This window comes from Myotis daubentonii, chromosome 15 (genome assembly GCF_963259705.1).
Source record: "Myotis daubentonii chromosome 15, mMyoDau2.1, whole genome shotgun sequence".
Taxonomy (NCBI): Eukaryota; Metazoa; Chordata; class Mammalia; order Chiroptera; family Vespertilionidae; genus Myotis; species Myotis daubentonii.
The window spans coordinates 26,764,797-26,880,524 of NC_081854.1; the positions used below are offsets into that span (position 1 = coordinate 26,764,797).

Here is a 115,728-nt window from a genome sequence, read left to right on the forward strand (position 1 = left end):
TGTGGCTGGCACTAGGGTTGGCAGCCTCCTGCCTGGCTGCAGAGGCAGTGAGATGAGTCTGCAGTTTTGAGAGCTTGGCTCTGTGGCCATGGCAGGCACTGACCCAGCAGCCTGCTGGCAGCCAGAACCCTGACATCTTAGCATCCCCATCCCCCCTTCCCAGCACCTCCGTGTCCAAGAAGGTGCTGTGCCCAGGGAGAGCCAGCTCCACAGGCCTGCACATCCCTGAGTCATTTGCCTACTGCTAAGAGTCTCTCTCATTTTCAAAGAACAATCCTGGTGGATGCAACTGCAGGACACACTGCCTGCTAGGCAGCAATTATTCTCTCTGTGGAGGGAACTGTGGCACATAGGGGTCAGCCAGCCTCAGTCACATAGTTAATTAAGGGTCAAAGTTGGAATTCGAAGCCAACTTTGTCTGCCTTCACATCAGGTGTGTGTGTGTGGGGGGGGAGGTGACAAAGGACAGCAGGGGCCCACATAACTTTGAGGGTCTGAAGAACAGACAGCAGGGTGGGAAGAGGGAATAAGACCCCAGAGAATATTTTCAGAACCAACCACTGCCACCCCCCTCCACTGCCCCACCCTGGCCCAGCCTCCATCCCCTGCCGCCTGGACATTATAGCCACCTCCTCCCTGGTCCCCTGCTCCTGTCCTGCCCTACAGTCTGCTCCCCACACACAGCCAGAGGGAGCCTGTGAACCTCTGAGTCAGGCCAGGGCCTTCCTGGTTCAGCTCTCTTCGCTGTGCCTCATTCCTGGTAAAGAGCCAAAGTCCTCACCACGACCCATAAGCCCCCTCCAGCTGGTTGCCTGTCACCTCTCTGGCCTCATTTTCTCTCCCTCAGCCTCTCACTTACTTGCTCGCTCACCACACTGGCCTCTCTGCTATTCCTCATACACCCCAGCTACCTTCCAGCCTCCAGAATCTGCTCTTGGCCCTCCTCTAGGGACTTACTCTTCCCACAGATGTACCCATGTCCCATCTTCATCTCCTTTCTTCAGGACTTTGCTCAAACATCACTTTCCTGATGACGCTTTCCTCGGTCGCTCTATTTAACCATAGCTTCCACCTGTAATCTACCACCGCTCCCCCCTCTATCCTGTTCTGGCCTTTATTTTTTTCATAGCACTGGCATCTATCACCTCCTGACATACTATACAATTATACACATACCGGTCATGTTTATTGTCTCTCCCCTTTGGAATGCCAGCTCAGTGAGCAAGGGACCTGGTCTATTCTATTCCCTCTGTGTCCCCAGCACTGAGCACAGGGTCTGGTCCATAGTACGTGCTCAGGAAATACTTGTTGAGTGAATAAATGAAAACCATTCTTGAGAGTTACTATATCCCAGGCCCCATAACAGATGAACCTGGTACCCAGCTCTCCTTAAGTAGATCACACTTTGAGGGAACACATGAAGTACACAGATGGAGAGGGAAGGAGGTCAGAGCCAGAAAGCCTAGATTCAAATCCTAGCTCCACCACTTTCTCACTATGTGATCTGGGGGAAGCAAGTCTCCCTTCCTGGCCTCAGTTTCCCCATCTGTGCAATGGGGATAAAAATAGCACCCACTCTACAGGCTGCCCTTTGTATTCAATAGGTCTGTTGTGTGGAAAGCTGACAGCATGACTAATTCTGAAAGCTGTCCCCTTCCTGGAAGGGGTGAGGTGGGAGGGGCACGGCTGTGTATTCCAACAGTTAACAATGGAATGCTTGTAGGCAGGGGACCTCAGGCGAGGAAAATACATCCACCCCTGAGGATTCCAGACAAAAGCCTCAGGTCTCAGAGGGCAGGTCTTCCTGGGCATTTACATTCTTTGTAAATAAATGTAAATTCGCAGAATTTCTGCAACAAGAAATACTGGATTGGGAATCCTTGTCCTTGCCATGAGCAGCTGTGTGGGTTGGGGGGATCTCTCCCACCTGCAGCTGCCCAAGCTAACACTGGATTTGTTTAAGAGAACGGTTCTCAACCTGTGGGTCGCGACCCCTTTGGCAGTCAAATGACCCTTTCACAGGGGTCGCCTAAGACCATCCTGCACATCAGATATTTACGTTACGATTCATAACAGTAGCAACATTATGAAGTAGCAACGAAAATAATTTTACATGAGGAACTGTATTTAAAGGGCCAGAAGGTTGAGAACCACTGGTTTAAGACACTCTCTGGGCCACAACACTGAATCAGTGGGGTCCAATCAAAGTGAAGCTCGGGGGTTTTGTTTAGTAATTGGAAGAAAAGATTTGGGGTTTGCTTTGGACGATGGAATGCACATTGGAGACCTGGAAATTCCAGTACTTTGCCACCACAAGAAAGGCAGCCTGAAGACAGAGCTAAAACTAAAGAGGCCACAGACCAAGAGAAAGCTGAGAAACAGTCAGCACCCCGTTCAAACCACACCCGGTTTCACTATGGATTGTTTAATTATGGAATAAAGAAACCTGACTTATTTGAGTGACTTTTAATGTGTTTTTTGTTATTTATAACCAAGAAAAGCTAAACTGGTATACAAAGAAGTTCCACGAGCCCAGAATCACGGCCCTGGGGTATGTGTCACATGGTTTTACTTAGCTTGAGCCAATGCGCTTCCTGTAGCTCCAAACCAACCAAGATCTCCAGAGGCCAGTGAGTGCTTACCTCAGCCAGGTCACGGCTCTCTCTGCCAACAGTCTGGGTCCCGTTTGCCTGGATGGACGTCTTTGAGATGGACCTGTTCTCCTTCCCAACTTCCACCTTGAAAAGGGCCCATGAGCCAAGGGACTCAAGGACTTGGTAGAGACAGAAGCTAAGTGACCGGCCAGCAGAGGACTGTGGCTCAGGTGGCCTAGAAAGCCCTGAATGAGAAAGTGGCCCCCCGCCTCCTTCCGCGGAACAGCCTGCAGTCAGCCTGTCGGGCTCAACAGGAGGCAGCGGCACGGAGGGCCAGACAGCCGGCCAACGATAACATGGCCGCCTACAACCCACAGCCTCAGGGCCAGCACTAATCGGTTGAAGGATAACGAACTCTATCTAATCAGACCAGAGCACTTGCATCCCCCAGCCTCCGCCCCTTGTGGTTTTGGCACATAAAATCCAGCCCCAAGGACAGCAGAGGCTGAGTCTTAACCTTCCCCAGTTGTGGCTCCATCCCCCCACTCCCTCTAATAAACTCCCCGCTTACTTGCTCGCTGAGTCTGCCTAATTCCTTGAACGACTCTGATCTTACAATAAGTGCCTGGGACTTCAACAGTCTTCCCATCAAAGGTGGTGATGTGTGAGTCCCCAGATGCCTGCTAGGTGCCAGGGAAAAGTGGGTGGCACTTGAAGATGCCCCTGAGGCCCAGGTCTGTGGGAGGAGGGGATGCAGTGCTCCAGCTACACATGGACACCATTCCAACCTCTGGGCCTTTACACTGGCTGTTCCCTCTGCCTGGATGCTCTTCCCGCCAGTGTCTACATGACTCCCTTTCTCATCCCTTTCAGGCCTCTGCCCCCGTGCTTCCCTGCCTGCCCTGTCTTAAAGGGTAACACCCCACTGCACTCTCTTGCCTTCTTCCCTTCTTTATTTTTCTCCAGGGCAAACTGTGTTACTAGAAGTTACATCTCATTATAATAATTACTAGTGGTCCAGTGCATGAAATGCATGCACATTAAAAGGGGATTAATTAGAGGAAATATTTTAATATTGCTATTTGCCCTTTCTCTATAATAGAAGTGTCAGAGATTAAAGAAAATTAGTAAAATGTATATGAAAATCTTCCTCTTGTCAGGGTCTGGGGTGTGCCATGGGAACCAGGGTCAAGTCCCACCCACCCATGTGTGCCTCAAAATGGCTCGAGACCCAGACCTGGCTGGCCCCTCCCCAATGGGCTAGATCCAGACCCAGCTGGTCCCACCCTTGTCAAGCTCCACTGGATGGGGGGCACAGCTTCAGATCCCCTGGCCTGGTGCCAGGGTGGGGGGTGGCCTGAGGTCCCCCAGCCAGGGCTGGGGTGGGGGGCATGGCGTGAGGTCCCCATCAAGCCCCACGGGGTGGGGGGAGGGGAGGGGCACGCAGCCTCAGGTCCCTGCTGATTGCTTGTTAAGGCTTGTTATGGGAGCTCAGCCATCTTTGTGGCCAAGTGACGGTCAGTTTGCATATCCACTCTGTATTATATAGGATACTACCATATATTGGCTTGCTGTCTTTCTCTAGGGACTTTTATCTATGTTTCAACAAAATAAATGAAGTCCTTGCTCTGGGAGAACTCCTATTCTGTCAAGAGGAAGACAGAAGGAAATAAAGAAGTGATCAATAGAAACGATGATATACTTTAAAGGAAAGAAAATGGGGTTATAATAGAGACTGGGAAGGGTGGCTCCTTTCTTGGGGGTGGTCAGGGAAGGCTTCTCAAAGGAGGTGACATTTGTACTGAGACTTCAAGGATGAGAGTGCATCACCTATGTGAGCAACTCAAGGAACAAGTTACAGCTGAAGCGACAATGCTGCAAAGGTCCTGAATGGGGATCCTGCCTGCAGCATTGAGGCTGTTGAATCATACCTGAGCTGGCACGCATCTGCAGTAGCACCAGGTTCTGCTCCCACCACACATGGGCCTCAGTGCCCAGCTGCACCAGGAGACCTACTACCTGGCTGTCCACCTAGGGGTGGGGGAGATCAGGGTCTGCCTTCTCCTGACATCTCACACCCCTGCCCAATGCCATCCTCACACCCTTTCGTGACCCCACAACAGGTACAGGGGGAGTGAGGGAGCACTAAGGTGCACATCCAATTCCACAGGGAGCACTAAGGTGCATAACCAAATCTGAGCTCCAATCTTACCCCAACCCCACTCCCTGCCCCACCTTTTCCATCTCAGGCACAGACAGGATGCAGAGACCAAAAACTAGGTCATTCTGGAACCTGCCCTCTCTCACCCCACATCTGATCCTCTCAAACTATTTTAGAATCCCACCATTTCTCCCCACCCCTTACTACCCTCCCCCTGATTCCAACCACACCAACACTTTCCTCCGCCTGTACCACTGAAACAGTCTACCTGCCCCTTCGCCCCCAACAATTTGTTTCCACACGAAGCCAGAGGGAACCTCATCCCATTTAAAATTATAACCCCCCCACCCCATACATGCATGCATTTTCTTTTTTTAAAATTAAATCTTTATTGTTTAGATTATTACAGTTGTTCCTCTTTTTCCCCCCATAACTCCCCTCCACCCAGTTCCCGCCCCACCCTCCGCCCTCACTCCCCACCCACTGTCCTCATCCATAGGTGCACGATTTTTGTCCAGTCTCTTCCCGCATCCCCCTCACACCTTTCCCCTCCAAGAATAGTCAGTCCACTCCCTTTCTATGCCCCGGATTCTATTATAATCACCAGTTCATTCTGTTCATCAGATTATTCACTTGATTTTCAGATTCACTTGCTGATAGATGTGTATTTGTTGTTCATAATTTGTATCTTTACCTTTTTCTTCTTCTTCCTCTTCTTAAAGGATACCTTTCAGCATTTCATTTAATACTGGTTTGGTGGTGATGAACTCCTTTAGCTTTTCCTTATCTGTGAAGCTCTTTATCTGACCTTCAATTCTGAATGATATCTTTGCTGGATAAAGTAATCTTGGTTGTAGGTTCTTGGCATTCATCACTTTGAATATTTCTTGCCACTCCCTTCTGGCCTGCAAAGTTTCTTAGTATTTTACTTCCGTACCGCGCCTCCTCTGAGTCTCGGTATGCTTTTCTCTTTCCTTCTAGTTGTAGAATTTCCACTCAGCCAGCCTTCCTGTGGTTCTGGATGATGTCCGTTCCGTCTTTTAGTTGTATTTTTGAAGTGGTTGTTCGAGGCAGCAAACTCCAGTGTTTACCTATGCCGCCATCTTGGTTTCGCCTATGCATGCATTTTCAAGTTTTATTTTTCTGGGACTTATTACAATCTAATATATTATACTAGAGGCCCAGTGCATGAAAATTCATGCACCTGGGGGATGAGGGTCCCTCAGCCCAGCCTGCGCCCTTTCGCAGTCTGGGAACCCTCAGGGATGTCTGACTGACGGCTTAGGCCTAAGATGGAAGTCAGACATCCCTCTGGCAGCCTCCGGGGAGCGGGCCTAAGCCTTTAGTCCAGCGGTTCTCAACCTATGTGTCACAACCCCTTTGGGGGTCGAACGACCCTTTCACAGGGGTCGCCTAAGACCATCCTGCATATCAGATATTTACATTACGATTCATAACAGTAGCAACATTACAGTTATGAAGTAGCAACGAAAATAATTTTATGGTTGGGTCACAACATGAGGAACTGTATTTAAAGGGCCAGAAGGTTGAGAACCACTGCTTTAGTCGGACATCCTTAGCACTGCTGTGGAGGCGGGAAAGGCTCCCGCCACCGCCACTCTGCTGACCAGCCATGAGCCGGCTTCTGGCTGAGCAGTGCTCCCCCTGTGGAAGTGCACTGAACACCAAGGGGAAGCTCCTGCATTGAGCGTCTTCCCCCTGGTGGTCAGTGTGTGTCATAGCGACTGGTGGTTCCACCATTAGGGTCAATTTGCATATTACCCTTTTATTATATAGGATGTTAATTTTTTTACTGTCTTTCTCACACTATTATGGAATAGGCTCCAGGGAGGAAGGGACCTGACTGTTTTGTTCTCTGCTATGTCCCCAAAGTCTAGAACAGGGCCTGACACAAAATTGATGTTCAGTAAAGTTTTGTTGAATGTACAGATGATGGATGGATGGGTGGATGATGGGTGGAAGGATGGAAGAATGAAAGGATAGATGGAGGAATAGATGCAAGGATGGAGGGATCAATGGTGTGTTGTGTGCTATATTGTTGGGGTTACCACTGAAGTTGCCCCAGATGATGTGATGCAAGGGAGTTTCAATGGAGGGGTAGGTTGATGCAGGGGTAGATGAATTGAGGAGTAGAAGAATGGAGGAGTAGAGGAATGGATGGATCAATAAATGGATAGAAAAGTGAATAAATGGATTGAAAAATTAAGGGATAGATGAATAATTAAGTGGGAGGATGTTGTAAGGATCGATGGATAGGTGGATGGATGCAGCATGGACTTAAATGGATGAGGATAAGATGAGAGACTGACCTGCAAAGGGCTGAGAGTAGGGCTTACCCTTCTGCCTTCTCACCTGAACTTACTGCCCTCTTTCCAGAAGCTCATGGTCTTTAGTGCTGAGCTCCACCTCCATGTGGTACAAGAACGACACATGCTGGCTGCAGAAATGCCCATTAGAAGCTTCCACACTATAGGAAAAGTCCCCAGTGATGGGAACCAGCTCACAGGAATAGGCCAGGTGGTAGGTGCAGGTGCCTTGGAAGTGAGTCACAGCCCCACCGAAGGGTATAATAATGGGTATCTCCAGTGGCCATGCAGGTGTCTAGGGGGCTCAGGCCACCCAGCTGGCTACCCCACAGACCACAGACCTCCCCAACAGCCCTGGTCTGTCACAGCTGCAGCATCTGGGCATCGGTTCACCCAGCCAGGCCCCACCAAGGGAGAAAGACCTGACCCGGTGACATGCCAGAGGCCTGGGGCAGGCAAAAGTATGGGCCTGGCAGCTGGACTGGAAAGAGCAGAGGCCAATGGGCTGACTTAGCATGAGGATGGGCATGAAGATGATGCTGAGCGTCAACTACAGGGAGTGCCGGATGCTCTGTGGGGCTCAGAGGGCAGCAAAGTGTGACACTATTTCCCGCAGCAGAAAGCCCAGGCATGGACACGAAGTCAGTACCCAATACATTTTTTTAAATTATTATTAGCAATAGTAGTATGGTCAGGACTTAAGTGTTGGACACTAAAATAACACTAACAACAGCAATAGTAAAGCAAGTCTGGCACATGCCCGGGTTGCAGTCTCGATCCCCAGTGTGGGGCGTGCGGGAGGCAGCCAATCAGTGATTCTCTCTCATCATTGATGTTTCTATTTCTCTCTCCCCCTCCCTTCCTCTCTGAAATCAATAAAAAAAAATTTTTTTTAAAAAAGGAAGCACTTGGCACACAGTGCTGAGCACCGGGAATGAGCTTAGTAAAAATCACCAATACTACAGACGTGAGTTGCAGCACCTGGTAAGTCCCCTGTCTGCCATCTACACCAGTTGAATATGGGTGTCCTGGATTGGGGACCTATTCCTGGCATGTTTTGGGGGTTCCTGATCCTCAAGATGCCTGGTCCCCTCACAGGAGCAAGACCCAGCCCTCCACTTACCTAGTAGGAGTAGCTGCTGTGCTCACAGCTGAGGTGCTGGGGGCACACACACCTGTCTGGGAATCACAGGTGCACTTCGAGGCAGGCACAGCCATGAGAGTAGGCAGGGCCGCCACTGGGCAGGTGCCGGTGCCACTGCGTGGAGATGCAGAGACATGGGAAGTGGGGACCAGCAGAGCAGGTAGCAGCTGTGCTTGGGGTATGTGCGCTGAGCAGGGTGAAGGAAACAGATAAGGAGGCCTAGGATCTGCACGCCCGATGTCCCTGCTCCCTGTCCCAGCACTTCAAATCCCAGGCCCGCCTCTGACCTGTGGCTTCACCTCTCTAGGGCCCAGCACCCCCCATCCCTAACATGGGCTCTTCAGGACTGGCCTCAGATTTGTTTTGAGGACTAAGCAAGTAAAATAAATTGTTTGTGGCAGTGCCTGGCACATCATGAGTCCAGGGTAAATGTGACCTATTGTTATTCCAGAAACAGCCCCTCGTCCATACCTTTCCAGCTCCCTGAGCACTGTCCCACTCCTCCCCTGACTCCAAAGCTTTTGAGGGCTCCCTACTGCCTAGGGGTCAGATTCATAATGACTCTAACATAGGGCAGGACATGGTTTTAGGGGTGTTCTGACCCCTGGGATGGTCCCTGGAGGCTCTCGGTGCCTGTTGGTTGGGCAAGGGAGTGGTGGCCCCCAGAGAATGTGCAGCCCTAATTTTCAAACATCTAATATCCAAGCTCCAGGGAGTCAGCAAAAGCTGTGCTGCAGGGGAGGAGAGCAGTATGTCTGGGGACATCGGAAAGGTCTGAATGTGGACTAGGTTTTTCATGATATCAGGGAATAATTATTCAATTAGTTAGGTGTGAACAAATCATGACCTTTTTTAAAATCCTAATTAATTAAAGGCTCACGCTGAAGTATTTACAGGTTTACACAATGTCTGGGATTTACTTTACAAGCATAAATAAATAAGGTGAGGAGTGAGTGGATAAAACAAGGTTAGCCACAACTTGGCCATGGTTGAGCTGCCTGATGGATACAGGAGCATTTGTCATACTATTCTCTCTACTTTTGTTTATGTTTGAAAATTTCTAGACTATAGAATTATGTGAATAAAAAAGAAAGAATTGAAGGATGCTGTATGATAAAACTTCTTCCATCCCTGGAAAAAGAAAATCTTGGGTTCGAGTCGCACAATGTCCTTTATTAGCTGTGAACAAATGACTGACTAGCTCTTTGAGCCTCAGTTTCCCCAACTGTAAGAGGAGATAAACACAGACATTGTCTCTCACTCACAAGGTGTTTCTTAGGAGGTGACAGCAACAAGCCTATGGAGCCCTCTGCCCCATGCTTGGGACAGCGAGGATGCTCAGTAAGTGTTAGCAGCTATTGATGATTATGTTCGCATCTCCAGAAATTAGAAAGGTGGGCCTCTCAGGCCAGGCTTCCTGAGAGTAGAAAAGAACACCCAGACCACTTGGCAGAAGGCGGGGAACAGCACAGGGTCATCGAGTAAGCCAGGGGCTGTATTAAAATACATAGCCACCAGTAGAGCACAGGCTCTGTACCAATCAGCATGCGTCCGCTGAAGTCTGGGGAGAGTCTGGAGGCCCTGCCACCCCAGGCTTTGAAATGTGGGAAGTGGCTGAGGGCACGCAGGAGTACAGAAGTGTCTCTGTCTGTGGGGCACGTGGATGAGTTCCCACCCTGCTTGACCATGACTCCGCGCAGGAGGAAGAATTCCGCCCGCGCCCAATAGTGACGTTTGCACCCCGACAGACTGTGGCCAAGCAGGGGATGCGGTCACTGTGCCCAGCAAGACACAGATGACTTGGGTCGGAGAGAGCTCAGAATGGATACATGCAGACATGTGATGAGATAGTGGACCCTCCCCGGAATTTCAAACAGATCAACGTGCCAGACACAGATACCAGCTTCTCCCTGGAATCCACACGACCCCCACACAGATACTGACTCCTTCCTGAATACCCTGCCGACCCCCTGTGACAGGGACCTCCTCCGTTCATGCCCCCACCCCTCACCCAATCGCAGTATAAAACAAAGTGCCCCCCTCCCTGTGGGTGCGAATCGAGGGGCCCTGTCTTTGGAGTTCGTGGGTTGCCCGGGGGACACAGATTAAAACCTTTTCCTTTTCTCCTCTTTAACCATTGGGTTCTCTTTGTTCTCTACGCCGCTTCCTGAGCCACCTAACAACTGACACAGCTGGATACACATGGATCTGGGTGGATTTCACTGTGCAGAGGGCACAGGGCCCTGGGGGGCGCCTCCCGGCTGACCGTCTGCCCCTCCTCACTACAGACTGGACACCTTGCTCTTCTCCAAGGCAATGCGGGCCTCAGCATCACCCCTGGAGTCACTGTTGCCTTTGAAGTTGCCGCAGAGCCCACAAGTGTGGTCCTCATGCAGCTGCTGAGGCTGAGGCTGAGGTTGTAGGGGAGGTCAGTGCTGAGCCACAGGCCAAAGCCAGGCTGCGCCTGGAGGAGGCGCTCCAGCCCAGACAAGCCGGCACCCATTCGAGGTGCAGGAGCAGATAGATAGACTCAAAACAGGACCACGTTGGGTTGGTTCCGTGTTGCTTAGCTCACAGTAGATGCTCCAATATATGTGAAATATTTTTAAGTGAAGAAGCAAAGGTAGGACTATAATAATGAACATTTCTTGGTTTATCCTGCTTAGCGTCCTATTCTCCTTTCTTTGGATTTCCTTGGGAAACCACCCCTCGATCTGTCTGTCCATGTAGTTCACAGGAAGGTGACCCACAGGAGCTTCCAGCACATGACCCACGTCCGGCCAATCAGCTAGTCCACATGACTGCTTGCGGTGGTCACATGACTCAAGCTGGACCAATGAGGAACAGCCCTGAGATTTTCCCGGAAGAGGCCCTCCGTGTTCAGCGGCTTTTACCAAATTGGCAGCCATCATCATCCTCACAGTGTGGGGCAACAGTGCCCGGAGAGGAGTCGCCACAGAGGGAAGTTCGGCCGGAAATGAAGACGAGTTCTGGACAGTGGTTTGGGCATTGGATCCAGCTGTGCCTGCAGACTGTTTTCAGTTATGTAAACCAAGAAATTTCTTTCTTTCTTAAGCTGGTTTGAGAGGTGTTTCTGTTTTTTTAAACATGTGTTCTGACAAACATAGATAGAAAAGTGAGTATAATCATAGCATAGAGGCAACAATGGGAAAACATTGGAGGGGCTGTGGGTTCTGTGACTGGCATCTGAGGTGAGGATTATCCTATGGACTGAGCCCTTAAACCTGCGGAGTCCTATGCCGGGACTCCGGGTAGTTAGTGTCAGAACTGAATTGAACTGGAGGACACCAGCTGGTGTGCGCAGAGCTGGAGAACAGGTTGGTCTGGGGGTGAAAACCTCACACACTTGGCATCAAAAGTGTGAGTAAAAAGAGCTCAGAATGGTTTTTACATTTTCACGTGGTTGAAAAAAATATTTTTAAATAACATTTTGTGAGGCATGAAAATTATGTAAAACTTAAATCTCAGTGTTCATAAACACCATTTTAATATAACCCAGCTCATTTGTTTTTGTGTTGTCTGGGCTGCTCTTACACTACAACAGAAAAGTTAAGTAGTTGTGGAAAAGTGTTGCCCAGAAAGCCTAAAATATTTATTATCTGGGCCTTTACAGTAAAATTAGTAACAAAAGAAGGAAGATAATTTCAGATTGAGAAGCTGAGTTGTGTAACAATGAGTGGCCGAGCCTCGGGGGCTGCTTTGAGTTCGGTGGCCACGAAGACCTTCCTGAGCTGAGACCTGTCTGAGAGAAGGAGCCAGCCAGGTGATGTCTGGGGAAGAGCATTCCAGGAGAGGGAACAGCAAATGCAGAAGTCCTGCGGTATGAATGATCTGGAACAGCAGGGGCCAGTGTGGCAGGAGCTGGCTGAGCCAGAGGGGAAAGGAGTGTAAGAGGTGAAGGGAGCTGTTGAACAAGAAGCAGCAGCACTTGAAGGTCTCTTAGGAAGATGTGTGAAGGTCAAATTTCACGCCTAGAGTGATGGGGAACAATGGACGGTAGTTTCAAAGCTCAGGGGAAAGATAATGGAGAAGAGATTACCGAGGAGGTGAGCAAGCGTGTGTGTGTGTGTGTGTGTGTTGTGTGTGTGTGTGTGTGTGTGTGTTGGGGAAGGGAGTGTCTCCCTCCCAGTCTCAGAATTAATAAAGGAAGTCAGAAGAGAAGACATGCTCTGGCATGGAACAGGGGAGCTTTTGTTTGTTTGTTTTTAATGTATTTTTATTGATTTCAGAGAGTGATGGGGAACAATGGACGGTAAGGAGAGAGAGAGAGAGAGAGAGAGAGAGAGAGAGAGAGAGGGAGGGAGAGAAACATGAGAGAAACATCAATGATGAGAGAGAATCATTGATCCGCTGGCTCCTGCACACTCCCTACTGGGGATCAAGTCCATAATCCGGGCATGTCCCCTTGACCGGAATCGAACCCAGGACCCTTCAGACTGCAGGCCAATGCTCCATCCACTGAGCCAAACCAGCCAGGGCCAGGGGAGGTTTTTTTTTTTTCCAGCTCAAAATTCATCTTGATTTGGGCACCCAAAGTCCTGGGGAGGGGGAATTAACTGCACCCTTCCTGGGCCATTTTCCTGGTTCCAGCTGCCTTGAATGCTCCCACTCAGTCCACATGGCTCCCTCCCTTCTCTCTCTTGGCACTTCTCACACACCGCGGGCCATCCTTGGCTTCAATATATAATACTGATGGCCCTGCCCCAGCACTCCCCAGCCCTCGCCCTGCTTCATTTTGCTGACATTCTATCTAATCTGAGTATTTACCTGTACCTTTTCTTTCCATTTTAATTTTAATATTTTCAATTACAGTTGACATTCACTATTTTATTAGTGTCAGGTGTACAGCATAGTGGTTAGACATTTATATAACATACAAAGTGATCCCCCCATAAATCTAATACCATCTGGCACCATGCAAAGTTATTACAATATTATTTACTACTAGAGGCCCTGCACACAAAATAGGCTTGGCCTGCAATCAGGGCCATCTTCCCAGGCTGTTGGCAGCCGGCCCCGCCCCCTGTTTGCCATCCAGGGATCGGAGCCTGTGGGCTGGGGGAGGGACCGAGAGGTTGCCCTTTCCCACCTGCTCACTGGCCCCTCCACCCCTGGTCGCCTCTGTGTGTGGGGTGACTGGCAGGGCAGAGGCCTTGGTCTGGCACCACCCACCCTCAGTTTCCCGTTCCCTATCAGGCGATCAGAGCCTGCCTGCCAGGGAAGGGACCAAGAGATTGGCCGGTAGGCCCTCATCGGGCGATTAGGGCCTGCAGGCTGGAGGCAGCTCCTGCATTGAGTGTCTGTCCCCTGGTGGTCAGTGAGCATCATAGTGACTGGTTGTTCCACCATTCAGTCGATTTGCATATTACCCTTTTATTATATAGGATATTCCCAATACTGTACTTTACATCCCAGTGCCAATTTGTTACTTCTTAATCTCTTCACCTTTTTGACCCAGCCCCCCAAACCACTTCCCATTTGACAACCATCACTTTGTTGTCTGTATCTATGAGTCTGTTTCTGTTTATTTTGTTCTTTTAGACTCCACATATAAATGAAATCATGTGATACTTGTCTTTCTCTGTGTGACTTATTTCACTCAACATAATACCCTCTCGGTCTATCCATGGTAAGATTTCATTCTTTTTATAGCCAAGTAATATTTTATTGTATATAAGTGCCACAGCTGCTTTATCCAATCAAATATTGATGGATATGTAGGTTGCTTTTATATCTTTGCTATTGTAAGTAATGCAGCAATGAACATAGGGATGTATATATCTTTTCAAAATAGTGTTTTAGAATATTTTGGATAAATTCCCAGAGTAGAATTGCTGTGTCATAAGGTAGTTCTATTTTTTAATTATCTGAACAATCTCCACAATGTTTTCCATAGTGGCTGCACCAATTTGCAAACCCACCAAAAGTGCATAAGGGTACCCCTTTCTCCACATTCTCACCAATACTTACTGTTGTTTTTTTTTTTTGTTTGTTTGTTTTTTAAATATATTTTATTGATTTTTTACAGAGAGGAAGGTAGAGAGATAGAGAGTCAGAAACATCTACCAGCCGCCTCCTGCACATCCCCCACTGGGGATGTGCCCGCAACCCAGGTATATGCCCTTGGCCGGAATCGAACCTGGGACCTTTCAGTCCGCAGGCCGACGCTCTATCCACCGAGCCAAACCGGTTTCAGCCAACACTTACTGTTTGTTGACTTATTGATGATAGCCATTCTGACAGGTGTAAGTTGGTATCTCATTGTGGTTTTAATTTGCCTTTGTCTGGTAATTACTAACATTGTGCATCTTTTCATATGTCTTTTGGTCATCTGTATGTCCTCTTTGGAAAAATGTCTACTCAGATTCTTTGCCCATTTTTTAATTGGATTATTTGGGGGGGGTGGTGTTAAGTTGTATGAACTCTATATAAATTTTGGATATTAACCCCTTATCAGATGTATTATTGACAAATATGTCAATATTTGGTAGGTTGTCTTTTCATTTTGTTGATGGTTTGTGTTGTTCTGCAAAACGTTTTTAGTTTGATGCAGTCTCGTTTGTTTATTGTTTTATTTTGTTTCCTTTGACCAAGGGATATATCAAAAAATATTACTAAGAACAACGTTAAAGAGTGTTGGGGAGCACAAGAGACTTGGTTGGAAAGTTGTAAGGAGGACATTCTGATAAGAGGGAAGGGTGTGGAAGGCCACCTGCCCTGTTTATTGGAATTCTAAGTTAGAGGAGACTTAGGGGAGTGTCAAAGGCGGCACCCCTAATTATTCCTTGACCTTTCTGTGCATGTGCGGAACCCTGGGTGTTTACTGGAATCCTTATCTTAATCCCTAAGTGCCCTTGTTTAGAGGACCTTGCAGACACCTGTGTCCTCCCAAGATTACTCACCCTACTGATTGTATCTAAAGATAAAAATTCCAATAAAAGCCTACCGAGGCAGGCAATTGAGGCTTCCTGGCTGCTATCAACCAGGCTGTGCCTTAGCCCTCTCCCCCACAGTGAAACTGTGTTGGAGTAATCTGTTCATCCGTCATTCAGGGGTTGCTGGTCAGAAGAGTGTGCTGCCTATGTTTTCTTTTAGGAGTTTTATGGTTTGGGGTCCTATATTTAAGTCTTTAATTCATTTTGAGTCTATTCTTTTTTTTTTTTTTTTTTTTAAATATATATTTTATTGATATTTTACAGAGAGGAAGGGAGAGGGATAGAGAGTTAGAAACATCGATGAGAGAGAAACACCCATCAGCTGCCTCCTGCGTACCTCCTACTGGGGATGTGCCCGCAACCAAGGTACATGCCCTTGGCCAGAATCGAACCTGGGACCTTTCAGTCCGCAGGCCGACGCTCTATCCACTGAGCCAAACCGGTTAGGGCTTGAGTCTATTCTTATATTTGGTATAAGAATGTGGTTTAGTTTCTTTTCTTTTCTTTTCTTTTCTTTTTTTTTGCATGTATCTGTCTAGTTTTCACACCATTTATTTATTTATTTTTTAAAAATATATATATTTTATTGATTTTTTTACAGAGAGGAAGGGAGAGGGATAGAGAGTTAGAAACATCGATGAGAGAGAAACATCAATCAGCTGCCTCCTGCACACCTCCTATTGGGGATGTGCCCGCAACCAAAGTACATGCCCTTGACCGGAATCGAACCTGGGACCCTTGAGTCCACAGGCTGATGCTCTATCCACTGAGCCAAACCGGTCAGGGCCACACCATTTATTGAAGAGGCTATCTTTACCATATTGTTTACTCTTGCTTCTTTTGTCATGGATTAATTGACCATATTGGTGTGGGCTTATTTCTGAGCTTTGTATTCTGTTCCATTGATCTATGTATCTGTCAGTACCATGCTGTTTTGATTGCTATGGCCTGGTAGTATAGTTTGTTAACTTTGTTTCTTTTTCTCAAATTTGCTGTGGCTATTCAAGGTTTTTGTGGTTCTACATAAATTTTAAAATTATGTGTTCTAGTTCTGTGAAAAATGCCATTGATATTTTCATAGAGATTGCTTTGAATCTGTAGATTGCTTTGGGTAGTATGGACATTTGAACGATAATAATTCTTCCTATCCATGAGCATGATACATACACCTTTCTGTCTTCAATTTTTTTTCTTCAATGCCCTGTAATTTTCCAAATACAGGTCTTTTACTTCCTTAGTTAAATTTATTCCTAGTGTCTTTAATGAAATTATAAATAGGATTGTTTCCTTGATTTTTCTTTCTGATTGTTCTTTATTGGTGTATAAAAATGCAACCAATTTTTGAATATTAATTTTATATCCTGCTGCTTTACTGGATTCATTGGTCAGTTCTCATAGTTGGTTTTTGTTTTTGTTTTGTTTGTTTGTTTTCAGTGGAATCTTTAGGGTTTTCTGTATATAGTATCATGTCATCTTCAAGACAGTTACTTCCTTGTTTTCTATTTGGATGCTTTTTATTTCTCTTTCTTGTCTAATTGCTGTGGCTAGGACTTCCAATACTATGTTGAATAACAGTGGTGAAAGGGGACATCCTTGCTTATTCCTGGACTTAGGGAAAACACTTTTAGCATTTCCCTGTTGAGTATGATGTGAGCTGTGTATTTGTCATATAAAGCTTTTATTATGTCCAGGTATGTTCTCTCTATTCCCACTTTGCTAAGAGTTTTTAGCATAAATGAGTGCTGGGTTTTGTCAAATTCTCTTTATGCATCAATTGATATGATCATATAATTTTTATTTCTCATTTTTTTATGTGGTGTATCACATTAATTTATTTGTGGATATCGAACCAACCTTTCCTCCCAGGAATAAGTCCCACTTAATCATCATGTATGATCTTTTTAATGTATTGCTCAATTCAGTTTGCTATTATTTTGTTGAGGATTTTTGCATCTATGTTTATCTGGGATATGGGCCTATAATTTTTAATTTTTTTAAATAATGTCTTTGGCTGGTTTTGGAGTCAGAGTAATGCTGATCTAGTACAACAAGCTTGGGAAACTTTCCTTCTCTGAACTTTTTGGGCACAGTTTGAGAAGAATAGGTGTTAACTCTTTTTTGAATATTTGGTAAAACTCACCTGTGAAACCATCCAGTCCAGGACTTTTGTTTGTTGGGAGGTTGTTGTTTTTTATTACTGTTTCAGTGTCATTAATAGTAATCAGTCTGTTCAGATTTTCTGTTTCTTCTTGGTTTAGCCTTGGAAAACTGTATGTTTCCAGGAATTTAACCAATTTTTCCCAGATGGTTCAAATTATTGGTATATAGTCATTTATAATATTTTCTTATAATCCTTTGTATTTCTGTGGTGTCAGGTGTTACTTCTCTTTCATTTCAGATTTTATTTATTTGGGTCCTCTCTTTTTTTTTTTCTTGATGAGTCTGGTTAAAGGGTTATTCATCTTGTTTATATTTTCAAAGAACCAGCTCTTGGTTTCATTGATAGTTTGTATTATTTTTTTAGACTATTTTATTTCTGTTTTGATCTGCTTCCTTCTACTCACTTTGGGCTTTGTGGTTGTTTTTTTCTAGTTCCCTTAGGTATAAGGTTATATTGTTTATTTGAGATTTTTCTTATTTCTTGAGTTTGGCCTGTATTACCATGAATTTCCCTCTTACAACTGCTTTTGTTAGTTCCATAAATTTTGGGTTGTGTTTTCATTTTCATTTGTTTCAAGATATCTTTTCATTTCTCCCTTGATCTCATTGTTAACCCATTCATTATTTAAAGCATGTTATTTAGCATCCATGTATTTTCAGTTTTTTTCTTGTAATTGATTTCTAGTTCCATCCCATTGTAGTTAGAGAAAATGTTTAATATGATTTTAATTGTCTTAAATTTATTGAGACTTGTGTTGTAGCCTAACATGTGGTCTGTCCTGGAAAATGTTCCACGTGTGCTTGAAAAGAATGTATATTCTGCTGCTTTAGTGTGAAATTATCTGAAAGTATCAATTAAATGTGTCTGGTCTGGTGTTTCATTTAAGGTCACTGTTTTCTTGTTAATTTTCTGTCTGGAAGATGTTGAAGGGGTGTTAGCATCTCCTATAATTGCTATAGTACTGTCCATCTCTCTTATGTCTGCCAGTATTTGGTTTATATATTTACTAGTAGGTGCTCCTACCGTGGGTGCATAAATGTTTACAAGGATATTTTTTTTTGTTGGATTGATCCCTTTTTCATTATAAATTGTTTTTCTTTGTCTCTTGTTATAGCCTTTGTTTTAAAGTCTATTTTGACTGATATAAGTATTCCTACCCCAGATTTTTTTTTCATTTCCCTTTGCATGAAATATTTTTTTCCATCCCTTTACTTTCAATCCATGTGCCTTTGATCTGAGGTGGATGTCTTGTATTCAGCATATGTATGGGTCTTGTTTTCTTATTCAGCTACCCTGTGTCATTTAAAAAAAATTTTAATCAATTTTATTGGGTGACACTGATTAATAAAATTATATCGATCTCAACTATACATTTCTATAATACATCATCTGAATATTGCATTGTGTGCTTATTACCCAAAGTCAAATCTCCTTTTGTCAACATACATTTAGCCTTTACTACTCCCCCACCCACCTTTCACTCTGGTAACCAGCCAGCCCTCTCGTACCTCCGTATCTCCTGCCGGTCTCGATGTGGCCTCCTCTGCAAGTCCTTGGTTATAAAGCTTCTCTCCAGATAGTCTTCAGTTGATTATTCAGGATGATTTTCTAATACTTTACTTGTTATTCCATTTTGAGTGTAGCTTCCACCTAATCCCCCTCCATCTTGGATCTCCCTCATTAATTTTTGACAATTTTAATATAATGTGCCTTGGAGAAGGCTTTTTTGATTGAGATAATTAGGTGTTCCGTTTGATTCCTAGATTTGAGGACCTAGCTTTTCTCCATAGGTTTGGGAAGTTCTGTCAACTATTTGCTTGAATAGGCTCTCTGTGCCAATCTCTCTCTCCTGTCCTTTGGTATACCCATTATTCTTATATTAGAGGCTCAATGCACGAAATTCATGCATGGGTAGGGTCCCTAGGCCTGGCCGGCAATCAGGGCTTATCTGTGGGGCAACTGGCGGGGTGATCGGGGGCCCCCACTGGCACCCGCCTTGGCAGGCCTGGCGCTGCCCGCTCACCAGCCCCTCCCCCTGCCGCTAGTCACCTCTCTCTGTGGGGCGGGGACCCCTGCTGGCACCCATCTTGGCTGGCCTGGGGCCTGCGGGCTGAGGGCAGCTCCTGCATTGAGCGTCTGCCCCCTGGTGGTCAGTGTGCATCTTAGTGACTGGTCGTTCCACCAGTCATTCTGCCATTCAGTCAATTTGCATATTAGGCTTTTATTATATAGTGTTGCTCTTTCTGGTGGAGTCAGAGAGTTCTTATGGAATTATTTAAATTTGTTTACTCTCAGGTATTCCTTCTCTATCAATTTTATTTATTTATTTTTTAATTTTTTTAAAATATATTTTATTGATTTTTTACAGAGAGGAAGGGAGAGAGAGAGAGAGTTAGAAACATCCATGAGAGAGAAACATCGATCAGCCGCCTCCTGCACATCTCCTACTGGGGATGTGCCCGCAACCCAGGTACATGCCCGTGACCGGAATTGAACCTGGGACCTTTCAGTCCACAGGCCAACGCTCTATCCACTGAGCCAAACCGGTTTTGGCCTCTATCAATTTTAGATTTATATCTTCAATATCACTAATTCTTCCCTCCATCTGGTCAACTCTACTGTATTTCCTAAGCTTGCTAGTTCATTCTTTATCTCTTCTATTGAGTTCTTCTGCTACAGAATTTCTTTTTTCTTTTTTTTTTTTAAGTTTCAATCTCTTCAGTAAAATACTCCCTTTGTTCATTTTATTTCTGAGTTCATTAAACTGCCTATTTGTGTTTTCTTATATCTCATTGAACATTTTCAGAACTGCAATCATCTTTTCTCTGTCATTTAAATCCCATATTTCCATGTGTTTACATTTATTTTCTAGAGATTAAAAGAAATAATTTCTTATCTGCCTTACTTTGGTTATTCATGGTATTTGATGGATTATTTCTCTATCTAAGCATTTATGGGACAGAAATCTGCTCTTTCTTTAATTCCAGAAGGAGTGGCTGAAGTGCAAATTTTTTCTTCCTTTCTTTTTTTCACAGTGCTCTAGCCTCTCAGATCTCTGTAGGGTTGTGGAAAATACCCTGTATTCCATGGGGAGGTGGGCATCTTTGTGATCAGGTTGCCTTGTCTCAGGGGACTACCCCTGTGGGGCAATGCAGTTGGTGATGGAGTTCCAAGCCTGTAAAATCCCAGTGCTACCCCCTGCAACCAGATGATGTGGGCAGTGTAACCACAATTGGTAGGGGCAGGATGAAGTGGGAGAGCCCAACTGGTGCATTTGTGGCTTTGTACTTCTACTAATGGAGACTGCCAGACCTCAGCTGCTTTCCCTCTGTATCTCCACCCCATAACTGGGATGAGTTGCAGTATACTGTCACTCAGGGGGAAATGCTTCTTTTTCTCCACTTTTCAAGGTTGTAGATAATGTGCTCTGTAGCCTGACACACTTCTGCAGCTTCTCTGGGTGCCTGCTGCTAGCTCTGGAAGGATGAGGGGAGGGGGGTGCTGGGAGGGTGAGGGATGGCAGCCAAGTTTTTGGCTTTGTTTTCCTGCCTGGTAGTGGTAGTCACTGGACGACCACAGCAGCACCTCTGCACTTTGTCTCTCCCCAGGTCACTGGGTTTAGCCACAGCATCTACCAACCACACAGGCAGGAATACTCACTCTATCTCTTTGCTACTCTAGGCGGCAGAGAGTGCAGGCAGCATCTTGATTTCTCCCCTCTCCTGAGACTCACAGTGAGCTTTGGACTGCATCCATAGTACCTATCTCTGCTGTTTTTCCTCTTGTTCTGACTCACCCACCTTAAGATGTTTCAATATGTGGATCTCTCAGATGTGTTTGTGTGTTGAGCAGGGAATCCTTTGTTGAATTATAGCTGTTCAAATAGTTGTAACGTCAAGGAGAGAGACTAGGGTAACCTATCGCACTGCCATTCCGCTGACATCCTGTCCTATATCTTTTGATTGGAGACTTAATCTGTTTATATTTAAAGTGATTATTGATATGTACATAGTTATTCCCATTTTATTATTTATGTTCCTTTCTTTCATTCTTTAAAACAGCAGTTCTCAACTTGTGGGTCACAACCCCTTTGGCGGTCGAACGACCCTTGCACAGAAGTCGCCTAAGACCATCCTGCATATCAGATATTTACATTACGATTCATAACAGTAGCAACATTACAGTTATGAAGTAGCAACGAAAATAATTTTATGGTTGGGTCACAACATGAGGAACTGTATTTAAAGGGCCAGAAGATTGAGAACCACTGCTTTAAAAGTTCCTTTTAACATTTCTTGGTTTGGCAATGATTGAGTCCTTTAGCTTCTTCTTGTCTGGAAATGTCTTTATCTCTGTCATTTGATTCTAAATTATAGCTTTGCTGGGAAGAGTAGAATTGGTTATAGGTCATTTGTATATTTCATGCCAATCCCTTCTGGCCTGCAATGTTTCTGTTGAGAAATCAGCTAACAGTCTTATAAGAGCTCCTTTGTTGGTAACTAACTGCTTTTCTCTTGCTGCTTTTAAAAATCTCCCTCTTTTTTTTTTTCTTTTTCTTTTCTTTTTTTTTTTTTTTCCTAGCAGGTTTGGCTCAGTGAATAGAGTGTCAGCCTACAGACTGAAGGATCCTGGGTTCAATTCTGGTCAAAGGTACATGCCAGGGTTGAGGGCTCAAAACCCAGTAGGGGGCATGCAGGAGGCAGCCAGTCAATGATTCTCTCTCATCATTAATGCTTTTATCTCTCTCTCTCTCTCCTTTCCTCTCTGAAGTGAATTAAAAATATATTTAAAAATAAATAAATAAAAATCTCTTCTTTTTTCTTTAACCTTTGGCATTTTAATTATGATGTGATTTAGAGTGGGCCTCTTTGGGCTCACCTTGTTTGTGATTCTCTGTGCTTCCTGAATTTGTATGTCTATTTTCTTCACCAGGTTAGGAAAGTTTTCAGCCATTATTTCTTCAAATAGAAATAATCCTTTGCTCTCTCTCTTCTCCTTCTGGTATCCCTATGATGGGCATTTTGATACACTTGGTGTTGTCCTAGAGGCCCTTTAAACTATCCTCATTTAAAAATTTGTTTTTCCTTCTACCATTCTGATTAGGTGTTTTCTGTTAACTTGTATTCCAAATTGCTGATTTGTTCCTGTGCTTCATCTAATCTGCTTTTGATTCCATCTAATGTATCTTTCATTTCAGTTATTGTAGTCCTTATTTCTGACTGGTTCTTTTTTATGTATTCTGTCTTCTTTTTAAATATTTCCTATCTCTTTGTTGAAGTTCTCACTGAGATCATCTATTCTTCCCCTAAGTTTATTGAGCATTCTTATAACCAGTGTTTTGAACTCTGCATCTGGTAGATTGCTTGCCTCCATTTTGTATAGTTCCTTCCCTGGAGTGTTGTCTTGTTCTTTCATTTGGGACATGTTTCTCTGTCTCCTCATTTTGGCTGTTTGCCTGTGTTTGTTTCTACATATTAGGTAGATCTGCTACGTCTCCCAGTTTTGGCAGGCGTCCTTATGTAGTAGGTGTCCTGTGGGGCCCAGTGGCACAGTCTTCCTATTTACCTGAGATGGGTGCTCCAGGCATGTCCCTTGTGTGGGTTGTGTGTGCTCTCCTGTTGTGATGGAGCCTTGATTGCTATTGGCACATCCGTGGGTGGGCTGACTGGTTGTGACTACAGAGGACAAGTTGCTGTGTGAAGGCTGGCCCCTTGCTTTAGCAGGGCTCTGGTGCCTGCTGAGTCCGCCCTTTAGGTGTGTGTATTTTTGTGGCACTAACTGGGTAGTGGCTCAGGTGTGGTTTGAAGCTGGCCACCAGGTATGGTGGTTCAGGTGCCTCTTGGGAGGGGCTCTGGTACAGGTCAAGGTCAGCTGCTACCTGTATCTGACCTAGGACCACCTGATAGGAGTTATAAAGGATCTGCAGTTTGGTAGTAGCTGCCTGTGCTGGGCTTGAAGGTGCCTGGGGGTGGTTATGCTGTGAATGGAGGTTGGTTGCACTAGTGCTGAGCTTGGGGCCATTTGGCAAAAGGTACAGGGTGTCCTGAGGCCAGCTGCTGATTGTTTGGGATTTCTGGGCTTTCGAGAGATTTTAGGAGATTCTGCAGTGTGGGCCCAGGACAGCCACCTGTGTGGAGTAGCCTCAGAAAGATCTCTGGTGTGCACTTGAATTGAGTGGGATGGGGTCTCAGAGAATCACCAGGTGGGGCAAGAGCAGTGTTAGGTTAATGGAGGCTCAGATTTTGGCACCTGTCTGGGCCTGCAGGCTGTGTTGGGGAGATCTCCACAAAGGAACAATGGTGCCTGATAGCACTTCTGTCCCAGAAGAGCTGCTCTTCCAGCTCTTGCCCTGATGCCAGATAATTCAGTTTCTCCCTTGCTGTCCCTGCAGCTCTTCCAGCTGATGTTACTTCTCTGGAGCTTAGGGTGAATGTTTGTGAGTAAGTGGGTCTGTGCTTGGGACTTTTAAGATAGATAGTTACAAATTAGTCATGGGGATGTAAAATACAGCACAGGGAATGTTGTTGATAATGTTGTAATAACTATATCATGCCAGATGGATGCAGGACTTATCAAGGAGATCACTTTGTAAGTAATATAAATGTACTATGCTGCACACCTGAAACTAATATAATATTGGATGTCAACTGTAATTTAAAAAATTTTTTTTAAACTTAAAGAGATATGGCCAAAGCTGAATGAATATCACTATCTAAGAATGAATTTCCAAGATATACAAACAAATCAGAAAATGTATTAGACGTGTATTACTGTCAGAATTTTATTATCCACACTAGAGGCCCAATGCATGAAATGCGTGCATGGGTAGAGTCCCTAGGCCTGGCCAGCAATCAGGGCCGATCTGTAGGGTGACCTGTGGGGTGATTGGGGGGTGGCGCCAGACCACTCGCTGGCCAGCCCCGCCCCTTTGATTGTCCCACCACCTCTGGTCACTTCCTTCTGCAGGGCAACTGGTGGGGCGATTGGGGGGCCTCCCCTCCCCCCGCTGGCACCTGCCTTGGCTGGCCTGGGGCCTGCAGGCTGGGGGCAGCTCCTGTGTTGAGCTTCTGCCCCCTTGTGGTCAGTGTGCATCATAGCAAACAGTCATTCCACCAGTGGTTCCACCGTCCAGTCGATTTGCATATTAGGCTTTTATTATATAGGATTATAGCAGGTGAATCTTTCAGGCTGAACACTTCAGTGATAATTTAGTATAATTCCTCTCTGTCAGCTGCTGACGTGCTTCACAGTCAATAGTTCCTGTAGCAGTTTTAAAACATGAAAATTTTTTCAACAGGTAGAGAGTTGGGGGTCTGTCTCTGTCTCCTCTCACTGGGTCTGGGCAGGTGTGTGACTGCTTCAACCACAGAGTAAAGCAGACGTGAGACTGGGTGCAAAAGGCAGCATTTACTGGAATGCTCACTCTGGAGCCGAGCCACGCGAGAAATTCATATGTCCTGGGACAGCCATGCTGGGAGGATGTGCACGCCGCTTGGACAGACACTAAGTTGGAAGTCCCAACTGAGCCCAGTCTTTGAGCCTTCCAGCCCAGACGCCAGGCTGGTAAGGAAGCTCACAATCCAGTCCCTTCTGGCTGAGCCACTCTGCCCTTTCGGTCTCCTCGATGAGGACCTGGACATCACGAAGCAGAGACAAGCGGTCCCTGCTGCTCTCAGTCTGACTTTCTGAGCCACATAATCTTGAGCATAATAAATGGTTGCTATTTCATACCACTGAGTTTAGGGCGGTTTGTTATACAGCAGTAGAAATGGAACAGCTGCTCACTTAATAACTGCAGGATTTAAGTAGTATTCCTTTTTTGCAGAAACAAAAATCCATTCCCTACTCACACCACTATTTGAACATTCACAATAATTATTTCTGAATATAAAATGAATGCCCATCACAATCATTGTTAATCATGGTGCCATTTTACTTTCAGAATAGCTGTTGTGAAAGAATAATTGTACATTTCTCCTTGAATCTGACTGGAGAATGCCAACTTATAAACCGCATACGGAGCTCTCCATTCCAAGTTACACCCAGGAGGCTTTTCTATATTTGAAAGTGAATATTCAGCTATAAACATAACAATGAGTGCAGAGCCTTGCTGCTGTTCCTGATGTGGTTACAGTAATTAGATAAGACTGGTCAAATGCTCTGGCTCAGAGATGCACAGTAATGACATGGAAGTGAGAGTTTTGATAGGCAATTATTCTGAAGACCAAAATTCCAGCACTACTTCAAAGCAGCCCTGTGGTTGTTATTATTTTTCTAATCTCTTTGGGACTTCTGGGTGGGGGAGGGGAAATGGCAGGCTGGTGGGAACAGGAGGAGAAACTGGGGCTGGCTGACCCCTAGCATACAAAGGAAACTGGCTGTCGAGTGAACCATAATCTCCCCACCCCTTTTTCCCTCCAAGGCAGCAATGATGCTGGCAGAACCCACAGGGGCCCCCTGATTGACATTTTCCCAGTAAGCTGCCTATTAACTTTTAACGCCCCAAATCGGACAGATACCCTGAAATAGGGCCACATTCTTCAGCTCCCCCAGGGCAGGGCCGTGGCCCCTTCAGTGCCCACGGAGCAGCAGCCCCTCCTCCTAGGCCGCTCCTTCCTGGCCAGCTGAGCTGTGTCCTCTCAGGCACTCCAGGACGTGATCATGTCTGCTCAGAACCGCGGGTGGGCCATATTCTCTGAGTCCCAGAACTTCATAAAACACATGTGCAGTACACTTTCCGGCTGACAATTACAAAGGAAAGTGTGTAGTCACAGCCCTGTAACTCAATGCATTTCTAACAAAGCCACATGAGTCAGGTCTTCAATTACACCTCAAACAGGATGGTTAAGACTGCCAGCCACAGGCATGCATCTGGAAAAACTGCGTGGAGCTCTGCCAACCAGACAGGTACATAGGTGCTCCGATGGACTAAGCAGGGTGGGGATCAACCATGCACAGCTTGGTGTGCAGCGAGTGATGCTTGGAGCATTTTCCAAGATAGTGAGTTATTCAGAGGCCAATTAATGTTTTAGGAAATTGTTTGGGGGCTTGTAGTTGATGGGCAAAACATTATAATTGTTGCCATTGAAAGTTATGGGAAACCTGCACTCAGTTAGCGTTGTCCTGCAGAATATCTGGTTTTCAGCAACGGTGGGCAAGACTAGCCAAAAAGGCCCTTAATTTCTCACAGTTTAGAGGCAGCAGCGCCCCCTGGTGGGCCCCCACAAGAGAGGCAGACACTCTAGAAAACAGTGGGTGTCAGAAGCTGGGACCCAACCTCCAGCCTGGATGAAGGAAGAGGTGGGGTCTCGGGCTGTGCTCACAGGGCCTGGCGCTCCTGTCTCCATCCTGCAGGGCCTTTTCCTGTGTTGGCCAAAGGTGGATGTCTTTTTCCTTATTGGGCATCTACATTCATTTTTTCTGGAAATAGCAACCCATTTTCCTTTGGGAACCCTCCACTCCCACTCACGTAGTTCTTGAGGGTCAAACCTCCCTCCCAGCTCATGTGTCAGGTGTGCAGTGACTTGATAAGAGCTGAGCATATGGCCCCAATCTGTCCAGGGAGAGCAGGCCTGGGGCTTTTTGGCTATGGCTGTTGGGAAAGAAGCATTCCCTTCCCACCGGCACTAAGTGGTCTATGGTGTGTAAGCGCAGAGTTGTTTGTTGTTTTTTTGGGGGGGAGCGGGGCATCTCTGTCTCTGCTTGTAGGGGAGGCTGCTTGGATGTGAAGCTGACCCAGAGAAAAGCAGATTTGCGAGGAAAACAGGCACATTTCTGATAAAAATATTTGAGCAGCTGGATCCAACAGTACCTGAAGCCAGATGCTTCAGGACATCTCCAGTTACGAATCAATTCTTTTCTCCTGAGCCAGTGGGAATGAGAGGGTCACGGTCCCTGCCTGGGTTGGTCCAGGCCCTAATTCCTTGTTTCCTTCCCCCAAAATATCCTCATTGCTTCTTACATTTGCAAACTCAGAGGCCACATTAATCAAAACCAATTTTATTATTTAAAGAATAGCTTTTCATCAGGGATACCTAGATGGGATCCCCAGATGGCAGGACAATATTTACATGCGGGTCAGGAAGGTGAGTCTCAGGTAGTCCCAGGGCTGAGTGGGCCCGCCACTGTGGAAGACAGGACCCTGGAGGGAAGGTATCCTTACACTTGTGGGCTGGGCCCAAGAAGAAAAAAGTTCCATCCCAGGCCCAGGGTGGATCCCACCATGTGGGGCTGAGGCCACCTAGGTTAACCCGGGCCCTGGAGGCGTCTGCAGCAAGGAGAGGTCAGGTCAGAGTTGAGTCACCATGCCGCTGGCTTCGGAGTGAATCTGGGGAGACAGTTGGGGCCTTCTGAGGTCTGAGAGGCTTCCCTGAAAGTCCCACGACTAGCCTCCTCTTCCAGGAAGCCCTTTGAAACCCCTCTGTTCCACAGAGTGCCTCTTCTAGGCCTGAGCAAAGGTCTCCAGAAAACCCTGCCTCCCTTTCCCCAGTGAGAGTCCCAGACTTTCGTATCCTCTGGCCCCATCTGGGCCCAACTTTCACCTTTATGGCCTGGAAGATCCACTCCCGGAAGTCACTGACTTTGGTGTAGACGCCTGGCTTCTGGGCCAGGGCACAGCCAGTGCCCCAGCTCACAATGCCACAGAGCCGCCAACGTGGGGTCCGAGAGATGCTGTCCTCACACACGAAGGGGCCACCACTGTCACCCTGGTGGGGGCAGGGGAGGCAAGGCTGGAGGTGCTTTCGGATGGCCGTGGGCTGTGGTCACGGGGTCATCTGGCCCTGAGGTAGGAGCCTGACCACCCACTGCCCTGTGTCTCCATCTCTAGAGTGGCAGAGTCAGGGGCTGTCACCCACAATCCCTCACCTGGCAGGCATCAATGCCACCCTCATGGTAGCCAGCACAGAACATCTTGGGCTTGATCTGGTTCCCGTAGAAGTCAGGACCGTTGCAGACATCGTTGCTGATTATGGGGACTCGGGCCTCCTGGAGTACCCCAGCCTGTTGGCCTGGGGGTGTGCGGGCAAGGCTGGGGAGAGCTGGTGAGCATGCACACCCTCCTCCCCTCCTGGTGCCCACCCCAGGTTCCTGTGTCCCTATGGCCCAGGGCTAAGAGGCACCAAACCTGCCAGACTGCCCTTCCCCCCGGCCCAGGTCAGTCTCCCTATTGGCGGCTTCCCAGGCAGAGGGTGAGACTCACCGTAGTACTGCGTGTTGCCCCAGCCAGTCACCGTACAAATCTTGCCATCCACCAGGGCCTGGCCGGCAGCTGGGAGGCACACGGGCTGGATGTATTCTGTGAGAGAGACCACGCTGGTCCAGCCCTACCTGGAACCAGCGTCTGTCCAGCTGCCTCCAGTGCCCCTGACACACCCTTTCCTCTGTCCTTTAAAGCAGCTACAGCAGCAGTTGCTGTCTCCTGAGAGCTCACTCGGCATCAGGCACCTTCCCGTGTCAGTTCCTTTCGTCTCCATCAGCCCAGGGAGGAGGACGCTTACCCCATTTCACAGAAGCGGGGACGAGGCCAAGGCACTCGTTCAAAGTCTCACAATGAGTGGCAAAGCCAGAATTTGAACCCAGATTGCCCAATTCTCAGGCCCGTGTTCTTTTTTTTCTCGTTCTTTTTTTAATGTTTTTATTTATTTATTTTTATAGAGAGAGAGGAAGGGAAAGAGGGAAACATCAATGATGATAGAGAAACATTGATCGGCTGCCTCCTACACACCCCCTGCTGCGGATTGAGCCCGCAACCCAGGCATGTGCCCTGACTGGGAATCACACCTGCGAACTTTGGTGCGCGGGACGCTCAACCAACTGAGCTATTCACCTTTTTAATCATGTCAGTAATCCTAGGAAGCCCTTTGTACGGATGAGAGAAACTGAAGCACAGAAAGGTAAAGCCGCAGGCCCCAGACCACACAGCTGCAAGGACCTGCGTCTGACGTTGCAGCTGTGACCCCTCAGCCATGTTTTTTAAACCCAAGCCACTCTCACCCCATCCCCTGAGCCTCATGGACACTTCCTGACTTCCGTGCTGTCAACCCCTCACTCTGTTCACTACAGAGCAGACTTTATTCTGTTCTAAGGGGAAAAGAACATGTATCACTCCCTTAAATGGAAAACCGGTATCATGAATCATTAAAAAGAAAATAACCATAAAAATAAGTATAATGCAAACCACAAAATGGTCCTGGCTTCCCTGGCACACAGCCTGGGGGTTGCAGGCTGATTCCAGTGCCAGGGGGCCTGGGCTCAAATCTCTGCCATTTGCCAGCTGTGGGAATCTGAGACATTATTTACCTTCTCTCTGTTGGGACCTCTCCCCAGGTGGAAAACAGGATGATAAAAGGACCCACCACCCTAACTGGTTTGGCTCTGTGGCTAGAGCCTCGGCCTGCGGACTGAAGGATCCCAGGTTCAATTCCAGTCAAGGGCATGTACCTTGGTTGTGGGCACATCCCCAGTAGGGGGTGTGCAGGAGGCAGTTGATCGATGTTTCTAACTATCCCTCTCCCTTCCTCTCTGTAAAAAAATCAATAAAATATATTTTTTAAAATGGTGGGAGATTTATAAAAAAAATAATTTTTTTTTAAAAAGGACCCACCCTCCCAGGCTGCGGTGAGAACTAAATGAGCTTGTGCACAGGACCCTGAGAACAGGGCCGGACACAGAGAAGGCGCCGTGCAAGTGTTTGTCTTCATTCCTCTCATCACCACATCACTTTATTGTACTATTTCACTATTACGATCCGACTGGTGCCTGTTGGAGGCCCATCACCACCACCATGGTTTTTATTATTACACACGATGGCCTGCTGAAAGCTGAAGCCAAGGCCTGCCCTCAGCCCGCCAGGCAGCCTGGAGAAGTGTCAGAGACACCCTGTCCCCACGTGAGTCCTCCTCATTGGGAGCATGGGAATGCCCTGGAGAGCTGCAGGGGGAATGTCTCTTAACGGCCTGATTCATCCATATATTTAAAACATTATCTTCATTTCATTTGATTGGGGGTTTTTTGGTAAAAAATGTTTTTGATACATAAATTCATATACCACACAATTCACCCACTTAGGATGCACAAGTCAATGGTTTTTAGTGGGTTCACAGATGTTGAGTAGCATGCGGGGCACTACGAAGGTACATCCAGCACCACAATCAGTTTTAGGACATTTTCATCACCCCCAAAGAGACCCTGTGTCCTTAGCTGTCACCCCTCCCCTCCCCATCCCCATCCCTGCCACCAGGAATCTGCTTTCTTTCTCTGTAGAGGGACCTGTTCTGGGCAGAAACAGAAACGGAATCACATAGTGACCTTTGGTCCGACTTCTTTCTTAGCAGAATGTTTTCAAGGGTCGGCCATTGCGTATCACAGAGATGTTTGTTCCTCTCTATGGCCAAATAGTATTCTATTGTATGGATTGGCCACGTTTTTATCCATTTGTCAGAGGACAGACATGGTCGTTTCCACCTGCTGACCACTGCGAACAGTGCTGCTGTGAATGCCTGTGCACAAGCTCCTGTGTGGACACGCGTTTTCATTTCTTTGGGAGTGGAATCGCTGGGTCGCGTGGCAACTCCATGTTTCACTTTCTGAGGAACTGCCAGACTTTACAAAGCGGCCGCACTAGCCATTCCTACTTGGTGGGCACCCACCTGTGTCCCTCAAGAGCATTTCCCTTATCACCATGGACTACTAGGCCCCTGGTCCCTCCTCTCACCTCACGGCCTCAGGAGCCCCCAGGCCAGGGCTCAGACTTACCTGTAAGGGGCAGGGGGCTGGAGAGGTGGACCAGAGCGATGTCATTACTGTTCTCCTCACTGTTGGGATCCCGAAAGGGGAGGTAGCCCCCGTGGTAGATCACTGCCTGAACCCCCGTCTGCAGGCCGTGGGGTGAGGCCTGGGCAACAGCGCCCGCAAACACACGCCATCGTGACAGGACCCGGTTCCGCCTACCAGGGAACAGGAGGGGAGGGTGGCAGCCTGCCTGGGAACAGCCCCCCCACCTCGCTGCCCCCGCTACCCTCCTCAGTGCCATGGGGGTCACTTACTCAGGGAAGCAGTGGGCGGCTGTCAGCACCCAGTCTCCGGAGAGCAGGGACCCGCCACAGAGGTGCGCTCCATCATAGCGAAGACTGACTTGCCATGGCCACTTGCCCAGGCTGGTGTCCTGGCCTCCCACAATGCGGTCTACGGGCAGCTTCCTACGGCCACAGTCTGTGAGAGAGGGGAGTCAGGGGGCGTGGGGGCCTGGCAGCCCTCAGGGCCAGCCCTGCCCCAGGAGGTCTGAGAGGACACGACCTGGTCCTTGGAGGACCTAAGAGGATATGGCCTGCTTGGGGTTGTCCGATGGGACAAGGCCTTGCCCTGGGAGACCTGAAGGGGACATGGACCCATCCTTGGGGGACATGGTCCTACCCTGGTCTCAGGAAGAGGGTTCTGAGTGTCAGGGTCTCACCTTGGCAGATGGTAGCCAGGAAGCGGCCCCTGGGACAGTCACTGTAAGAAAGACAGGGATGGGGACAGAGAGAAACAGAAAGAGGCCAGTTCAGACAGAGAAGGAAAGTGAGGAAGAGCAGGTAGGAGCGCCTGGGAGCTGCGGGGCCAGGGTGTGTGCCCCCACCTGCCCACTGCCCTCCTCACCACACGGAGATGACCTCAAGCAGCCTCCGGGCGTAGGGCAGCCTTCCCTCGTCCACACAGAAGAAGCCTGACGTGCCGTTGGCACCCGCTGTCCGCACATCCAGCTCCGAGTGGGCCAGTGCCCTGGGCAGGGCAGGGGTCAGGCCTGCTCCTCCCACCCTCCCACTGCCACCCCTCCAAGGGGCACCCCAGTACCTGAGGAAGCCCATCTCCTCACAGCTGAGTCCCGCCACCCTGGCATTGGAGCGCGAAGAGCACAGCAGCCGCCACGTCCCCTCCGTCTCGTCAAAGACTGTGAGCCGAGTGTCTGCTGGGCTGACCTGCACTGCAGGGAGACAGGACGGCCACACGCTCGCCTCCTGCCCAGCCTTCCTGGCTGTGCTCCGCCATGTGTTCTAGTCGGAGTCCCAGCAGGGCTGATCAGAGCACCCCATGCCCCCCACACTCCTGTGTCCGGAAGAGCACGTGACAAATTAGACCCAGGAACAGCCGCCCTGGGACGTCGGCCGGCCTGCTGGGAGCAGGGCAGCGCCTCTTTCCACAGGACTTCCTGAGCTGGCTGCTCACGTGCTGTAACTCTGGGACTTGGCTGGGACATTTGGAAAAAGGGAAACTGTTCCAACCAGTCCCCCAAGGGAATGGTGTGTGAGGCTGCACATGCTGAGGCCATCTTTGCCCATGTGAAGGGAAAATTAGACAACATAAAGGAAAGCCAGGAGATTTCTGCTAATAGTTTTAAGCTCCTGATGGAGCCAGGCTTGAAGAACCCCCAGGAGTGGTTGAGTTAATCATTCCCTTTTTTCACTTACCCAGTTTATTTTTTTTCTTCTGTCTTTGGCCATCTGAAGACCCTTGACTAATACATCAGATTGCCAAAATATTTAAAGACATCGTATAGTCTTAAATTTAAAAAAAGAGGAAAGGATAGCTATCTTTCCTGTAGGACTTGTCAGAGCCTTGAGTATATTAAAGTGCATAATTCTCCAAGCAGAGGATGTAGTATTCATTCATTCACTCATTCATTCACCAAACTAAGCTTTAACTAGACTCATACTTCATGCCCAGTCCTAGGAGGGGCGATGCTAGGCACACAAAGATGACTAAGACAGCCCTCACCAAGCCAAAGTCTGGGGTGAGGGAAATAACAATAATCGCCACCCAACCAGGCACATTTTCACACGGAGACGAGGCAGGGCAGGGACAGGAGGCTGAACAGCGCCTGGGCGCATTCCTCCTGCCTGGTGCTGGTGGTATTGAAAGCTGTTGTCCTCTCAGCTCCTCACAGGCCGCTCCCCACACATGGCCAGAGGACCCTGTTCATCCCTAAGCCAGGCCACAGCCCTTAGTCATATTTCTTTACATTCCCCACTCAGTACATGCCGGCTCTAGTTTAGGCAGTGAACAAATCAGACAAAACCCCTGCTCTGTGGCATTCAAAGGCCAGTAGGTGAGATGGATAAGGAAAGGCACAGATAAGGAAAATAGATCATGTGTCACCAAAGAAGGGGCCAGGGAGACAAATCAAGCTTGGACAGAATCAGGGTGCTGGTATGAGCAGTGAGGTTGGGGTGAGGCTGCGATTTTCAATAGCTGGGAAGGAAAGCTTCCCGAGAAGTGGTAAGGGAACGAAGACCTGAAGGAAGTGAGAAAGAGAGCTGTGAAGAAAAGTGAGGGGACAGAAAACTAGGCCAAGGGAAGGGAATGCAAGTGCAAAGATTCTCAGGCTGGGGCGTGGGGGCTGAGGAATAGCAAGGAGGCTGGAGCAAAGTGAGTGAGGGGAAGATGAGGCAGGAGACAGACTGGATCAACTCTAGGGACTTTGCTTTTACCAGGAGTGAGGTGCTCCTGGGGAGGATCTGAGCCAGGAGGGCTCTGACCTGCCTAGGGTTCACAGGCTCCCTCTGGCTGTGCGTGGAGAACAGGGCGGGGGCTTGGGGAGGAGCAGGAGACAGAGGTGGCTGTGATGTCCAGAAGGGAGGGGATGGAGGCTGGGCCAGGGTGGAGCACTGGAGGGGGAGAAGAGTTTAGATTTTGGACAGATTTTACAGGTGGAGCCCGCAGGGTTTGGGGACAGTTGGATTAAGGAGAGGGGTCAAGGGCCTGAGCCACTTGAAGGACTAAGCTGCCACTGACAGGGATGGGGAAAGCGGGAGGTAGGTTTGGGGGAAGATCGGCTGTGGGCCTCTCCTTTCCTCCTGCCTCCACATGACTGCTGTTCTGAGAGCACATTCTGGGACCTTGATTCTAGTGAAAGTCACTTTCACAACCTGTCAGGGAAAACCCAGTGAGACACCAAGCTGAGCAGTCTTCCCCAAGCCCCACAGATCTGGGCAAGGACTTCCAGGGAGAACCCTGTCCTGCTGAGGACCTACTGTGCACCAGTGCTATGCTACATGCTCTCCGTCACTGTGCCCCGAGGCCACAAAGGTCATCCCCATTTTCCAGATGGGTGAGGGGAAGCTTGGGGAGGCAGGGTGACTTGCCCCGCATCGCCAAACGAGGCAGAGAGGATATGTACTCAGGCCCCAGTGACTCCAAACCCCAAGCTTTTAACGTTGCCCTATACTGCCTCTCAGGCAACTTCCCCTCGTAAGGGTGAAACAATAATAGCGCAGAAATAATCATACTGACTACGTTTACTGGGGTTGTCCATGGGCTGGCCCCATGCTATGTGTCATATTCTCTCCCATACCATCCCGGGAGGTGGAGACCATTTCTATGCCCATCTTACAGAGGAAGAAACAGCCTCTGAAAGCCTGGGTGGGGGGCGGGGAGGAGGGAGGGCTGGAGGTGGTTAATAGGGGGAAAAGGGGACATATGTAATACTTTCAACAAAAAAGATTTTAAAATAAAAATAAATAATTTTTAAAAGGAAAAGAAACAGCCTCAGAAAGAATGTATTTTTCCAGGGGCCTAAAAACTGGCAGAGCCAGGATTTCAAACCAGGCCTGCTGACCTGCATACCCCCTGCTCCTTCTGTGGGTCTAACAGAGACCCTTACTTGTCCCCACCCCAAATACACTCACCCACAGCCCAGACTAAGAGCTTCCTGGCTAATAAGAAAAGATGAAATGCTGCCATTTGCAACAACATGAATGGATCCTGAGAATGTCATGCTGACTGAAATAAGTCAGAGTCAAGAACCATATGATTTCACTCATATGTGGGATATAAAACTAAAAGCAACAAATGAACAGACAAGATAAACAAACAAAAACTCACAGACACAGACAATATGGTAGTTACCAGAGGAAGAGGGTTGGGGGGTAAGTAAAGGGCAAAGGGGTCAAATATATGGTGACGGAGGAAGATCTGACTTTGGGTGATGAACACATGATGCGATATACAGGCCATTTTTCATAGAAATGCACACTTGAAGTCTATAACCAATGTCATCCCGATACAGTTAATTTAAAAAAAAATTGTAAAGGCGTTTCCTGGCTTGCCTGCTTCCTTTAATCATGGCCCCTTGCTCTGGGGTTGAGCAGGGGGTTCCTGGCACCTCTGTTGGGTGGTACCCACCACCCCCTGAGTTCCAACACCAAGACTTGGATTTGAAATACCAAGTGGGGTGGAGTAAATTCTTATTTTGAAATAAGTGCTCCAGAAATGTGATTTCCAAAAAGCATGAGGTTATAGGAAAACATCACTTTATGATTGTGTTTTAGGGAAGGTGGAGGGGGAAGAAATATAAAATGCCTTATAATTTAGAAGAGTTCAGTGGCCTTATTTTGTGCCACTCTTTCTCTCACTTTTAAATTCTTATTCTCATTTGTATTATTTTAGTCAATGCAAAGTGTGTTCTGGGTCACCTTGTTTGCTTACCAAATTGTCTGATATATTTACAAGGGTGACAACCCCAGAAAAATGAGGCAAGGGTATAGTTTTACTTTTTTGTGGGGATGTTTTGTTTGTTTTTTGTTTTGTAATTTCCCAACACTTTTGAAAACCCCAAGTATAGCTGAAGGGCAAGGGTGCTGGCACTGGCCTGAGCTGGTCAGAACTGTGGCCTGTTACCTTCCGCTCAGTGAAGCCCAGGACAGGTTAGTTCATCTTAGCGGTTTGTATTTGTGCTCAGTCATTAAGCAAAGATTTCCTGCCCTAACCAGTTTGGCTCGTTGGATAGAGCGTCGGACTGCAGACCAAAGGGTCCTGGGTTCGAGTCTGATCAAGGGCATGTATCTAGGTTGCAGGCTTCTCCCAGGTCCAGGCCCTGGTCGGGGCACATGCAGGAGGCAAACTCTCCCTCTCTCTTCTACTCTCTCTAAAAAATCAGTGGAAAAATATCCTCAAGTAAGGATTAAAAATAAATAAATTCCTGAGCACCCACCATGTTCAGGACACTGTCTGGGGCAGTAAAAAAAAAATGTCCTGCCCTCCTAAAATTCCCCAGGAGTAAATAATCCACTGTGAGTGTGAGGAGAGTTTTACGCGGGCAGCAGGATGGTCACGGGCTTGGGGAACAGGCGGTCTGTGAGTGCCGGAAGGCCTTGCTCAGGGAAGTTACAGCCAATGTTTACCTAGTTGGCTGAGAGCCAAGCCCTGCCTGGATCATTATGTCCTCTAATTCTCACCCCGAGCTTATAGATGAGAACATGGAGACTCTGCCAGGGCCCCCACTTGGCAGTGACACTGCAGAACCCTGAAACCTGCCTCTAGGTACGAGCTGGAAAGAGGTGGGTGAACAAAGGCTATAGTGCCAGGAGAGTCCTTCAAGGGTGTGAGAGTGCCAGGGGCAAGTGTGAAGTGAGGGCGGAGAAAGCCCTGCTGAGAGCCCAGTGGTGGTGGGGAGCCATGGAGGGACTTGGCAGGGGCACGATCCCTCTGCCCTGCCCCTGATGCGACATGTGGTCTTGGGCAAGTCAGTGCACTTCAATGGCCTCAGTTTCCCCACCTGGGGTGATGAAAATAGCTCCAGCTTCACCAGGCTATTGTGCAAGGGCCACAGCCAGGGCCTGGCATATGTGAGCCCTCGCTATGGCAGCTCCCGTTTCTGAGGAGCCATAGCACGTAGAGGTTCTGCATAAGAGCTGAATCCAGCGGCCGGGTTCCAGACCCCAGAGCTTACTAGCTCTGTGACCTGCAGCATATCGCCTGGCCTTTGTGTGCCTCAGTTTCCCCATATTAAAATGGGCTGTTGTGAGGATTTAATGAATGGACACCTGCAGAGCCCAAGGCCTGTGCTTGGCACATGTAAGTGCTGCTATGACAACTAGCACTGACGTTGGCTTCCCTTGTCTGGATTTTCATTTCTTCTCCTAATGTGAGCTGAGTCCTTTATGGAAGTAGATGAGGCGCGTGGGAGTGAAGAAGATATCCCATCACCCAACTTCCCCTTCCTTCCTGCTGTCCTGGACCAGGAAAAGGCAGCTTGGAATTGGCACTTTGGGCAGTTCATTCATTCATTCCACAATGAGCTTCTGTGCCTGTTATCAGTGTAGTCATTCTCTCCTGCCTGCTGCAGACACTTCGCTATCAGGCAAGTCTAAGAGCTACTCCTGGTCCCATCACTGACCAGCTGTGTGTCCTCTCTGGTCCTCACTTTCCACATCTGTGAATGGGGATAACAGAAGCTACCTTCTAGGGGAGCTAGAAGAGCTCACTGGTTTCATACCGTGCCTCTCAGACATGTTTTGTCTACGCTCTGCAGTTAAAAACAAAACAAAACAAAAAAACCCAGCTTTCCATCGTGATGTGGCCTTGAACTTATGTTTTCTGAGGCAAACCATGCCATGGTTCTGAGCCTCAGTTTCCCCATCTTTAAAATGGAGAGAATAACAATCCCACCCTCATAAAACCAAAATAAAAGATTAGCAAGAGTGTTCTTACTGAGAGAGACTCATTCGAATATTTTCTAGTCTCATCTACTTCATACGTTTTAAAATCCGATTTTCCACTCACTGATTTAATTTTATGATACATTAATGGGTAACACATTTAGAGTCTGGAAAACACTGGGTTAGACAAGTGAATTGCTTTCAGCAGCACCTGGTCCAGACAAGCACTCAGCACGAGTGCATTCATTCCAACCCCCTCCACGGAGCTCCCCCAGCACAGGCTCCTCCCGGGCGCCCCAGAGGGCCCTGCTCTACTCACCCGGATACAGTGGCTTCTGATCACTCCTGAGTAGAACGGTCACTGCAGAGAAGGCAGAGGTGAGGGCAGGTAGGCCGGGGCCGCAGGGGCAGGGGAGGGTAGAGGTGCAGGGGGCCGCTCTCACCAATGGCCCAGGACGCTGCCCCGATGCCTGTCAGGAGCAGCAGGGTCCCTGCAGTGAGAGCTGCTACCTTGGATCCAGAACAGCATGGCACAGTCCGGCCACCTGCAACAGAGACCATGCTGGGGCCACTGCCAGGCCGTCCTCATCAGGGTGGGGTCTGCGCGTAGGGCCAGCTCGGCCTCCCCCACATGTCTGAGCCTACCAGGCCCAGTTGGCAGGGCTGCCTCTGCCCTGCAGCGAGGACGGCCAGGTGTCCAGCTCCTCAAGGGTTGCAGCTGGGAAGGGGAGTGGCTGGGACAGCTGCCACCCTCGCTGCCTGCACTCCTAGCATTCCTCCTTCCCCAGTGACGCTGCTTTTAGCTCCGTCATCACGTTGGGACATCTCTTCCTGAACCTCTCACTTCTGCTAACTTTCCCAGACGTTCTTGGAGCCCCTTGGGGGCTGTGACTCCTGACCTTTGCCCTCTTGGCAGCTTTCTCCCCTGCTGCTTGGCATTCCCTCACTGCCTCATTTCTCTCTAATGTTCCAGACCCTCTGTCCCTGGGTACCAGACCTTCCCCACAGAACCCAGCTCCAAGGTCAAGTTTGCCCCTGGAGGTTAAGAACTTAAGTTTGAAAACTTGCCAGCCTCACTTATAAATACTAACCTTCCCCACTCTTAGCTGAGACCTTGGACAGGTGACATCACCTCTTTGAGCCTCAGTTTCCTCACCTATTTAACGGGCATCCACCTAGTACTCACCTCTAAAAACAATACTTTTAAATGACAAAGTTCTTTTAAATAATAATAGCCAAACTTTTTATCAGATGCTTATTATGCTCCAAATACTGCTCTAAATGCATTAATTTATTCAGTCCTTATCTCAGTTATGAGTCCCATTTTTCATATAGGGGAAACTGAGGCCCAGAGAAGAATCACATGCCTGAAGTGACTCAGCTAGCAAGAGTCAGTGCTGGGTCCTGAACCCTGGGAAGATTTGGAGCTGGGGCTCAAATGTATAACCACTAAGCCATGCTACCTCTCCCTGTACATAGTCCCTGGCATATAGCAAGTTCTCAAAAAGTGCCTTTCAATCATTAAAGCAGTGTGGCCCTGGCAACTCCCTTCACCTCTGTGGGCCTCAGTCTTCTCATTGGTAAAGTGGAGCCTTATTCCTTCATTGTCCCGTTGAGCAGCTGCTGTGTACTGGGTACCATTCTAGGCTCTAGGGACACATCTCAAAACAAGACGGATGAGATGCTGGCCAGGGGCTCACATTCTCATGTGTGTAAGGTGAGGGGGAAGTAAACAAGTAGACAATAAATGAACTTGAAAATTTCCAGCTGTGGCAAAGACTAAAGAAATAATTCATGTTGGGGCAGCAGGGTGCTCAAGGAGAGCCTCCTTAATAAGTGATTTTTAAAAAAATACGGGTTTGTGTTGGTTTTTTTGTTTTTATTGATTTGAGAGAGAGAGAGAAAAAGAGAGAGAGAGAGAGAGCGGAAAAGAGAGGGATAGAGAGATAGAAACATCAATGAGAGAGAAAGCTCATTGATCAGCTGCCTCATGCACGCCCCATACTGGGAATCGAGCCTGCAACCCAGGCATGTGCCCTGACCAGGAATCAAACCAGTAACCTCTTGGTCGATGCTCAACCACTGAGCCACACAGGCCCAGCCCTAATAAGTGACTTTTGAGCTAAGACCTGAAGGGTGAGGCCAGCCATGCAAAGATCTTAAGGAAGAACACTGGGCAGAGGGAACAGCATAGTCAAAGGCCTTGAGGCAAGAATAAGCATGATCTGTTAGAGGGTAAGAGAGGCCACTGATATGGCCAGAATGGCATGCACTTGGGGGAGACAGTGGGACCAAAGCTGGGGCCAGCCAGGGAGGCCTGGGGCCCGAGGAGAAGATGGCTTTTATTCCTTGTTCAGCAGGGCCCCTGGGGATTAAAAGCCAACCCCTTTGCTAGGCATTTCAGAAGGAACAAAGAGAAAAGGCTGCTGCAAGCCTTCAGCTGGGCCTGGCATGTGCCTGACTGCCCTTGGCATCTGCAAGGCACTCCCAGGGCTACAAGAGGCCCCGTTCTCTCATCTGTGGCACGGTCGTCTGGCCGATAGGCACAGGGCCAGCCAAGCACCCGGAACAGAGCGGGAAGTGGTTGAGGACCTTCCTGGGATGGGCCACTGTCTGGTGTCTTAAGAATGTGAGAGCCCAGCATTCTTGTCAGGCACGAGAGAACACTCCCTCCCTTCAAAGAGGCCAGCTGGCAGACCTCGCCATGTCTCAGGAGGGCCTCCCAGGCCCACTCCCAACTCTGCACCCAAGCATTTTCCTGGTTCTGGTGGGCGTCCTGGTTCCTTTGTTTTTAGCCACGCTCTGCTGTGCCTGCTAAGGCAGGAAGCTGTCACCCATGTCTCCGAGGGCGAGAGGAAGAGACTCCTTCCATGCCCTCTGGTTCAGGGGACTCGAGCAACCCCCAAACAGGTGCCTCTGGCGGACAGGCAGCGCCCTCGCTCTGAGAAAGGGCCATCCTGGTCGTGATGCTATGGGAGCCACAGGCCTTTGAGACCAGTGAGCAGCCCCCCGCCCCCCACCCCCACCCCCCGACTTCACCCAGAGGCTCTGCTCTGCACTCCTGTAGGGGCATCTCCTTCTGCCCCCACTATTTGTCTGTAAAACCCTCACAAGTGATGTCTCTGGCTCCTTGTCTCTGAGACTCCACTCAGCTGACGGCTTCACGTCTCAGTCCCCCTCAGACCCAACTTCAGCTTCCTGAATGGAAGGCCCCTCATTTAAATTCTGGGACACCCAAGGCCTTTCCTTCTCCTTCTCCAACAGTGCCTTCTCCATCTCCTGACCTAGTTATCTCTGAAATCTGGAATTCACAGAGCAGGCCATGGTCTCTCCCCGCGCCCACCTCATGCCTCCTCACTTCCAAGTCTGTCTCACCCGCCTCCACAGCCTCAGTTTCCCTTTTCTGTCCTGGGCTGGGACTCTCCTGCAGATTAGGGTCCTGCAGCCTCTTAGACGTCCCCTCCTGGAATCCTCTAGGCCTTTCACACCTCAGGTCCCACACTGGCCTCCATGTCTCCCCAAATCCCCAGGTCCCGTCTGCGGCCCTCATCCTCAGGCTGCCCCTCCTCTGCAGGACACCTCCCTCCCGTCAGAGCTTGCAGGTCCCCAGCTTGCAGGCCTCCTGAATGTCTCCTGTCCACCTGCTCCTTCCCTGCCCCTGACTCAGGCTCCCCCTCTGGTCCAGCCTCTACATGGAAGCTTGGGGGCTCTTGCTAAATATCAAACCCAACCTGTCGTTACTTTCCCTAGAACTCTCCGTGACTCCCCAATGTTCCACAGGACATAGTCCAAGGCCCTCAGCCCTGTGGCGCCAGCAACCCTAGCACATAAGCACGGCTGTTAGAGATTTGAGAGTTGAACATATATTTCCCCTAACCTGAGAGCCTTTCCAAAAAACAACTGAAACCACAGGACTTACAGATAGCAGTTAGAAAAGAGAAACAATGAATAACAGACAGCGCCATCTTGTGGAGAGACCCAGCACACCCAGGCATCTGCCTGCCCCTCCTCAAAAACAGTGGGAACAGACCTCGGTCCCACTGACACACCTCATCACCCGCTCAGCTCCATTTCAACTTTACTCCCAGGAATACCCAAAGCAGCCATGTGCCACCGCGCCCCCAGCAGTCTGTTACTTGCCGACATTTAGCTAGGCCAGTGGTCGGCAAACTCATTAGTCAACAGAGCCAAATATCAACAGTACAACGATTGAAATTTCTTTTGAGAGCCAAATTTTTTAAACTTAAACTATATAGGTAGGTACATTGTTATTAACTTAATTAGGGTACTCCTAAGGCTTAGGAAGAGCCACACTGAAGGGGCCAAAGAGCCGCATGTGGCTCGCGAGCCGCAGTTTGCCGACCACGGAGCTGGGCTGTTCCCTCTGCCCGGCATACCCTGCTACTCCCGCCTCATCATGAGTGTCAACTCAGATGTCACCTCCTCCAAGGCTGAGTCCCCAGGAGCACCAAGGCCCTGAGTTGGGCCCAACACAAAGGCGAGCAGCCACGGCGGCAGCAATGGCTCCCAACCCGCATGCCAACGCACGGTCCTGTCCTGCAGATCCTCAAGTCTTTGCAACCGTTCGTGAGGAAGGTACCATAGTTATCCCCACCCTGGCTATGGGTGAGGAAAAGAGGCCCAGAGAGGTGCAGCCACCTACCCCCGGTCACCCAGCAAGTAAGCACAGCACCACAACCTTTCAGCATCTGTGTCCACACCCTCCAGCCAGACTGCCCTCAAGACAGGGCCTGAGCTGACTGAGGACGCACTGGAGCCCACTATGCCTCAGTTCTCTCTGTACCCAGACCTGTTCATCCTTCCCAATGTCGTCTGCAAAACAGAGATGGTACCCATGCACACCTCACCAGGTGGTATGACTACTGGAATGCAGGGAGTGCCTCCTCCTGAGCCCCTGGAAGCTTGGCCACCGCTGAATGGTTGGGTCTGAGTGGCTAACTGTACTGAGACCCAAGGAGGCCAGGGATTCACACTGATCATTGCAGACGACACACTCAGCACTTCCTGCACTAAATACTCACACCACCCTTCGAGGTGTGCGTGAGTACCATCTCCATTTTACAGATGAAGAAACTGAGGCCCAGAGAGTTAGGCATACTGCTTGCTCAGGGCCTTAAAGCTAGAAAGCACTACTGCCTAGGACCGAACCCAGCTAGCCTGGTTCCAGGAGGAAGAGCGGGAGTCCGCCCAGCTCGAGGGCGGGGAGGAAGAGCCGCCCCTCCTGGGCCCCCAGCTGGCTCCCACGTGTGGAGAAGGGTGACATATCCAGGCTGTGGGAGCCCTGGCTGGGGGCTGCCAAGAGCCCCTGAGTGCCAGCCACTCGGCAGTGGCTTCTTCCCATCGCCCTGGAGTAGTTTCTCTGCTCTCTCCCCTCTCCTTCTATCCTGCCAGGTCCAAAGTCCCCCCTCTGCCCTTTTGCCCACAATGCCAGGCAGCAGGAGGAATGTCTGAATTGGTGGGGGTCTCAGATCCCTGGGATTCCAAGCCTGCTGACCTGTCATGAGTTTTGGTTAACAGCGTACATCTCACACGCTAAGCCCCCGCCATCATCTGGCTCCCAACCTCACGCCCTGCCCCGCTGCTGTCCCTGCTCCCAACAACCTCATGTGGCATCAGGACCCATGCTTGACCCAGGGGGGAAACTGAAGTCCAGAAAAGTGATGTCACGTGCACAAGATCATACAACAAAAGAGTGGCAGAAGCAGATTCAACCTCAGGCCCAAAGGTTCAACTCCAGAGTCTGTGTCCTTAACCGCCACAGCCAGTCTCCCACCATAGCCCCAAAGGAAGGAGAGGCCCAGAGCCAGCTGAGGAATTGCTGGGAGGTGAGGGGAAACTGAGGCAAGGAGCCGGAAGGTCATGCGGGGTAGCAGGTGGGAAGGTGGTGGCACAGACCCACAGAACATGCGGTTAATAGTTAATCAGGTGAAGGCTTCAGAGGGGGTGGGGATGGGCCCAGGAGGAGTGCTAGAGAGAGGGGGCTCCAAGGGGGTGGAGGGTTGGGAAGAAAGCAAGAGGGAGGGGCGTCAGGCAGAGCTAAAGCTGGGGCTCAGGGAAAGGGGGACTCACCCTCCTTCTCCGCCATGTCACAGCCTCTTGTTAATGATTCCCCGGCTGACCTCCTGGGCCGGGGCAGGACCTGTGGGGAGATGAACGGAAAGGCAGGGCCTGGGGAGCCCAGCCCAGCTCCAGTGCCCCCAGTCCCAGGCGCCCATCCAGGGAGGCTGGAGGACCTGGGCCCTGGCCAGAGCACGCCGTGATCACGGACGCAGATTAGGCTGGGTTCAAGGATGGGGTCAGTGTCTGACCGGTGGCCAGGGAGACACCTTGATATGCAGGCTGGGGGCTCCCATGTCTGAGCCTGGAGGACAGAGGACTGGGGGTCTCAATTCCTAGGCGGAGTGGGGGCCTGAAACCCTGGGCCCTAGGGAAAGATGGTTTGGGGGGCCAGGACTCCGTGGTATGAGGTTGGAGGGGTGGAGGGGCAGGACACCTAGTTCTGAGGGAGAAGGAGGCTGGGGCCCAATCTCTGAATCTGAAGAAGGGGCGCTGTTCCAAGGCCCTTGGAGAGAAGTCAGAGAGCCCCCTCCTGGGGTCCCTGGGAGTCCCTCAATTGGGAGGGGAGCATTGGGCTGGGTGGGAGTGAGGGGACCCTGGCCTGGCGACTGGAACTGAGGGCCCTGGTCCTTACCCTGGGGTCCGGCCGGTGGGGGCGAAGCTGAGAGATGGTGCCAGTTGAGGGTCAGTCTCCAGGCCTGGGCAGGAGCATGGTGGCCCCGCAGCGGCGGCCAGGAGGCAGAGGCAGCGGCGTGGGGCCTGCTAGGCCTGGCTGCCTCACCTGAGGAGGAGGGGGCTGGGCAGGAGGCGGGGAAAGGGGTGTGGAGGGGCGGGCAAAGGGATTGGCAGCGCCAGAGGCCACCTGGCTGGTGGGGCAGGGTTTGCAGGGGCTGGACCAGGGGAGCCCAGCCACCTGCCTCCCTCCAGCCTGAGGGGTGGGCCCAGGGGTGCCAGTCAGGGAGGTGGGAGTAGGGGCCGGTTTGGTCTGGGTACACGGGTTTGGGGAGACAGAGCAGGCTGGGGTTGCTTACGAAGACTAAAGAATGGGGATATGAATTAGAGGGAATCAGACAGAGTGCCCCAACTGCCCTGCTCCTTCTCCTGCCTCCTGCCCGGCCCCCGCCCTACCCCAGCTCAGGCCTAACTCTGTCCCTGTCCACCCCGGCCCCTTGCAACACCCCCTGTCCAGCTCCTGAACAAGGTAGTCCCTGTCCCTGCCCCAGTTCCAGGCCCTGCCCCAGACCCCTCCCCGGACTCCTCCCCCGCCCCAACTCTTGCTCCAGCCTCTGACCCTTCCCAAGTCCCCTGACCAGCCTGTCTGCTTTGCCCTGCTTATACATACCCCCCCCCCCCCAGCCTCCTCCCCCAGCTGCTTTCCTACAAGTCACGGGGGCTGGTTTGCTTTGGCAGCCTCTCTGCTGCCTGCAGCAATGACCTCTGGAGCCTGTAGAGTCCTAGGTAGGGGGAAGGGGGCTTGGCCCGGAAAAGGCAGCACTGAGTGCTGAGGCCCAAGCCAAGTGGCCGGAAGTGACCAATGGCAAATACACACTGTCACACTAGTGGTCAAGAGTGACCCACGTCATACCCCAGGTCCAGATAAACAGCCAGACACCTGACTGTGGACAGCCACATAAACACAGGCCACAGCTCCCACCCGGCGAGGCTGTCCTCGCACAATCAGACGCACCTGCTCACCCCACTCAGCCACCGCCTCCCACAGGGGACACACTAGTGCAGACTTGGTGCTGCTCAGCCCCTCGTCTCCCTCCCCTCTCTCTCCCTCCCCCTCTCCACCTCCACCACTCCAGAGAGACCCACACTGCTGAGGAATGGGTGAAGAATGAAATGGAGTCACTAGAGTCGGGCTGTGAAATGTCTAAAGTCAGTCAGGTTAAGGTCTAAGGAAACAATTCTATTTTTGCTTTGACTACACTTGGAACTAGAACTTTTGAACTTTTGAGCTGTGCATCAATGGCTGGAGATAGAAACCCTATAACCGCCCTCTGAAGAACTTAGGGAAGACTGTTCATGTACCCAGACCCCTGACATCTGATCACAACTTCAGATCCATTCAGAAGCCAAGAATGCAGAACTGATTTCCCCCCTCAAGAATGTACTTTTTACTATAAGAACTCCCAATTTTCATCTCTTCTTGGGAACATGCTGGGTATTACACGATAGTTTGTTTGCAAACCCCAAGACCCTTGAATACTTCGCCGCTTTTAATTTTAACAAAGCCTCCTGATTCATTTATGCTGAATGAACCAGGACCGCCCCGCTGCCTCCTTGGCTCCCTCTCAGGCCCCCCCCCCCCGACTCATGGTGACTGCCGAGCTCATGACACCCCGAGTCCCACATTAATCAAGCACTAAGTGGCTGCACTTGCTGGGCTCCAGGCAGGCGCTGCGCCTGAGACACTGCACCCACCTGCTCCTTCCCCGTCCTTTTCCCTGAATGTGTGGGGAGGGCAGGTCCCAGGGAAAACGGAGGCTCTTGGATTTGGGGGTGGGGTGTAGAGGGCGACTGGGTTCACGAGAGAGACTAGAAATCAAGTCCAAGAATCTTTATTTCACGAACAAAACTACTTGTGTAAAGAGAGACGAGGCTGTCTGGACCACTTTCTAAGTGGCCACAATCCAAGGCTGGTGAGAGAGGGTGGGCTGGGCAAGAGTGCATCACAGGAGAGGAGACCCCAGGTCCAGCCAGAGGAAGCAGGAGGGGAAAAGTCGGTGAGGGCTGAAGAGGGTTCCAGAACCCCCTGCGCAAAACTGTTCCGGCCTTCACGACCCTGCTGGGCAGGGAGGGGCTGGGCCCCACAGTGCGTGTCTGAGCGGCCAATGTGTGCAAATCAGCAAGAAGGAGGGGTGCGGAGCCGCTGCCCCCCTCACCGCCCCCCCCCCCCAAAAAAAACAGGCAGCAGAAGCAGGGGCGGCAGCGGCGGTATTGCTGTAGCCATCATGCATGGCGAGAGTGGGCAAGTGGGCGGAGGAAGAAGGCTGGATTAGGGTGTGAGCTAAGCCACCTGCCCCCCCCAGCAGCTCCGCTGGCAGGACTCTGAGGCTGTGAGGGCCCAGGAATGGCCAGCCCCCATCGGGGCAGGCTCTGCCCGGAAGCTCCCCACTGGGGCTGGCTCTGCCCGGAAGCTCCCCACTGGGGCTGGCTCTGCCTTGAGGAGCCCAGGGCCTAAAGGTGAGGGAGAAACAGGATCAGGGACCTAGCGAACTGACCCCTCCCAGACTTACCAGCCCCTGCCCACACAGCCACCTTACCAGGGCTATTCGGCCACCTGGACCCCCGTGCAGTTCTCTTTGCTTTCTGAGGTGATGGCCAGGTATTCCGAACTGTGGGAGCAAAGGCCAGGTGGACAGTGACCCCCTCATCAGGCTGGCCCACCGCCAGGAGACTGGGGAGGGTTTGGTCTCTGCCCCAGGAGCACAGGGCTCCGGGGTTAGAGAAAGGAGGGGCGACAGGCTGGACTCCTAGTGACCCAGAAGAAGTCCAGGCTGGAGTCTGGAGTCCTGAGTCTGAGGCAGGAGAGGGCTGGGGGCTCAAACTCCTGGGTCCTGGGGAAGAAAGAGGCTGGGGCCTGGACTCCTATATCTTTGGGGGACAGTATGCTGGGCCTGAACCCTGAGTCCTAAAAGAAGTGGGGCTGAGAGTATGAGAGAGGAGGGTGCTGGGACCTTCTCCCGTCTCTGATAACAACTGTCCCCCTCTAGGGACAACTGGCAGATGGTGCCCGGGGTTGCTCCCCTCCCCTCCCCACTTAACTCCTGCTCCCCTCTGGGTGTCCTGGGTGCCTCCCCCCTCCTCACTGACCCCACTTACGCATTTTCTTGCGCAGCAGCCTCTGTGGCAGCAGCGATCTTCTTGTAACAATAAACCATCTCAGCCACAAGCCATATGGTTAACACCACGATGAGCACATACATCATGATCTCAGACACGATGGACGCCATGTCTCTGTTGGCTGCAGGGGCCAGGCAGGATGAAGTGGCAGCTGAGGCCAGGCTCAGGAGGCATGACCGCCTGAGTTCCTCAAGCTTGTGTGCCAGCTGGGACAGTGGCTCGACCTCCCTGGGCCTGGTCTGCACATGGCAATGTGGGGCTTCCCTAGTGTCATCACTGTTACTGTGGTTCGCCACCAGCTGTGATGGGCTGCAGGATCACCTCATCCTGCCTTCCTGTGTAACTTGAAGGTGCATCTGTGTCAGTCAGGTGGCTGGAGGTGCCCAAGAGCTAAAGCTCTGCAACCAGAAGGCTCGGGTTTAAATGCAGGCTCTGCCACTTGCCCGCTGTGTGACCTTGGCAAGTGCCTCAACCTCTCTGGGTCTCAGTTTCCCCATCTGTAAAAAGTTGATCATCCTATCTCCTTCGTGAGAGTGATGCAGAATTAAAAAGGCTTTAAAAAGTCGTAGACTAGTGCTTGACATGTAGATGTCAATAAATGTGTTCTATTATTAATATTATTACTGTTATTATTGGGGCAGTACAGCATAGTACTTAAGAGCAGGGGCTCTAGGGCCAGACTGTCAGGGCTTTGCCTCTTAGTAGCTGTGTGACCTTAGGCAAGTGACTCTCCCCCTCTGGGCCTTGATTCCCTGTAAAATGAGGGCGATAATTCTCATGCCTTCTCACAGGGTTGCTGGGAAGAGAAAATGGCAGTCAACATCCCTCAGGTGCTTGGCTGCACTCACAGACACACTGTCTAAGCACTGGCTACTGCGCTGTTTCCGGAAACCCTCTGTCCTTCCACAGCACTGGCTCCTTTCATCGGGCCTAAATTTAAACTGTAACAGGAGTGCGCTTAGCCAGGGGACCAGAGTTGAAGGCCACTGTGGCATCCTGGGCCAGATTCCGCAGGTGTCTGCATCCCCAGCCCCTCCTCTGGCTGGCCAGGATCTCATCTTCCCCCCACTGGGCCCATGTGGTCTTCCTCCCTGTCAGTGCGCACTTCCTGCTGCTCACCCGCGCAGATGGCACTGATGCTTTCTGGGCCAGAGCGAGGGAGGGTACAGGGCCGGATGCTTCTCCCCTACTTCCCCACAGGAGGAGGTGGGGACAGGGTTTCACACTTCATTCATTCATTCATTCATTCACTCAAAGGATCTCATGAATGCATCTCATGCAGTGAATATGTGCTCTCAGCCAGGCTCTGTGCTTTGGCCTTCATCTGAGCATCTCCCTGACTCTTCAAAACAACCCCAAAGGTAGAGACAGTTCCAGTTTCCCATGTCAACTGACCTCAGGAAGCACACTGAGTTGATTGATATATGTTCAATACAGCTCATATCACCAGAATTCTCAACCCTGCTCCAGGAACTCAATGCCCAAGTGGATTTAAGTAATTTTGTACCTCCTGCTCTTCCAATCTGATGAGGACAGTGACAGACACTGCTCTATAGCTCATTTTCCAGACAAGGATACTGGGGCCTAGAGAGGGGACGGTGCTGAGCAAGAATGCACAGCCAGGGCTGGACTCGGCGCCAGGATTCAACCCCGACTATAACTGACTGCAGGGTCTGAGCTCCCATCTGCTCTGTAAAGCTTCCACAGCCAAAGAAAGACTTGGTAATAGCTGCTGTACAGAGCGTGCCGTCTCCATCGACCCGCGCAGACATCTCAGGTGGAGGACCATCGTTCTCCCTCGCTACAGATGAGAAAGTGAGGCACAGGGTCACAGAGAAGCTCAGAGGCACCTTCTCTGGGGAGATCTTTGATATCTTCAAAAACCCCAAATCTTACAGGCCGGACTGCTCAGCAGCCTCAAACACTGCCCTACCTCGAGACATTCTTCACTCCTACTGGGCACATCTGAGGAAAGAGTGAGGAAATCAACTGAAATCACTGTGCTCAAGCTGCTCAATTACTAAAACCAAGTAGGTGGAGGCAGAGGAAATGATTCTACTCCTGATTCAGCTAGTCTAGAAACGTAAACTTTTGATCTAATGCTCACGTGTCCAGACCTACTACATCCATTATCCAGACCACTAGACACCTGGGAAATCACATCTCGGGCTAATCCAGAGGCTTAGAAGGTAGGACTGATTTTTCTCATGAATGCACTTCTTACTGTGAGAGCTCTTAGCTTTTCTTTCTTCTTCAGAACACTCTGAGTATTGTCTAGTTGTGTTTCCAGTTTGCAAACCTGAAGACTTTTAAATAAACTTGATCATTTATTTCTAGCCAAAGACTCCTGATTCACTTACACTTGGCTGAGCTATCCAAATAGAATTAGCCCTCTTCTCCCATCTGCCAGCCTCACTCCCCGTGGGGGCCGCAGATGCCTCCTACCAGCTTCTGTACCTCTGCCAAGCCAGTGAAGGTCTCACCACCAACACCCACTGCCCCTCCTTTAGAAATGACTCAGTTCATTCCTTAGCAGTTATTACCAGGAAGCAACGTAGGCTGATAGGTAATGTTGAAACTGCAGGAAGAGAGTAACTAAAATAAAAAAGAATATGACCCAGCCAGTGTGGCTCAGTGGTTGAGCATCGACCTAGGAACCAGAAGGCCATGGTTTGATTCCCGGTCAGGGCACATCCCAGGTTGTGGGCATGATCCCCAACAGGGGGCGTGCAGGAGACAGCTGATCAATGATTCTCTCTCATTATTGATGTTTCTATCTCTTTCTCTCCCTTCCCCTCTAAAACCAATAAAAATATATTTTAGAAAAAGACTAAACTAACATGAAACTTTCAACAGTTTCTACACACAGACACCAAAATAAATAAATAAATAAATAAAGGATATGGCATGGCCAACAATGCTAATAATACAATAATATTATGGGTAGTAAAATACTATTATGTGATGAGTAAGGTTAAAAATACTACAATATGCCCTAGCTGGTTTGGCTCAGTGGATAGAGTGTTGGCCTGTGGACTGAAGTGTCCTGGGTTCGATTCTGGTCAAGGGCACATACCTCAGTTGCAGGCTCAATCCCTGGCCCTGGTCAGGATGCAGGAGGCAACCAATCGATGTGTCTCACATTGATGTTTCTCACATTGATGTTTCTCTCTCTGTCTCTCCCTCTCCCTTCCACTCTCTCTAAAAAAAAAAAAAAAAAAATCAATGGAAAATATCCTCTGCTGAGGATTAACAAAAAATTTAAAAATTACTACAATATGGTGGGTGATGAATATATTATAACAAGTAAAATTTTTGAATACTACAATATGATTGATATTTTAAAATACTACAGCATGGTAGGGAATGATAAAAATATGATAGTATCTACTTATATAAAAACCATGGGTGGCGTTCATCAGGTCCAGAGGAACCACCGCAACCAAGCGGAAGGAAGTCAGTCCTGCAGGGGTTATCTTGGCAACGGCTGCGCCCTCCCCCAAGCTGTTTGTTTCCTGGAGCTGTTTCCCGGAGCTGTTTCCTGTAAGGGTGGGGTTTGAGGCAGGAACCTGCCCTCTGAGTGTGGAGGCAGATCTTTCTATAGTGTGCCAGGTGCCAGCATGGCCAGGGGTGAACCTGAGTGGGGGCGGCTGAAAGGCTTAGAAAAGACAGACAAGAGAATGAAAGCCGGGTTTTGGTGGGACGCTGCTTCTCTGAGAGACAGCAACCATGCCCACAGCCATGCCTTTATTTTATAGCAGATGCCACGAGACAAAGTAAGGGCGTGACCAAGATGTTTACAACATTCTCCTGGGTTTCAATCCTACTCAACTACATGCACCTGAACTCTATCAAGCCCACATCACTCAGACACGTGGGGCCACACGTTCGGACCATAGGTTCAAGCTTACAACTACAGCTGTTGGCTATAATTGTGTTGGGAGGGCCCTGCCCTCCAAGCTGGAACTTGCACGTGGCAATGAGAGGACTGTGCCCTCTCATCAGTCCAAGGCTTGAACCTGTCCAAAACACTGTAGCAGCTCCCCACAATAAAGTTTTAATTCTGTTTCTTTGTTACTAATGTTGTGGCCTCACCCCATAACAAAGAAACAATTTCCAGAGGATGAGGCCCAGGAATAAGGATTTTAAAAAAGATTCCCAGGTGATTCTAATGTGCAGCCCAGGTTGAGAACCGCTGCTCTAGATAATATTAAACATATATCTAAACGTGCAATTCTTTGTCCAAAAAAGGATCATGTTCAAAAATTAAATGAGCCGAAACCGGTTTGGCTCGGTGGATAGAGCGTCAGCCTGCGGACTGGGGGGTCCCGGGTTCGATTCCGGTCAAGGGCATGTACCTGCATTGCGGGCACATCCCCGGTGGGGGATGTGCAGGAGGCAGCTGATCGATGTTTCTCTCTCATCGATGTTTCTAACTCTCTCTATCTCTTTCCCTTCATCTCTGAAAAATCAATAAAATATATTTAAAAAAAATTAAATGAAATTTTGGATATACACAATGGAGATTTTCACACATATCTGAGTGATGATTCCATTGATTCCACAGATGATGCTGAAAAGGAAAAATTTCCCATCGAATTTCTTAATAGTATTACTTTTTCGGGAATGCTGTGTCATAAATTAAAATTGAAAGTGGGTGCAATCATCATGCTATTGAGAAATCTCAATAGTAAATGGGGTCTTTGTAATGGTACCAGATTTATTATCAAAAGATTATGACCTAAGACTATTGAAGCTGAAGTATTAACAGGATCTGCAGAGGGAGAGGCTGTTCTGATTCCAAGAATTAATTTGTCCCCATCTGACACTGGCCTCCCATTTAAATTGATTCGACGACGGTTTCCCGTGATGCCAGCATTTGTGATATTTGTGATAACTATTGATAAATCACAAGAACAAACTCTAGACAAAGTAGGCATATTCCTACCTGAACCCGTTTTTGCACATGGTCAGTTATATGTTGCTTTCTCTCGAGTTTGAAGAGCATGTGATGTTACAGTTAAAGTTCTAAGTCCTTCATCACAAGGGAAATTAGTCAAGCACTCTGAAAGTGTTTTCACTCTTACTGTGGTGTACAGGGAGATATTAGAATAAGTTTAATTACTCTATCAGTCATTGTTTGCATCACTTGTTTTTATATCATGTTTTTGTTGTTTTCATATCATGTTTTTGTCGTTTTTATATCATGCCTCTGTTATATCCTTGTTACTGTTTATTTATTAATAAATTTATATATTATTTTCATATACATTTTACTAATTTCCTTTCATCTCTCACACTTCTATTATAGAGAAAGGGCAAATAGCAATATTAAAATATCTCCACTAATTAATTCCCTTTTTTAAAAAAATATATTTTATTGATTTTTTACAGAGAGGAAGGGAGAGGGATAGAGAGTTAGAAACATCGATGAGAGAGAAACATCAGTCAGCTGCCTCCTGCACACTCCCACTGGGGATGTGCCCGCAAGCAAGGTACATGCCCTTGACTGGAATCGAACCTGGGACCCTTGAGTCTGCAGGTTGATGCTCTATCCACTGAGCCAAACCAGTGAAGGCAATTAATTCCCTTTTAATGTGCACGAATTTTGTGCACCGGGCTACTAGTGGTAGATAATGTTAAAAATACTTTAGTGTGATGGATTATGATAAAAAAAATACTGTTGTATGCTAGGTAATGTTAAAATAGTATAGTATAGAGTATAATATCAAACACTGTAATATAGTGGGTGACGCTAAAAGCCAATACTATAATAGAGTAGATAAAAAACACTAGAGAATGGGGGGGGGCAATGCTGAAACCATAGGCTCTGCGAACACAACATAAAGAGCTCTCTATTATGATAGATGTTGTTAAGAACATAGAGTCTGAGAGTAGAGCAATATGGTAGATAATGTTAAAAAAGAGAGACCTTACTGATCCACGGGTGTGCTTGAGCCCAGCCTCCACCAGGAAGATGAGGGCGGCAGCCTGAGCCAGGCAAGACCACAGATGGAAAGAACCACGTGCCTGACGGGATCATGGCACCTTCCTGCCCTCCGGACTCTCATCTCAGCATTGATTCCAGAGACAGGATTGACACAGATTATAAGACACAGTATGTGGGGGCATCTTTGTCACAGCCACTCCACTTTCTCCACACTCATGCAGGCAGGGCCCCATCTTCTGTGTGAGTGGCTGCCCACCCAGCATGTTGTCCTACACCAAAGAGTTGCTCAGACATGTCTCCTGCATTGAATTCTGCTAGATCACTTTGGGGTGTGTGTGTGTGTGTGTGTGTGTGTGTGTGTAATATATTTTTATTGATTTTAGCGAGGAAGGGAGATAGATAGAAACATCGACTGGCTGCTTCCTGCACCCCCCTACTGGGGATTGAGTCCGAAACCCAGGCATGTGCCCTGACCAGAAATCAAACCGTGATCTCCTGGTTCATGGGCCGATGCTCAGCCACTGAACCACACCAGCAGGGCTGCTAGATCACTGTGAAGACAGTGGGTCAAGCCAAAGCAGAAACGGCAGTCACAGAGGCTTGGTTGGCTTCCAGTTCAGGTCCCAGCCCCATGACCTTGGCCATGAAATCTTACCTCCCTGAGCCTGGGCTTCCCCAATCTGTAAGAGCCCCAGCCCAGAGGGTCTGCATCTACATGAGGTGCTGAGGCCTGTCTTGGGGAAAGGAAGGACGATCACATTGCCCATGATGGTATGTGTGTGCTGCGGGCCCCAAGGGACATCTTTGCCACAGCTTTTTGGTGGTCCAAGGTCTGGGGTATCTCCCCGACTCTCTAAGCCGATATGGCTCAGAGGGCCCTGGAAAATTCCAACTTACATCCTTCAGAATATGGTTCAGAGAAGGGATCCAAGGCAACTGAGGGCAAAATGATGAAACGGTTCAAAAACATCTTAGATCCTACTACCCAGGGTGGCCTCAGACCTGCAGCACCAGTCTTGTCTGAGCGCTTTTCAGAAATGGTCCCTGGGCCCAGCAGGTCTGCTGGGTCTGGATTCACACATTGGCAAGACTCCTGGAGGGCTGTGTGCAGAATTGGAGGAGCACTACTCTAGGTGATGCACTCATATCTCATCCCCCATGGTGACAAGGGAAGGCGGTTCTCAGGCTATTTGACAAGCCGAACTGCCACCATCGCCCCACATACAGGCATGCCAGCAGCTGACACCCAGCATATCACTCAATCCTCACAACCTCCCTGGAACATAGGAATGTTTCAAACAACATCCTGAAAGGTAGATATCATTACTGTCCTGTTTCCTACAGAACAAACCCTTCAGCTCAGAGACAGAAAGACACCTGCCAGAGGTCACACAGCACAGACAGCAAAGGTCCCACACCCAGAACTTCCATGGGAGAGGCCTTCTGTGACATCTCCATGAATTGAAGGGAAATGGAGGCCAAAGTTGGGGTTGGGGAAAGAGGTGCTGTTCCCCCTGCTGCCGGAGGCAGTTGGCTGGCCCAGAATGCAGCCCGCCTGTCCCATACCTGCCATCTGTCCCTCCATCTGGCTGGCAGTGGGGGGAGACAGGCAGGGCCTGACTCACCTTTGTCCACCACCTCCAAGTGGATCTTCTTGACGACGGTGGTGTTGTGCTCATAGTTCTCAAAGAAGAGCAGGCGGTAGACATGGCACTCGTAGTCACCTGAGTGGTTGTAGGTGACATTTGTGATGAAGATGGACAGGTCCTGCAGGTCCCTGGTGCCCCGACTGCCGTTCCACACCACACGGCCCTCAAAGCGCTCGTCCTCCTCCAGCTGCAGCACCTCGTTCTCATAGCGCAGGATCTACAGGCAGCGGTGGGGTCACTGCCTGGGCTCATGTCCCCCACCTAGACCTCTACTCTGTCCTTTGCCTGGACACACAGACAGACATATGGATACACACATGGGCTCAGGCAGGGAGGGCACAGCGGGGCTGGGGTCATGCCTGGGTCTGCCTCAGACCCTGATTGTGCCCCTAGTCCTGAGACACACACTCACACGCATTCCCCATCACTCCCCCAGCCACTATTCGTTCCTACAATTCCCCCCGGTCTCCAGACATCCGCCTCACTCTCGGACAGAGGCAGCCTGACCCCGCTGCTGTAGACCCTAATTCTCCAGTGGACCCTAAAAGTGTACGGCGCCTCCTCAGCTGTAATTCAAAGCACACATCGTGTAAAGGAGGTCAAAACGTTCTGCTTCTCCTCTATGACGGCCACCCAAAACATTTTGCTGGTACAAAATAATTCCACTGTGCCAACCATGGGCCAGGTGCATCAACTCGGTCAGTCCTCACACAGACTACGAGCCGAACACCATGACCGCCCTATCTTTTCAGAGGAGAAAACGGAGGCTCAGACAGGCTCAGTGATCTCCCCAAGGTCACCAGCTGGTCAGTGGTGGAGCTGGAACTTGAATCCAGGTCATCAAGAATAGCACATTATTGAAAGCAAACAATCAGCCCCTCAATCCTGCCCCCACTCAGACACCTACGCTCACCCTCCCACACCCCGGGCCGGGCTCCCACACACCTTGACAAACTCCTCAGTGCCCTTCTGGCGGAAGGTCCACTCAGTGAAGGTCTCAGCGGTGGTTTCGCTGCGGCGCTTGCAAGAGATGCACAGAATTTTGAAGGTCTCCCCGTACACAGCCTCCGTCTCCGAGTCTACCTCCACACAGCCCGCCCAGGCTGAGGATACTGTGGGGACAGCAGGGGCTCCTATCACCCTAGGCCATGCGAGGCTCGCGGGTTGTTGGCCCCTCGGAAACCATCTGTTTCCCCTCAGAAATGATGATGAATGGACAGAGCCGACACAGCCTGGCTCTGCCACTTACTGTGTGCTCTTGGCAAGTCACCCATCTTCTCTGAGCCTCAGTTTTCCTCTGTGAATGGTGAGGGAAGCAATCGTCTCTGCTTCTGGAGTTTGCTAAGCAGATTCCGTAAGTTAGGTAACACCCCAAAGGGGGGGGGGTGGCACACAGCAGGGGGCTGGCACACAGGAGGCCCCAATCAATGGGGCTGTTACTGTGCTCAGTAACTCTGAGTATGTGCTGCCCAAGTACCCCTTCTTCAGAAGGCCACTTGTCTGAGGTACTGCGACATCTCAGTGGCGGGTCTGCAATTCCAGCTGGGTTAGAAGTTCAAGGTGGCAGTCATTTCCACCATTATTGCTCCGCAAAACCAGCCAGCTCCAGAGAAGGCTGGGAAAAGGCAAGGCCTCAAAGGGAGAGGTGGGCCCTAGAAGTAGGGAAGACCCACACTCCATTCCTAATCCCCAGTCCCACGAGTTTCTGTATCATTCACCCCCTCCCCAACAGCTCCTGCCTCCGTCCTCAGGCTCCCACCTCCTATCAGCTTCTCCAAACTCACCAAGCTCTTTCCTGCCTCAGAGCCTTTGCACTTCCAGCGGATTCCAGTTCCTTTGGGTCCCTCCTCCACATTCTTACCTGCTACCTCCTTCCGCCCCCCCCCCCCCACCCCCAGGTCACTAACTAATGCTGTGCCTCCAGCTCTGGGTCTTTCTCTTTGTCTCTTCCTCTATTATTCTTGTCCCCTTACTCTGCTGTCCCTTTCCACATTCCTGAATAACTGTCTCTGATTCCCCCACCTCTCTCTAGGCGTTTTTCTGGAGGTCCCACCACTTCTGTTCGCTCTCCCGCGCTCTTTCCACCTTTCCCTGTCCCTTTTAAAGCTCCATTCTTCCCCGTGTCTCCATCTCTTTCTGCCTCTTTTAATTTGCTCTCTCTGCAGCTCAGATGAACTCTCCTCAATCTCTTTCTCTGTCAAACTCTGCATCTCTCTCGTCTCTGCCCCTTTACTTCCATCTCCCGTCTCCCAGTGGAGCACTCCAGAGTACTCCGGGTCCTTCTGCGTCTTTCGCCCCTTCCCTCTCCTGTCACTATCTCTTTCAGCCTCTCCATCTCTCTAGCCTCAGTCTCCGGGCGCCGCCTCCTCCCCCACCCCTAGCCCCCCCTGCGGCGTGGGTGTCACATTGCAGCCCGCGGGGCTCCGGGAGCAGCTGACTCCACGTTTCCTCGCCCCCAGCTGGGCACCCGAAGCCGCGAAGCCGTGCCAGCGGGACCCCGCGGTCTCTGGCCCACCCGCAACTTCACCCTCCCCCCCAAGCCCCGCGCCCGGCGCGCACAACTTCTGAGGGACTCAGCCAGGCCGGGGGATGGGCGGAAGCGGCCCTCGCCCCACTCTCCGGGGTCCCGAGCGCGACCCCGCCGCCTGGCCGTGCCCCGCTGTGTCCCTCGCCGCGCGCCCCCCGTCCACTTACTCAGCGCCGTGCCGACCACGAAAGCCAGCAGTGTCCTCATGACTGCGCTGCGCCCCTCTCCCGGGCCGCCGGTATTAATAGCGGGGCGAGAGGCGCTGGGCCCGGCGGCCGTTAGAATGTCCCCGGGAGCGCGCGGGCGCAGCAGCTGCGGCTCTGGAACCAGCCAGGTGGGGGAAGGAGGGGGGGCGCGGCCCCCCCGCTCCGGTTACCGCCGGGGGCCCAGCCCCGGGGCCCGGCGTCCGGGCATCCCCGCCGTGCGGGTGGCTGCTGTTGGTCAGGCTGCTGCGCTGGCGCGCGCAGCCGGGCGCATCCGCCAGATGCCCGGACCCAGGCCCCTTTAGGCTTGGGCGCGGGCCCCGCTTTCCTGCGCACTGCAGCCGCGGCGGCCTGCGAGGGAGGAGGGAGAGGGAGGGGGCGGGATGAATCACCGCGGGGGGGGGGGGGGAGGGCGCGGCAGCCAAGCCTTTGCCGCAGCGGCCCGGGAGGCGCCCGCTCCACCGGCCTCTCCGGATGGCTCAGGGACCACGGCTTCTGGGCAAGGGCGCATGGTCTGGGTGTCCGGCCCCTTAAGATGCTGGGAACCCCCAGCATCAGAGTCTGGGAAAGGTCACCCCCAGAATCACAAGGGGGCTGGGAGGGCAGTTTGGGGGCAGGGCTTAAGATTTCAAATTATAGAGCTCATCCTCATGGGATCAAGAGCGTCTTGCTGGACCACCAAGTGATCCCTGCATCAGGGCAGGGCATGAGGAGGTGTCAGGCTAGGACCACCTGTAATAATACTCCAGACCCCTCCCAAACAGGAGGAACACCCTGGATCCAAACCAGAGGACACCCTGGGAGGTTGGGGTGCTATCTTTCAGGAGGATGCCCCCTCCTTTGTCTCTGACATCATCTTGTATTCCTCTCTCTCCCATGCCTAAGCTGGCTGCCCAGGTCCCTGCTGTTTCCAACACACCAAGCTCATTTCCACCTCAGAGCCCTTGCCCTTGCCCCTCTGTCTGCCTGGACCACTCTTCGCCCAAGTATCCACAAGGCTCATCACACCAGCTCCTCCTACGGCTCTTGGCTTCAATGTCACCTTCGTCAGGTTTCTGTCCATTCCAGGGAAACTGCCTCCCCCTTCCTTACTTGACCTCCTTTACTTGTTACAATTTTCCCCTCACAGCAGTTGTCACCAGACATTGTCCTCTTCCTGTATATAGTTTCTCTGTTCACCGTGTGTCACTCCAATCCTGGAATATATATCCCCAGGGTGAGGACATTGTCCTGTGCACCTGTCCCCAGCACCCTGAACTGTGCCAGGCACAATGTAGGTGCTTGATAAATATTTGTCAAGTGAATAAGTAAGTGCCAATGCCAGAGTCCTTCTGATATGCGGAATCCATTTCTAACCCCTAAACATGTGCAGCAAGTTCTATTATTAGCCCCATTTCAGGAAGAGGAAACTGAGGCTGAGTCACTCCCTCGGCTAGGGCCATGCCCCTGGCCTCAGGTAGATCTGGAATCCTGCCCAATGATGGCAGGTGGCCTGTCTTGTCAGTAAGTTCTGCCAAATGGAGAGGATAGGCTGTCAGACTCTGGTGGGGGTGAGACTTCTGATTGGGGGATGTGGGGGTCACTGTTCAGGTCCTGGCCACCAGTTCAGGGGTGGGGGGGAAAGGTCCCAGAAACCCCCTGGCCTAGCCCTGCTGGCCAAGAGGAACCAGGGTGTGGGGCAGACCTGTGGCAGAGGGACAGGAAGCCAGGGACATCGGACACTTCTGTGGTCTGGGCCTCTGTGCCAGCATTTACTTCCTGGGTTGTGAAATTCCCCTACAGAAAATAACCTTCTTGCTATTCTGAGTTTTCCCTCTGGCAGGGGTGGTAGGCAGAGGCACAATGAGGACAGGTCTTAGGCCTGGGACATGGGTACCTACTGACAAATGTTCCCTGAGCACCTGCTATGGGCTTGGTGCTGCTCTATGCACTTACTAACATTAACTCATATAATTCTTCCTACAAGGTGGGTATTACCATTGTGCCCATTTTATAGGTATGGGAAACTGAGGCTCAGAGTGGGTAACTTGCCATGACCACATAGCAGAGGGTAGGAGAGGCTGACTCTGCTCTCCCCTACCTGTGGTCCATCCTGCCTGTCCCATTCCTCCTCCAGTCCTCTGCCCCAGGCCATCAATCACAAAAATTCTTACAGCCTCATTGGGACATATTGAAGGTCTCTCTTTATCCCTTAGTCACTCTGGAACCAGCACATGATTTGAGTGGACAAATTTAGGTTTTACCTGGACCAGAGACTATCTCTAAGCCCATTTCCTCATCAGTAAGACAGGGGTTCAGATAGCCTCATCTGGGTGGGCTGTAGTGGGGTCCTGAAGAAGTTAGGACCTTCCATCTAAATGTGGAGCCACCAGGGGCCAGACCTACAGTCCCTGCCTTCCTACTGAAGGGCCTCAGGCATGTAACTATTTGTCTCCATCTCACAGAGCCAAGGCAAGAATTAAATTAAGAACATCAGCCTGGTATGCACTTGGTGCTCACTACACGAGTTACTTCTTCCCCCTTCATTTTTCTGAGTAACATTACTTAGTATCCTATCATAAGTGGCCACATTTATTAACTCCTTGCATCCTCACAGAGCAGTTCTCAAAGTGGGATCCCTATACAAGTATCATCAGAATCACCTGGGAACTTGCTGACAGTACAGGCTGTTGGCCCACCCCGGACCTGCTGAATCACACTTTGCCAGTGGGTCTGGCGATCTGCCCTCCAGGAGATTCTGATATAGCTTAAGTTCGAGACCAACTCACTTTGAACAACCCTGGGAGACTGGGGCTATTCTTCTGCCCACTGGACAGAAGACAAAACTAAAGCTGGAAGAGCCTGACCGGCTCCAGGTTACATGCCTGCTTAAGTACCAGAGGGAGGATCTGAACCCAGGCCCCAGGCATTAGAGTCTGTCCTAGGAGCCCCCACACTGGACCCTGATGATGCACAGCTTGAGTGAGATGCTCAGGAATTTCAGGTCATGTCAGTGACTATCGTCCCAGGAAATGGACAGACCCCCTTCCCTGGCGCATGGGATCCGAGTGCAACAGGAGGCTCCCGCCCATTCCATAGGCACAGCCACGGCCATTTCCAACCCTTTATTAGGACTCTGTCAGCCCAAATAAATACATTAAACCCAGAGCTGAGGGAATCATGCACCCCAGGAGGTGCACCCACAACCCCGGCAGGGCAAAATAAGTTAGCAGGGGGCCTGCCAAAGACCAGGCCAGCTCCCTGGCTGGGCAGGCAAAGGCAGCTGGACTCGCACACGCTGGTCTAAAGTGCATCTCGGTTCTGTGGTCCCCATGTCTGCATGGCCCCTAGCAGGGCCACTGGGATGGGTGGGCAGGAGGTTCCTGGTGCTCACACCGTGCCAGCAGTGGTCACCGAGGTTCTGTGTCCATCTGTCCATTTGGGGGAGTGACTGTGTGACCTGGCGTCCTCAGGAGAAGCTGTCGTCGGACCGTGGCTGGGAGTCGAAGGGGGGGTCTGACACAGTGATGCCTTGATGCAGCTTCTCCAGCGAGAACTTCATCTGGGGGAAGAGGTGAATGCTGGGAGGGGTGATAGCACTCCCCAGTCTGCAGGTGAGGAACTGAAGGTCCAGAGAGGCCATGTCCCCTTGCCAGGGTCACCGTGTTACACAAGCGGAGCCATCCTGTACCCAGCTTCACTTCTTACAGGCAGCAGATGAAAGGGGCCCAGATGGCCTGGGTTCAAGTCCGGCCTCTGCTACTTACTGAATAACCTTTGGCAAGCCCCTTACCCGTCCCAGGTGCCTCAGCTGCAAGATGGGTCAGTAACATACCCGCTGCACCAGGTTATTTCAGGGTTCTGACGGGGGAACACCTAGGACCTGGCACACGTGTTACTCTTATTCCCGGCTGCGCAACCTTGGGCAAGTTGAATCGCTCCATACCTCAGCATCCCTATCTATTACATGGGGGGATACGAGCACCTCCCTCAGGGGCTGGCCGTGAGAAGCAAAGCAGTTGGTCATTTTGACTCTGAGAACAGCCCAGCTTGATCAGTGTCTGCTGTTAGCATACATTTGAAAAGTCAACTCTGCACCCATAGCAATGTGAGAGGGAAATAACAAGAACTTAGCTGAGGATGGCGAGGCTCTGCCCTCCTCTCTCTGAGCTTCACACCCCTCTACCCTGTCCTATGGCCTTTCCCAGAGTGAGCGTATCTGTTCGAGCATAATTTCAGGGTGCAATGAGGCCCCTAGTAAGCCTCAGCATTAGGGCTCATAGTGACCAGGCACGATGTTCAGTCACCCACCAACTTACACTCAGATACCCTTGGGTGCCCAGCCAACGCCAGCTGCTCCCCAGCTTCCCACACCCACTCCCCACATTGGGCACTTACCCCAGGTGTCTGAAATTTGTGCTGAGCCACCACTTTATTGAGCACCTGCTGTGTGCCTAGCACTGGAATTGCAGTACTAACAGCAAACACAAAGTGTTTGCTATGAACTTGGCACTATTCCAATTTGAACTCATTTAATCCTCATAACAGCCTTTGAGGTACCGTCAATTACTATCCCATTTACAGAGGACGAAGCCAAGGCCCCAAGTCACACACAGGAATTGAAGCCTGGCCTTCTGAATAGATGCTGCCCCTGAACTATAGGGGGTATATGGGGCACCCCTTCTAGAGGTGAGACCCCAGTATCCTTCGGAGAACTTTTCTCCCACCCTTACGTGATCCCTTGGTCACCCCAAGTGGGGGAGGGACTCAGGGGCCAAGCCTGGCCCACCCCTGGCCGCCGTGACTGGTTCAGGGGTGGGCACGTGACCCCAGCAGCCGGGGAGAGTGAGCACTATCCTTTGTCAGCTTAGAGCTGCAGGTACCACCTGGTCATCCTGGGGAAGAGGATGCCCAAAGCTAAGCCAAACCTGGGGGGCGGGCAGTCAAAATATGGTAGCAGAGATCAATTCTTACTGCCATTTAGCAGCGGGACCCAGGATGAGAGCCAGTACATTCTATTTTTCCATTCTGCTGATTTTTCGGGCAACCCTGGAAGGTGGGGGACTACAAATGGCCTCCTCATTTTATGGAGGAGGAAACTGAGGCCCAGAGGCACCTGCCGCCTCCTGGGGGTGAGCGCAGGGTCCCACAGCCCCGGGCCGCACCTCGTCCAGGAGCTCTACCGAGGCCCGCAGGATCTGCCGCCACTTGTGCACCTCGACGCTGTGGAACTGCTTCTGCAGAGCCAGGACCTCCGCCCACTCTGCAGCCGTCTGGGGGAACTTGCTGTTGGGGGAACAGGGCCTGAGTGGAGTTTTGGCCTCCCCAACCTGCCCAAGCTCCCAACCCCCTCAGGGTACCCACTCACTCCTTGGCCAGGGCCAGACTGTGCCAGGACTCGAAGGTGTGGGCTGTCCTCTCCAGGGACCAGAGGCGGTAAAAAAGGAGGATGTTGAGGGCGATGAGGACGATGAGGCTGGGGGCAGGGGACAGAGGTCACGAGCTGGGCACACACACAACTTGAAAGGACACAACGACTCCCCCCTTACAGAGGAGGAAGTTAAGACGAAGAGAGGGGGAGACACGTCCAGGGTCACACAGTGCAGAAGCAGCCAAGTCAGGGTTCTCATCCGGTCTGAAGCCCACACCCTTAACCGTCCACCAAATCACTTCCCTGGGAGAGCCAAGGGCGGAGAACAGAGAAGCTGCAGCCAGAGGTGAGAGGGGAGGGGAGGGGAAGGGAGGGGAGGGGAGGGGCAGGACCCTACCTCACACAGATCCTGAGGAGGCAGTGAGGGGAAACAAAGAAATGAGAACTGCCCAGCCCATCCTACCCACCCCACCCTCCTCACCCCAGCCCCAGACAGGCTGAGTGCGATCTGATGCTCACCCCTAAAGTTCACGGGATCTCACCTCCATTTCCTCGGTGTCTTGCCCCCCATGCCTCCAGACCTTTGCATGTGGGTCTCCCTGCCTAACCCTCTGGGGCCTCAGCTCAGGAGTCCTCTTCTGTCCCAGGAGCCTTCCCTAACTGCCCACCGATCCTGCCTGGAGGAAGCCTCCGTTGGCCTCCCAGGCCCTCCCATCCCAGCCCTGTCCCCTCTGCCTGTGTTTCCCCTTCACTGTGGCCTGGTGCCAGGATAGTCTCCCCCAGAGCTGTTGGTAACTACTGTGTCCCCAGCATCATCCAGCTTAGGGTTAGGCACAGAAAACATGAACACAATGTGTAGCATAATTGCTTCTTTTGCATCTCTCCTGGTTCACCTAATTTCACCTCATTTGGGTACCTGCTCCTCCAGAAAGCTCTCCCTGCCCCCTGGGGGAGGTCAGGTCCCTCTAACCTCCCAGAGTCCCAGGGCGTCCCTCTCCTAACAGGAAGGCTTCTCCACGATAAACAGAGCAGCGCACTGTGCATGGAGCTCTGCAGGGCACATCCCAGACAGCAACTCCTTTCATCCTTGCTATGAGGTGAGCACACACTCCCACTCAAGCTGAGGCCTAGTGAGGCCATGGTCACACAGACAAGATGCAGATCCAGGCCTGTCTGACCCCAAAGCCCAGCCTCCTTACTCACACAACGCTGATGAGCACCAGGGCACTGGGGATGCCTGTCCCGGGACCCTGGTCCACGGACGGTTCTGAGAAGCGGGAGCTGAGGGAGCCTGTGGGAGAGCAACTCGGAGTCAGAGAGACTCATCTAGGCCTCCCCAGGGGCCCCCCTCCTCCGCCTGCCCTGCCCAGGCCTGAGGGACACACCTGAGGTGTGCATGCCAGCCCGGATGCAGGGGTCTGGGTCCGGGTGCTGGGGCCCATCACTGTGACCCCTCCAGCTCAGAGGCCGCTTCCGCCTCCGCAGGCCTGACAGCAATCCCCGGGCGTCCTTCCCACCTTCCTCCAGGGATAGCTTCTCGGCCTTGGCAAGCTCCCGCTCTGCGGACACAAAGAGCGCTCTGCAGGTCTGAGCCTGGCCACGCCCCCTCCCCAGTCCTGTCCGGCTCTGTCCCCTACCCAGGTGGTGGAAGTAATCCTCAATGCCACTCCACGAGTTCTTCTCAATGAGAGACTTCACCAGGCTCCAGGGCTGCTTCCGGTAGCGGATCTCAGAGGACACTCTGGGGTGGAGGAATGAGGTGAGGGGTCAGGGTCTGACTCCAGCCTTGCTGCCCCGCCCCATTCCTGGGTGTGCTTTCCCCCTAATTCAGAGAGGGCCGTACACCCATAGACAAATCAGACACCCTGCCCCCACCCACCCATGGCTTCCCCATGATCCCCGCTCACCAGAAGCGCTGGCCAGTCAGCCCATAAACCCTTCTCTGTCTACCCACTACCTTGGCAAGTCTCCCATCCATAAGTGCTGCCTCAGCACTGCCCACCCAAACTGAGGCTTAATACCCTCTTCAGCCTTGAACCTCTTCCATCTCGCTGCTGCATGCACCTCTACATGGGGGTCTAAGATAGCTTAACACATCCCCAACTGAGCTCCTGATCTTCCCCAAACCTACTTCTCCCCATTTCCCCATCCTGGTCAACCACAGCGCCATCCTTAGAAGCTCAGACCAAACACCTCTGATGTTCCTGGCCCCTTAGGGACCAACACTTCTGCCTGTCAGGGTAGCAACCAACTTTCTGCTGCTGACTCTGGCTGGGGAGAGTGGGGTGTAGAGGCTCTGGAACCACCAGGGCATCAGGTGGAGGCAGCTGCTCACCGGAGACGGGCCTTGTTCCGGGCAAGGCCCAGGATGCAGTAGCGGTGGGCAGTGTAAAAGTAGTCCTGGTAAGGGATGCCCTGCGTCAGCACCTCCGAGTCTACCACACACCCGCCCGCCTGTGGGCCGCGCCGGAACAGAGTCTGCAGGGACAAGGGAGGGAGTCAGGGCTGCCCCACCTGGCCACCCAACCCAGCTGGCCACCTGTTGGCTCACCTGCGTCTCGACCACCGAGGCGCTTTTGGGACCCAACGGGTTGCTGATGGGAATGGTGTAGGTCAGCACTCGGCGCTGATGGCACTTGCTGTCCCCACTCCAGGGGCTCAAGGTCACATCTGGGGCAGGAAGAGCAGAATGAGGAAACTATTCTCCAGCCCTTTGTCCATAGGCTGTAAGCCTTGCCCCTAAACCTGCCCTTCCTCCATGTCCCCACCTTAGTGCCTACCCCACCTTCCTTGAGACGTTTAAAACCTTATATGCTGATGATGGCTGGAACCTTTCCCCTCCCTACAATTCTCACCTCTCCTGAGGCCATCTCATCCATTCCTGCTGCCTCAGTTTCCCTCTCTGTCCCAGTCCTGGCTTCTCCCCTAAGCCTCAGACCTAGGATCCTGTGACCTCCTGAACACCTTCCCCTGAAAGTTCCCTGGACCCCTGGACCCCACATTGGCTTCAGCATCCCTTCAAACCTGCCCGTCCTCTGGAGCCCTATCTCAGGGGTGGTCTAACTGTCCTCCAGGCTCTCCCCAGAGCCCTGGGCCTGGACATTCCCGCCCCCATCTGACTCCTGAACTCCTCTGCTGGTCTCATGGTCAACCCTTGCACTTTACCTGCTGCTGTGGCTTCCCGTGCCACACGTGGCCACAGGGGCCCAGCCTCAAGGCGTTTCTCACAGTGCCTGCCTCTAGCCTCAGGGCATCAGCAGGCTTCCTGGGTCCCTGTCCCCCACCTCCTCTCCTTTCCCTGGAAAAGTTCCTCCTTCAGGCCTTAGTTTCAATTTCACATCCTTCCAGCAGCCTTTCCAGATACTTCTCAGATCTCAGCTACCCCTCTGACACTCACCCTATTTGTGTGAGAATCTATTTCCTCTCATTCTTACTAGATTCTGGGTACATCTGCCCTGGTCTCTGCATAGAGTGGGCACTAAATGCATGATCATTACATCATATTTGTGAAATGTGTACTATCGGTTACTGTTCTAGGCACTTTTTTAGTATTAACTCATTTAACTCACCTGAGACCCTGTTAAGACAGGTACTATTATCATACCTCTATCAAGCAGAAGAAACTGAGGCACAGACAGGCTGGAACCCTGCTAGTAAGAGGCAGCCCACTCTGGTCTCATGGCTGCTGTTTTAACCCCCGCACCTTACCACACCCCACCTGCACAGCAGTGCCTGTCTCGGCTGGTCCTCCCCACCCTCCCTGTGCCTGGGGACCTCAGCCCTGACCTGTGAACTTGCACTGCTCCAGGAAGCCCTGCAGGAAGGATGAGTCTGAGAAGAGCATCTGCTGGAGCCGCTCGGCACCCACGTGGAAGACGGAATTGATGAGGAGGCGGCCGGAGAGGTCGGGGAGCAGGGCGGCCAGGTCTGTGGGCCACACACAAGGGCAGCGAATGAGGCCCCTGCGCTCCTCCTTTCTCAGAGTGGTTCCTCGGATTCCGTGGTGACCACTCCCCCCACTCCTGGCCTGTGGAGTGGATGGGCGGGCCTATCCTCCTAGACCAGAGTGGACCCTGTGACACAGCACACTCCTCGGCCCCCTGTGCCCCCGGGGTGGCTTTAGGGTGGCGTGTGCTCTAGGCCCAGACGATCAGAGCCACCAGGACAATCACAGAGGCCCAGCCAAGTGCGTTTCCAGCCATCACAGGCTCATTGGCCTGTGGCTCTTGGCCACAGTGATCAGTTCAGGGATGTGTGTGATCCCAGGCAACCAGCGATTGGTTCAGAGGGGTGGGTGCGACCCAGACCAAGCAGCCTGTGATGGCTTCAGAGGGGAGTGTGCGACCTCAGGCAGCCACATTGATTAGCTCAGGCGTTGGCTCGCTCTCCGCTCAGAGCCCACCCTAGAGCTTTCAGTACAGCCACTGGGAAGCATCTTTTCCTTCTCCAGGCTTCTCGGGAGCAGGGCAGGGGCTCCCTCTGCTCCCACAAGAGGAGAAGCTGCCTGAAAACGAAGTTGGTGCAGAGAAATGGAGATGATGACCATGATGATGATAGCTAATACTAACTGGCCCAAGCACTTTGCTCGTATTAACTCATTTCATTCTTTTAACAACAACCCTACGAAGTGAATATTATTAGTGCTTATCCAATTTTTCAGATGGGGGAAATGAGGCTCACAGAGGTTAAATAATTCGCCCAGGTTACATAGCTAGGAACCACTGTGGCCAGAATTTGAACCCTAGCAATCTGGCTTCAGAGTCTGTGCTCCTATCCACCCTGCCCTGCTACCTTTAAAGCAGAACTGAAGATACCAGGTGTCTAACACCACCATTTGAATGCCTCACCTGCCCACTCCCTGGATGTTTTTTGTCCACTGAGCTAGCAAATCCTTGTTTATACCAGACTGAGTAAGGTTGTTACATGCAACTGAAACAAATGATTCAGGCCACCTGCCTCACCTTCCTCCCCCGTGGATGAGGAGGAGTTACTCGTGTCTGTCAACAGCTCCTCACTGGGCAGCAAGTTCAAGGGGCCCAAGGAAGTGGGTCCATCCGGTGGGGTGGGCTCTGCGCTTGGGGGTTCAGCCACTGGAGTCACTGTCTGGCTGGAAGAGGCATCTGGCTGTCTGTCCGTCTGCTCCTCTTTGTCCTCCTCTGCCTGCAGAGAATGGCTTAATCCGGCCTTGTCCCACCTCCATCCCAGCCTGAGGGCCTCCTGTGTGCCCACATCGGCCATTAGAATTCAAGACTGTAAGAAAACCAATTCCTGGAAGTCACATGTATATGGAGAGCTTATAGCAGAGGCCCTAGGGCCACCAAGACAAGGGCTGAGAGCCCCTTCCAGGCTTATCTTGGATGCCTGGGCCATAAGCTTTCTTATGCCTGACCTATCCGTCTGTCCTGTCCATGCCTTGCCTATATCCTAACTTATCCATCCATCTCTCTCTTGCGTTTTCTGTCTCTCACTCTTTCCATCTGTCTGTCTCTCCTTTGCCTGCCCCTAGTTTCCTTGCCCACTCCCAAGCTCCATCCTCTTTCCATCCATCCCCTCTTACCCCTCCATCCACTTCTCTGTCCCTCTGACCATGCCCTCCTTTTCCCCCAGCCTGTCCCTCTCCCCAACAGCACCTCTAACCTTCGCCTGTCTCTTCCCCTCGGCGCCCTCCTCTCTCTTTCACCCTCCTGCTCACCCCATGGTCTGCATCACTGCTGGCTCGGGAAAGGTTGGGGGTGATGTGGCCACGGCGCAAACCCACTGGGCTTGGCTCCTGGCTGTGGTCGGCTGCCCCTGAGGGGGTGATGTCACTTAGGGCAATCACATCTCCTACTTCCTTGGGGCTCCTGCAATGAAAGGGAGGGGATGAGGTCACTGTATCCCTGAGCCCCATACACCCACCTCGGTCCACCCAGGAGTCCAGGAGCTCTGCACGCAGCCCCTCCTGTCTCCCCCAACCCCGGAACCAGTTGTCAACCTTTGACTCACCCCAGACCATTCAGCTGCAAGGGGCAGACATAGTCCTCATCCTCGCTGGTGAGGCCCAGCTCTGAGCCGTAGCACTGATGCACCAGGTGCCAGAGCTCGCGGGGACTCAGCGTCTGGGCAGGCAGGACGTAAGGGGGCTGGCCTCCACCTCTCCCAGGCCAGAGCCCTTCCCACCCGTCCCCACCAGCCTCAGCAGTTCCCCCAGTGCCCACACGGGGCAGCATGGTCTTCCATCCTAGATCTCAGCCCCAAGGCAGCCCTGGGGAGGAGTCAGTATGCCCAGGACTTTCCCCTCAGTTTTCACAATATTCACACAGCTACAGGTCAAGGGTCCCAGTTTACAGAGGAGAATACAAGGCCCAGGGAGGAGAAGTCATGCGCACGAGCTCAGGGATTCAAACCCAGCCAGCCTCCAGAACCTCTGCTCCAACCCCCCATGCTGTCCTGCCCCCACCCATTTCTCCGGTGTCCTCAGGAGCCCTGGCCTTTCAGCTACCCATGGCCAGAAGGGGTAGATGACAATAACAAAACAGTAGTAACAGTAATAATGATAGCAGCAGCAGCAGACACTCACTGAGCTGTTACCATATGCCAGGCATTCCCATTCCTTCACACGAGTTAACTTACTGAGTCTTTAAAACAATTCTGTAAAGTTGGTGCATTAATCGTCGTTTTAAGACAATGACTGAGGCACAGAGGTGCCCAAGTGGCAGTGCTGAGATGTGATCCCAGGGGCTGGTCTAGCACCCTGAGCTAACCACTTGACAACCCTGCCCCATAAGAGATGACACTGACTAGCACTTATTTTGAGCCCAACTCTGGCTGCTATGAAGTAGGGACAGTATTCCTTTCACAGATGGGGTTCAGTGACTTATCCAGGTCCCTCAGCTCCTCAGTGATGGGGCTGGAACTCCAACCCTGGCAATCTGGCTTCGGGGCCTGAGCTTGGAACCCTCCTCTGTCCTCCCCTTCTTACAGACTTTGACACTGTGCTGTCCCCCGTCTTGAGCCCCTGCCCCAGCACGCTTGCCCCTAGTGGCTGGAGCTGCCCGAGAGGACAGGCGTGAGCGCAGCACTGCTGGAGGAGCGGGTCTGGGCCTTCAAGGAGCTATAGCCAGCAGCAGCAGACCATGAGCCACGCCAACCTGACATCTAGCCACCTTCCCTCCCTGCCAGCAGAACTCTGATTTGTTTGGGGTGAAAATCTTCTCCAGCCAATTCATCTTTCCTTTGCCACAAACCCAGCTTCCTTTGCAACTGAAGGCAGTCATGTGACCCAGTTCTAGCTAAAGAAATAGAAAGAGACATCTGCTGAAGGAGGCTTTTCCTCCCTGATAAAGGAAATTCCACTTTCTATTCACCCCTTTTCTCCTTCATGTTTAGGACACTTATATGAGGGCATGATGCCTGGAGCTGTAGCAGCCACCTTGTAACCACGAGGCAACAACCATGTGAATAAAACATTAACATGCAGAGGATGAGAGTATGGAAAAATGGACAAGAGCTTGGGATCCTGATAACATAGGAAAGCCTTCAAACCCACCCGGGGCCACCTGCCTCCAGACCTGTCATTACATGAGCATTAGGTGACGCAGTGGGTGAGTGGAGTCCAGAACCTGACTGTCACATAAAAGCCCATGTGACCAGGGGCAAGCCTATCCCTCCGTGCCTCACTGGTGAAGTAAAGGTAATAACCCAGACTGCCTCATAGGGTGGTTTGAAGATTAAGTGGGTCAATTCATGTAATGCTCAGATCAGTGCCTGGCACTTAGTAGCACCAGAAGTGTTAGCTATTATTCCCTTATGAAATAATTCAGTATCTGCTTCTTAAACCATTGTTTGGTTGGCATTTCAGTCACTTGCAGCCAAATGCATCCTATGTAAACCTATGCAACCACAGTGGGCATTCCAGGAGAGCCGGCTCAGCTAGCACTCAATGGGCTATCAGACTGCAGTAAGTAAAAATTTAAAGTCCCTAACTCAAAACCTTTGGGGCAAGATATGATTCAAAATTAAGATCTGGGATTTAAGAATGATAGTATAGTGCCCATGATAAAAACTAGCATATTTAATATCCAGTGCAGTGTATGTCAGAGGTTCTCAAAGTGTGACCCAAAGATTTCTGGGGGTCCCCTGAGCCCTTTCTGGGGGTTCATGAGGTCAAAATTATTTCACAAGTATAATAAGTATTACTAGTAGTATAAGATGTTACTGATCTTTTCACTTTTATTTTCTCATGAGTATACAATGGACTTTTCCAGAGGCTATGACAGGCCATGCTGTCATTTTTCTGGTGGCTAATGCAATGCGTGCTTGTGTATTCTTATGCTTAAAACGTCCCAGTTTCAATTTCTAATATAGTAAATACCACTAGGTATAACCTACTCACACAAACGTTCTTGGAGTCTACAATTATTTTAATGAGTGTAAAGGGTTCTGAAATTATAAAGTTCGAGAGTCACTGGCAGATTCTATATTGGACACTATAACTTTATATTGATCACATCTAAGCTGTACTCCAGTCATGCACAGTAATAACTTTTTGTCCTGAAACACATGACTAGTCATAGTGAGAGTTAGACCTGTGCTAGGTAATAGGCACGCATGACCACTTATGTTTAAATTAATTAAAAGCGCAGATCCTCAATCACACTAGCTACTTTTCAAGAGTTCAACAGGCTCTTGGCCAGCGGCTACCCTACTGGGCAGCACAGACAGAGAACACTTCCATCGTGGCAGAAAGTTCGAGTATGCAGTGCTGACACACAGGAGAATAACCACATTATTAGCTCAGATCAGATTTTGCTGCCACATATATAAAACCATTATGGTGAATAAGGGGCCATGGATGCATATTTCTAGTGAGCAAGGTCTGGTGCTAGAGCCCATGGTGGCCCCTCATGGTGCCTATGGAGGAAGCTGCCAACATGTGGGGCCAGATACTCATGGAGAAGGGCTGAGCGGTCCTGCAGTTCTGGCACCCCTGGCTCCATGGTCCCCGTGGCCCACCCATAAGTCTCCCCACCCCCCACCCAGGCCTCATCCAGGCCCACCTTTTCAAGCAGTGCATTCTGCCAGAGGCGGAAAATGAGCAGGAAGCAGCGGTCCCGGGCCCCGAACGAGGTGAAGAAATGCTGCAGGAGAGAGATGGGTGTGGGAAAGACAAGGAAGGATGGAGGGACGCTCCATCCCCATCCAGCTCCGTTCCTGATCTCCACCCTGATGTACATCCATCCATTCATTCCTTCCTTCATTCCACAGGATGTTTATCCTGCGCCCAACTCGGCAATGGACGCTGGAGTCACTATGAGGAGATGGTCCCTGGGCCAGACGCTGCCCCCGTTCCCAGGGATCACAGTCCAGGGCAGGAGACAGGCACATCTCCAGATGGGGTCAGTCCTGAGTGATTGGGCTCTGAGGGGGAGGAGCCCAGGGTACTTTCCCAGCTGCCTTTGCCCAGTAGGGTGGTCAGCTGATCTTTTTTTGGCCAATAAAACACAAAGGGAATTCTGCTGTGAAGCGGGTGTGTGTCTGTGTGTCTGTGTGTCTGTGTGTGTGTGTGTGCGTGTGTGTGTGTCCCGGCCACATTTCTTCTTCCTTTCCTGTCTGGGCCGTGGGTGTGAGGCAGCCATCTTGGGGCCATGAGGCAAGATCGTGAGGACAGAATGGAGTGTCAGGGAAGGCTTTCAAGGAGAGAGGACATCTGAGCTGCAGATACGTGGGGGGAGAATTTTACCATTAATCCTGTCTCAGGAGCTGTGTGAGGGGATGGACTGCAGGGACTAAGGAAGTAGGAGGCTGGTGCTGAGATCCAGTCAGAGATGATGGGAGCCCTGGCCAGGGCAGGGGCAGGAAGAACAAAGAGAAAGCCACAGACCGAACACAGATCAGGGTGCAGAAAATACAGGGCGTTGGTGGTGGGAGAGGGAGGAGCTGGCTAAGATCAGTGACCACATGGCCTTGCCAGCAGGTCCTCTCACTCACCTTCTCGCTCTCTGTGCAGATCTGGATGGCATTGGGGATCAGCTTGGCTGTCTTTTCCTTCTTCAGACATGTCACTTCCTTCAACTGGATGGAAATCTAGAAGGACAGGTGCGTCAGAAGGGGCCAGAGCCCTCCCTGCCCTGAGGCCCCTTCTCATCCCTGTGTTGGCTTACTGTTGTCTCCCAGCGGAAGATGTTGCTGTAGAAACAGATCCAGTTCTCGGAAAGATAGAGGCGGCCCTGGAGGAGGATCTCACGCTGCAAGGCACAGGAGTAATCTGAGGCGGCCAGGGAGAGATGGGCAGACAGACACCTGAGTCACACGGCTGGCCTGGCTAGCACCGAGGCGGGGAGGGTCGGGAGGGCAGAGCTGGGAGCTCAGGGTCAGGTCCAAGACTAGGTGGGCATCAGGCCTCACCTACAATGAGGCGTTCGGCTTCAGGGAGTTTGCTGAACAGTTTCCGGAAGTCCTCATTCCGCTGCTTATACGTGGGGCTCAGCATCTGGGGAAAGTTTGGAAGGTGTGAATCCAGATGGGGTTCATACTCTCAATTCTGCCCCACTGTTCTCCCAGGAGCCCCTCAGTCTCCGCTGTCCCAGACAGGCTCTCCGAGTCTTCAAGTCTAGCTCACGCTGGCTTCCACTGCCAGTAACATGAGAGTAACCATGATGAGAGCTCCCATCTACTGATTTCCACATAAGCCAGGCTCTATGTCACATACCCACCATCATCGACTCATAGTGACCTTCAGCCTTGGAAGATTGGGACTGTTTCACAAGGAGAGAGGCCCAGAGAGGTTAAGTAATTCACTCAAGGTCACACAGCACATAAGTAGCAACAGAGGTATGACCCCAGGTCTGCTGACCCCAGCTCCCACTTCTTGACTGCTGTCTCCTCCCTCCCTCCCGCCCCCTCCAGCAAGTCCCTCTGCCCAACACTTACACTGTACCAGCTCTGCATCTTCTGCAAGAGAAAGGAGTGGAATCAGAACAAGCCCCTGGATTCCCCACCTCCCACCCCTCTCCCCACCTGGCCTGGGCCTGCACCAACCTTGCTATTGCGAATGAAGTTCCGGCTGCCCAGGCTCTGGGTGCTGGGTGTTCCAGGCACCCCACCCTTCTCTGAGGAGCTATCTGACCCCTTCTCCACCATGGTGCCTAGTTCTGGCTCAGGCGGGGGTCGGCTTGGGGGCAAGAGCTGTAGCCGCTTACGGAGAGATGGGGAGCTGCTTGGCGTGCTCCGGCCAGAGTGGGGGGTGGTACTGGGGTAGGGAAAGAAGAAGGGGTTATGGGGTAAAACAAGCCGGGGTATGGAGACAGGCCTATGTTGGGAGGCCTGCCCACCAGTCCATTGATCCCCACCCATCTATTCTACTCTCCTTCCTAGCGGCATGGCCCAGAGCAGGTTCCCTAACTCTCTGTACCTCGGTTACTTCATCTGTGACCCAAGGGTGAGAAATGCATGTTCTCATCTAGTTGTCTGCAGAATTAAATGAATCAATACATGCACAGTGCTTCTAATAGAGCCTGACACACAGTGCACTCTCAGTGTACCTGCTATTTTTTTTTAATTAACTTATTAGTCATTCGTATAATACTTACTGAGCAGCCACTTTCCACTCAGTTGCTTGAGCTAAAAACCCTAGCATTTTCTTTCTTGCTCCCCCTCATTTCTAATCTGTTAGCAAGTCCCACCTCCAAAATCTATTTCCATTATTTCTATTATATACCCACTTCCCCGCCTCCAGCGCCCTGGCTCTGCCTCCGGCACACCAGTAGCCCCTACAATCTACTCCCCACACAGCCAGAGGGGGCCTATGAACCTGAGTCAGGTCAGGACAGGGCCCTCCTGGTTGAGTTCTCACCAGGCTGCAACTCAATTCAGCTGAAAGCAGTCCTTACCTTGCACCCAAGGCCTAGTGTTGTCCCTGTCACTCCCCCTGTTCCAGCCTCTGCGCTTCTATTCCCTGTGCCCGTATATCCTTCCACAGGCCCAGCACAAGCAGCTCTGTCTTATTCCACCCAAATGGTCTTCCCCTGGTGGCCCTCCTCAAGTGGCCACCAGCCCCACCCAACCATCTAAACTCCCCCTGATCACTTATTCAGTTGGTTCATTGTCTCCCCCAGACTGTGAACTTTAGGAGGTCCTGGTTGCCACTGTGCCCCCAGCACCCAAAACTGGACCTGGCACGTAGTGAACTCTGAATACACATTGGTGACTACATGAATAACCCGAACGCTGCCCAGAGCCGGGAGCAGCAGATACCACTGGAGGAGGCTCCTGCCTCGGAGGGTTAGACTGCTGCTGGGAGACAGCCCCAGAACAAGCAGAACGCTCAGAGGACAGAATAAACACAAACGGCCACAGGGCTGTGGGGTCAGCTGGGGAACTGTAAAGGGACTCGAGTCAGGACCCACTATCATGGCCAGCTCTGCATATGATGAATGTACTCTTCCACAACATGCTGTGCATTTGATACGACTATCACACACATACCCTTTTCACAGAGGAAGAAACTGAGGCCCAAAGCAGCAAACCACTTGTGCATTTAATTCAGAGCAGGATTCCAACATGGGGAACTCGATCTCCCTGGGAAGGAGGTAGGAGCTCCTCAACCTCCCGGGGCTCCTCAAGCTTCTCTCCTGTCTCCAAGGTTTAGCACATGCTCTTTTCCTCCGTTCAGACCATCCTTTCTCTCCTTGGCCTAACAAATTCTTATGCATCCTTCAGGACTCTTGCTCCACGCCTCCTCCCTCCTGGACACTGCCCCCCACAGCCCCTATCCCAGCTCTAACCACTCTGCCTATGCTTCTCTCATCCTAGCCCTGACTACTCTATGCTGTCACTGTGTGATGACAACTCCATTTCCCCCACAGATCTGTAAGCTCCCCGTTGTCTTGGTTACTGCTCTGTTCCCAGGATTGCTCAAGACAGGGACCAGATAGGCAGTCATGTCCCCTGTACGTGTGAAATGAATTTGTGGAAATAAGTAAGTAAATAAGTAAAACAGATGGTGACCTAAGCCACCACCACTCCTCTTAAACTTTCAAAGCCACCTTTTCCCTAGGTCTCCCTGCTCCATCCCTCTCCCCCCACATGCAGGGAGAGGGAGCCTATGAACCACGGGCAGGTCAGGGCCCTCCTCCTAAGCCCTCCCCTGCTGCACCTCACTCCAGCTAAAGCCCAGGGCTGGTTGCTCTCATTGCCTCTCCCCTCACTCACTCTTCCCCAGCTCCTGCCTTGACTAGTCCCTCTGCTCAAATGCCCTTCCTCCCAGATGTCTGCAGGGCTCCCTTGCCTCCTTCAGCTTTCTGCTCAATGGACATGTCTCCAAGACACCTTCCTTCCCCTCTATTTAAAACACACTTCCTACCTCCCAACCCTTCCTCCCCACCTCTTCATCTCCCCCATCCTGCCCAGAATTTGGATTCAACCAGGTATATGGCTTGCCCAATCCTCTGAGGGCTGAGGCCAAAGCTGGTCTGTTTGGCCACTTCCCTGGGTGACCTTGGGTAAGTGTCTAAAGCTTTCTGAACGATTTTTTGTGCCTGTTTCTTCTTGAGTATAATGGGAATATAACAGTACCAACCTCACAGGGCTGTCTGGAGGACAGACAGACAGCCCACCACATGGAAGGCACTCTGATCTGATCATTAAGGACTGTCAGCCTGAGATGGAGCACATGGCCACTGCCACTGCCCCAGCACACCTGTGTCGAAGATGCTATGCTGAGCCTGACAAGTATGGCAAGACACCTCAGCACGACTGACCCCAAACTGCAGTCATTCACTCTCTAACTACACACTGACCACCTGCCATGCACTAGGCACTGGACGCACAGAAGTGAGCAAACCAGGTATAATCCCTGCCTGCAGGTCTGGATGTTCTGTTTGGGGAATAATCAATAAGGAAACATGTAAACGAGGATGATAATCTCACTGACACTGGTCACACCAACAGCACCAGCAACACCTGGCAGTTGTGAGAAATGCAGGTTCTGGGACCCACTGCAGATCTACTGCATCAGAGATGGGATGGGGCCCAGGAGACTGATGCGTGCTCAAGTTGGAGGACCACGGTGATAAAGGAGGGCGAAGTAGGTGGGTGGGGTGCAGGGCACACTTAGGCTGAGCCCCGAGGATAAAAAGAGAGATCTGGCAAAGGGACGAAGACTGTTTAGGGCGCAGGAACAGTGAGCTAAGCAGGTCTGCAGAGTGAGGTGGTCAGTGGGGCTGGGGAAGGAGGACAGGAAGGCAGAGGCCCACCCACAGGTGCTGTGGGCTCTCGGCAGGAGTTCGGACTTCACCCTAAGGCAGCCGTGGGCAAACTATGGGCAAACTACGGCCCAGGGGCTGAAATGAATAAAACTAAAAAAAAAAAAAAGACCGTACCCTTTTATGTAATGATGTTTACTTTGAATTTATATTAGTTCACACAAACACTCCATCCATGCTTTTGTTCCGGCCCCCCGGTCCAGTTTAAGAACCCATTGTGGCCCTCGAGTCAAAAAGTTTGCCCACCCCTGGCCTAAGGGCACTGGTGAGCTATGGATGGGGCTGAAGGAAAGGTGACCGAGTCCCTCCGCGGCCTCATCTTCTCCCTTCTGGTCTGACTGCAGACCCCTCCTCAACCTGTCACAGTCTCCCGCAGAAACGGTCAGGGGAGGACATCTGTGGACAGGTCTAACAGACAGAGCCGGGCAGGGCCTGTGCTCCCAGATCTGGCTCCTTAGCAGGAGGAACAGGAAGTGCTCAAGGGCAGACACAGCCCTGAGGCTGCCCAACCAGGCAGGCTGCAGCAGACAGAGGGAGGAGCCCCAAGTGGCTGGAGTACCGTTATGGGGCGGGGACTAAGAAGAAATGGGTTTTTGTCACTGAAGACACCTCACCTCCAGCTTCCTGGGCTTAAACAGGCCCAGAGCTCCAGGCAAACTGCGTTTCTCCACAGCGGCAAGAAGTCTTCTCCACACCCCCTCCCAGCAGTAGTACCACAGGTGTGTTAGTCATACACAGAGCCACGAGTCCCAGCATAATTACACACAGCAGTAAAGTATGCTGCAGCCACAAAGTCCCAGAAGTTACACACACACACACACACACACACACACACACACACACACGAGGCTGCAGAGGGTTACAGAAAACCATAGAAAGTCCCAGATACATCGCATTCACACATAAAGCTACGAGAACATCTCAGAGAAGAGTTGAAAGCAAACAACATTCCCAGTTAGAGTCAGGCAGTGAAAGGACAGTGACAGAGGACCCCGGCTAACACATGCACAACCTAGGGAAATGAAGTCACAGTGTTCGCCATGTGGTGGGGAAGACAAAGCCAGGGCCTGCCTAACACGGCAAGGGATGGAGGCGTCAGCTGCTGCTGCTGACAGAGAACCCTGACACCCGCACAGAAGCCAAGGACTCAGAATAAGGGGGCCCCAGGGGTGTGGCCCCATCTCAACAACACGGAGGCCAGGTGTTGATACAGTGCAGGGAACATGCCTTACAAGCTGTACCAGGGAACAATGGCAGCTGTGATTATTGTTCCAAATAGTCAAGTGTACTGCAAGGTCGCAGGAGGGAGGGCCCCAGGCCCACTAAGAGTCACCAGGGGTCCCAGCTGCACACATGGAAGGCCGGGCGCATACATAACACAAAGTCACAAATGGACACACACAGGAACTTTCACACAAAGATGGAATCCGAGGTAAATTATAGGCACAACCCCAGAGAGTCTGAGTCACACATGTGTGCCCATGCTTGGACACCCAGGTAACTGACTTTTGCACAAAGCGTGAACAGGGTCAGAGGGAAATTACAGACACATTCAGAGGCAGATGGTTGGTCATAAGGGTGAGCACAGAGCCTCAGACACATATGGTCACACACACGGTCAACGTATAGTGACACTTGAAGCCACAGATGGAATCAGATGTAAATTACACACACGGGGGTGGGGGGGGGGGGTCACAGGTGTCTGCACGAGGCACCTAGACACATGCACACCTACTCCCCACCCCAACCTGACAGCAGCGTCTGCTGGGATGAGACACGTCGCACGGACAACCACGGAAGCCGGGGCCACAGCCTGGGCCTCAGACACACACGCAGAGTCACAATCAGACACACGCAGGGACCTTACAGGAACACAAGGAATTCGGGGCAAAAGACACACACGCGGCCCGAGGATCACAGCGGCCTACCCGCTAGGACACTGACGCCCATACACAAACTTTCCCTACGATTATTCGAAAACACCGGGCCCATCAGGGTGCGGGACCCCGGGTGCGGGACCCCGGCGGGGCCAGGCACGCGGTCGCCCCCCCCCCCCAACAGACCCGCGACAGAACGGTGGGCGGAGGCTCAGACCCGGAGGGGCTGCTCGGGGCCTGCGAGCTGCCCGCCTCCAGCCCAGTCCAGAGCCCCGGGTGAGGTCGCCCCGCCTCGCCTCCCCGGCAGGAGCCGGCCGGGCCGGGGCCCACACCGCAGGCCGCGCTCCCGCGGAATCGGCCCGGGACCCGCAGCGACGGCCCCGCCAACCTGGCGCATCGCTCCTGGGCGGCAGCAGCCAGGCCGGAGCGCCCCGCCGTCGGCGCTCAGTCCCGCGTGCGCCCAAGGACCGCGAGCCCCTCCCCACCAGGCCGCCCCCCAAGCCCAGGCTGCGGGACCTGGGCTCCGGCCGCGCCCCCGCCCGGCCCCGGCGCCCCCGGCCCCGCCGGTCCTTACTCGAACATGGATGCGGCGGCGGGCGCGCCCGGCCGCGGGGCAGGGCAGGGCAGGGCGGGCGGCTGAGCGGGGCTGGGCCGAGCTGGGCGTCCCGGCAGCACACCCGCCGCGCCTTCCAGGCCGCCGCCCCACCGGCCCGCCGCCCGCACAAAAGGGTTCCGCAGCCGGAGGCCGCCGCAGCGTCACGCACCCCTGCCCGCCCCCGCCCCCGCCCCGCGCGTCACCGCGCCGCCCCCCGCCCGGGAGCCGGAGGGAGGGGGGTGGCCCCGGCGGAGGGCGGGGCCTGGAGGCCAGGCCGCGGGGTGGGGGTGGGGGGCGGAGAGCGGGGGGCGGGGCCTGGAGATCGGAGACCGGGCCTCTGCGGGGGGCGGGGAGAGGGAGACTCGGGGGTGCCCGTCCCGGCCGAGGGGCAGCGGCCGCTGGGGGCCGCAGGGCCAAGTGGAGACCGAGGGACTTGGGGGCGCGGGGAGGAGGGCGGTGAGACCGAGAAGTGGAGAGGCGGCTGGGACGCCGGAGATACAGAGCGAGGAAGAGGAGGCGGAGAGAGAGAACCCGAGGAGAGAGGAGCAACACAGGCCGACTTGGTCCAAACGAAACGCCGCCATGGCAGCTGCCTGGGCACGGGCGGCCACTCTCTCCCCTGGGGCCGGAGGGTCCCCAGCTCCAAGGGCGCCCTGGGGGGAGCCCCCCCTCCCCCGGGGGGAACCTGAGAGGCGGGGCGGGGCTGCGGGTGGAGGGAGGGTGTGGGAAGCCGAGGAGTCGGGCGGCTGGCACGGGGTGGGCATCGCGGCCGGGGAGGGTTGTCCTCGGGAGGCCCCGGCCGGGGCGCGGGGACCCCTTTGCGCCCGGCGGCTGTCAGCCGGGCCGTCGGAACCCAGCCTCCCGGGCGCGGATCGTGCGGTGACCTGGAGCTACCGGCCCGGTCCTGGGGACCCACTGCTTCTGCGGGGAGGGCAGCAGCGCCCTTCACAGACTGGGAAGCCCGGCCTCAAAGATGGAGAGTGAGAGGCCGAGTCACCGCCGGCAGCCGCAGCGAGAGCGCCCCTGCCCTGCGGCCTCACCCGCGCCGCCGCCCGAGTCTGTTGGTCCCGCACTCCTTTGCGGGACAAGGAATGGGAGCCCCACCGCACAGCCTCTGGCCTGGCGCACCCGCAGAAGGATGCTCCCCACCCCTCTGCAGGAGAGGCTGTCCCTTCCTCTTGAAAAACTCCATTCCCATCCCTCTCCCCAACCTCCGGACAGCCATCTCCGTGTGGGGGGACGGCGGCCCCAAACTTCAGCCTGTCCTGACTCCTCTCTTTCTCTCACACCCGCTCCAATCTCTCGGCAAACCCTGCGGGCTCCACCTACACAATCTACTCAGAATCTAAACTCTTCTCCCCTCCACCTCCCAGCCCGGCCCGGCCTCCACCCTCTGCCTCCGGAGACTGCCGCCTCCTCCCGGCCTCCTGCTCCTTTCCCACCCCCCGGCAGCCCCCTACAGGCAGCCTGAGGGAGCCTGCGAGCCCCGGCAGGTCCCTGCGCTCTCCTGGGGCTCCTCCTCATTCCAGCTAAAAGCAAAGCCCTCGCCTTGATGCCCTAGACACCACTCTGACGTCACCTGTCTGCCCCTGCTCACTCCCTCCAGCCCCCAGCCTCCCTGCTGTTCCTCTCACTCACCAGACAGGCTCCTGCCCCCAAGACTTCGCACTTGCAGTTTCCTGTGCTTGGAAGCTCTTCCCCCAGTTCTGCCTCTCACCCTCAGCTCTCAGAGAGACCCCCCTTCCATCGTCTCCCTCTGTCTCACTACCCTCTCGGCCTGTTTCTTGTTTTGAAATACTTTAACATTTTTAATTAGGGACTGTTTGTTTCAAACAAGAAAAAATATAACAGTCATCTGTGCCCCCACCACCCATATATAATTGATGTGGACATTTTGCCATTTTTGCTTCAGACCCTTTCTTGTTTTTCTGAAGAAATAAGTGATTACAGTTACAGCCAAAGGCCCAGATCCCACCCTATTTCTCTGCCTCTGCCCTCAAGGTACATACTACCCTGAAGCTGTGCACTTTTCCATCATTTCCACAGAGGGATGCATCTACCAGCAATATTATATGTACTATTGTTAAATGTCTTAAAAAGATACACAGTTGGGCTCCTACTGTATCATTTTACAACCTGCTTTCTCCAGCATCAGTTTCTGAGATTTGTCCACGTTGGCACACAGAGATCTACTTCATAAGCTTTAATTCTTATGAGTTGGAAGAAACCACAGTGGACATTTCTCTTCAGGGCCAATGTAGCTCTTTCCTCTTTTCCCCTGTAGCCTTGAACCTCCCACTTCCTGTCTCTTTGTGCCAGAAATAGTGTTCTTTTGCAAAAGTTTTGTTTAAACTTTTTTTTTTTTTTTTTACCTGTGAGCTGCAGCAGGAAATACCTTTATATTGGCTTCCATACACACTTAGAAATATATGTAATGTCACAAAAGTTGTAAGGAACCAGACTTATTCACTATGCCTCGTATGCTGTGTTATTTCCAACTCTATCCTAATTCTGTTTGGGGGGAAAAAAGTGCCAATTGCAATGCACTACATCAGTTTCATGGTCTTTGAATGGGTCACGATCCATAGTTTGAAATACACTGGGCGCTCAGCTGCGCTCAGGTTTGCTTGTCCCAATGTGTACTCTCAATTGCCTTTTTTTGTTTGTGCATCTACTTTACAACTTCCAGTCAGGCTAAGGCCACATTCCTGATGAACATCAGCCCCGACCTGGGCAGACAGCCACAGGAAACCCACTCTTGAGCATGAGTCTCTAGAACAGTGGTTCTCAACCTTCCTAATGCCGCGACCCTTTAATACAGTTCCTCATGTTGTGGTGACCCCCAACCATAAAATTATTTTCGTTGCTACTTCATAACTGTAATTTTGCTACTGTTATGAATCGTCATGTAAATATCTGATATGCAGAATGTATTTTCATTGTTACAAATTGAACATAATTAAAGCATAGCGATTAATCACAAAAACAATATGTAATTATATATGTGTTTTCCGATGGTCTTAGGCGACCCCTGTGAAAGGGTCTTTTGACCCCCAAAGGGGTCGCGACCCACAGGTTGGCGACCCACAGGTTGAGAACCGCTGCTCTAGAAAGAGAAAAGTCCTTCCCTGCCCCACCACCCAGCTCTCACCTGTCCTGGGGCAGACTCTCCAGGCCTGGGGTCCTCAGCAGCTGCAGGTGCTGGAGTGCCTGGGTGCAGTGGGGTGACTCCCCATCACTGGATGGGGTTATCTGAATGGAGGGCACCTCCAGAAGCCTCCAGGGCTCAGAGGCCAGGTCCTCAGCCCTGCCATCCTGTGGCTGCTGGCTCTGCCACTCGGCTGGGGGGACAAGTGAGTCCTGGTCTCGACTCTGGGTCAGCAGGGGCGCCCCAGGGAGCAGGGGCAAGAGCTCAGCCATGGGAAGGTCTCTGCTTTGTCGGGGCCTTGGACAGCAGGTGTGGTCTCTGGGGGAGAAAAAGAGAGGTGAAGGGAGCAGGTCCTGTCCAAGCTCTGCTCCTCCCAAAAGGGGAGATGAGCTGAGGTGCAGAGCACTATGTGGGGATCAAAGAGGTTTGGGTGGGATTCCCACCTCTGCCTGTGACCGCCCTGCATGACCCCAAGCCTCCATTTCCTCTTCTGGAAACTAAAGGTCTTCATGCTGACATCCTAGGGTGGTGAGCAGTCCTGACATATGGAGGGCCTAGCCTAGGCCCAGCACACAGTCAGTGGTCAGTGAATGTTCATGAAACCTGTTCAGGGCCAGGTGTTTCTGTTTGTTTGTTTTTTTGAGTATTTACCAAGGCCAAGCCCCGGGTTTTCTATAAACCCCGCCACCCAGCTCCCTTCCACACACGGGGCCAGGAAGGAGCCAGGCCTGAGGGGCCCCAGAGGCCTCAGGCCTGGGTAACGGCTGATCAAGAGGCAGAATCCAGCATTTCCCTTCCCTGTTTGCTCAGCAATTGACCCTCCCAAGACTAACAAGGGGAGGGTGGCTGGGCTGGGCTGGGCTGCGGCCTCCTCAGATGAGGGGAAGCCGGGTCAGTTTCTGGGGTTGCGGCTGTGATATTGGAGGCTGCCTGGGTCTGTCCTTACAAGAAGGGCTTCTTGGCACCCAGCTACCAGGGAATAGGGAAGGAGGACTGTGGGACTCAGAGAGGGTTCCCCTGGTTCACGGAAGACTTTTACAGGCCAGGCCTGGACCCCAGGGTCCTTTGCAGGCACCCCAATACCCCTACCTTACGGCTTCTACCTCCTTCTGTCCTCGCGGGGTTTGGACTTCCAGGGTAAGGGCAAAGAACAGGCTCTTCCCTCCCCCAGGAGTCCTGGCTGGGCCAGAGAGCTGTGACCTTGCCAATTGGAATAGCATGTCCACTGGCGTCATGTTCCCCTCTGGCCAGCGGGAGAAATGACAAAGTGGGGGTGGGGGTGTTCGTACCATAGAGGAGGCTGAAGGTAGTGCCCTTCCCTCTTGACTGCCCTGTTGAGGAAGGGGCTGTCTTCATCCTAGGCCTCTACTGACCATCCTTCTGTTGCCTGGCAGCCAGCCACAACCTAGCTTCTCTCCCCACTGCTCTCCCAGAACTGCTCCTCCAAGCCTAGAGACCCTCCAGGTGGCCAAATCCAAATCCCACACACTTTCCACTTCTCATCTGCCTGCCCTGCTCTCGGAAGCTGGAACCTGGAACCCGGGAGAGTGTTCTACCTTCTGGGTGGTTCTCATAGCCTCCAAAATGCCACAGGGCCTGGCTTTCCTCCCATCTCACTTTTATTCCCAGGGCTAAGGCCCAGGCACCTCTCTCTGACTTTTTCATTTTTATTACATAATAATCGCCAAATACTAAAATATGTCTGTACCATAGATGTGAGTGACAAAGTGTAACAGCAAAATGAACCTCATAACTCCCACCCACCCAATTTGAGAAACAGCACACCTTGAAGTGTGCCCCTCCCCTCTGCCTCCCTCCAGAGTCTTTGTTCATCAGACAGATATCATCCACTCACATTATTTTGTTTTTATTTGTTGTTGTTTTTTATTTTGTTTTCTTTGTGGGTTTTTCTTTGTTTCTCCCCCCCCTCCCCCCCCGAACTCACATTTTAAAAAATATATATTTTTTTATTGATTTCAGAGAGGAAGGGAAAGGAAGAGATAAAAAACATCAATGATGAGAAAGAACCATTGATCGGCTGCCTCCTGCACGCCCCCTACTGGGGATTGAGCTCATAACCAGGCATGTGCCCTTGATGGGAATCAAATTCGGGACCCTTCAGTCCCCAGGCACTCTATCCACTGAGCCAAACCAGCTAGAGCACCACTCACATTTTTAATAGTTTTTATCACATTGGTATACATCCCTAAACAATATATTGTTTAGTTTTACTTACTTTTGTGCTTTATAAAATGGAATCATACCAAACTTGCTTTTCTCACTCAACATTATTTTTAAGAATCATCCATAGGGGTGTAGATAGTTACACTTCATCTGTTTTGGCTGGGGCACAATATCCCGTTGTGGGAATACAACACAACTTATTTATCCATATTCCTGTCCATGGACACAGGGTTGTTTCTTGTTCTCTGCTCTGATGACCAGAGCTGCCCTGAGTATTCCTGGTGTGCTTCTTGGGTAACTCCTGGGATAGCCAGCGTCCCACCCATGCCTCACCTGTGCAGGTCTGTCTCTGTGTGCTCAGGTTGGTTCCATGGATCTGTCTAGCCCTGGGTCTATAAGAGATTGCCTCAATTACTTTAGCTTTAAAGTAAGTCTTGATATCTGGTAAAGCAAGCCTTCAATCTTGTAGTCAGCTTGTCAAGTTCCAAGAGGGGAAAATCAGCAATTGAAATTTAATTGTTACCCTATAACCAGCAACTGATATCTTTGCAATAAGGAGTTTCCCAAAATGTTCACTTGGGGTCACTCTCCAGGTAGTTGGGTATTTTTTTAAAAACATATTTTTAAAAAATTGATTTCAGAAAGGAAGGGAGCAGGAGAGATAGAAACATCAGGGATGAGAGAGAATCATAGATCGGCTGCCTCCTGCCTGCCCCGTACTGGGGATCGAGCCCACAACCCTGGCATGTGCCCTGACCAGGAATCGAACCGTGACCTCCTGGTTCATAGGTTGCTGTTTAACCATGGAGCCACACAGGTTGGGCTATTAGTATGTTTTAATGTCACTTCTGTGTGTTTAGGTATTTTTAAAAATCGTGATAAAATGCAATAACATAAAAGTTACCATAGTAACCATTTTTAGGTTAGAGTTTAGGGGTGTTAAGTACTTTCTCATTGTTGTGCAACTATTACCATCATGTGTTAGGTACTTTTTAAAAATAAAGTTTCTTGAAAAGTTCTTTTATAGTTTGTTAGTTTTTTTTCATTTGGTATTTTCTGTTTTTAAAAACCTTTTTGTGATAGCTAATACACACAGGAAAGAACATAAAATATACATACCACTCACTGAATAATTATAAAGGAAAGACCTGGTAAAAAAAAAAAAAAAAAAGCATGTCGCCCTCAGCCCTGGAAGCCGCAAGTCCTCCCCAGTCGAACCCTCCAAATAACATCCTGACTTCTGTAATTTTCCCTTCCTTTAGATTTTTACTACTTGAGTGCGCGTTCCCCAACACCCTAGTTTAGTTTTGCCTATTTCTGAACTTCATATCAATAGAATAACAGGTTCCTAATTCTTTTATATTGGCTTTTCCCATTTAACCTTAGGCTTGTGAATCATACACCTTATTGTGTATAGGTGAGATTGTTCATTTTAATATTGATAATATTCCACTTATGAAATAAATTGTAGATAAATACTACTATATACTTATCGATTATGTTAGTGGACTTTCGAAGGCTTCCCAGTTTGCAATGTTACAAATAGTGCTGCTATGAACATTCATTTACATGTCTCCTTGTGTTTCTCTGTCACACATCAAGTATCCATCCATTCATTCATCTTTTTCTGTGCAAAAGGCACACTGTCCTAATTAAATAGACCTAATTATGATATATCTATATCTATATGTGCATGATTCTTGCCTGTCAGCTTATATGTAGGAGCGTGGCCCAGCATGAGGCTCAGCCTTTGGTTTACCAATGGAGGAGGAGTGGAAGACTGAAATAAGAAAAGTTTTGCAGAAAAACATCAAAAGTTCTATTTAGGAAAACTTGTTGGAGATGCATGTGGAACCTCCAGATGGAGAGGTTCATCAGGCAGCTGGGCAAACAGAGCAGGGCTGACCCTGCGGATCCTTAGCATGGCAATGAGGATTAGATGTTTAGCTGTCAAGATGTCCCTCACTTCGTAGGGCACATCTTTTCCCAGAACCCACCCTTCTTTCCCTGCACAGGATTAGTGCTTTCCAGAAACAACGAGGTTGGTGCAAGGTTCTTTCTAAAGGCTGAGTTATATGGGCACCTGGGCTTACAGTCAGTATTGTCTTCACATTTTTTTTCTTTTGTGTGGGGTTTTGTGTTTTTTTGTTATTCCTCACCTGAGGATATTTTTTTCCTCATTGCTTTTTAAAGAGAATAGAAGAAAGGGATGGAGGAGGAGGAGGACAAGAAGGAGAAGGAGGAGGAAACTTGGCTCTTGCTGGGCCCCAATTGGGACCAGAGATCGAACCTGCAACCTAGGTACATGCCCTTGCCCTGGAATCAAATGCAAGATCCTTCAGTGTGTGGGCTGAGGCTCTAACCATTGGGAACACTGACCAGGGCTTGACCTTTTCTGATCTCTGCCTTCCAGACAGATTTTTGAGTAAAGTTGATGGTTGGCATTCGGGCTATGGAGAGAAGGAAACTTATTACAAACTAATGTCCTTGGAAACATGGGAAGGGCTGGTGTGTGGAAATGAAATCTCAAAACAGAACAGGGTTACTAAGAACTCCACGTGAAGGTCCCCATGTTTCCTATCCTGAAAGCTCTGTGGGCTGAAAACCTTCTGCTTCTTTATTCCTGCCTCCCCCAAATTCGGGGGGGTAGCAGCATCATGAGACTGCCCACTGGAGTCTCCTCCCAGCGGGGCCAGCGCAGTGGGTTGAGGGGTCCAGATTTTATACCATTTCCGTGGCATTCTCCCATATGAAGAGTTGATGCAAAAAGAGTCAATGCTGACTTCCACTTTCCACTCTTCTGTGGGTACTCAGGAGAGTACGGGCTTATGACAATAATAAGCAATAAAGTGATACTTGCTTTCCCCAGATATTTCATGGTTTCCTGACTGTATCTATCTGTTTCCATTGAACTGTGACTTCTGGTTTTTTTCTCTGTATCCACGTGTGTTTGGTAAGTTGACTTATTACCATATCTCACCCACACTCTATAAATGTAAGGTTTCTTACTCAAGTGTGTCTGATTTTAACAAATCCCCTCCCACACTCTTCACCTTGGAAAGTCCCAAATGTTCTGAAGTCCTCCCCTTCAGTTCCTTGTTTGCCCAATCTGAGAGTCCTTCCTCTGGGCTAGACTCAGATTCCTTTCTACATAACTGATGCTTTTTCAGGTACTAACTGGCTGTTTCCTCCCAGCCACCTTCTGCCTTAACCCAGACAGTGTTACTGGGGCCTCTGTTTCTCATGAACTTCTGCTTTGTCTCTCCAGCATCTTGGATCCAAGTGTTGGTGCTGCTGCTCTCAGAGCAGACACCCTGTCCAAGACCATTTCCTGTCCTAAAAACTTGGGCTATCTGGGGAGGACTCTTCATGTGCCTTGAGTTCCCAAGGACTCAGCACCTTGACAAGGGCAGGAGGGATGAAGATGGATATATTTGCATTGTGTCAACCAGAGGATTAAAGACTAGGCCTTCCAAAGGTTTCTTCCTTCTCCCCAGCTTTTCTCCCAGCACCTAGTTTTCTGTTTTGCCTTCTCATTTTATATATTTTACTAGAGGCCCGGTGCACAAAATTTGTGCATGGGGGTGGGGCGGGGGGAGGGGAGTGGGGGTCCCTCAGCCCGGCCCCCACCCTCTCCAATCTGGGACCCCATGGGGGATGTCTGACTGCCTCTCACAATCTGGGACCACTGATTCCTAACCGCTCGCCTGCCTGCCTGCCTGCCTGCCTGATCACCCCTAACCCCTCTGCCTGCCTGCCTGATCACCCTAACCACTTCTACCTGCCTGCCTGATCACCCTAACCACCTCTGACTGCCTTCCTGATCGCCCCTAACTGCTCCCCTGCTGGCTTGATCACCCCTAACCAGCTCTGCCTTGCCCCACACCGGGACCTAGCATTCCCTCTTCCAGCCAGTCACAGGCACCCAGGACCTGGGCCAGCTCTCCTGGGCCGGCCTCAGCCTCAGGGGACCATGGGCAGGTGGCTTCACCCAGGCTGCAGCTGCAGGCACCCAAGACCAGGGCAGGGTGGGTGGCTTGTCCCTCTCCCAGGCCACAGCCCCAGCTGCTGGTGCCCAAGACCATGGGGCGTGCAGCTTATCTCTCTCCCGGGCCGCAGTCTGGCTGGTCCCCATTCCTCTCTCACGAGCTCATTTGTGCCTGGCTGGTCCCCATTCCTCTCTCCTCAGTGTTGAGTGTCTGAGCCTTTATGGCATGACGGCATGAGGGCATGACGACCATTTGCATATTAGCTCTTTATTATATAGGATTCTGACTCTAAACACTGCAAGGAAGGGCACAGACAGTCTAAGAAAGGATGGCCTGTTCTATTTCTCAAAACTTAAAGAACCACATTTTTTTTTTTCCTGCAAGGATGTGTCAGGAACAAATACAATATTTTCTGTGGAAAATAACTGTTTTGGAGGCATTTATAATGAGAACTTCCATCCAGTATTCTTCCCAGACTGAGAACTCCTCAAGGAAGATATTAGAGGCTTCATTTCAGTAGTTATGGTGGAGAGCCTTTTGAGACACTGCAGTGGTCTTCTAGGTTGTCTCCCCTCCCACTGACACACCTTGTAGGCTGCTCTTCTAGAAAATGGGAAGTGAGCCATGGACAGGTGGACCCAGTCACAGCCCTCATATTTGAAGTGTGGAAAATGTTATTACCCACCTCAAGGGTTTTAGAGACTCTAACCCAGCCGTGGGCAAAATACGGCCTGCGGGCCGGATCCGGCCCATTTGAAATGAATAAAACTAAAAAAAAAAGAGACCATACCCTTTTATGTAATGATGTTTACTTTGAATTTATATTAGTTCACACAAACACTCCATCCATGCTTTTGTTCTGGCCCTCGGTCCAGTTTAAGAACCCATTGTGGCCCTTGAGTCAAAAAGTTTGCCCACCTCTGCTCTAATCTAATGAGATACAATAATAGAAGTAAAATGCTTAGGCTGGGCTGGGGCACACAGTGAGTGCCCAATTACTGTTTTAGCTATTACATGTTCTAGGGACTGAGGGGAGAGTGTTTAAATAAGTATCCATGGATCATGATTTCAACAACCATGCTGTTCAAGATACTGGAAATTAGATGCTTGGAAAATAGAGCTAGGACAAACATAAAAATTCTGGAATGCTTGTCATGTCCCTATGTTGGTTTTGTTTAGCTCTGGGTGATTTTACACACCACTTACTAAGCAAATTCTTTTTTTAAAATCTTTATTATTGAGAGTATTACAGGTGTTCCCCTTTATCCCCCCATTGTCCCCCTCCACCCAGTTCCCATCCCACCCCAGGCCTTTACCACCCTACTGTCTATGTCCATAGGTAAGATCTTTGGTTAATCTCTTCCTGTCCCACGATCTCCCTTCCTTCTGAGATTGTCAGTCCGTTCCACACTTCCATGCCTCTGATTCTATTTTATTCACCAGTTTATTTTGTTCATTAGATTTCTTGTTTGTTTATTTTGATTTTTATATTCAATTGTTGATAGATGTGTATTAGTTTCCATTTTATTCATATTTTTTATCTCTTTGCTGTTTTCTTCTTCTTCTTCTTCTTCTTCTTCTTCTTCTTCTTCTTCTTCTTCTTCTTCTCCTTCTTCTTCTTGTCTTCTTCAAAAACACTTCAACATTTCATATCAAGTGGTTTGGTGGTGATGAGCTCCTTTACCTTTTTCTTGTTTGTGAAGTTCTTTATCTGATCTGCAATTCTAAATGAGAGCTTTGCTGGGTAATCTTAGTTGTAGATCCTTACTATTCATCGCTTTGAATTTTTTGCCACTTCATACAAAGTTTCTGTTGAGAAATCAGCTGACTGTCATATGGGTACTCCCTATAGGTAACTAACTGCTTTTCTCTTGCTGCTTTTAAGATTTTATCTTTGTCTTTAGTCCTTGGTATTTTAATTATGATGTATCTTGGTGTGGGCCTCTTTGGGTTCTTCTTGTTTGGGACTCTCTGTGCTTCCTGGACTTGTAAGTCTATTTCTTTCATCAGGTAGGGGAAGTTTTCTGTCATTATTTCTTCAAATAGGTTCTCAATCTCTCTCTCTCTCTCTCTCTCTCTCTCTCTCTCTCTCTCTCTCTCTCTCTCTCCCCCCCCCCCTTCTGGCACTCTCATAATGCAAATGTTGCTACACTTGAAGTTGTACCAGAGGCTCCTTACACTATCTTATTATTTTTGGATTCTTTTTTTTTCTCTTTGCTCTTCTTCCTCATATTCCAAATTGTTGATTTGATTCTCAGAATCCTCTACTCTACTGTTGAATCCCTGTAAATTGTTCTTTATTTCAGTTAGTGTTTAATTGCAGGCAGAGGTGGTTAGGGCAATTAAATACTTAATTTCTCACTGGTCCTTTTTCATGTCTTTGACATTCTCACTAAGATCCTTCAAAGTCTCATGGAGATCCTTGAGCAACCGTATAACCATGGTTTTGAACTCAATGTATCCTGTAGTTTTCTTGCTTCCATTTCTTTCATTTGTGACATGTTTCTTTGTCTCTGCATTTTAGCTTCTCCCCTGTGTTTGTTTCTCTGAATTAAGTAGAGCGGCTTTGTATAGTAGGTGTCCAATAGGGCCCAGTGGCCTAGCCTCCCCAGTCACCTGAGGTGGGCACTCTAGGTGTGCCCCTGTGTGAGCTGTGAGCACATTCTTGTAGTTGAGCCTTGATTTCCCTTGATGTCTCTGGGAGGAGTTGCTCTCCAATCCCATTGGCTGTGAGGAACAGCTGCGACTACAGTGGGAGAGCTTCTGTGCAGGACGTGAGGCATAGCTGTGAAGCAAGGCAGACTAGTGCTATTGCTGGGATTGGGACCTTTTATTGATAGATTTGGGGCATGCTAACACCAGCTGCATCTTGTTTGAGAGATTTTAGCAAAGCCTGAAGCCTGAGCCAGAACAGAACAGAATAGGAAAAGTTGCTGCAAAGAGCTTGGGTGGGGCTGCAAATTGGATGGGGCAGGGTCTCAGGAAATTCCCTGGGTGGAGCAAATAGTGTGTTCCAGACTTATGGAGACTCAAATATGGCTGCCAGTCAACCCTATAACAAGGGAGGTCCCAGCACAGGGACAATGACCCTTATGAGCACCTCTGTCTGGAAGAAAGTTGCCCTGAGTTCCTGCCCCAATACTAAACAATCCAGTTCCTCCCCATATGTGTCTGGGTCCCCCCAGAACTGGAGCTCAGAAGAAGCAGGCCTATGTAAGTTTGTGTATGGGCCCTATAAGAGGAATGCCTGCATTTCCAGCAGCCTCCGTGTCTCTCAGTCACAATCCTCACTGGTTTTTATGGCCGGTAGTTGTGAGGACTTCTCTTCCCAGCTCTGAAACCCTAGACTAGGGGTCTGGTGTGGGACTGGGGCCCCTTGCTCCTCAAGGGTGGCCTCCACAGCCAAGATATCCCTCCAGATTAAAACAAACAAACAAAAAAACAGCATACGTGGGTGTCAGACCAGTTCGTTCTGCACCTCTGCCCCTCCTACTAGTCTCAATGTGCTTTCCTCTTTACTTTTCTAGTTATAGGACTTCCATTCATCCAGCTTTCAGGTGGTTCTGGATGATGGTTGTTCTGTATTTTAGTTGTAATTTTGATGTAGTTGTGGGAGGCAGTGAGTTTAGGCATTTGTTTATGCCACCATATTGGTTCTCTTATTATTAGTAAGCAAATTCTTAAAATGAGAATGTGATATATGCTTGCTTGCAAAGAGACCAAAGAAGGGAGGAACTGGAAAGGTTTCATTTGGCTCCACAGTGAGGCCTGTGAGAAGGACACTCCTCCAAACAGGATGGGTTTGGTGTGGCTAAAATTTTTTCTGTTGTATATATTGGTACAGTGCATATTTTTTACTTTTATTTTTAAATATGTTAAAAATTTTAAGTATGGCTAATTTTATAGGAAACAACTAGCCTTGCCCTGCAAACCTGAGAAAAGAAAGGGAAGGAGTAGGGGAACTGGCCACACAGGAGAGGACACAGGCCCCTCAGGAACAGACACCCAGGTTGTGGGTTTGATCCCGATTGGGGTGCATTACCCCTGGTCCAGGTGTGTGTGGGAGGCAACACAATTGATGTTTCACTCTCACATGTCTTTCTCTCTCAAATCAATAAAAGCATGTCCTCAGGTGAGGATTAAAAAAAAGGAAAAGAATTTAGCTTTGCAGAAAAGAGCAATATCTCAGAGAAAATATAAGCTGTAAGGTGGAATAATGAACAATCGAAGTGATGAATGTGTAGGCAGAACTAAATGGACAGTGAAAGAATAAAACACATTTTTGTTTTTCAGGTTGGAAAAAACAGACTAGAACTAAAATACATAATACTGTAGGTGAGATAGGAGCTACAAACTAAACCTGACAAGCTCAGGGAAGACCTGCATGGCAGGCCTTACAAACTCAGGGACTGAAAATAACCATATGGGATGGTCTGAACATACAAATTCCTAATAGTGGGTCATGGCAGGTAGTCATGTCTTAGGCCTGCAGCTTCCTTGACAAAGGTGACTCTTTACCTAAGTGAGCTGTTCATTGTTTTTTGTTGTCGTTGTTTTTGTTTGTTTGTTTGCATCAAAGATAACATACCTTTGAAATGTCAGAGCAATCTTCTTTTCCAGACCACTCAGGGCACAACCTCTGTTCTTCGTTATCTCGTTCCCTGCATAACATCTCTGTGTTGTAATTGTTAATTAGTAACTATCTGGTACCCACCAATGTAAAAGAAGCATGCATCTCTCCATTTTACTCTTTATCCAATCTGAGAGTTCCCACTTTGCTTTTTCCCACTTCCCTAATCTACCACCAATGGATTTCATGTAACCCCCCCTTACATCTTCTCCTTTTATTCTAATGTTTAAAAGAAGTTGCAAAATTGCCATTCTGCAGAGTATTTTCTCAATTTGTGGAGATTTTTCTTCCTGGCAATTGTCATAAATTTGGCTCAAATAAACTCATAAAAATTATCTACAAGTTTGGATGTTTCTTATACCAACAATAATAGTGGCCTAAAAGTCAGGATGGATGACTGGAACTGGTGTTCTAAAGTCCTTGTGTTGTTCAAGGAGAATAAAGATACTGACAAGAAACTTCAATACATTACACATGCATCTAAAATAGAAAGAATGTATAACATCTAAAAATGACAAAGGAAAACTCTCAATCCAAAATAAGGAGCAACAGATAAAAAAGCATGAAAAAGTGGGACAAAGAGAAAGTGCACTAAATATTGTGGCTGAAATATAAGAAACAGATCCATAATTATAATACAAGTAAAAAGACTAATAGCTCTAGTTAAAAGACAAGCAGCCAAAGTAGATGCAGAAAATATCTAGCTACATGCTGTTACCGGACAAATTGACATGTAGGGATAAAGAAAGATTGAAAATAAACTTGTGAAAAAAGATTTAACAGGAAAATACTAACCAAAGAAAAGTAGTGTAGCTATAATAATATTGGACAAAAACATTTTTAGAGGTAAAAATGGCCATAACTTAACAATATAAAAGTTCAGTTTACTAGGAAAATACAACAGTTTAAGCTTGGATGCACTAATGAATAAATTGTACCCATAGCCAAAACCGGTTTGGCTCAGTGGATAGAGCGTCAGCCTGTGGACTGAAGGGTCCCAGGTTCGATTCCGGTCAAGGGCATGTACCTGGGTTGTGGGCACATCCCCAGTAGGAGATCTGCAGGAGGCAGCTGATCGATGTTTCTCTCTCATCGATGTTTCTAACTCTCTATCTCTCTCCCTTCCTCTCTGTAAAAAATCAATAAAATATAAAAAAAAAAATTGTACCCATAAGGAAAAAATATACATTATTTTAAGCACACATGAAATATTTACAAAATTTCATCACAGTCTAGGACATAAAGATAGTGTCGATACAATGTTAAAGTTTTTAATGGTAAACAAATGCAATCTCTGATCACAATAAAATTAAATCAGAAATCAATAACAAAAATATTACTAGAAAAATTCATATATACGATGTCCAAAAATATATGCACATGCCCTAACCGGTTTGGCTCAGTGGATGGGGCGTCAGCCTGCGGACTGAAAGGTCCCAGGTTTGATTCCGGCTAAGGGCATGTACCTTGGTTGTGGGCACATCCCCAGTGGGGGGTGTGCAGGAGGCAGCTGATTGATGTTTCTCTCTCATCGATGTTTCCGGCTCTCTATCCCTCTCCCTTCCTCTCTGTGAAAAATCAGTGGAATATATTTTAAAAATTATATATATACTAGGGGCCCGGTGCACGAAATTCGTGCACTGTGTGTGTGTGTGTGTGTGTGTGTGTGTGTGTGTGTCCCTCAGCCCAGCCTGCCCCCTCTCACATACTGGGAGCCCTCAGGCGTTGACCCCCATCACCCTCCAATCGCAGGATCGGCCCCTTGCCCAGGCCTGACGCCTCTGACAGAGGTGTCAGGCCTGGGCAGGGGACCCTCATTTCCCCCCATCACTGGTTCTGCCCCCAGCCCAGGCCTAATGCCTCTGGCCCAGGCATCAGGCCTGGGCAGGGGACCCCCAGACCCCTCCGATTGCTGGCTCTGCCCCTTGCCCAGGCCTGATGCCTCGGCCAGAGGCGTAGACCCCCATCACCCTCCGATCGCCTGATCGGCCCCTTGCCCAGGCCTGACGCCTCCGCCAGAGGTGTCAGGCTTGGACAGGGGACCCCCATCTCCCCCCGATCACTGGCTCTGACCCCCACCCAGGCCTGAGGCCTCTGGCCCAGGAATCATGCCTGGGCAGGGGACCCCCATCTCCCTCTGATCGCTTGCTCCACCCCCTGCCCAAGCCTGATGCCTCTGACCCAGGCTTCAGGCCTGGGCAAGGGGACCATCATATCCCCCCAATCCCCGGCTCCGCCCCCCACCCAGGCCTGATGCCTTTGGCCCAGGCATCAGGCCTGGGCAGGGGACCCCCAGCCCCCCGCCCAGGCCTGATGCCTCGGCCAGAGGAGTTGACCCTCATCATCCTCCGATCACCAATCACCGGATCGGCCCCTTGACCAGGCCTGAGGCCTCCGGCAGAGGTGTCAGGCCTGGGCAGGGGATCCCCAGCTCCACAAGGTTGCAGGCTCCGCCCCTGCCCAGGCCTAATGCCTCTGGCCGAGGCATTAGGCCTGGGCAGGGGACTCCCAGCTCCCCGCCATCTCCCGCTCTGCCCCTGCCCAGGCCTAACACCTCTGGCCGAAGCATTAGTCCTGGGCAGGGGACCCCCAGCTCCCCGCAGTTGCAGGCTCTGCCCCTGCCCAGGCCTAACGCCTCTGGCCTAGGCGTCTGTCCCGGGCAGCAGCGGCCCCACGATCGTGGGCTCCGTTTTAGGCCCAGGCAAGGGGCCCCTAGCTCCCGGGACTGCCAGCTTCGACCGTGCCCAGCTCCCATCGCTGGCTCCACCCCTACTTCCTGCTATCACTGGCCAGGGTGGCAAAGGCGCCTGATTCTCTGATCATGGCTGAGGGGCAGGGCAAAGGCGGCCCCAGGGCTGCCTTTGCCCTGCCCCCCCCTCTTAGCTCCCCCCTGGGTTTCTGATCACTGTCAGTGGCAGGGGGCTTCTTCCTGCTTTCCCTTTCGCCTCCCTGCATTGTGTCTACATATGCAAATTAGCCGCCATCTTTGTTGGCAGTTAATTTGCATATAGCCCTGATTAGCCAATGAAAAGGGTAGCGCCGTACGCCAATTACCATTTTTCTCTTTTATTAGTGTAGATTATTACACACACACACTTTGAATAATTATAAAGGCAGTGTTTATTAAAATACATTTCATTTTCAAAATTGAGCTATCAGCTGTTAAAGTGTGCATACATTTTTTGAGGACATGCTGTATTTGAAAATTAAGAAACACATCCTATATAATAAGAAAGAGCTAATATGCAAATGGTCATCATGCCCTCACACTGGAAAGACTCAGACACTAAAACTGGGGAGAGAGGAATGGGTACCAGCCAGACACAAATGAGGTCATGAGAGAGGAATGGGGACCAGCCAGGCTGCAGTCCGAGAGAGGGACAAGCCACCTGCCCTGCAGTCCTGGGTGCCAGCAGCTGTGCCTGCGCCTGCAGCCCGGGAGCGGGACAATCCGCATGCCCCATAGTCCCCGTGGTCCCGGGCGCCAGCAGCTGAGCCTGCAGCCCAGGAGAGGGACTCTTACAGAGAACCAGAATAAGTCAAGCAATGTCCGGAGAGTTTGGAGTCACATTTTATTCACCGCGGTGGGCTTAGAGAAAAAGAATTCAAATTCTAAGCAGAGCTACAAGCAGAAGTTCCCTTTTTATTAAAGATCCAGCCCTACATGTGTTTAGTGGTTATCTTGCTGGTGGCCTTGGAAACTACACAGTTCTATCCAATTAAAAAATACATCTGGCATGGCATTGAGAGTATGGGCATATCTAGTCTCTGGCCTACAAGGTCAGACAGCTAAGTTTATCCTCCTCATTATTGAAACAAGCTAAAGCAGGCTAGAAAGCAAAGTTATTTTTTTAGAATAAGAGGCCATCTAAAAAATAGCAGAGAATTCCGAACAGTAGTTTTACAAAATAGGGGTTAGCCTTCTCAGGACAAGCCACCCACCCTGTGGTCCTGGGCACCAACGGCTGTGCCTGCACCTGTGGCCCGGGAGAGGGACAAGCCGCCCACCCCACAATCCTAGTCACCTGTGGCTGTGGCACGGGTGAAGCCACCCATCCATGATCCCCTGTGGCTGCAGCTGGCCCGGGCAAAGCCAGCCCAGGTTCTGGGTGCCTGCGGCTGGCCAGAGGGAGGGCAGTCCAGGTCCTGGCAACTGGCCAGAGGAGGGAATTCTGGGTCCCGGGTGCGGGGCAAGGCAGAGGCAGTTAGGGGCAATGAGGCCAGCAGGGGAGCAATCAGGCAGGCAGGCAGGCTAGTGGTTAGGAGCCAGTGGTCCCGGATAGTGAGAGGCAGTTGGACATCCCCCGAGGGGTCCCAGATTGGAGAGGGTGCAGGCCAGGCTGAGGGACCTCCCTCCCCCGTTCATGAATTTCCTGCATTGGGCCTCCAGTTTCTAAATAACACATGAGTCCAAAAAGATATCATAATAGCAACTAGATAATATATGGAACTAAAATAATTAAAATGCCACATATAAAATTTTGAAGGAAAATGATAGCATTAAGTGCTATCCAAATTAGAAAGATAGAAAGAGAGAGGAGAACCAAAATGGCAGAATAAACACCTGTATGTGCTGCCTTCCACAACCACATCAAAGTTACAATTAAACTATTTTTTATTTTTTATTTTTTTTAATATATTTTTATTGATTTCAGAGAGGAAGGAAGAGGGAGAGAGAGATAGAAACATCCATGATGAGAGAGAGTCATTGATCGGCTGCCTCCTGCAAGCCCCCCACTGGGGATTGAGCCCACAACCTGGGCATATGCCCTTGACCGGAATTGAACCTGGGACCCTTCAGTTCGCAGGCCGATGCTCTATCCACTGAGCCAAACTGGCCAGGGCACAAGTAAACTATTTTTTAAAATGATGGGAGAGTAGGAGGATGCTGCACGGACATGCTCCCAGAAACAAGCTGGAATTACAACTGAAATGTGGAAAGGCTTCCTGAAAAATCAACAGGAAACTCACAGGAGAGAACCCTGATACCCAAGAACCAAAGGTGGAGACCGCATAGAGACTGGTAGGAGGGGCAGAGGCACCAAAGGGCTGGCCGGGCACCCACAGACAGCAACTGAAGTCCCAGAGAGATATCTCAGCTGTCGGGGGGGTGCCACTGAGAACTCTGGGATCTAATCCCAAAGCTGGGCTCCCCAGCAGAGAGCATCAAAACTGAGGAGGGTACCCACATAACACCTAGCTGTGAAAAGCAGTGGGGTGTTGTCTGCCAGGGAGTGACAGCTGAAAGTTCGGGCACTCTCTTGAAGGGCCAATGCACAAAAATTCCCTGTGGAGCCACCCACTTTGTGCTCTGGCAGAGGAGCTATGAGAGCAGAACCAGGACTGGGGACTTGAGAGATAGAGCTCAGAAGGCAGACACCCCAAGTTTCCTGGACTGAGTCATTCCCTCACGGAGTGGAGGACATCTTTCCCACATAGACAACTGCCTTGCCTGTGGGGGAAGACAGTTGACACACTGTATTGGAAAACACCTTGCCCTGAGGCCACTTAAGCGATTAAAAGTAACAATTAGCCTCCAGGCAGAAGCAACTGCCCCACCCTGTTGAAAAAACTCTCACCACAGTGAAGACAAGTACCTGGGGGCAATTAAGGTCAGAATCCTATTAATCTGTAGACAGAGGCAGTCTCTGGAGGCTTTGAGTCTTTGCCTGATCCAATTAGTCAGAAACAGCCTTTAACACTGTCCTGCACTAGAGATTGAGATGTGTAGAAGATCTACCTAATACATAGTCACAAACCCAAACAGAAAGCCAAAATGAGGAGACAAAGAAACAACCCCCAAATAAAAGAAATAGAGAATTCTCCAGAAGAAGAGATAAATAAAGCAGAGAGAAATTTATCTGAAACAGAGTTCAGAGTAATGTTAAAAATGCTCAACAGTATGAAAAAAAATATAGTAACTATGAAAAAAGAATATTCTGAGATAAAGAACAACATATCACAAATAAAGAATACATTGGAAGGAATATACAGCAGATTAGGGGAAGCTGAGGATGGAATCAGTGAATTAAAAGACAGGGTTGAAAATATCACTCAATTAGAGAACCAAAAAGAAAAAAACAAATAAAAAACAGGAGGACAGCTTAAGGGAGCTGTGGGACAATGTGAAACGTAACAATATTAGAATAGTAGGTGTGCCAGAAGAGGCAGAAAGGGAGAAGGAATAGAGAAGGTGTTTGAAGAAATAATGGTAGAAAACTTCTCTAATCTGGTAAAGGGAAAAGTCGCACAAGTTCAGGAGTCACAGAGAGCCCCAAACAAGAAGAACCCAAACAAACCCAGACACATCATAATTAACACATTGTATGCGGGAAACGTATTTATACGTTTTACGTATTTATACGTTCTACTAGTGTAGTAGAGCGCGGGACATGTATTAATACGTTTTTTATAGACTAGCGGTAGAATGTAGGTAACGTATAAATACGTAAACTAAAGTTATCGTAATTTTACTGAACATTGCCATTTGCGCAAAAAATTAGGAAAAATGGCCCGCACCACCTGTTAGCACGTGATAAAAACTACCCGCAAACAATGTGTTAAAATGCCAAAAATTAAAGACAAAGAGAGATTCTTAAAGGCAGCAAGAGAAAAGAAAACTGTTACCTACAAAGGAGTTTCCATAGGCTGACACCTGATTTCTCATCATAAACTCTACAGGCCAGAGGGAATGTCATGAAGTACTCAAGGGAATGGAAAGCAAGGATCTGAGACCAAGATTACTATATCCAGCAAGGCTATCATTCAAAATAGATGGTCAAATAAAGAGCTTCCCAGTCCCAAAAAAAAGGCTAAAGGAGTTCATCACCACCAACCCAGCATTACAAGAAACGCTAAAGGGGTTGCTGTAAGAGATTGCTGAGAAGAAGAAACAGAGAGAGAAACCTAGCCATACAGAATTAAAATGGCTATAAATAAGTACCTATCAATAATAAACCTAAATGTAAATGGATTAAATGCTCTAATCAAAAAGTATAGGGTATCTGAATGGATACAAAAACATGACCCAACTATATGCTGTCTACAAGAGACCCACCTCAAAACAAAAGATACACACAGGATGAAAGTGAAGGGATGGAAAAAAAATTTCCATGAAAATGGAAAAGAAAACAAAGCTGGAGTAACAATACTCATATCCAACAAAATAGACTTTAAAATGAAGGCCATCACAAGAGACAACAAAGGTCACTACATAATACTAAAGGGATTGATCCAACAAGAGGATATAACCCTGGTAAACATTTATGCACCCAATATAGGTAAACCTAAGTATATATTTTTAAAAAAAAAAAAAAAACACTTCTAGAGGACTTTAACAGAGAGATTGACAACAATACAGTCATAGTAGAGGACTTTAATGACCCTCTGACTTCCCTGGACAGATCTTCCAGACAAAAACTTAACAAAGAAACAGTGACTCTAAAGGACACACTGGATCAGATGGATTTAATAGACATTTATAGAACATTTCACCCAAATGCAGCAGAATATACATTCTTCTCAAGTGCACATGGATCATTCACAAAAGTATGGCGTTTCTTAAAAAAAAAACATTAAAATTGGAACTCCTATTTGAGCCAAGAATCCCACTTCTAGGAATATATCCCAAGAAATCAGAAATCAATAAAAGGCCCAAGACCCAGCACTAGCACCAATCAGAAAGGATATATGCACCCCAATGTTCATAGCAGCACAATTTACAATAGCTAAGACTTGGAAATAAGCACCCATCAGCAGATAAGTGGATTAGAAAACTGTGGTACATCTACACAATGGAATACTACGCTGCAATAAAAAAGAAGGAACTCTTATCATTTGCAACAGCATGGATGGACCTGGAGAGCATCATGCTAAGCGAAATAAGCCAGTCGGAGAAAGATAAATATCACATGATCTCACTCATTTGTGGAATATAATGAACAACATAAACTGATGATCAAAAATAGAGCCAGATGGGGGGAAATATACTAGAATATAATAGAATTAATCCTGTTATTTGCAGATTTTTAATATTTCCTAAACTTTTGTGATACAATTCTGTTAGTACAATTTTGCTAATATTATTATACTTAAAATCCTTTTACTCTTGGAATATTTATGTTTATTGCATGTAATATAATTATATGTAAGATCATTTTTCTTGAATAATTGGTGTTTATTGCATGTAACATTATTATATTTAAGATCATTTTTCTTGAAAAAAATTACAATTAAACTAGAACAAGCATCATTCAGGACCACCAGAAAGCTGGCTGAATGGAAGTCCTAAAACCAAAGAAGCAAAGAGGAAAGCATATTGAGACTAGTCAGAGGGGTAGAGGCATGGAACGGGCTGGTCTGACACCCATGTGTGCTTTTTTTTTTTAATCTGGAAGGATATCTTGGGGGTGGAGGCCACCCGTGAAGAGCAAGGGATCCCAGTCCCACACCAGACCCCCAGTCCAGGGTTCCAGAGCTATGGGCTATGAAAACCAGTAGGTACTGTGGCTGAGTGACACAACAGGGAGGCTGCTGGAGACCCAGGTGTTCTTCTTAAAGGGCTGGCACATGAACTTACTCAAAATCGATCTCTCTGAGCTCCAGCACTGGGTGGCTTAGGGGGACTCAGACACATACAGGGAGAAACTGGATTATCTGGCATCAGGGAAGGAACTTGGGGGCAGCTTTCTCCCAGACAAAGGTGCTTACAGTGGTCATTGCTCCTGTGCTGGAACCTCCCCTGTTACAGGGTTCACTGGAAGTCATATCTTACTCTCCATTAGCCTAGATCACACTGTTTGCTCTGCCCTACTGAATCCCTGAGACCCTGTCCCACCTAATTTTCAGCCCCAGCCCAAGCTGTTTGCAGCATCTTTTCCATATGAATGTGCTGTCCTGGCTCAGGCTTCAGACTCTGCTAAAAATCTCTGAAACAAGCATCAGCTGGTGTCAGCATGCTTATCAATAAAAGGCCCAAGACCCAGCACTAGCACCAGCCTGCCTTGCTTCACAGCTGGGCCTCACCTGGGCACTTCCATGCCCAATATAAATAGCAGCCATCTGCAGAACACTCTGTAGCTCCTGCAGGGTGGCCCTCTCGGGAGGCCCCAGAGCCAGTGTTCCTGGTGGTGAGCTTCAGACCATACCAGATTACAACTCTACACATCCACAAGCAACACACTCAAGAGACAAACTCAGTGAGCACCAAAGCCCCACTGAAGCAAGTTCTGCTCCATAGGGCTGTTTCTTGCACAGCAGCTCTCCCACTGTAGTCACAGCTGGTCCTCACAGCCATTGGCCTGAAGGTCAGCTCCTTCCAGTGATGTCAACAGCAATCAAGGCTCAACTACATGACTGTGCACACAGCCCACACAAAGGCCCACCTAGAGTGCCTACCTCAGGTGACTGGGGAAGCTGAGCCATTTGGCCCTATAGGACACCTACTATACAAGGTCACTCTACCAAATCCAGGAGACATACCAGCTCTACCTAATACATAGAAACAAACACAGGGAAGCAGCCAAAATGTAGAGGCAAAGAAACATGTCACAAATGAAAGAAATGGAAGCAAGAAAACTACAGGATACATTGAGTTCAAAACCATGGTTATAAGGTTCTCAAGGATCTTCATGAGAGCTTCAAGGGACTTATGAGACTTTCAAGTATCTTAGTGAGGATGTCAAAGACCAGTCAGAAATTAAGCATACACTAAATGAAATAAAGAACAATTTACAGGGATTCAACAGTAGAGTAGAGGATTCTGAGAATTGAATCAACAATTTGGAATATGAGGAAGTAAAAAACACCAAATCAGAAGAGCAAAAAGAATCAAGATAGTGTAAGGAGCTTCTGGAACAACTTCAAGTGTACCAGCATTTGCTTTATTGGGGTGCCAGGAGGAGAAGAAAGATAGCAAGGTATTGAAACCTATTTGAAGAAATAATAACAGAAAACTTCCCCTGGTGAAAGAAATATACTTACAAGTCCAGGAAGCACAGAGTCCCAAACAAGAGGAACCCAAAGAGGCCCACACCAAGACACATCATAATTAAATGCCAAGGGTTAAAGACAAAGAGAGAATCTTAAAAGCAGCAAGAAAAAGCAGTTAGTTACCTACAAGGGGGCACCCATATGACTATCAGCTGATTTCTCAACAGAAACTTTGTGGGGAATGGCAAAAAATATTCAAAGTGATGAATAATAAGGATCTAAAACTAAGATTACTCTACCCAGCAAAGCTCTCATTTAGAATTGAGGGTCAGATAAAGAACTTCACAGACAAGAAAAAGCTAACAGAGTTCATCTTCATCAAAACAGTATTACATGAAATGTTATGGGTATTTTTTAAGAAGAGGAAGATGAAGAAGAAAAAAAAGATAAAAATATGAACAAATAAATGGCAACTAATACATATTTATCAACAATTGAATATAAAAATCAAAATAAACAAACAAGAAATCTAATGAACAAAATAAACTGGTGAATAAAATAGAATCAGAAGCATGGAAACATGAAACAGACTGATGAATCTCAGAGGGAAGGGGGGTGGGTTGGGGCTGTCGCCAGCAGCAGGTACAAGAGGTGGCTGCCAGCTCCGATTGCCCCTCAGGAGCAGGGGGAGGTGGAGAAGCCCTGAGGAGCCATCAGGGCTGGTGCTGGACGCCGGCAGTGGGAGTAAGCGGCCGCTCCAGCAATAGCAGCAGGTGCAAGCGGGGCCAGTGCTGGCAGTGGGTGCAAGCGGTGGCGGCTCCTGCACCGACAGCAGGTGAACGCTGGGCAGGACCATGGTGCGCGGGAGCAAAGAATTTTCAGTAACCACCAGAGGCTTGCCCTGATAACAGCAACCAGCACTCCGCCTTGGCCTGGCACCCCCACTCACCTGCTCCACCATCCCATCATGGCCAATGCCTGCCATGTTCCGCATACGCCCCCTGGTGGTCAGCGCACATCATAGTGATCATTTGTTCTGTTGTTTGGTTGTTCCACCGTTCGGTCTATTTGCCTATTAGCCTTTTATTATATAGGATGATTTAATTGGGACATTATAATTAATTATTTTACTTTTTCTATTATCAATATGCCTGAGTAAAAGTGCTAAGCTAATGTTTCAAAAACTTACTTGTAATGCCCTTAGGGCGTTGTAGATACTTAATAAATATGAGTAGAATTAATGTATTTAAAAACTCTAATAACAAAAAAGGGGTGCATTTTATTATATATGAATCATTCTTCAATAATATTAAAATGCAGAAAATATATTAGGATATGCATATTATACAGCACCATAGAGCAACGTCAGAAGAGCTAAAAGATGAAAGTGATTGCTTATGAGAAGTGGCTGGAGAGCAGGGGATGGCTGTTTACTTATATCTTTTTAGCATTACATGATGTGTAAATGTTAACTATATGTCTTTTAATACAACTATATATATGTATCTAAAGTTTGAGAGTGCTATATGAAAATATAGCACTTAATTCTTCAAAAACTTATTTTGAGGACATTAGAACTATGTCCATTCAGTTCATGGTGGATACCAGTTTTGCCTTTCTTTTCTATCACTATTGATTCCATTCACCCCTTCCTGCAGGCCATGAACTGCCTTGTGCCCATTGTTGCCTCCATAGCCATGCTATATCATAATTGAGCTCATCATGATTGAGCTATCTGCACTAAATAAAGTTTCCCCCTATACCACACCCCAAATTGGGGACTCCTGTTCACCCTGAATTGACACCAATGACCGTGAGTTGACACCTCAAACCTCCTCAGCTCAGCATTCAAGGCCTCCATGCCGACCCCACCTAACTTAAATACCAGACCACATCTCCCACTGCTCCTGAGTGTACCCTCCACTCAAGTCACACTGTTTCCCACATAAACCCCGAGAAATTCTCCCTGCAAACACATCTATCAGGCTTCCCGGAGAATTCTTTTTCTTGTATTAATATGCCCATTTTTCCAAGTCCAGTTTCAGGCTCACCTCTTCTTTCTGGATCATCTCTGGACACAGTGTTCACTCGGTTTTTGACTGGCTGGAGCATTCTGCTTCCTGCATACCCTTTGGCCTACCTGGTGAACACCCACTTCGCTTTCACACTCAGTTTACAGGCAACATTCACTGTAATACTTCAGCAGTAATTAATCCTCTCCAAGAAAACTTTCTCACCTTGGTCCCGAAAGAAATGAATGTTTTTGTCAGAGCAGTTATCACCTTGAACAGGGTATTCATCAACATTTGGAACATCCTGATGGAAGGAGAGTTCCCCAAGGGAAAGTACTAGGTATTAGTCGCACAGCATGAAAGTTTGCTGAATTAATATGCTCCTGTGGCACTTTTCCCCCTCACTCTCATGTTCTCCTTCAGCATCCAGTGTAACTATTGCCTCCTCCAGACGGCCTTTCTAATTGCCCTGAGTAAGATGGGTCCTTCTATAACAGCGGTTCTCAACCTTCCTAATGCCGCGACCCTTTATTACAGTTCCTCATGTTGTGGTGACCCCCAATTTCATTGTTACAAATTGAACATAATTAGAGCATAGTGATTAATCACAAAGACAATATGTAATTATTTATGTGTTTTCCAATGGCGACCCCTGTGAAAGGGTCATCTGACCCCCAAAGGGGTCGCGACACACAGGTTGAGAACCGCTGTTCTATAATCTCTCCTGACATCCTGCTGCTTTATATTGATTATGAAAGTGATCATTCACCTGAGTGATTATTTGAATGTCCATCTCTTCCACTAGACTCGGCACACCACAAGGCAGGGGCAGGCCACGACTGGGTCATCGCTTCCCAGTGCCTAGCATGATGTTTGGCACACAGTTGATGCTCAAAAAACTGCTTGTGAAATGGAGGAATTCCAATGTGACTTTGTTTCCTAAGTTTAGCACAGAGAACATTTTTTCTACATTTTATTATGAACATTTTCAAACATTCCCAGAAGTAGAGAGAAAAACATAATGAACTGTGATACTTCCATCATCCAGCTTTGATAGTTATTGATAGGTATTCTTGCCAATCTTCTGATACACTTTTTAAAAAATCAATTTGTCGGGGGTATAATTTACACACAATAAAATGTACTTGTTTTAAATGTACACTTCCATTAATTTTGGCAAATATATATATTCATGATCCCTAGAAGTTCCCTTGCGGCACACAGCTTTGGGGGTAAAAATTCTTAATGTCTGCTACCTCGCTTGGATCTGATCCAAGCCCAGCTGAGGGAGGGGCCTGGGCCTTACAGAAACAGGAGATTTTTAAATACCCTGAAGGCAACACGAAGGGAAAGATTTGGGCTCTCAGGGCCTCTTCACTTTCCTGGGACCCAGCCCCAAATTGGCCTCAACTGGTCCAGTCATAATACTCTTTCTTTTTACCCACATACTGGTGTAAGTTTCTTCCCTTGTGATCTGAGAATGAAGAAACAACGCTTTCCTTTCTTTTACACGGGGTCACCATTGCTCCTCGTCAGCCTGCCTATCGTCAGTCTCCACGTCACTGGGGGTGGCCTCTTCACTCGCCATCACTGCCCCTCAAGGCCCTAAGTACAGGCCAAGAGCACCCTGGATGCCAGACGCTGATTCGTGGTGCCAGGGGCAGAGTGGGCTGAGCAGGAGCCTTGGCCACAGCCCCACCCTGGACAGGCACTGCAGGCCTTTGGATGGCCAGGTCTCAAGGAAGAAAGTGGGAGACAGTGGGAGGCAAGCCATGGGAGGGTGGGCTCCAGATGGGGCCTCCTCCTCATGGGCAGAAACTCGAGGTGAAGCCAGAGCACATCATTTCACATCCTTCCTACATCCTGATGTCTGGGGAGGAGAGCTCTTTAGGGACCCAAGAAGGAGAAGGGTTTGTGGGCCCAGAGGAGTAAGGGCACTTGACAGAAGAAGGGGAAGCAGGAAGGCTCTGATTGAAAGAGTCAACATCTGGAGATGTTCAGGGAATTCTCTAAAGAACAATATAGCATTTCATTTGAGCAGGAAATACATTCAGACTGTAGCTTCTGTTTTCTGCACCACAGAGAGGAGCAGAAAAAGGGATTGGCATGCAGGAGAACTGGCCATTATTTGAGAAGATAAAACCAACCCCATCCTCGTGGCCCTGACAGTATTTTTTCTACATACCCCCTCTTCCACATCGGATCAGAGGTTAGAACTGTGCCCACCACATCACCTGCAGACTCCTGGCTGGTTCCTCTTCTGTGTCTGCTTCCTCCCTCTCAGTTTAATTTTGCAAATCCCTTCATTTTATTTGTAGTTCACTCATTCCACAAATATTTTGTTAAAGTGCTAGCGATACAACAGGAAACCAGTCCCTTGCATTCAAGAAATACTATTGTTATTGCTAGCACATGTTAAGAATTTACTCCACATCAAGTGATTATTCCTATCGTTAAAATGAGAAATGATGTCAGTGGACATTTGGGAGGAGATTAATGGAGAATTCCAGAATGACAAAACAAACACTCCACGTGGGGATGAGAACGAAGAAGGAAGAACAAAGACAAAAATCCCCAGGAAGGCTGGCATGCAGTGGGGAGAGAGTAGCCAGGAGTGGGATACTGCCGCATCCTGGACATCGTGCTGAGAAACTCAGGAAAGTTAGGAAGCAATTTCTTGTTCCAATTCTGCTTGACTCACCCTGCAAATTTCAACATAACCATTTACCTCTCTGTCACTCACTTTTCACATCTGTACCAATCTAAGCTAAGCAGGTGGGTATTGTGAAAATGAAATAATGCACATAAAAGTGCATTGGAAATTACAAAGCTTTATATAAATGTGAAAGGATAACTATTTTTTAAAGTCCCTCCTGACATTGCTGCACTCCTCTATCCTCCAGGTGTCTTCTTTCTTGAAGTTCAGCCCGTAGGGTCCAACATCAGTGCTGGGGTCCAGCCCCAGCAGGTCCAGGGGTCCCCAAAGGTGTGGACGGAGTCAGCGAAGAAGGAATGACACGGAGACAGCGTTCAATTGATCAGCAGCCTAGCCAGGATCTCTAGCCAAGTTCTGGTTTGGTTCTCTCACTAGGTTCTCCAGCCAGGTTCGGTCTCCAGGCTCTAGTCAGGTTCTCTTGCCATGTTCTATCCAGGTTCTGTAGCCAGGTTCTGTCTCTAGGTTCTTCAGCCAGGTTCTCTCGCTAGGTTCTGTCTCTAGGTTCTGTCTCTAGGTTCTGAGGCCAGTTTCTGCCCAGGATCTTTTGCCATGTTCTCTCCAGGGAAGTTCTTCTGTCTCTAGGTTCTATGTAGGTTCTGTGTCTCGGTTCTGTGTCCTGTTGTCTTGTTACATCTGTATTTATACGAGTTGATTCCAATCCTATCAATCTCTATTCCAAAGGTTAGGGCGTTTCTTATCTCCATTCCAGGGAGTAAAGATTATGTAGCTTAAGCATGATTGTTCGTAGTTAAAGTGATTAATTACCCGCCTGGCACTTAATAGTTAAGGGGTTTTATTCCCTCCCTAACTTCAGGGGAAAATCCCTACCTGGGGAAACAACCTTTCTCAGAGAGGTGACTTTCGTTAAAACACATAGTGCCAAGAAGGTGAGCAAACATATTAAGAACAGTATGCCATATATGCCAGGTCCCTTGAAACAGCAAGGATGGACCGGCTCCCGGCAAATTCTCCCTTTTTTATTTTTTAAAAGCAGGCATTAAAAAGAAAAACCCCAAATGCTCTCTTATGTCCATTTTAAGAGTAGGATTGGCGTTTTCTGCTATTACCTGAGTCCTGATCTGTCACCCCAGGGAGAGCTTGCCAATCCTGCACTTTCCCAGGGTGAAAAGGCTGCAATGGGGTTAAGGATAAGGCTCCTTGGGCCTACCTTCTCCCATGCCTTTACATTTACCTTTCCGGCACCTTTCCTTCCTCAGAAAAGCATGGACGTATTTCTTGTATAAAACATTCCATCTGACTGGGCGTAAACTTAACTCCTCTGCTAGCAAGCATATGTGTTAAAAGATCAATACAGAGTCTTATTTCTTTAGACTCAGTATGGCACATCTTCTCAATCTAAGTTCTGTACTATCCACCTTCTTACCCTACCTATCCTCTATAGGGGGGTCTGCAGTACCCTGGTGGAGTCCTATCCGTCCCGAGTGTGGGGTTCTTAATTGGGGTGGGGCTTACCTAGGGGAATCCTGTTCCAGGGGTTCCCAAAGGTGTGGACGGAGTGGGCGAAGACTATCCACCCTCTTCCTACGGTGGAGTCCTATGAATCCCAAGAGTGGGGCTTACCTAGGGGTCCCTGTTCGGGCACCAGGTGGGGTCTGCCCAGGTCAAGTAGCAGTGCTTCAGCCCAGCCTGCACCCTCTCACAGTCCAGGAGCCCCGTGATCAATCGCCCCAAAGAGGTAGGCTCTGCCCACCCACCACAGCCCGCCAGTCAGTGGCCTGGACCTCCCTCTTTGGGGCAATCATGGAGCTCTCCCAATTGATCGATTGCCCCTCCAGCTGGCCACCTGGGCCTCCCTCTTCAGGGCAATAATGGGGCGATGGCCAGGCCCCAACCAATCACATTGCACCCACCTTGGCTGTCCTGGTGCCAGTGTGTGTGTGTCATAGTGTGGTCATCCGGAAGGTGGTCCAGATAGTTGTTATGCTGTTCGGTGGTTTGGTCAATTTGCATATTATGCTTTTATTATTATAGATTAATTTCAGAAAAGAAGGGAGGAGAGAGAGATAGAAACATTAATGAGGAAAGAGAATCATTGATCAGCTGCCTTTTGCACGACCCTACTGGGGATCGAGCCCACAACCCAGGCATATGCCCTTGACCGGAATTGAACCTGGGACCTTTCAGTCTGCAGGCTCTATCCACTGGGCCAAACCAGCTAGGGCACCAGGTGCAGATTTTTATTCAGCAGGTCTGGGTTTAGGGCCTGAGATTCTGCTTTTCTAGCAAGTATCAGGCCATGCTGCTGCTGCTGGCATTATTTCATTTTCACAATGCCCACCTGCATTTGATTTGGTGGGTACAGATGTGGAAAAGTGAGTGACAGGGAGGTAAATGGTTGTGTTGAAAGGAGCTGGAACTCAGGCAAGTCTCCCACGGGACAGGGATTGTGGTTCTTGCATCCTCTGGTGGCCAAAACCTCCCTAGCAGCACTCAGCAGAGAACTGATGTTAGAAGCTTCCTCTAATAGATATCATTTCTGGGGCATTTACACATTTTTCTCCAGGGCCCAGCTACCAGCATCTTCATTTCAGCCTTGCAGTAACCTGAGAAAATCCAGCCAAACCTGCTCGAACCTCTGACCTGTAACACTGTGAAGTATAAATGGGCATTGTTTAAGATGCTAAGTTGTTTTGCAGCACTAGAAAAGGAACACAAGGTGTTTTATAGGCTTTACAATAACAGGACAAATGAGAATCCCAAGCCCACAATCTTGTCCAGGGACCCTGGGCCATATCTATTCTCTAGTCCTGCCCCAGTGGGAGAGAGGCAGAAAGGATGGTACTTCCATGGACCAAGATTATACCTGCTGCCTCTTCACGACTGCACACGCCTATGGTGTCTGTTATCAGTGACACTCATGGAAGTTCAGGATGGCAGGGGGCTAGTTTGCTCTCTGTGGCAGAATGTGTTTTCCAAAGATAAATTCCATCCCACATGCCCTTCTTACCCGAGACCTTGAGACTCCTCCATCAAGATAGGGGATCTATATTTCCTCTTGAATCCAGCTGACCTAAGGCTATGATGAGGACAATGCTAGGTGACTTTTGAGGTTAAATCCTAAATGGTGATACACTCTGCTTGTCTTTCTCTCTCAGTATGCTCCCCTTGGAACCCGGACACCATGCTGTGAGAAAGTCCAAGCAACCACATAAAAGGGCCACCTGTGGGTGTCCTGGCCACGACTCCAGGTGCGATCCAGCATCAGTTATAGACATGTGAGCGAGAGAGTCTTCAGAAGAGTCCAGCTCCATGTCTTCAAGCCACCCCAGCTGATGCTGAGTGGAGCCGACATGCACAAACTGCAGATTTGTGAGCAAAATACATGTTTTTAAACGGGTAAACCTTGGGATGGTTTGTTATGTGGTTATAGGCAACTGCAACCCTCTCAGACTCTCCCAAAGACAATACACTACACTTGCTGAGCTGGGGCGGGAGTCGGGGTGCGGAAACTCCGGTTTTGACTAATTACAGGTGAGTGGCCTATTTTTCATTAACAACTATTTTTAAAAGCCAGTCTCCTTAGAGGTGAAGTCTAATGCTTATAAACTATTAGGAAATTAGCCCTAAGAAGTTTTAGAAGGACTGGCATTTTCCCAACTTTTCTTCTTTGCCATTAAATTCATTTAAAAGGTTGTCTCCTTAAATAGTTCTCAACAACAGTGTAGACCAGAGGGAAGTGCAGTTTGGAATATTTTTCTCCAGGTACTTCCGTACCTACAGGAGGCAGGCTTCTAAGCAGCCCTCCAGTGACCCTCACCTCCTGTAATTGGCGCCCTTGTATAGTTTCCTTCCCTTCGATGTGGCTCTGGTTTCCTGACTTGCTTCTAACCAATAGAATATGGCAAAGGGGATGGCATGTCACACCCATGATTAAGTTACAAAAGCTCCTGCTTCTCCCTGCTGGCAGACTTTCTTAACTGTCTTCTTGGCTTGCACATATGATGACACAGCTGCCATGTCGGACAAGAGGACTGAGAGCACCTCTGGCCACCCGCCAGGGAAGAGCGGAGGCCCTCAGAGCCCGGCTGTGAGAAACAGAATGACCTTGGAAGCAGCTCCTTCCCAGTTGAGCCACGAGAAGAGACATCAGCCCTGTCTAGCATCTGGGCAGGACGCTGACCCACAAAACTGGGAGGTACTAAATATTTTTTATTTATTTAAATTTTTATAAGTATTTTTTTTCTTTTATTATTTTACAATACACAAAATAAATCTATTAACAGATTGTAGACACAAAATAATTATCCATTTACATGCAATAAACATTAGTATTTCAAGAAAAAAGATTTTAAATATAATATTACCAAAACTGTACTAACAGTATAATATCACAAAAGTTGTAGAAAATATTAAAAATCTGCAAATAACAGGATCACTTCTGTTATATTCTAAAATATTTTTTTGCTCTCACATGTCATTTCTTTATCAAAATCCCGTCACACTCAGGTTAAACTGGTGCCCACACTCCCCCAACACGGCAGGGTTCCCACCGAAGTGTGCCAGCCAGTACCTAAATGAAGGAAGCATTTCAGTGCCACAGTGGCCTGCTGGCTCCTTTCCTCGGCGTCTACTGTTTGCTGAGCTGACCTTGAACACTTGACTCCATGCATTCCCTTGCAACCCTCCTCCCCTGGAGCCTGCGTCAGATTCTGTCTGATCAGGGAAGCCTCAGGCTCACACTCCACCCTCAAATGCCGTAAATTCATGGACGCGCCCGCTGGGCCAGGCAGGGCTCTGGCTCTGCACAAGTGGCTTCCTCAGGATGTACTGGCTCTTCCTGTGCCAGGAAAGACCATTTCCTCCAAGTCATGAACTGTCTCTCAGTTGAGCTCCTGCCTCTCCTTCTGTGGCAGTTCTGGACTCCGGGTCAGAAGCCGTTTATGCCTCTCCATGTCGGCGTCGAGAAGCCTTGCCTAGTACAAGTGATGGAGGAATTCTTGACTGGAGCAGGCCAGAGGAGGACAAGGCATATAGAGCTGCAGGGCTTCAGAAAGAGTTGCCCCAAGATGTGTGGCTGTGGTATATGGATTATTTTGAGCTAAAGACAACCAAGAGCCTGCAGGCTCAAGAGAAACTTCTGCCTCCTGTCCTCTCAACTATCCAAAAGAATTTAATCAGGGACCTTGCCCATAAAAAGAATTATTACCAGAAATAACTTTTTATGACCCACCTAGAGGGCAGGGCAAACCTAATTACTGACCCTCTGCTCTTCTTATCGTCCTGCTGAGACCTTCTTTCCCCTCTGGAGCCCCAGGGGCCTTACCTCATCCCTAACTCAGAACGTCATTTATACCCTGTTTTCCCTTTCTGTCTTTGAACCTGTCATGTATGTGGGGTCTCTAACTTTCTCATGTATGTGGAGCTCCTGTGCACAGGAAATTAAGTTTTATTTTCTCTTGTGAATCTGTCTCCTGTTGAGGATGGAAGAACTAAAGTAATAGAGGAGGAAATTTTCACTTTCCCCACAGAACCAAAACCTCAGCCAATCAATGATTCTCATTATTGATGTTTCTTTCTCTCTCTCCCTCACCCTTCCTCTCTGAAATCAATAAAAAATATTTTTAAAAGACTGTTAGAACCAAGAGAGTCTATTTCTAAAATAATAATAATAATAATAATAATAATAATAATTGCTAGTAATATCGCAAAGGGCTAATTTTCCACATATATAAAAAGCTCCTAAAATCATTATGAAAAACATCAATTCAGTTAAAAAACGGGCAAAGAATATGAAGTTATAGTTCATAGAAAATGAAAATTTAAGGTGTCTTATAAGAAAATCCACTCAATTTCATTCATCTGAAGAGAAATGCAAATTTAAACTATAAAGAAGTACAATTCGTCATGTGCCAGATTGGCTGTGACAGAAAGGAGTTTGCTGGCATTGTGCTGGGGATGATGAGGACCAACAGGCAGCATCTGCTGCTGGAGGGAACATGAGTGGGCCTCACCTCTAGGAAAGCTACTTCAAAATATTTGTTAAAATTATCAGTGCCCCTAGCTTTTAACCAGGAATTATGGTGCTAGACAATTTCTTACAGACATATTCACAAGCATGAGGTATGACAAGTTATTAAGGTATTCACTTCAGCCTCCCCCCGCCTCCCGCCCCTGCTTTGTGGTACAAAAATATTGGAAATAATTCAAATGTTCACTAATAGGGGACTAGTTAAGTGAATTAGGTTAAGCACAGTAGTGCGCTGGCAAATGTTTACCAACTGCTCACTGTTGGGGGGGGGGGGGGAAGCACTGATCTGTAGCATTTGGATTCTCTATGCATATATAAACAAATATGAATCTAGATTCTGATTTTCTAAAGCACAAAATGTACCCCATATTGAAATAGTTTTATTTCTTAGAGCTTAGTCTGGCCCCTCCTGCTCCTCTCTCTATCCATCCTCTGTTCCTCACTCTCACTCCCCTAGTTTTAATTATTCCACGGAGACCAGTGACTCCCAAATCTCCATCTTCAGTGTGGTCCTCAGAATCCAGAATCTATCTGCCTCCTGGATGGCTTCCCTGCATTTCTTGTTCACTGTTGTACACTTTCGACACCTCTTAGCCAGATTTTCTCCTGACCCTTCAACAGCCCCCATCAACGCCACTTCCAGTGACCTCACCACTCCTTCCCACCCACAAACACATTTTCCTGAAATGTTCTGCTCCTGAATCTATGTTTTGTAATTTGTTTGTTTTTAAATAATTTTAGATTCACAATAATACTCAGTTTCCATATATCAAACTATACTCAGCTTCCCCTAGTGTTAACTATAATACGATGGCCAAAACGAAAGAATTAATATTGGTACAATACTATTGCCTAAACTCTAGACTTTATGAGGATTTCACCAGCTAATGGACTCTCTAATGTATTCTAATGTATTCTAAGATTCACTCTAGTAACCCTCATTGCCTTTTGTTGCCATGGTTGCCTTATTTGCATAGTGTCCTCCAATCTGTGATAGGTCCTCAGTCTTTCCTTGTCTTTCATAACCTTGACACTTTTGACAAGTTAAGTTA

The 115,728-nt window shown here is 49.7% G+C and overlaps 3 protein-coding genes across 10 annotated transcripts; all 3 read right to left on the minus strand.

Annotated features, from left to right (window-relative positions):
* Positions 1–27,326: 27,326 nt before the first annotated feature.
* Positions 27,327–44,608, minus strand: HPN (hepsin). Of its 2 annotated transcripts, none has more exons than XM_059666872.1 (13): positions 44,470–44,608; positions 43,848–43,917; positions 38,201–38,302; positions 38,077–38,118; positions 32,176–32,305; positions 31,981–32,103; positions 31,796–31,836; positions 31,389–31,554; positions 31,099–31,289; positions 28,544–28,639; positions 28,210–28,352; positions 27,885–28,049; positions 27,327–27,670 (listed from the first exon to the last, which is right to left on the minus strand). In XM_059666872.1, the coding sequence occupies exons 2-13, from the start codon at positions 43,861–43,863 to the stop codon at positions 27,632–27,634; spliced, it is 1,254 nt and encodes a 417-aa protein (XP_059522855.1). In that variant the 5' UTR covers positions 43,864–43,917; positions 44,470–44,608; the 3' UTR covers positions 27,327–27,631. The 2 variants fall into 2 exon arrangements, with proteins under 2 accessions (XP_059522855.1, XP_059522854.1); XM_059666871.1 differs by having other exon boundaries at positions 43,848–43,946; positions 44,470–44,582.
* SCN1B (sodium voltage-gated channel beta subunit 1) lies at positions 44,593–58,380 on the minus strand. 3 transcript variants are annotated; one of them, XM_059666875.1, is made up of 6 exons: positions 57,978–58,380; positions 56,229–56,395; positions 55,260–55,500; positions 47,664–47,805; positions 47,105–47,176; positions 44,593–44,616 (listed from the first exon to the last, which is right to left on the minus strand). In XM_059666875.1, the coding sequence occupies exons 1-5, from the start codon at positions 58,015–58,017 to the stop codon at positions 47,110–47,112; spliced, it is 657 nt and encodes a 218-aa protein (XP_059522858.1). In that variant the 5' UTR covers positions 58,018–58,380; the 3' UTR covers positions 44,593–44,616; positions 47,105–47,109. The 3 variants fall into 3 exon arrangements, with proteins under 3 accessions (XP_059522858.1, XP_059522857.1, XP_059522859.1); XM_059666874.1 differs by lacking the exon at positions 44,593–44,616 and adding an exon at positions 46,384–47,018; XM_059666876.1 differs by lacking the exons at positions 44,593–44,616; positions 57,978–58,380 and adding exons at positions 46,384–47,018; positions 56,533–56,572.
* A 2,722-nt stretch (positions 58,381–61,102) lies between these two features.
* Positions 61,103–84,382, minus strand: GRAMD1A (GRAM domain containing 1A). Of its 5 annotated transcripts, XM_059666877.1 has the most exons (20): positions 84,316–84,382; positions 83,230–83,544; positions 74,383–74,593; positions 74,275–74,295; positions 73,750–73,834; positions 73,506–73,609; positions 73,333–73,428; positions 72,402–72,482; positions 69,349–69,461; positions 69,056–69,206; positions 68,325–68,523; positions 67,150–67,290; positions 65,915–66,033; positions 65,699–65,841; positions 65,001–65,104; positions 64,749–64,922; positions 64,567–64,654; positions 63,361–63,468; positions 63,158–63,278; positions 61,103–61,554 (listed from the first exon to the last, which is right to left on the minus strand). In XM_059666877.1, the coding sequence occupies exons 2-20, from the start codon at positions 83,496–83,498 to the stop codon at positions 61,462–61,464; spliced, it is 2,421 nt and encodes an 806-aa protein (XP_059522860.1). In that variant the 5' UTR covers positions 83,499–83,544; positions 84,316–84,382; the 3' UTR covers positions 61,103–61,461. The 5 variants fall into 5 exon arrangements, with proteins under 5 accessions (XP_059522860.1, XP_059522862.1, XP_059522861.1 ...); XM_059666879.1 differs by lacking the exons at positions 83,230–83,544; positions 84,316–84,382 and adding an exon at positions 80,058–80,259; XM_059666878.1 differs by lacking the exons at positions 74,275–74,295; positions 84,316–84,382 and having other exon boundaries at positions 83,230–83,528.
* Positions 84,383–115,728: the final 31,346 nt, after the last annotated feature.

Bases quoted from the DNA above. Each gene is read 5' to 3' on its own strand.
- HPN (XM_059666872.1), bottom strand. The intron at 32,306-38,076 runs GTGAGTAGAGCA...GTCTCCCTGCAG, and splicing joins TCAGAAGCCACTGTATCCGG to TGCAGGTCAGCCCAGCAGAC. The intron at 28,640-31,098 runs GTAAGTCTGAGC...TCTCTCTCACAG, and splicing joins CAGCCCCCTGCCCCTTACAG to AATACATCCAGCCCGTGTGC.
- SCN1B (XM_059666875.1), bottom strand. From the start codon at position 58,017: ATGAGGACACTGCTGGCTTTCGTGGTCGGCACGGCGCTGA. The intron at 56,396-57,977 runs GTAAGTGGACGG...CTGTCCCCACAG, and splicing joins CGTGGTCGGCACGGCGCTGA to TATCCTCAGCCTGGGCGGGC. The intron at 47,806-55,259 runs GTGAGTCAGGCC...TGGCCCCTGCAG, and splicing joins CTTGGAGGTGGTGGACAAAG to CCAACAGAGACATGGCGTCC.
- GRAMD1A (XM_059666877.1), bottom strand. From the start codon at position 83,498: ATGGCTGAGCTCTTGCCCCTGCTCCCTGGGGCGCCCCTGCTGACCCAG. The intron at 73,610-73,749 runs GTGAGGCCTGAT...TGGCCGCCTCAG, and splicing joins AGCCGAACGCCTCATTGTAG to ATTACTCCTGTGCCTTGCAG. The intron at 63,469-64,566 runs GTGAGTAAGGAG...CCCTGCCCCCAG, and splicing joins CTGGTGCTCATCAGCGTTGT to CCTCATCGTCCTCATCGCCC.